Below are 144,179 nucleotides of genomic sequence, written 5' to 3'. Positions count from 1 at the left end.
TCATCTTTTCTTGAAAACTTCCTTTTATAAAATTAAGAATTCACTAAATACAATCTTGTAAGTGATTTAGTGCATAGGGAATTTCTGTACTCAACAACATGACCTCATTCTTCTTATGTTAGGGCATTTAATGCTTACTTTTGGAGTGTCTTTGGCAATTGAACACTGTATAACTTCTATCTTTGGACTAGCTATTCTATGGTACTTATACTCAGTATATGAATATTATATGGGTACTTCTACTCAATATACGAATACTACAGTGTAACAATGGAGACACAAGTCTAATGCAAGAAAAGCATTATCACAGTGTCCACCTAAATATTGGACCTCCAACTTAACCTAGGCTGCAAGAGATAAAATCAGCCTGTTAACCATTTTTGTCTGTACACACTGACCTCAAATGTATAAATTTTATTTTCTCTTCTCAAACCTAAAATAAATTAAAAAATTTAAGCTGTAAAAGATAATACTGATCTCTTCTCCAAGAATGACTTATACACAAATATGTTCATTTTGGTGTTATTTATGACATTAAAATTTTAAAACAACCCCAAATTAATGGAAGGGCTTGAATGAATAAGTTTTGTTATACCTGCCCAATTGAATACAAAGAATCCATAAAAATGAATGGGGAAAATTTTTATACATTGGTATGGAGTCATACCTTCATGCAAATATTCTTAAGAAGACAAGGAAAAGGTGCAAGAGAGTTTGTATGTGTATGTACACATATTAGCTGCATTTTATGAAAGAAATGAAGGAAAATATGCAAATATATATTTGAAAAAGGAAACACTGAAATAACCACAATTATAATACAAATTGTTTCTTTTAAAGAGTGAAAGGCATAGATTGGAGAGAATAGGAAGAGAAATATGGCGTTTGTTTTTCTAAATATTTATCATTTTATAGTTCTGCCTTTGGAATGGTATAATTTTACATATTTAAAAACCAAATTATGGTATCACACTTTCTGATTTCAAACTATACTATAAAGCTATAGTGATTATAACAGTATGATGCTGACATAAAAATAGACATAGACAAATAAACAGAACAGAGAGCCCAGAATTAAACCCCCATATATACAGTCAACTCATATATGACAAGAGAACCAAGAACACCCATTGTGGAATGGATAGTCTCTTCCTCAAATGGTGCTGGGAAAACTGGATAAACACAGGCAGAAAAATAAAATTGGACCCCTGTATTACACCACTCACAAAAATTAACTTGAAATTTCAAAAACTTAAACATAACACCTGATACCACAAAACTCCTAGAAGAAAATAATTGATCTTGGCAATGAGTTTTTGGATAAGACACCAAAAACACAAACAAAAGCAAAATTCAACAAATGGGACTATATAAAACCAAAAACTTCTGCACAGCAAAAGAAACAATTAATAAAATGAAAAGGCAACATACAGAATGGAAGAAAATGTTTGTAAACTGTATACCCAATAAGGAATTAATATCCAAAATATAAAAAGAACTCATACACCTCTATAACAACAAAAAAATTTTTAATGCCCTGAAGAACTAAATAGACATTTTCCAAAGAAGACATCCAAATGACCAACAGGTACATGAAAGTATGCTCAGCATCACTAATCATCAGGGAAATGCAAATCAAAACCCAATAAGATATCACCTCACACCTGTTAGAATGGTTATCATCAAAATGACAAGAGATAACAAATGTTGGCAAGGATATAGAGAAAAGGAAACCCTTCTGCACTGTTGGTGGGAATATAAAGTGGTTCAACCACTATGGAAAACAATATGGAGGTTTATCCAAAAATTAAATAGATCTACCATATGATCCAGCAATTCCACTCCTGGGTAAATACCCAAATAAAAACATGACATTGAAGAGATATATGCATTCCCATGTTATTGCAGCAGTATTCACAAGAGCCAAGATACAGAAACTACCTATGTGTCCATCGATGGAAGAATGAATAAAGAAGATGTGGTGTGTGGGGGTGTGGGGGTGTGTGTGTATATATATATATATATATATATATATAATATTATTCAGCCATGAGAAATAAGAATATTCTGCCATGTGTGACATGGATAGACTTTGAGAATGTTATGCTAAGTGAAACAAGTCAGACAAAGATAAATACCATATGATATCACTTATATGTGGAATCTAAAAAAGCCAAACTTGTAAAAACAGAGAGTGAAATGGTGGTTACCAGGGGATGGGGCTAAGAATGGAGGTGGGAGGGATAGGATAGATGTTGTTGAAAGGTACAAACTTGCAACCAGTAGTAGATAAGCCCTAGAGATCTAGTGCACAGTATAGTCAATATAGACAACAATACTGTATTATAATCATCAAACTTATCTTAATTATTCCAACTAAAGAAATACTTATGTGATGTGAAAGAGCTACTAATTATCACTACAATGTCAGTCATATTACAATACATATTTAACATGTAGTACATCTTAAACAATGTATGTCAAATGTATTTCAATTAAAAAAATAAAAACCAAATTAATTACAAAAGCAATTTCCTCTAATTGAAAACTAACTAAAATAAATTAATCCAACCATATATCATATTGGGGACCTAAACATACATGCACAAAAGATAATTATTTCAAATGACTTTAGAATACAACATTTTAACTTTGTGTCTTTAGTGTAATATATACTAAAACCAAATCGAGCTTCTAAGAAAGCCCAAATATTATTCAGGTGGCTAATACTGAATAGTAAACCAATAAGTATTATTGTACAGCTGTGTTTAAGTGCATGGAGCCCTGCTGCCTTTCTATAACATAGATTTGGGAAATGGGAATAGATATTCTGTTACTAAGACAAGTTGAAGCACTGATTTTGAATAGGATATTAAAGACAATGTTCTGTAAAGCATTTGATAACTTTTAATTCTCTTCCAAGTTACATAGGTAATATGAGCAGACGGGGTCACTATTTTACTGTTTGCTTAACCTCTGCCTTCTTCCCACAATTTATCAGGATATATTCATGTCCCTCACCATGTGGTAAGATTTTATTTTGCATCAGTCTTTTACTGAACTTCTTAGGCATATGAGTATCTCTTCCACAATATGGGAAAAATTAAACCTGTCTGATTTGAACTAGCCAGGTTTGGCTCTAGATAGTGGAGCTGGAAGCAGGAATTTAGGATTCCAGATGATAAAAATTCATGGTTTTTATGTCACATGATTTTTTTTTAACATCTTTATTGGGGTATAATTGCTTTACAATGGTGTGTTAGTTTCTGCTTTATAACAAAGTGAATCAGTTATACATATACATATGTTCCCATATGTCTTGCCTCTTGCGTCTCCCTCCCTCCCACTCTCCATATCCCACCCCTCCAGGCTGTCACAAAGCACCGAGCTAATATCCCTGTGCCATGCGGCTGCTTCCCACTAGCTATCTACCTTACTACGTTTGTTAGTGTGTATATGTCCATGACTCTCTCTCGCCCTGTCAAAGCTCACCCTTCCCCCTCCCCATATCCTCAAGTCCGTTCTCCAGTAGGTCTGTGTCTTTATTCCTGTCTTACCCCTAGGTTCTTCATGACCTTTTTTTTTTCTTAAATTCCATATATATGTGTTAGCATACGGTATTTGTCTTTTTCTTTCTGACTTACTTCACTCTGTATGACAGACTTTAGGTCTATCCATCTCATTACAAATAGCTCAATTTCGTTTCTTTTTAAGGCTGAGTAATATTCCATTGTATATATGTGCCACATCTTCTTTATCCATTCATCCGATGATGGGCACTTAGGTTGTTTCCATCTCCGGGCTATTGTAAATAGAGCTGCAATGAACATTTTGGTACATGACTCTTTTTGAATTTTGGTTTTCTCAGGGTATATGCCCAGTAGTGGGATTGCTGGGTCATATGGTAATTCTATTTGTAGTTTTTTAAGGAACCTCCATACTGTTCTCCATAGTGGCTGAACCAATTCACATTCCCACCAGCAGTGCAAGAGTGTTCCCTTTTCTCCACACCCTCTCCAGCATTTATTGTTTCTAGATTTTTTGATGATGGCCACTCTGACTGGTGTGAGATGATATCTCATTGTAGTTTTGATTTGCATTTCTCTAATGATTGATGATGTTGAGCATTCTTTCATGTGTTTGTTGGCATTCTGTATATCTTCTTTGGAGAAATGTCTATTTAGGTCTTCTGCCCATTTTTGGATTGGGTTGTTTGTTTTTTTGTTATTGAGCTGCATGAGCTGCTTGTAAATTTTGGAGATTAATCCTTTGTCAGTTGCTTCATTTGCAAATATTTTCTCCCATTCTGAGGGTTGTCTTTTGGTCTTGTTTATCATTTCCTTTGCTGTGCAAAAGCTTTTAAGTTTCGTTAGGTCCCATTTGTTTATTTTTGTTTTTATTTCCATTACTCTAGGAGGTGGGTCAGAAAGGATCTTGCTGTGATTTATGTCATAGAGTGTTCTGCCTATGTTTTCCTCTAAGAGTTTGATAGTTTCTGGCCTTACATTTAGGTCTTTAATCCATTTTGAGCTTATTTTTGTGTATGGTGTTAGGGAGTGTTCTAATCTCATACTTTTACATGTACCTGTCCAGTTTTCCCAGTACCATTTATTGAAGAGGCTGTCCTTTCTCCACTGTACTTTCCTGGCACCCTTATCAAAGATAAGGTGTCCATATATGTCACATGATTTTTGATTAAATGCCTTTTCCAACTCTTAAATCATTTTTCATTTGATATTATTTTCAGATCCTGAGGCATCCAGGTTACCCTTATTTGGGCAAATTGACCTGTCAAATTTTAACACAAATAACAAATAGGTGGATTACTCGAAATATCTTACAGACACAAATTAGAAGATAAAATGTATTTAATGTTTTTCCCTGTATCATTTATGGAAATAATTAGAAATGGAATAATCAATCAATAGAAATTAATGCCACTCAAAGCAGGGTACAAGAGACAGAAATGTATTTCCTTGGACACAGGAAAGCCAAAGTGAGATATAACTGGAAGGCATGCTTGGGCATTAATTCTGCCTCCTTTCTTAAGGAGGTAGCCTTGACATTGTAGAGCTTGGTGAGGTCACAGGAAAATCTATTATTTGCGAATATTCAGTTAAATAAAAGAGTTCAGATTGTTATTTTAACACCATACTGAATGGTGGCCTGACTGTATTATAAAAAAATAGTGTTTCAGGAAGCTTAGTCTTTTTGGATCAGATAGGACTTTACCTTCTTTCAACAGTCGTTCATAACTTCTTTCCTTTGCAAATAAAGCTCAGAGAAATCAGACCAAGATGCTCTACAACTATTATTTTTCTTGTGAAATCACTTGTTTTTCCAGAAATTTCTGAAATCATTCCTAAATTGAGATTATGTATTAATTGTGTGTTCGGTCTCCTTCTGCCTATATTAGAGCCAATTATAAAGATGTTTTTATGTTAAACATTCTTTATTTCAAGATTTAGGAGCCAGAAAATGAAATTTCTTTAGCCAGGGATAGTTTCACATTGGTCAAATAGTCATAAAACGTTCAGTTCATGTTCTCCACACATCTTTCTATATTTAAAAGTTCATTATTGATCACATATATTGTTAAATTCACTTAGTATAAATAATAAATATTTAAAAGATAAAGATTAAATTCATGGATAACAGTAAAGCATATTTTCTTCTATAAGATTCCCTTTCTTAACCCTGTAGAATTTAAAGTTTTCCATTTCTTTAAAGTGCTTAACAAACCAGAACCAACTCACAGCAACATATACTGATGAACAAAGGTAAAAGATCTCTGACATGCCCAAGAATATCCATGGAGAACTTTAAAATCATAAAAGCTTAGATTAGTTCAAACGGAAGCAAAGTGGACATATTCCAGGCTCACATTTTTTCTAGGAAAATAATTGTATCCATTTGAGTCTGGCAGAGATAGGTTTTTGGATGAAATTTGATGGCAGACATAGTATGAAGCTCAATTAAAAAAAATCATAGTAGAAACATCAAGTAAAAAAATACAGTTAAATTACTATGGAAGTGAAAAATACTGTAGTTTAATAGCACTGACAGGCGAAGAAAAGCATACCTATTTTCACATTCAATGGCCAGATTACACCTTTAGATACGTTAATGACATCCAATAATGGATATGGGCTCACATTTTGTGCAAAAAGTTAAAACTGACCTAATAATATCACTGAAATTAACTTGAAGGCTAGATAGTAATAAATGTCCACTCAATGAAGTGGAAATTGTTATATTGTAATAAATCAATAAATACTACTATATGGGATATAGTATTTTAAAAGGCTGGGAATTGTGTATTTTTCCACGGCGTGCAAAGGGACTTTCATTTTCTAACATAAAGAGAAAAGTAGGGGCTTCCCTGGTGGCGCAGTGGTTGAGAGTCTGCCTGCCGATGCAGGGGACACGGGTTTGTGCCCTGGTCCGGGGGGATCCCACATGCCGTGGAGCGGCTGGGCCCGTGGGCCATGGCCGCTGAGCCTGTACGTCCGGAGCCTGTGCTCTGCAACGGGAGAGGCCACAACAGTGAGAGGCCCGCATACCGCAAAAAAAAAAAAAAAAAAAAGAGAGAGAGAAAAGTATATCCAAATCTTCCAAGTCTCAGATTTAGGAGCTGGTCAAATTTAATCTCAGAAATATATATGTGTGTGTGTGTATACACACACACACACACACACACACACAGTATTTAGCAGCCTCAAAAATGTATATTGTAGAAAATATTAGAATAAATATATTAAGACAAATGGGTTATCATTTTCTAAGTTTATTAAAGGTTGTCAAAGTTGGGATTCTTGATCTATGGAGTCCATTTATGTTTTTTGGGAAGTCCAATTGTTTTTGTTAGGAATGGGTATGTAGCTTTTTAATTTTTTCAATAAGAATTAGAGTCACTAAAACGAGTAATGGTAATATGAAAATCCAAAACAAGAACCAGTGGAATGGGACTTCCCTGGTGGCACAGTGGTTAAGAATCCGCCTGCCAATGCAGGTGACATGGGGTTGAGCTCTGGTCCGGGAAGATCTCCCATGCCACGGAGCAACTAAGCCCATGTGCCACAACTACTGAGCCCCCATGCCACAATTACTGAAGCCCGCATGCCTAGAGCCCATGGTCTGCAACAAGAGAAGCCACCGCAATGAGAAGCCTGCGGACCACAACAAAGAGTAGCCTCCGCTCGCTGCAACTAGAGAAAGCCCACGCGCAACAACAAAGACCCAACGCAGCCAAAAATAAAGATAAAAAAAAAAAAGAACCAGTGGCGCATCATTTGGAAGATAAGAAAAACAAGAATGTTCAAGAAAATATACAAAAATAATTAGAAACATAGTCCTAAATTTGAGAAGTGCAGATTACTTCAAAAATATTTTGTACCTATTCTTGTGAGAGTAACTGTACCATTTACGTTTAATTAGTACCATTTTAATTAGTATCATTTAAAGCTTAAATTCAGATACAGTTTTCAAGAGGGTAGTTATATGTTCATGCCCCTAAAGTCATATGACAAAGGGGGCTTCATGTGACCACTGAGGCACAGCCAGTCTGCTTAGAGACAGCTTGGGAGCCTCATATAAAGGTGATAGGTTTCTGCAGGTTTTTACTCTTTTTCTAAATACTTCTAAATGAATAGCATAATGCCAATTATTATCACATTAACTCATCAAATGCTAGTGGGTTTATCTTTCCTTTTTTAATGTGTCAATGTTGTTGATACCACTTTCCAGAGGAGATTGAGGAAAGATCAGTGATCGCAGCATAACTTTATGTAGGATGACTATGAGGGTCATGATTTAATACCATTTATCCTAAAGTAGAAAGTTTAAATATTTCCATTGTGCCCTTTTTAGGAGTTTTCATAATCTTATGATGAACCATCATTTTAGTTTACAGATTTGTCAGAATTGGTTAAAGCTCTCTATTAACAGTGACCTTTCCCTCCTCCAACCCCTAAATAAACAAAAAACATATTTAAAAGCATTTCAAGGTAAGGCTTATTTTTCTTACAGATTAAATCACTTGACTAGGGTTTTACTGCTGAATATGTTCTATATTCTTCCTAATACCAAAACAAAAGTAAAACTGCAAATGATGAACATGGATTTTTTAACCAATCAGAGCCTATGTCAAAACTCACTAAAATAATGAATCTTACTGCTGGAAGGAAGCTAAAACGACCTGCTTCACTAAACGTAAAGTGGCAGAAGCATTTACATGTTGAAAGCAGTCTTCTTTCTACGGAATCTCAAAACTCACAAAAGAAAATCAAGCCCTAGGGTAATAGAATCAGAACAGGACACTAAACACACACAAACACATGCATGCATGCATGCATGCACACACACACACACACACACACACACACACACACCATAAGAATAAAAAAGAATTCTCAGGCACAATGTGAGGCAGAAAAAAAATTAAGCTAAAACAACACAACTGTTCTCATTAGTGAATTTATATAGAACCTCACTAACAAATATTATATTTGAATCTTGTTAGAATGACACTTGGAAATGAAAAACTGGAACCATATTGCCATATCGGATACTGTGTTTAATTCTGGTGAATATAATAAAAGGTTTTTTTGTTTGTCTCTTAAAAAATTTATATATTTGCTAAGTAAAATGCACAACGGTTAAAAGCCTGACCATCAAAAAACAAGTAGCTTGATCTGGAACCCAAGATTGCTTTGAAAGTAATTCTGACATATGTGTTCTGACATAATTTTATCTGATTAAACCTAATACTATTAATTTTAATATAAAAATAAAGGTAATAATTATTATAGGCCCACCATGTACTTCTTATGATCTCTGACTTTAAGTCAAGCTTCAAAGTAAATATTAATAATGAGGGCTTACACATAAGCAAACAGGTTTGAATAGTTTAAGTAATTTGCCCAAAATAATAAAACTATGACACAGCAAAGCTAGGTTGTAAACTAAGGAATGTCTTCGTTCCAAATTTTGCAATCTCTTCTATTAAATCATAATAACAGGTTAAATTATTAATGTTTGGTTTTCTGAGGTATAAGTATAAATTAGATAATCATTAGGTATAAAAGACTATTAATAAATGGCACTGTTTCAAAACTTTTTTACTTATCAGTGTCGGGAAAAGAAAATCACACTCTATTCAGTCAATATGGTTTGTACTCTAGGGGATTAGGGGCCATTTCTGTCTGGTTCAAAATTGTATCTGCAATGTAAAACACAGTGCTTAGTACCTAAGAGGTGCTGAGTATTTTTTTGAATAAATGAATGAATATTGGTGGGTTTTATTTAACACTAAAGTTAATTTTGCTATATTAGAAATTAATTCCTCTATGACCTCCCTTATATTATTGTGATATTTTAGGAACTTAGTAAACAAAGCAGAAAACAAATTGTTCAATAAGGAAACAAACTCTTTTATGTGGAGGGCGGCAGGGTTTTCGTTTGCTTTGAAAGTATTAAAACTCTATCTATATCTATATATAGAGAGAGAATTTTTTAAATATATATATATATATATATTTACTGATTAATACAATCAAATTGTAAAATGTAAATTCAGGACATACAAAAGGAATAAACTAGTGATATCATTAGTCATGTTGGACATCTACATTTTCATAATATTTAACTGGAGGAAACTCAAGAGCATGATCAAATGTGCACCATGCCAGTAATATTGAACTACCATGATTCTTGGGCAAAACAGCCCATCTTACTATTTCCTAAGAAGAGAAATGTGCTATGTGATTGAAAAACTACTTTTCACATGAGCATTGACTCGTAAAATGCATAAAGTATTAGTCAACATTCCAAAATGTTAAGGTTAATGCTTACTATTTGTATTAGTTTGCAAGGGCTGCCATAACAACATACCACCGACTAGGTGGCTTAAAGAAGACTAATTTATTTTTTCACTCTCCTGGAGGCTAGAAGCCATGATCAATATATGGTCAGGTCTATTTTCTTCTGAGATCTCTTTCCTTGGCTTGCAAATAGCCACCTTCTCTCTGTGTCTTCACCTGGTCTTCCCTTTGTGCACATGTGCCCCTGGTGTCTCTCTGTATGTTATAATCTCCTCTTTTTATAAAGACACAAGTCAGAATAGATTAGGGCCCACCAAACCAGCCTCATTTTTAACTTAACTACCTACCTCCATATATAGTCATTTCCTGAGGTACTGGAGGTTAGGACTTGAACATATGAATTTGGAGGAACACAGTTCAGCTTATAACACTAGTACAAATATTACAATTAATTAAGTATAACTTGTTTAGGTAAGCAAGATGGTTCATCTAGGAGATGACAACTGAATCCAGGTAAAAAGAAAAAGTCAAAAGTAGGCAAGACATAAAGGAGTGAAGACACTAAAACCCAAAATTTTTTTAAAAAGCAGAAAATAAAATTTTTAATTCTAATCAATGTGTTATTTTCTAAGCAATTCTAAAATTTTGCTTTCCTGCGTTGCCTGGATCATGAAACAACATTTTCAACCACCATTATTATTCTCTTTTAGAGAAAATTATTTAAGAAAATTGTCTCTGACAGCATTCAAAAATGTTGTTTATATATATATTTTTACTTCAATCATATTTTAATCTTAGATTTATTTTTAGAGCCCACAATTATACATTTTAGGCAAAATGTAATATAAGATATGATGATCCTAAGACTACTGAATACTGGATTGTTACCAGATAAGACAACACTCCTTCTCCTGAGATTCTCAACAGAGAAAAACATCAAACATGAACAAAAACAAAAAGCAAAAGCATTTGATTATTAATTGCCCTTACACTCCTACTTCTCAATTCAGTAGGCTCTGTTAATAGGGTGCAACTTAAAAGGGATACCTGAATTGTCTCCGTGTGGCCCTAAGTATAGAGCCAACTGAAGACAGAGTGATAAGATAACAGAGTGGGTAAAAAAAATGCGGAGGAAGGGCTTCCCTGGTGGCACAGTGGTTAAGAATCCGCCTGCCAATGCAGGGGACATGGGTTCAAGCCCTGGTCCAGGAAGATCCCACATGCCACGGAGCAACTAAGCCCGTGCACCACAACTGCTGAGCCTGCGCCCTAGAGCCCGCGAGCCACAACTATTGAGCCCACGTGCCACAACTACTGAAGCCTGTGCACCTACAGCCTGTGCTCCACAACAAGAGAAGCCACCGCAATGAGAAGCCCGTGCACCGCAACGAACAGTAGCCCCCTCTTGCCGCAAGTAGAGAAAGCCTGCGTGCAGCAATGAAGACCCAACGCAGCCAAAAATAAATAAATAAATATTTTTTTAAAAATGGGGAGGGAGGTTCATATCTCCTACTATAAAGCATGGAATCCTCCACTGCTGACATCCAGCATCATGAAAGTACAGAGCCAACTACTTTTACCCTCCACGATGGTGACTGTTAGAAAACAAGGGCCACAAATTTTATGGTATTTGACATCTCAATAAACACATTGAAAATCACTTTGGGAATAGAATAATTCTCAGTGGCATATTTGAAAGATGGCTAGAAAATAAATATGAAAGGATTTTTGATACAATTATAGTCAATATTAAGAAAACTAACACAGTACTGGACAAATAATTTCCCTGTCCACAAATATTATTATTCCATCCTCAACCTATTCTCACCATGCCTTTTCTTTCCTTTCTGTTCAGGAAATGCTTTGCACACATACATTTGATGTTGGATATTAGTTAAGTTTGTCCCTTAAATTTTCAGACCTTTGTAAAAGTATTGACTTACTATTCTTGTTAGTTTTCCTTCAGGATGCTACATGTAACTTAAAAATCAATGGAATTATGGGTGTGTGTCTGTGTGTGTACAGAATGTCTTATTTTAGAGTCATTTTCTAGTTACTATATGTGTCAACCTACTCACAGTTATTAGGGACACTTAGTCCACTATGATACATGTTTTTATTTCTTTACAAAATAGTTTTTTTCACGTTTAATCAAAATTGCCAACTATCTGCATTTGCCTAATGATCTCCTGACATGTGATGTGTTACCAGGAGGACAATGTAGAAGGTTAAGAAGGATGGAAAGCTATGAAACATTCTGTGCTTTTTAGGATATCCTTCTTTTGGCCCTGAAACCTGAAATTATGGCTAATATAATAACCACAGTAAGAAAAACTTTTAAACACTTTACTTGCCATTCAACGTAATATCATATATTAAGTTAAATATTATGCCCCCAATATTTTTCATTATTCAAAGAAAGAAGCTTGTAAAAATAAAAAGTGAAATATATAAATTAAAACAATAAACATATGCTTATCTCGTCAGCAAAGCACATTGCCAAAAATAACACATTTTGATAGTTCAGTATTTAACTATATAAACTCTTATGAAAAATGTTTCAACATATAAGGAGCATAACAGAAATATTCTTTGCTAAAACTTTTTCCTTTACTATCAGTGCCATTTTTATGTGACTCAGGAAGATTATATTCCATATATTTACAATTAAATTCTATTCAATAAGAGAGAAATAATACTTAATGCATTTCATACAGACTATTGTTGCTAGAGTTTCTCAAGACCTAGACCTATGGGGTCATAATCCATGGATTCTAAAGTAAAATTACATTTTTATATGCTATATCGCCATCTAGCTCACTGCCTAGGTATTTACTCATTTATACATATTTGGAGGGAGGCGTACATGAGATTTTATATATCTCTGTGTGTTAAATGCATGACGTTATATATGCACAAAAACATATCGTGAGTATGCACCATGTATTTAAAAAATCAAGACATATACATATATTCAAATAGTACTTCATTTACTGCTGATGCTGTTAAATTTCTTTTTAAACAATTATCACTTATATCAGCAAAATACATTTCAATATTCACAGAGAGAGAGAGCCCCTAATATATGAGTCCATTCCAACATTCATAATTCACTGGATTACACCATTTTACAAATGGCATGACTGTGAAATTGGACTGGGTCTGCTTCACAAAATCTTGAATAAAAAACCACGTAACTATGATGAACTAAAATTATTTCCTAAATAAAAGACTATAATCAAAGTATGTCAGTTACATATGGTTTTACTGATTTATTGAATACTAGTTATAATAGTATTATACACTTAGCTGGCATTTTCCCAGTAGAACAAGTTTTTTAGAAATTTGACTTGTGCTCATACTGAACACACACACACACAATTAATAGGGATGCACATACATTACAGCAAAGAGCAACGGTCATCTCCATGAAGATTTGTGTTACACACTAAATTATTCTGTTATTGTTGCAATAAACTAACAGGCCACCAGAAAATTCAGTGGCCTATCTAGCAAGCATTTATTCTTCTACTCATGGTCTGTTTAACAACTGGGTGACACTGCATCATATTTCAGTGAGCTCCACTTGGCTCTGGGATTTGAGTAGGGTTCAGATATATTCCACATGTGTTTACATTCTCCGTGGGCAAGCACTACCCAGGGATATTACTTTCATGGTCGACCCAGGAGTAAAAGAGTTCAAGCCAAACCACACAAGAACCAAAACCACTTCCAGATCATTGAACAAACCAAGTCAAAGGCAAATCCATAATCTGTGCAGAAGAAAAGCATACTATACCCCAAGGGATATGGAATAGTGGGTGAAAGCAAATAACATTATGAACTAATACATATACACAAAAATATGCTTTAAGGACTGATATAAATATAATTTTTCTGGTAAATTGAGTTATTTGTGTTAATAAACTTAGAACAATTTTAGATTTACAGAATTATTGTGAAGATAAAGAGTTCCCATATACCCCATGCCCAGTCCCCCATATTATTAAAATCTTATATTAGTATGATACATTTGTCACAATTAATATTGATATATTTTATTAACTGAAGTTCATGCTTTATTATGATTTCCTCATTTTTTTCTTAATGCCCCATTTCAGTTTCAGGATTTCATCCAGGATACCATCTTGCATCTAATAGTGTTGTTTCTTTAGACTCCTCTTGTCTATGACAGTTTCTCAGACATTCCTTGGTTTTGATGATCTTAACAGTTTTGATTACTGTTCACCATTTTGTAGAATGTCTCTCAATTGGGATTTGTCTGATTTTTGTCCCATGATTAGACTGGGGTTGTGTATTTTTTGGAGGAAGATCTCAGAAGTAAAATGCCATCCTTAGCACATTGCTTCATGAGTATATACTGTCAATATGACACCATTTTTGATGCTAACCTTGTTCATGTAACCTGAGGTAGTGTTTCTTAGGTTTCTCCACTGTCAAGTAACTTTCTTCCCTTTCCATACTGTACTCCTGAAAACAGTCACTATGCACAGCTCACACTTAAGGTGTGGGGAGTTAATCTGTACCTTCTGAAGGGTAGCATATCTACATAAATGGTTTTAAATTCTTCTGTGCAGGAAATTTGTCTATTATTCCTCACTTATTCAACCATTTCTTTATATCAACATGAATGCATGGATATTTTATACCTTATAATCTAAAAGTATTCTATTTTGTTTCTCAAATTGTGCCAGGTCTTTTGGCTGGCCCCTGTATCACTTTTGTATTTCTTCATCATTGTGTGTGTGTGTGTGTGTGTGTGTGTCACTTCCTTACTCTCTGGCACTACAAAATACTCTACAATCATCATACACATTTTCTGTCCCAGTCCTAGAAACAGCCATTTCTCCAAAGAGTACTGGTTGCATTTTGGAGAATGGTATTACGGAACAAGATCTGGCCATCAACTGTAGTTTTTGCTACTGGGTTTTGTTGACTTGAACTATTTTTGAGTATACAAATGTAAGTATCCATAGGAAGTTATACATTTAAAGATAAAAATTACTTATTAATGCAATATCTTCTCTTCCAACAGATTACATGCTTCTAAGAGTCAAAGAAAACTAACTTGGGGTACTATACACTTAGGAGAAGCACAGGGATAGAAATTTTGGGATATATTTCTAGAAAATGTGCATCTTTGCATATATGTGTGTGTATATAGACACACATATGGATATATTTTATATATGTACATATATGTATATAAACATATACACAGTAAAATAAAGATATACATATGTGTATATTACTATATAGGAGAGTGCAAAAGATAAAAGTTAAAATTGTTTCCAGATTCAACCCTGATCATTCCTTTATATAACAAAAATTTTTGGTCATTTTAACATGTAAATAACTTATAGAAAAGGGGATAAATATAGATTAATATATATATATATCTGATTTCAATCTTTGTTAATAACTTCTCAGCAACCAATATAGACAATTTTGATAAAGATTATATGTGACCTTGAAAACCACATAAATTCAAGTTTCCAATTTCATCAGCTTTGCCCTGTATTTCAGCTAACTACTTTCTGGTTTCTCCTTCTGTCTTCCTTGGCCATGCTCTGATTCTCAGCCAAATCTATATACCTTAGATTGAAGATGATCAGTCAGATTTGTTTGTTCTGAGTATTTGTATGTGGTTATGACAAATACAGGATCATATATAAAGACATTATGTCTGAAGCCAGGCTTAGCCTCTGTTGGTGAGTCAACTTGGGTATAACAAGAGGAGTGGTCAAATGAAAACTACAATGAGGTATCACCTCACACCGGTCAGAATGGCCATCATCAAAAGTTCTACAAACAAAAAATAAATGCTGGAGAGGGTGTGGAGAAAAGGGAATCCTCCTATACTGTTGGTGGGAATGTAAATTGGTACAACCACTATGGAGAACAGTATGGAAGTTCCTTAAAAGACTAAAAATAGAACTAACATGTGAGCCAGCAATCCCACTCCTGGGCATATATCTGGAGAAAACCATAATTCGAAAAGATACATGCACCCCAGTGTTCACTGCAGCACTATTTACAATAGTCAAGACATGGAAGCAACTTAAATGTCCACTGACAGAGGAATGGATAAAGATGTGGTATATATATACAATGGAATATTAGCCATAGAATAGAACAAAATTATGCCATTTGCAGCAACATGGATGGACCTAGAGATTATCATATTAAGTGAAGTCAGTCAGATAAAGACAAATATCATATGATATCACTTATATGTGGAATCTTAAAAAATGATACAAATTAACTTATTTACAAAGCAGAAACAGACTCACAGGCTTTGAAAACTTATGCTTACCAAAGGAGAAACGTGGTGGGGTAGGGATAAATTAGGAGTTTGGGATTAACATATACACACTACTATATATAAAATAGATAACCAACAAGGACCTCCTGTATAGCACAGGGAACTCTACTCAATATTCTGTAATAACCTATATGGGAAAAGAATCTGAAAAAGAATGGATATATGTATTTGTATAACTGAATAGGTATACACCTGAGACTAATGCAACATTGTAAATCAACTATACTCCAGTATAAAAAATTAATTTTAAAAAAGAGGGGTAGTGAGGAATAGTTGGGTCTAGTGTTTAGCAAGGGTCAGTGGGAAATGTTCAGTTCTTCAGCATCTATTATATTACACGGTAGTTATGTTTGGGGTAAGTGGAGAAAAATATGAGCTTATTTTAGGGACTTAGATGTTTATTCCTCAATAACATGGTCATTGCTTTATCAAATAACAAAAGCATAACCCCAGGTTGTGGGCAGCATTGAATTCAAGAAACAGGAGTGTGAGCCACCACTAGGAATGACTTAGGCCAGTGAAAGTAGCACCAGTGAAATTTAATTTACCTACCAAGTCTCAGACTATTTGGAAAAACAGTGTGTTAGAACACTGTTTCACATATAATAAATAATATGTACCTAGGGATTGTAAATTAAGGAAAACATGATCTTTCCACAGATAATTCATGTCTAATCCCGCTTACATAGCATTTAAATATGCATTATGTTCCCTACGTGTTACATTTGGTGTTATGCTATAAATTGTTAGCGAGAATTTTTCCTAAGTGCCTGGACAAATTAGAAAAAAAAACTACTTATTTTTGACTTGTCATTCAGATATTATTTAGTAAACCCTATATCTTAGTAAATAAATAGTTATTTACAAAGCAATGTGTGAGGGATACAAAAAAAAATAAGACATGGTCCCTGTTCTGTGAATTTCAATACCCAAGATACATTTTGGGGGGACTCTTAAAGCACAAACGTCTAAAATCATAACATGTCAAGAAGTGTGAAATCTTGCTGATATACAAAAATATGAGAAAACCTAGATATGATGTTGCTAACCTAAAAATCCTTAAAATCTAAAATCAAAACTTGGAAAGAAAGGAAAGATCAACACAAATAGCAACTGTTTGCCAATAATTCTTTACTACATTGCCTTTAACTTTACATTCTTTTTATAATATTAAGTATCTTCTCTTTCCTATATGTTGATTGGTTTCTGCTAGAGACAGAGGATTTTTTATGGTATAATATAAGAACTTGTCAACTTTATGGGACAAGGAATTGAAACTTAATATCTTACATAGCACATGATGTGTCCAAGACAGCCTACATTGTTTTATTTAACAGACTTGCAATCAAGGAGTGGGGAGTGACATCAATGAAACTGTTAGCCTTGCTCCTTGATAGCAATGCAGATCTGTGTGGATACTCATTACTCTACTCTCAGGAAAGCCTAAGTGTTCCCACCTAGTGTCACTATACTTAGGCTCTCCATTTATTTAGTGTTTTGTAGCCAAGCTGTCCACAACATGAAACCTATAGTTGTCATACATTTGAAAGTACTTGTCACAAGATTAGTATTCAGAATTCAGTGGATCTGTACTTTCTTAATAGCACCAGGCAAACTGGAAAAAAAGACTGCAATTCTTTCTGGAGGTGACATCTAATATACACACCAAAATCTCCACACTGATGTGTTCTGTCTTCATAATTCTGTGGGTAATAAGGTACTACAGGCTGCAGCCCTCTTCCATACTCAAGTTGTAGAACTCCATCATCTACTATGGTATCTAGTTACTTCCTTCACCATAGTAATTGTGCCTCATTTATCTTTATTTTGCCAGCATCTGGCATGGAGTATGACAAGAAGTGATTTTTCACAAATATTTATAGAATGCGATTGAATCAATAAACTTGAAAACAATGACCCAAATGCCCACAAAAGGAATTGCTTTAATTGGCCTGAGTTAACAGAAACAAGAAAAATCATAAAATCTTAAAACAACAGTAAGAGCACAAAAAGTATGGATACAGTATATATGAAACTCTCTTAGCCAACACTGACAGTTTTTAAATTTTCTTATTTACAGGAGACAATAGTCCAGATAAGAAAAAATTAGAATTTACATATTTAATATTGGCAGATTTTACTTTTGTGTTTATTCTTGTGATACCCACAAGATACCCCCCAAAATCACTATACAGAGTAACTTGTTGAATAACTAAGGCACAGATCTGAATCACGATTATTCATCTACATGTTCCACTCAGTGAGTGGATAGAGCCAGCCATCTATCACCTGCATGTCAGCCAAGCTTTGTTACCTGTATAAGCAGGATGAATGGTGACTTCAGTAAGATCTACTGGATTCCTGTTACCTGACTTCATCCTGTCACACACTGTATTTTACTGTCATTCTTATTTACCCACTACCTGAAGTTGGAGCAGTGAAACACTGTGTATATCACTTTAGCTTTTATTATTTTTAACATCTTTATTGGAGTATGATTGCTTTACAATGGTGTGTTAGTTTCTGCTGTATAACAAAGTGAATCAGCTATACATATACATATATCCCTATATCTTCTCCCTCTTGCACCTCCCTCCCACCCTCCCTATCCCACCTCTCAGAGGCAAATATAGTTTTGGTCATTGTTGGTAAGATGATAAGCATTGGTTTTATAGAATCATAAAAGTCATTTTTTTGGATCGATTTCATTTTGTGGTGAAAATAAATGTGTTAGTATTGTTTGGGAAACTGGGGCTTCTCAGGAATCTTAAAACTTGTCTATAAACGTGAATGTATAAATAAATTAATTTTGAATTAAATTTAAAGTTTCTTCTTTAAAATGTTTCTGAAAATTCTTCCAAAAAAATAGCCATGAAATATGAATGTCTCCATTTTTAAAAAGCAACAAAACAAAAAGAAAAAAATCCAAAGTTAAACTTTAAAACATATAAATTTTATTGAACATATTTTTGGAATAGTGCTTTAAACTCAGTAGATGACAGGTTGCTTATTTTATTTCAAAGGGAGTGAAACTAGTTTGGTTGGCTTTCAGAGCTTTTCAAATCCAGCACAAGAATTTGAAAACCTTTGTGTGTGTGTCTGCACATGTATATGTGACAGAAAGGGAAAAGGAGGCATTCTATCACAAAGAAAAATAAAATCATTAGGAAGGCACAGATTCACACAATTTAAAATGACAGAATCAGTTTACTGAGAGATTACAATTTAACATGCAATTGTAATGTGCTCACAAGTTTTCTGGGACCAAGCTTAGCCAGCCCTTTTAAAAAATCCTTAGCCTGTTCTTACTAGTGTTATACAAAATACTTAAAGGCTTTTGATTCATTTTCCTGATTAGTAAGTTAACTTTTCTTAAACGAAGCAGTAAATCCTACAATGTATATAAGCAAAAATAAAATTTCCCATGGATCTAAGAATTTGAAAAGTAAACAGCTTTATAATACAGTGGTTTTAGAAATAATGCTGTAAAAGTTAAAACTGAATGGTCTTTGCTTCAGTTGAGGCTTCACCTGATCTCTAAAATATGGGATATATCAAATTTTGGACATGGCTTAAGTATTGAAAGAATAGACTGAAGATGTATTTTAATAGAGTAGTATCTGAAAGGAGATGCAAAATGTATAAGATCGATAAGTGAGTTAGGGCAAATAATGCGAGGAACAATGTTGGAAAGAGTAAAAGATCATGAGAGTAAAGGCCTACATTGTTCAAGCTTAAAGTCATTTGCAACATTTCCTTGCCTTCAACTCACTTCAAGAATCATAAACTTGAAAGTGTCCTAATGGCTTCTGATTTTTGTGGAGTTCAAGAACAATAACCAAAAAAAAAAGTAGTGTATGATAAACCCCCTCAGAGTTTATCACAACTGAACCAGCAAAAGATTCAAACAGCTCCAGTCAGCAGCCCCTGGAGGTGCTGGAAGAGGAGTTAATGTTATGAACAGGATCATTGCCTTGTGGTTGCACTTGAAGTATAGCTTCTGCCTTTCATTTGGGTTAAGCAAGTGACCCTAAGTTCTGAAAAAAAAAAATAACTACAGTTAGAATTAGAGACAGAGACAAAGAAGAAATATATACCAAGGCAGAGGAGAAAGAATGAGAAAATGAGAACGAATAAGGGGTATAAAGCTGCACTGTCCTATATGGTAACCATTAGCCATGTGAAGTTATTCAAATTTCAATTAATTAAAATTAAATAAAATTAAAAATTCACTTCCTCAGACTTGCTAGCCTCATTTCAGGTGCTCAGTATTTACACATGGCTACTCATTACCATATTGAACAGTGCAGATGGAGGGCATTTCCATCTTCTCAGAAAGTTATGGTTCAAAGGGCTAATATGGACAAAGAGGGAGAAATAAAAAGACAGCAGGGACATAATTAGAGGCTAAAATTAAGTGATAATAGAGAGAGAATGGGTTACAGTTAGAGGCAGACGTGGGAGAGAGAATACAAAAAGATGATACAAAGAATTCCTTTTATAACTTAAAAAAAAATTAAGACAGGGTAGAATATAGGAATAATAGGTGCAGAAAAAGTATAGAAGCCCACAATCACCTGAGTGGTTTATGATTTTTAAAAAATCCATAACTATCAACTCAGCATACATGATATTCAGACTTTAAGAAACTAACCACCAAAAAGACCAAAATAGGGTCACTGAATTTATAGTCTAAGCACCAAGATCATTTAAGGGTTTTTGTTTGACTTTTTAAAGCACATACAATTAACATTTCAGATTTGCTCGTCCTTCCTCTCTTCATTTGTATATGAAATAGAATAGCTGCCTTACTAGGTCAGGAAGTAAGTGGGTACCTGTAAAGAAAAAAACAATAGATTGTGAAAAAATCATAGCAAAGATAAACATTTTAAAATGTATATGTAAATTTTTACAATTTGAAGTCCTAATACTCAATTTTTTCTTTATTCTGAAAAATTGAATATGAATTTTATACAGAATATAGGTTATTAATTTTTAAATGAAAAAATTTTCAAAGATTAAGAAATTTAATGCAGAAATGAATGATAATGACCTGAATTTTATATAGGAAAAATGCACAATTTGGAAGAAAAATTCCATTAAAATCCAACTAGAGAATTTATCAAATAGGAGAGTTTGAGCAAAGAACTTAAAAGGAATATCTTCACTTTTCAGAAAATATTTAGATTTAATAACAATTTTTAAAAATTTACATTTACAATTTACATATTCATATTTAGAAACATTAAATAGAAAAAATATAGAAACAGGCTTTTAAATTGCATGTGGTCAATATTTAGTGATAATATTGACTGATAATCCAAATGGAAAAATTTACCTATATGTTCTCTTTTTATCTTGTGTTTTGAGAGAGTAGTTTACATTTACTCTACTGAAATAATCTAGAAAATAATCTTACTGAAATTTTCAAATTTTAAAGTCTCTGGAGAGAGGATAAAAAGAAAGAAAAACAGGATGATAATTGTCAGGTCCTTTACTTGGCAATAATAAACCATCCTTCTATGCATATAATTAGATCAGTTTTTGTGAATGCCATATCTTACACTTTCCTCCACTGTTTTGTATTTTCCACTACACAGGCCATTCACAGTCTCTACACTTTTTTGTCCAAAGAGATTTGATGCTTTTATATTCATCATTATGGAATTTCTCGAAAGAAGACATATAGATGGCCAAAAAGTACATGAAAAGATGATCAACATCACTAATTATCAGAGAAATGTAAAATCAATGGCCATCACCAAAAAGTCTACAAACAATAAATGCTGAAGAGGGTGTGGAGAAAAGGGAATCCTCCTACATTGTTGGTGGGAATGTAAGTTGGTACAACTACTATGGAGAACAGTATGGAAGTTCCTTAAAAAACTAAAAATAGAACTAATGTGTGAGCCAGCAATCCCACTCTTGGGCATATATCTGGAGAAAACCATAATTCGAAAAGATACATGCACCTCAGTGTTCGTTGCAGCACTATTTACACTAGTCAAGACAGGGAAGCAACTTAAATGTCCATTGACAGAGGAATGGATAAAGAAGATGTGGTACATGTATGCAATGGAATATTGCTCAGCTATAAAAAGGAACAAAATAATGCCATTTGCAGCAACATGGATGGACCTAGAGATTATCATACTAAGTGAAGTATGTCAGACAAAGACGAATATCATGTGATATCACTTATGTAAGGAATCTAATTTTTAAAAAATGACACAAAATAACTTATTTACAAAGCAGAAACAGACTTACAGATATTGAAAACAGACTTATGTTTACCAAAGAGGAAAAATGGGGGGGGGGATAAATCAGGAGCTTGGGATTATCATACACACACTACTAAATATAAAATAGATAACTAACAAGGACCTCCTGTATAGCACAAGGAACTCTACTCAATATTTTGTGATAACCTATATGAGAGAAGAATTTGAAAAAGAATGAACATACGTATAACTGAATCAATCTGCTGTATACCTGAAACCAACACAACACTGTAAATTAACTATACTCCAATAAAATTTTTAAAAATTACTACTAAAAAAAATGAAGTCTCTGGGGAACTTCTAATTCTAAATCTGAAAAGGTTTTCAATCCTTATATAAATCAACTGACCTTTTTGCAAAATTTTTTGCTCCTCAGTTCTTATGTATTTGGAAACTTTATACCCATCTTGTAGTTTTTTTGTTTTGTTTTTTTTGTTTTTTGTTTTGCAGTACGCAAGCCTCTCACTGTTGTGGCCTCTCCCATTGCAGACACAGGCTCCGGACACGCAGGCTCAGCGGCCATGGCTCACGGGCGCAGCCGCTCCGCGGCATGTGGGATCTTCCCGGACCGGGGCACAAACCCCTGTCCCCAGCATTCGTAGGCAGACTCTCAACCACTGTGCCACCAGGGAAGCCCCATCATGTAGTTTTGAGACAGCTCTGGCTGCCTCCTCTCACTCTTCAAGAGTTCCTCTCCATGCTCCTTAAAGGCTAGGGTTCCCTAGCTTTCCCTTCGCTAGCCACTAACTGGCTGTTTCACTCTACTTGCCCTCCTCCCCTGATGCTATTATTCACTCTAGATGTTGATTACATCTCCAAGTATACTTCATGCTTAGAATAATTCTCTAGATTCTGACATGTATCTCAACTGCTTTCTAGATTTCTCTATTTACATCAGCGATTTTAGTGGTCACCACATTTTCATCCTACGTACCTGCTTTTCTTGTTCTTTCCTACCAATCCCAATTCCTCTCCTTCCTTTCCCTCTAGTTCTCTAACTGGGATCAATGCCCCTTCTTTGTGTGCCCGTACACATGGAATGGCCTACTTTGGGACTGCAGATAATTCCACTTCTGACATTCAGCATATTGTATTGTGTCATCATCTTAAACGCCTATGATACCCAGGGAGCACCATGAAGTAGAGAATGCTTTATTATATATATATGTATTTTTAAAATTTCCAACCATTATGCAGTTCTTGGCATGAAAAGTTATCCAAAAAGATTTCATGAATGAATGAATGAAATCAGGATATGAAAATAAAACTAGATTTAATAAATACTTAACTACATGTTAGGCAATACTTCACACATTTAGTTGTTTAATATTATGACACTTTCCATAACCTTTTGAGGCAAGTATTATTATCTCTACATTAGTGGTGGTAGTAGGGAATAAGCCATTACGATATTAAGTAAAAGGCCTAAAATTATATGGTTGAGAAATGGTAAGTCTTTCAACACACCAACGGGAATCAACCAGATAACTTTAAAAAGAAAGAAAACACAAGGTATCACAGAAAGTACACAAACTCTAAGTAAATTCGGACACATAATTTGGCTCGTAGTTTGTAGCACCCTATTGCTATAGAACGTAAAATGACAAAGCATAGAAAAATTAAAGCATTTTTTAAAATGTATTTTTATAAATAAATTAGCAAACGTTCATATATATACAAGTGATATTAAAGGTAGTAAAAACTGAACTTATCTATTCAGAGATGATATAATAAATTATTTCCTTTGCTAAGTACATATATTTTTTAAATAATAGATGATTTTTGTGATGAGTTGAATCACACAAGTATACTGAGGTTTTTAGGAGACAACTCTACAATATTTCAATGAATCACTTAGCTCCCTTCTCAGAGGTAAATTCAGTTCTGACAAAAACTATAAGATCGACCAGGATGATTTCTGATTCCTGCACTTCAAATAGGTTTGATCATGCAGAAGAAGATTTTTTTAAACTAAATTTATGATTGAATTGAAATAGTCAAAGACTAGGTGTTTATACAGAGTGGAAACAAAATACAGAAAGAAAAAGTAGATAAGGACAGCAGAGTAGCCCTATTTAATGTGGGATTAAAAAAAGTGGTAAGTAAAAGCACAAATGACTCTACTTAACAAAGTCTAATTAAACTGTATGGAGAAAGACTTATGTTGCACCATCTTGACAAGCTTGGTTCACAGGTTTAGACTTCTAAAAAAATTAAATGAACTGACATTTGCATCATTTTGAAATTAGTAAATATTGTCTATTTCAGCCTCAGATGCCAGGAAACTCAACTAATTTGAAATAGGATTTAGTCTTTCAGGATCATATGAAGCTGTTTAAGACCTTTGGAACAATTATAATCTCCATGGCAACAAAATATTTTGCTAGTTTTTTGTTTAATGCTGCTTTCACTGTATCTAGATCATGCCCAGTACATAGCAGGTGTTCAATAAAATTTGATAATGTGTTCATCCTATCATTTATTATTCAACCATAGTTTATTGAGTAAAAATTCTTACCTAGGGATGTGCTTGGGTTGCAAAGTGTAAATAAGGTCAAGGAGCTTAGTGTGATGAAGCCAAAAACAGGAAATACAGCACATCTTGTTGCAACCTAGAGGAAACTGCTGAGTTTTATAGGAGTATCAAGGAATTCCTTTTCAATCTGCTTATAAGACAAGTTGGGGAGAAGCAGATTTGGGAGCTGGACATGGAAATGTGGATGAGTGTGAAGGTAGAGGAGCAGGGACCAGACTGCCTAGGTTTTGATCCTAACCTTGTCCTTACTAGCTGGATGACCTTGGGCAAATTATTTGCTTTCCTCCCAATGACTCCTCATCTCTAGAGGATGGATACCAATCAATAATACCTTTCTAATTTATTTTGCTCTTTTTTTTTTAGAATTAAATGATCTAATGTATGTAAAAGACAGAGAAATATTCTGACACATAGTAAGCACTCAGTAAAACATTGCCATTGCTACTTTTCCATAACATTATTCTCATGATAGAAACCAGTATATATTATATTGGCATCATGTTTTATATATTGTTTGCTGAGGATGCACATTATATTAGGGTTAAGTACTGAGATGATGGACTATTTCTCTTTGATTAAATAAGATCATACTCTGGAAGGAAGGAATCCTGGGGGAAATAATCGAAACATAAGAATACACAAAAAGTCTCCCATACATTCAAACTGTAGCCTACTAAAAGCAAATTAAATGACAATATCAATAGATGCAATTAGAAGTATAGACTTTAAAAGCTGGATCTATATTTTATCCAAATATGTTTCAAAAAAAGCAGTTGGCCTCATTTTATTCTTAAGACAGAGAGGCAGGAGTAGATGTTTCAGAAAAGCCCAAATGAACTTTTTGGCCAACCCAATAGAAATGACAACAACCTCTGCAATCCCGTTTTCTTTCTTTCACCAGGGCAAGCTATTAAAACCTCACTAGTCTCTAGTTTCTTTATGTTTAAAATGTGGCTAGTAACACTTAGTTTATCTCAGAGCATTGAGTAAGAATCAAATGAGATAAAAGACATATTTTAAATACACTTGAAAAATGATAAATTAAGGCACACAAAGTCACAGATACAATGAAAAGTGTTAAACAGTTTTTCAAGGTTTCATAGATAAATACATTTTATAGGCAATAAATAAAGGATACAATTGACTAATTCATCTATACAGAAATTTTGCTGCTTGATAAAAAAAAAGCTTTTCTACTGCCTTCAAGCTGGTTACAAACCCAAATAGCCACACCTCTCTTGCAATTGCTGCTGTATGGCAGCCACACTTTTCTTCAAAAATGGATTTTGTACCTATCCTTTATTAGTAGCTCTTTTATTTTATGTCCCTGTGTGGTGACACTTTAAGAAACAAGACAGGATGTGAGTGAGAGGGGCCAATAATGTAACATTGCATTCTGGGAGGTTGATCCACCTGAGAAATACTGAATGTAGAGATAAATGCAGTCAAAACTTTAGTATTGTAAGAATGATGACGATTTTAGATTGTCAAGTAGATCAGCTGGTAGTTATGGAGAGTGCAATTAAGTAAGGGTGGGCAATACTAGTGTCACATTTCAATAGAATCCAATAAATGGACACTAATGGACTTAAGAAAACAAACTTGAAATTTTGAGACCCATCTCTCATCTTGGATATGAGTAAATCAGAAGGTACTAAACCAGACATATTTTGAAGAAAATTTTCAGAAAGCTATGATAGTTTTGCTTTTATTTTGCTATTGTGCTTCCCTTCCCCTTGTTTATGATCAACTATTTAAAATGCACTTTAATTAAACAAAAAACCAAAAAAATAAGATTGGTTTCAACCTGCTTCACTTTTCATTAACTTTCCCTGGAACAATATACTGGCAGCCTGGACATTGCTCCTCAACATTTCACTTCCCTGAAAACGAATGGTCCCTTTCAATTCACATAATCTCATCACTTTTTAAAGTTGGGATAGTTAAAAATATAAAGTGGTAGAATAATTGTTTCTATTCCCTTTATACAGCTATCTTCTTTGTATATTAGTTCTCTGTTAATTTATCTTTGTCTGCTTTAAATTCATTTTATCAACCCATTCATCTACTTGGCACATTAATTTAAAAATTTCAAACTTGTCTACCCTGACATTCAATTCCTTGTCAAGTACACCTTTTTCCCCTTAATCCCCATATCTGACTGGGATCATTTTTCCTTCACTCTACAGAATTGTGTTGTAGTATAGGAATGCTGATGAAATATTACTTTTATTTTTGTTTGTTTTAAAGTATTATAAAATATCTTAATTTTTGAAGATTACTACTTGTAGAATTTTATATTTATTGCACTGCTTTAATGATATAATTCCACTGTCTTCTGAATTCCACTGATTTTGCTGAGAAGTCAGATGTCAGTTTTACTGGTTCTTAATTTAAAATACTGTCTTTAAAAAATTGTTTTCTTGAATATTTTCCCTGTTTTTCCCAAATATTTTACTATGATGTTTATAGATGTCATTTTATTTTCATTTATACTACTTGGTGTTCACAATGCTTTATGAATCTGTGTTTTGGTATCTTTCTTCAGTTTTAGAAAATTCATGGTGAATATATCTTCAGATATTACTTCTACTCCATTTTCTTCTCTCCTTTTCCCCTATAAATCAAATTGTATGCAGGCTAAACTTTTTCACCGCTTTGCACTTGTCTATAATGCTCCTTTCTGTGCTGCCTTATTCTTTCCTCTCTGTGTTTCATTTTGAATATTTTCCACTAGATAGCCTTAACTTCAGACTGGATTTGAAATAGGAAGGCCAGAAAACTTGAAGACAGGTTGAAAATAACTAGTCAAAGTGGAACAGAAAGAGAAAAAAGAGTGAGAAACAAAGAAGAATAGAGCATGGCTGATATGTGTTACATCAGCAAATGAAAAACTTGTATGTAACTAGTATCCAAGAAGGAGAGGAAAGATAGGATAAACCAGAAGAACTTTTTGAAGAAATAAAGAGTTGGGGATTTCCAGATTGATGAAAGATATTATTGTATATGTGCAAGAAATTCAGCAAAACTCCAAGCAAATAATATACAAAGGAAACCACACCCAGCATGTTATAAATTAATTATTTAAAACCAAAAAAGGATAAATCTTAAGGGACAAGGCTAAAAATACTCATTACATATAGTAGAACAACAAAATGAGTGACTAATGATGTCAACATCCCATCAGGGAAAACATAAATAAATAAAAAATAAAACATAAATAAATAGAAAATAAATACTAATTTTTAGCTACAATTTTATATTCAGTAAAAATATTGCTTAAATTTTAATGGATTTTAAAGGACATTTCCAGGCAAAGCCTGAAAGTATTTGCATCTAGTAAATGCACTATAATAAATGGTTAAACTAAATTCTTCAAGTGGAATGGAAAACAGATAAAAAGCCAGATTTATATATGTGATGAAGACCCAGAAAAAGAATATCTCTAGGGAAATAACAGAACATCATTGTTTTAGTATTTGTATTTTTATATTTTTTAAATTGTTAAAAACCTAGTGACTCTTTAGAGTAAAATGTTAGAGGGTTTATAATACAGAAGGAAGTAAAATATAAGATGTCCACAAATATTTGAAGGGAAGTAAATATATTTTACTGTGATATGGTTTGATGTTTTGTAAAATGATTATGAAATATCATATTATTATGTATTAATATCTCTAGCATAGCAAACTCAAAAATATATAGATAATAAGTCAATAAAGGGTACACTCACCACAAATAGGCAGAGGACAAAAACCAAAGAAATAAAAACAAAAACACTAATTTGAAGAGATACATGTACCCCAATGTTCATAGCAGCATTATTTACAATTGCCAAGATATGGTAGCAGCCTAAGTGTCCATCAATAGATGAATGGATAAAGAAGATATGGTATATATATACACACAATGGAATACTACTGAGCCATAAAAATGATCAGAATTTTGTCATTTGCAGCAACATGGATGGACTTGGAGAGCATTATGCTAAGTAAAACAAGTGAGACAGAGAGACAAATATGGTATGAGATGACTTATATGTGGAATCTAAAAGATACAACAAACTGGTGAATATTAAAAAAATAAGCAGACTCAGAGATAAAGAGAATAAACTAGTGGTTACCAGTGGGAGAGGTGAAGGGTAATGTAGGGGTAGGGGAGTGGGAGGTACAAACTATTGGATGTAAGATAGGATGAAAGAGGTATTGTACAACACGGGGAATATAGCCAATATTTTGTAATAACTGTAAATGGAAAGTAACTTTTAAAAATTGTATAAAAAATTAAATTTTTTTTTAAAAAAAAGGTATTGCCAGGAAAATAAGAGACAAGATTGTTAATGAAGAAGAATAAAATATTTAACCAGGAAACTTGTATAAAATTGTTCAAGAGGATGAACAAAAAAAAAATCAAAAACAAAAACAAATGGGATAAATTAAAACCAAATACCAAGACAGGAATCTTAACCCAGACAAATCCATTATTAATTTTATATGTTTGAATTAAGATTCTTCATGAAAAGGCAAGGATTTTCAGACCAGATGATGAAGTAAAACCACATTATATGTTGCTTATAAGAAACACATTAAAAAAAAAAGACATAGTGGCTGAAACTAAAATGTTGAAAATTACATACTATGAAAACACTAAGCTAAAGTAGGCTGTAGTGGCTATAATAATACCTGACAAGGTAGATTTCAAGTCAAATGTATTACCAGAGTTAAAAAGGGTATTTTATAATTAAAGGAGGATCAATTATTCAAGAAGATCTAACAATCCTAAGTGTTTACCCACTAACAGAGCTATAAGATACTTGAAGAAAAATTGACAAAGCTAAAAATAGTAGACAAATCCATAATAAATGTTAAATATTTCAATAATACTCTCTTAGTAATTGATAGAGAAAGTGTAGACAAATGAGTAAAGATACAGATATTTGATCAGTACTATCAACCAACTTAAGTTCTGTGGATCTAATTGACCTAACTGACATCTAAAGGACAAATACAACTTACCACTGAAGCTTAAATATTCCTCTCAAGTGTACATAGTACATTAACTAAGGTAATTAATAAGATGGACCATAAAAACAACTCTAAATTAGTATAATTTAAGCAGAGTCTATTTTCTGACCCATGTTTATTCCAAGTACTCTTTATTCTTTTGTGTAGATCCCTATTTCCATTTGGTTGTTACTTTCTTTTTGTCTGAAGAACAACATTTAACATTTTTCAGTATGGATCTCCTGGAGATAATTATCTCATATTTCATGTTATAAAATATTTATTTTGTTTCCATTTTAAATGATATTTAACTAGGTATAGAATTCTACACTGGGGAGCATAGAGGAAAATGGAGCAGTAGTGGAAAAATGGAGCATAGAGAAAAATGGACCCTCAAACCTAAATGCAGGGAGAGAAGAAAAGGAAGGATAGAAAGAGCTTCAGCCTGTGATGCAGCTCTGACAAAGTATTGGCCAGGATGATCAGAGCCTCAGGACAAAGATGTCCCATTTAAGGAATCACATATTAGGCAGGAATATGTATCATAGCTCAAGTACCTGAACCATGTTCAGTCATTGGCTGGGAGTAGTCTGGGAAGAGTGTGGTTTGATAAAATGTTCTGGAAGATCCTTAAGTTATGGCAATTGGAGGCTCTCAAGTAACTTTACTCTTTCCAACACAGATTCTCTCTTGAAGAGAGTTCTGAGTGGAGCACTCCCCTGGCTGCCACAGAGACATCCTTATCCTGATATAGAGCATCTTTGATAAGGCTACAACAAATATCTTCCTTACGATGGAAGATCGAATACTTTCCCCTTGAGCTCAGGAACAAGACTGTCTGCTTTCTATTCAGCATTGTATCAGAAGTGTGTGTATATATATATATATATATATATATATATATATATACACACACACACATATATATATTTATGCCATATATATGTATTATATATTAATATAAAGGTATATTACATCTGACTTTTGAAGGATGCAGTATTCTCTCATATCTTTAAGGATAATAGTAGTATTTCTTCCCCATAAATAAACTGATTCTCTCAAGTTGCTTTGGTTTGTTTTCATATTATTTTCTTTCCTGGTGATCTTGATCAAGCATCTTATGTATAAGATAGGGATACTAAAAAGCAAGGTCAACTAACAGGTGTGTGGCAATACTTGGCCTCTCTATCCTTACTGTAGACTGATCTTGCTGGCACTTATTGTAGATATCCCTGGTGATAATATTTTTTATTTAGTTATTTTTTCATTTGCTTGGACTTCCCATATATTGTAGAGAAGATAATGTCCGTCTCCTGCCTTAAGTGTGAATACCTTTGTCCCAGTTAGAATACCAAATAGCAGAAAAAGCCCTTGGGTGTTCCTTAATCCTCATGTGATCGTCTCCCAAGCTTCAACTTTTCCTCCAAGAAAGAAAATTTATATTTTACACTCTAGAGTATAATTCTGAGTCTTCTCTTAAGTAGGGAAGTTACAATCTCCTGCCTGCTTGGAATGGGGGAGGATACTTGGGTATAATTTCTTCTCAATTAGACTTTCAACCGGTCCACCTGCTGTAAAGGTCACCTTCCTTTACCTTTCAGAGTTTACTGTCACCAATTAGTATGGCTTCTGGAAGCTCTATGGGGATGGGTTTACTTCATTCTTAAATTTCCCCACTGCTAAATTAAGGTTCTGTCTTCCCAAGCTTACTGCATGTAAGCAGAAGGCACTGCTATCTCTTTAATCCTTTTAGACATTTAGGCTATATGTATGTATACATGTGTGTGCAGTTTTTCTGTCATCCCATGATCTCATGCTCTTGGGTTTTACTTTGAGGTTTTAAATCCAATAGCTTGAGTTCTCCTGGTGCTTGTGACTGATGACTTTCACTTACTATGAACTTTGTAATTTCTGATTTTGAGCTTGTGAGCTCATCTTAATCTGGCCTCTTTTGATTTTCTCCTTTATAAATCCTACATGGACCAATGTGTCCCTCCAGAGCAATTTTGCATTTGATTTCTAGACTCCCTAGGATTTTCATGACACCAGGATCATTGTTTAATTGCTACTATCTCAGCTTAGGATATCCCCATATTATGAGCATAGTGTAAATTCATGTTCAAACACATCAAAGTTGCAGGGCTACTCTTTTGATTTCTTGTGAGAATTGTTGCCCCACACAGAGTTATGACAAAGGCAAGCTTAATTTTCTCTGGTGGCAGATTTAGTTAGTTCCCTTACCACTAATACTAAAGGCCTTTGACAGAATCTACTCTATAGGAATTTTGTACGCCTGAAAGCACAGTACTCAAACCATCACTATTTCAATAATTTCACAGGACTGTTGCTGTATTATCTTATTTACCTCTGTCTAGTGCTCAGTGCATTCTTCACTTCTGGCATTTAGAATGCCCCCCCCTTTTTTTTTGCAAACTATTGCATAAATTTTTAAATCATTTTATCTATAATCTAGTTTTTCAGAATAAAAATAAATAATTGCAATTCTATTACTGAAGTCCAACACACAATTTAAGTAATGTTATAAAGAAACCATAATTTATATTTCTTAATAGTGATATGTGTTCATCAAGATAAAGAACTTACTAAATAGGACTGGGGTGTATTTCCTTTTTCAGTACCCTTTATGAAAATCTCTAAGCTTTTAGTGCTACTATATTTGTTCACAACTCAATCAATCCTTTAGACCTATATTTACATTGGTTATTGGTTTGCTGCACTAGGCAAAGATTTTCTCAGTCCTCAAAATAAACTGTTTTTTTCTATCTTCTCATCTACCAGGTGGAAATATTCTAATGTGTCTTAAGTTATATCTTTTTGCTTGACATTGTGCTCCCAGCTTATCCTTTAGCGGATTCTCTGTAATAAACCGAGAAACAATTTCTAGCTTTACCTACTTTCATGCACCTCCTTAGGAATTCAGCATTAGAGGTCTGGTTGATTTGTGAGGCTGTCTTTTTCAGTTGATGGTGAGGATGGCTCATAGTGACACTTTGAAGCTACTCAAGAAGCTGAATGTGACATCCATGGCAAGTCTGTGTTCACAGCAGGAGAGATCTTGTGCTCAGCTCTGCTCTACTGACCCTTCACTCAATTTATCCTTTCATGCTATAAGCCATGATTCAGAAATAGATACTGGCTTTCTCTGTTTTTCAAGTATCTACCACTTGCCAAATAATATACACAAGACAAGTTTGCCCAGGAAGAAACTTGTATAATTTAATGACTGATTCATAACAGAAGTCACTATATTGTTAAGGGTTTTCTTCCAGGTGTATATTATAAAACACATCAGTTCATCAATTATGTTCAAGAAAGTGTGTGGGTATATATCTCCTTAGGAAATTACATATATATATATATATATATATATATATAGCATGTGTGTGCATGTCGACTTACTCCATGAATTCATATAGTTTCATGGGTTAAATATCATCAATATTCTGACATTTAAGAATTTATATTTCAAGCCTTATTCCCTGTCCACTCATACAATCCAACTGTCTAGTCAATATTTATATCCAACTGTCCAATCAGTATGTGATAGAAAGCTCAAATTTTCTACTTTCAAAACTTACTGGCTTTATATCTCATTTTTTGTTCTATACCACTCTTCTCCATTTCAGGTGGTCCCATCATTTCTGTTGCTCAGGTGAAAAATACTGAAGTTTTCCTTGACTCTTGTTTATCATAGTTCCATATCCAATCAGTCATTAACTCCTGTTTACATTTCGTCAACATATGTCTAAAATCTAAAACTTCTCAATACCCCCACTATCAGCACAAGGTATTCAATTGTCTCTCACATGAATTATTGTAATAGCTTCCTGAGTGTTCTTAGTTTTACTTTTTCATGCTTCCTTCCTACTGCATATTATCAATACTTGAACCAGAGTAAATTTTTAATAAGTCAGATTATATTGCTGCTCTGCTAAAAAGTCTATGGCTCCCTATGTCTCTAGTATAAAATAATAGCTAAGAACAATCTTATTATGTTGGCAGCATTATCACAATTTTACAAATGGAGTAACTAAAGCACAAAAAGATCATTTTCTTGACCCATACTCTGGCTAATAATGGTAGTATATGATTTGAGGCCAGGAAGTCTTTTTGCAGAGTCTACGCTTCCAACCATGATAATATATTATCTCTCAGTAGCAGGTACCTAAGAAGCCCTAAATGTTTGCACCCATTCTCTCCCTACTTCCCACTGACTTCTCTTACTTCATTCTCCTTTTAGTTTCCCATTTGTTCAAACTGAACTTGATATTCCCCAAAGATTCCAGGCATAATTCTGCATCAGGCCCTCCTCCTGCATTGGCTCTTCCCTCCTACTAGAGCTTTCCTGTACCAGAAATTCATTTGGATCACACTCTTATTACATAACTTCACTCAAATGTTGCCTTCTCACTCAGATCTATCTTGCCTTTATTGAAAATTTCAACATCCCCCTCCCCTGGCCTTACACCACTATAGATCCACACAAAACCTATCACCATAGGTTTTGTCCATAAGCCTATCACCCTCTAATTAGTTGCACTTAGTTTATTTTGGTGTCATGTAGAAAAAAACAGAGAGGAAAATAAAATTACTAATTTAGGAAATAATAAAAGTTAAATTTTATGTATCTTAATCACTCTTTAATTTATGGGTAGCCTTTTCCTCGAGTTTACTGTGAAATATTTACTAAGAATTCTAAATTGTGATAAGTGAAAACACTTGAATTTGTACTGCAAAGCTAAGGATAGACTGAGGTAGAAAGTTCCAATTTTTTAAGGCTGACTTTAGCAACAAAATAAACTAAATATAATGAACATTAACAATTGACATTTTTATTACCATTATCAGGCTCACTGTTATTTCTCCTCCAAACAGTTTTTTACCATATATAATTCCTTTCATAAAAGATGAAAGCATTTTGAAAATAGGCTATTAACAAATATTTATTGAGCACTTCCTAAATCTTAATATGTTAAATAAGATCTCAGTCATCACAAATGTTTGAGGTTTTTTATCCCATATTTTTATAAATAAGTAATTCAATTTACAGAGTTTAAATGTCTCACTGAAGTTTATCCAGTTGGTGACTTATCCAGAATATAAATTCAATATTTTCTTCCACTAGAGAATGAGCTCATTGCCCACTCTCATTACTGAGAAATGAAAACCCATGTGTACATATCAGTTAACCTAAGAATATTTATTACTGTGGCTAGTGTCATTTCACAATGTCCATTTTCCTAAATGTTTTAAAATATTAGCCTAAGTCTAATATAATTATTACCTTTTCTATTGATTTAATTGCTTCCCAGGAAGTCAAATGTGTTTTTATGTACACTGACATAATTTATAAAGAAGAGATCAAATGCAGGGCAGTCTGTGCTGGCAGTCACACACACAATTACAGAAATGTAATTAATTCCTGCTCATTTTTATACACTTCTTATGCTCTGAAATTCTTTTGAGGTTGGCTTTTCCCCAGGTATATAGTTTATGGTCTCTGATATTCAAGGATGTTCTTTGTCAAACTATATCGTCTCAAGTAAGTTTACTTATGTGGATTGAAGTTTGTAAAGCAGAATGACTTTCAGCTTCCACATCATTTCTTGAATGCTACCATAAATTAGTTTGTAATAGAGTTAAATATTTCTTGAACGGACTAATATCTAGACATTCATTTTTAGCATAAAAGAGACTCTCCATCCTTCCCTTGTATATTCTCTACTGATAGTTTGCATTTGAATTTACTTTATAACATCTGCATAAATAAGATTTTTTAAATAAAATTTGAAGAAAACATAGAGAATTGAGATTTAAGATTAACATGTTTCAACTACTTTTTAAAGTAGTTGAATAAGAAAGAAGCTGTAATATCTTCTTAAAAAATAATATTGAGAAACAGGCTAAAACATGTTGGATAACATTACAGGGAATGATATTCAGAACCAAATCAATATAAGACAGTTGTAATGCCTCAAAAATATGTTTTTGTTAATTTTTTAAAAAATTGTGAAAAAAGAAATAGTAAAACTCGAATATTAAATTAGCCATACAACTGGCTAACTTCAACTGACCTGTAATTTGCTTTTTTGTAACATGGAAATAATAATGCCTGCCTGTCCTTCCTCATAAAAATTTTACAACATCAAAGCTGTTGACAAATATGAAAATATAAACTACTATGGAGAAATCAAACCTCCTTAATCTACCTGTGCTGCCCTTTTTGATTTGGCCTACCCCTATATTACCATCCTCACCTCCAAACACATTCTATTCAACAAAGTAGGCTATTGTAATTTTATTATATTATGTACTGTTACCACAACCAGTTGGAAACTTTCACACCTTCTAGCCTGTAGTCCTATTTCCCCATTGAAGGTGTTTCTTCATCTGAATTTCTCTCTCTTCTACTCATTTCTGTAGTCTATTCTGTATCAGTCAGTGTACAGACAGGAGAACTAAAACATCTTCTGGATGTTTCAAGCACATAAACATTTAGTCACAAATTATTTTAGATGGCCTAAAATTGCAAAAAGGAAAAACGAAGATTTCATAGAAATGTGGAAGATGCTACCATGCTAGCTGGAGCCCACTAGTCTACCTTTTCATCTGGAGCCTCCCCTGTTGTGCTGCCAATGGTGTTGCAGCCCACAGTTTCCTGGAGGTACCCAAATCTGCTGATTCTTCTACTGCAGTCAGAGTGAGAAATGACACTTTCTCTTTTATATTCCCTTATTTCCTATCAGGGAATCCCAATAACAGCAACTGAGTAGAAAACAGCTGTTGAGGGAGTCTAGGCAGTGTGGTTTTTAGGTCCCCTGTGAAACTGTGGAGAGCTAAGGAGGATGGGAACAGAACTTGGAACCAATACACAATATCTGTCAGAGTGCCTGTACTAATTGTCTAGGGCTGTTGTTACAAAGTATTACAGACTGTATGGCCTTAAACAACAGAAATTTATTTTCTCACCATTCTGAAGACCAAAATTTCAAAACCAAAGTGTCGGCAGGGTTAGTTCTTTCTGAGAGCTGTGAGGGAAGTTTCTGTTCTAGAGCTTTCTCCTTGACCTGTAGATGGCTGTCTTCTTCCTATGTCTCTTCACATTATCTTCCCTCTGTGTGTGTATGTCCAACTTTTCCCTTCTATATTGGATTAGGGCCCATCCTAATGACCTCATTTTAATTTTATTAAGTCTATAAAGATCCTATCTCCAGATCAAGTCACATTCTGAGATACTGGAGTTTAGGACTTCAACATATGAATTTTAGGGAAACATAATTCAACCCATAAGAGTGTCCTAATATGGCAACTACATAAATGATTCATAGCCCATATGGGAATTTATTGAACTTTTCTATTTGTATGTTTTTTTCCCACTACTCTAGGAGGAATCTTGTTTTCTCTTTTAACTTTGTCTAGTAGCTAGCTGCTTGGCACATCAGAGTCTCAATATATGTCAGCTGGTCAATCGTTATAGATTAATGGAGCTAAACATTTAATGTTACATTAAAGGCTTCCAAAACTAGAAGTCAGTTTGCATTTCAAAATTATTCAACATTGCTTCCCTATGTTGACTCTCCCATTAATTTGCTCACTATCAATCTATTGATATTCTATACATCAGACACTGATTTTACAAGACACTGAAATGTTACACACTGAAGATAGAAATTCAGATAAATGTGTTACTCCTTTGGAAAGCTGATATTCAACAGGAAGACAGAACTAAATCAACAATATTCTCAAAGCTTAACAACTGCTCTTAGAAAAATCCCATGCTCTGGGAGTAAAGGTGCACTGATTAGAGAGCTGATCTTTCTACAGTACTCATTTCAACTCCCAAATATTGATCATGATGCTCATCCCACCACTAACACCCTCCACATTACTCTCTACCTATCTAATATATATCCATCAATACTTAAGTTATTTGTCCCTCTGTCTCTATAAACTAATACATGCTAAGTTCCCTACCACAGTGCCTGGAACTTTCTTTCTACATTTCTCTCCATCCCTCTCTCCTGTCTTCCATTCTGCTTCATCCTCTCTTCCTCTATTTCTTTCATTTATCACTTCATTTCAGCAAATTCATAACAATTACATCCAGCTTTGCTAAAACCTGACATACATGTTGATTAAAATTAATGTACTATCCAAAATAATGCCATCAAAACCACAAGCCTTTGGGGAAAATGGAATTTAGATTTATATCTGAATATTTATAATCAGAATTTTATAGTGTATTTTCTTTTATGCCTTGTATAGTAAGACTTGCATATATACATTTATTTTTAATGTCAGTAATTAACTCATTGAGTCCTTTTCTTGTATTATATTTTTTTATTTTTTAGGTACTTGGGCCTCTCACTGCTGCGGCCTCTCCCATTGCGGAGCACAGGCTCCAGATGCAAAGGCCCAGCGGCCACAGCCCACGGGCCCAGCCGCTCTGCGGCAGGCGGGACCCTCCTGGACCGGGGCACGAACCCGCATTCCCTGCATCAGCAGGCGGACTCTCAACCACTGCGCCACTAGGGAAGCCCTTCTTGCATTATTTAATCAATCTTTTTTAATACGAATACTAATTTTAAAATCAATCTTTTTTAATACGAATACTAATTTTAAAATTCTATAACTATATATGTCCATTACATTACATTAAATTGTATTGTTCTGAAATGCTCTTTTTGTACAGATTTGAGAAAACTCATTTCTGGTCACAATTCTTTCCTCCCAGAGTAAGCCACCTAGAATGCACTGTGCTCATATTAATTTGTCCATGTGCTATTATCTTTCCTATATGCATATTGGATAAATCTGAAAGCAAAGTATGAATAAATTGAGAAAAAGTAAATTATGTTTGTTAAGAGGATTGGCATTCATAACTGCTGTCATCACCATCACTATTATATAGTTATCCAGACAGACAGAATCCACCTAAAATTTGTAAGGATGCAAGACACAGAGAAGATATCATAGATTCCAATACCTTTGTGAAACACTGAAAAGGGTAGCCAAATATCATAAAGCATTCCCTTTACTTTATGCCAATGGGGACAGAAATATTCTAATATACATGATTTACTTGTGGAAAAGTTCCAGACTACATATAAAAACAAATGATTAGGGCTTCCCTGGTGGCACAGTGGTTGAGAGTCTGCCTGCCAATGCAGGGGACACGGGTTCGTGCCCCGGTCTGGGAAGATCCCACATACTGTGGAGTGGCTAGGCCCATGAGCCATGGCCGCTGAGCCTGCGCGTCCGGAGCCTGTGCTCCGCAACAGGAGAGGCCACAACAGTGAGAGGCCTGCGTACCACAAAAAAACAAAAACAAAAACAAGACTACAAATAGAACTACCATACGACCCAGCAATCCCACTACTGTGCCTATACCCTGAGAAAACCATAATTCAAAAAGTCATGTACCACAATGTTCATCGCAGCTCTATTTACAATAGCCAGGTCATGGAAGCAACCTAAGTGTCCATCAACAGATGAATGGATAAAGAAGATGTGGCACACATATACAATGGAATATTACTCAGCCATAAAAAAACGAAATTGAGTTATTTGTAGCGAGGTGGATGGACCTAGAGTCTGTCATATAGAGTGAAGTAAGTCAGAAAGAGAAAAACAAATACCGTATGCTAACACATATATATAAAATGTCATGAAGAACCTAGAGGCAAGACGGGAATAAAGACGCAGACCTACTAGAGAATGGACTTGAGGACAGGGGGAGGGGGAAGGGTAAGCTGGGACAAAGTGAGAGAGTGGTAGCGTATATATGGACATATACACTACCAAATGTAAAATACATAGCTAGTGGGAAGCAGTCACATAGCACAGGGAGATCCGCTCGGTGCTTTGTGGCCAGCTAGAAGGGCGGGATAGGGAGGGTGGGAGGGAGGGAGACAGAAGAGGGAAGAGATATGGGGATATATGTATATGTATAACTGATTCACTTTGTTATAAAGCAGAAACTAACACACCATTGTAAAGCAATTATACTCCAATAAAAATGTTTAAAAAAAGGAAAAACAAAAAAGGAGTGCTTGTAATATCTAATTATGCTCTTTAAAGAAAGATGAGTCAATCTGCCACAAGTAGTATAGTTGCAAGGCTTAGCTTCTTAAAAACATTAATGTGAAATAACATAGTTCTTTCAAACTGAGCTTTTCTTACTTTTACCAGCATGCTACACAAAATGATTTCTTACTTTTACCAGCGTGTTAGACAAATTTAACAAATAAATGACATTTTAATGCAAAAAGAAGAAATGTATTGGTTTAAATTATCATATTTATAAAACCATCAGAACAAATAAATACACTCACTTAAAATTATTTGAGGGATTAAGTAAGAACCTTAAATATGTTATTAAGTAGGAAACCAGTATTTTAACAATAAAGAATGATGTAGTTTGCCTACTGTGTACTGTTCTGGGTTATTCTGACATTTCAACTATACATACATATATTTATGTATATATATATATATATGTTTCTGTTTGACTGCAGTGTAAAATCTATGAATTAACATGAAGATTTTTGAAAAGAATGATTACTTTTTAACCAATGTTATGCTTATTTTTTCTTGACTTTATTAAAATATAATACGTGATGGGAAATGATATAATTTCTCTTCACATGAAGATCACATAAAACAGTGATATTTCATTAAAAAAATTTTTTTCCACCAAGTTACTCACAGGTTTGTCATTAGTTACAATAAAAACCATAAAAAATTAATATGCCTCAGGTATTACTTATTTACTTAGGTGACATGCCAATTGCCAAAATTCTGTCATGCTAGCTTTTAGGAGAATTAATAACATTTATGTTGAGAATAATGACTGCATTGCACTTGTATTTATAAAATATAAAATACTGTGAAACCATACTTTTAATTCTCATTTTATTTGTCTACATTTAAGGTAATTTATCCAATTACATCATGATTAAGTAACAAGAACAAGACATACTTATGCCCTAAAAATAACTATAGTAAAAACAAACAAAAAAAGCTTGACAAGAGACAAACGAATGTTTCAGGCACTAGACACTAAAGTATGATTTTGATTACAGACACAAAGAAAACAAATGTTATCTTTGATATTAACTCAGGTTTTCTGCCTATTACATTGTGTTTTTTTTTTATTCTAAGATCAGGTATGGGAAACCAAGCAGAGTCCAAAGCCTTACTGAGATGAGGAGGTAGAGACTAGAAATCTGGAGAGGCTGAGATGGCTGAAACTTACAAAGTTAGGTTCTAGAAAAAGGGAACTACGAAGAAAAATAAATCCAGAAATAGGCTTAGTGTCCCAATTGATATTTGCTGAATATGAAATTATGCAAGTGTGGAGAATAATTCTAAAAGCCCAGGAAAAGAAAAAGTGAAAAATTGTAAACTTAAAACTATTTTCACTAATCACGCAGGGCAAGTAGCTGTTGGAGGTATTTACAGGCCAAATGAATAGTTTTTGGTGACCACCTGGGCCCTTTAGTGGAGACACCAGAAGACTCATGTCTTAGTAATAGGGCTGAACTATCCCTGGAGTAAATGTTACAGTTTATATTCTCTACAACAGCTAGTATCACATTGACTTGCAAATAATTTAACAGCCAGACAAAACAAACTACAGCACTCTTTAAGAAAGAAAACAAAATCCAGTCACTCAACAAGAAAATATCATGACCAGTATCCTACCAAAATATGACAAGAGGCAGAAAATTTCCCAAAAGTGTATCAGTAAATGTAAAGGCATAGCAAGATAACAAAATAGAAGTATTTTTTAAAAAGTACCAGAGCCTCTGTAATCCATGAGGAAATTTCCATTTGTCCAACATATGTGTGATTGCAGACCAAGCAACAGAGGACAGTGTGAGGATGAGAAGAAAAATTAAAGTAATAATAATCATTTTTTCCCAATGTGTGTGTGTACATATGCACACATATATAACATACATTTATACATTATACATATATATAAAACATTACATATATATTTCTTCCACTTTTATTCTTTGCCCTTTTTATTATTTTTTTCTGTATGCCTTTCGATGCACCAAAATTCTTAAAATTTTTTAATGGAATTCATTTATCTTTTTTTACAGCAAGAAATTTGAGTCCTTTTAAAGAAATACTTGTCCATCTGAACTTGAAGAGGCTATACTATTGCTTTCTAGAATCTTTGATACACCATTCACTGTTTCCATATGGAAATCGAATGTATCAGCACCATCCCTTTCACAATGTATTGTAGTGCAACCTTATGTGTACTGATCTCTGTATTTGGTGTCTTTGATCTAATTAGCTATTCCTGTGACAATAACCACACTATCTTAAATAGATATTAACAATTTTCAAAAAGCTACCCTAAGTCCTCAAATTTGTTCTTTCAAACATGTTTAGGTTATCATGGGATGCTCGCAATTTGATATGTAATTTGGATTGTGAATTTACACACATCTGCTAAGACTTTTACTGGGACTAAAGTAATTATTCATGTTTGAAGAAGATTAAAGTTGTTTCCATTTAAAAGCTTCAGCTTTATGAACTTCATATATTCCATTTACTTAGCTATTCCTAATGTCTTATTTAGGTTCCTGAGGTTCTTTTAGGTTCCTTAAGTTCTTGGAAACTAGAGTTGCCATGGCATAGTGTCCTATGTATCAATAAGTTTGATATGTTAATATTTTGCTTAGGATTTTTATATCATGTTCATGACAGAAATTGAGCTATTAACCAAAATGATCTACCTTTTTCAGGTTTGTCTTTTATTTTATTTGTTTAGTTTTAGCAAAGTTATTGGGTTTTCATAAAATTTGTTGGAAAATGCTTCATTTTCCATATTTCATTGTTTTGTGTTATTTGCTTATTAAATGTTTGACACAATTCACCCTTAAATCATTTAAATAATTTTGGTCTGGAATTATATATGTGTGTGGGTGTGCACACATGCACATGTGTGTGTTAAATTTATTATTTTGTTGGTTTTAAGTTCTCTTTTTTTCTGGATTTGTAATTTTATTTAATTTTTAAATTGATTTACTTACACACGTTTATTATTATTTTTTATCTTTTTAGTATCAGTAGAATCTGGAGGAATAAAACCTGCATTCCTGAGTTTGGTATTTTGACAATCCTTTTTAGTTTAATTTTTAATTCCTATTTCAAATTTATTGGTATTTTTAAAGAATTTCTAATGTTTTTGATTGTTTTTTCTATTAATTCTTCTTTTCAAATTCTTTAATTTTTAGTCATATAATTATTTTCGATTTTCTACTTCCCTGGGATTTGCTTATCATTTGCTTATATCATCCAAATTCATAAAATTATAATTAACATTTCAAATTTTACCTTTTTCTGAATATGTTTTTAATACTAAGCCTGTGGAAAAAATATAGGAACAGGTCTTAAAGGAGTTGTATCAGGATCTAAGGAATGTAGTGTTGGATCAGCTTGAAATGTGCTGATTTATGCAGAACAAGGAGAAATTCTGGTTTCCATGTGTTGACTCAAGTGCCTGGGAATGATTAGCGTTTTTCTTGGTTGGCTGATGTAATCATAAACCCAAAGGTGATTTAACAAAATATAGTTGAAACTCCTGAACTTCCTTGTTATTCTGTAGAAAAAGATGTCAAGAGAAAAAGAGGGAGTGAGAGAAATCAGAAATTTAAAGTGGATCTATCATACAAAACTTGTTTAATCATTCTCTACCCATTTTCTCTAGAAGGAAAAAAGAGTTCTTTATAAAGACTGTGATTGAGATTTCTCAGCATTTTCAAACAACATGGGGCTACTATCTGCAGGCAGAGAATGCCAGTGGAAGTGATGCCATGAAACTGAGCTCACTGAAATGAATGGAGATGACAGAATCTGTGGTGGCTGTGGCCAAATGGCATGGTTACCATAATGGGCAGCAGAGTCAAAGAATTAGAATCGTTTGGGTCACAGAGATTTTTGATGTGGCTGGTTGACCAAGATCCCAACAATGGAAACAGATGGGCAGCCTACAGAAGTTATATTTGTTTTGCATATGCAGGAAATATCCATATCTGTTAAACAGAATTGACTAGAGTCACTATATTGGTTACAATTATAGTACTTAATTCCAAGACTTGAGCCAGCTAACAGAGTCAAAGAACTTTAAATAAAGGTGAAGTTATATCCTCTTACAGAAGCATCCTGCTACTTAACCATGTGTTACCCTGTAATTTTCCCTTTAGTAGACCTTAAAAGAAAATCCAGCCATAGATAGCAACACAGATGAACCCTGAGGACATTATGCTAAGAGAAATTAGCCAGTCACAGAAGGAAAAGTACTGCATAATTCATTTATACGAGGTATCTAAAGTAATCAAAATAATAGAAACAGTGTAGAATGGTTGTTGTTAGGGGCTAAGGGAAGTAAAAATACAGAGTTGCTATTCAACACATATAAAATTCCTATGCAAGGTGAATGTTTTAGAGATCTGCTGTGCAACATTGTGCCTATAGTTAACAATACTGTATCATACACTTAAATTTTTTTTTTAATAGGATAGATTTCATACCCCATGTTCTTACCACAGTTACAAAAGAGGCACCTGAGGACAATTTACAAGGGTAATTGTACATTAGCGAAGGGGAAATAAACAGAGTTTATGAAATGCTGGCTTTAAACTGAAACTACTATCTGGAGACCAAAACTGTCATTGTATTCAACCAGTCAGAGAATAGCTTTACGAATATCTGGTAATCAATAGAGTTTCAACTGGGGTTCATTTTACAGTTGGCCCAGGTCTTCCTCAAACCTCTCTGTGGTTATTTCCCCAGTTCCAGAATGTATTGTTTCAACAGACATACTGAACAACTGGCAGCAATTTCTCATTGGTTTTTATGATCCATGGAATGATGATTTATACTGTAGGGAAGGCCAAATGCCTTTATCTACACAAGTAGTAAGCTAAAGGCAAATATAGAGGGACTCCAAAGAGTAATGCTGCCTTGAAGGACTTGAAAGATGCAAGAGTAGTGATTTCTACCACAGCCATATTCAATTTGACTATTATCCTATACACAAAATATGTGTCTTGAAAAATGATGGCTTTTCATTAACTTTAAAAAAAAACCTTCATTATCTAATGCTACATAATAAACCACCCCAAAACTCTGGTATAAAACAATTTTATTATTCTAACAGATGTGGATCTTCGAATTTTTTTGTTCAGTAGTCATTTTTAAGCATCTAAACATCTAAGAATGTTTATCATTGAGTATGTATTCAATATATATTTTGAATGGTTATAAATTATCTATCAATATTGAACTACTTTAAAATTTTTAAACTGGGCAAACATTTTCACACATCTCTGTTCTTAGACTCTTGGCAATATTTTTCTCCTTGAATGCTTGCATTTATTTAATAAAATATTAAGCATTTATTAAAACATAAAATATTGTAACTATCAGAGCCCAGAGTATCTGAAAACGAAAGCACTTTTTGTAAGTGGGTCATTAGATGTAATCTTAAGAGATTTCCCCCCTATTTATGTTTCTTTGTTCCGTACCTAAATATTCTGATAATGGAAGAAAAGAAATCTTGTGTGTTGGGTCAGAGCATAGCATACATTTGTATATCTCAACTTCACGAAATACTGTCTCCAAGATACCAATTAATGGAATTTTTTAATTGGACGCTTTACATATCTTTGGTCAGGGAAACGTTATATAGGAAAATATATTTTGTATTAGTGATATTTAGTATGCTCACAGATGGTAGATTAATGCACAGATGGAAATCACACCTTAGTTTAGAGTAAGTGTCTCTTTCAGTAAGAGTAAATAATACTCCATTTCACGATGGGAGGAGTTTGGTACTGTCAATTTGCTGGTAGGTAAATGGCTGGCATTTCCAAAGTATGATTAAGTATAGAAACCAATGAATTGTCCTTCTGCCAGCAAATGAAACATTTAGCAGTAAAATTAAGTACAAGTTAAATGTACTTAACCCATGCATATTATTCAGTTTTCATTTTTACCATCATGACAATTTGATCATGAGCTCATTGGACAAGACTATCTAGAACTGGGATAAAAGCTTACTAACATTCAGACAGTAAGTCATTTTGCTAACCTTTCTATTCAAGGTATCTTCACTATAGAAGTCCTAAGGGGCAAACCCTTAACTTATTCTGAGATGTCCCCAAACTCCACCTTCCTATGAATTCATTTGTTCTTTATATACAGGAGCTCACACTCTAAGCAGAGTAGAGATGTACTGTTTAAAGATAAATCTTTGTATTTGACAGCTTTGTGGTGCTTCAGAGATTCTAATGAGCCGGGATATAAATTTGTAGCAGGTCACTCTGGCTGATGGGAATAAATTAGATAACTCTCCGTTTACCAAACTCCAATTGTTTTTTACCCTCAGCAGGCAACTAGTTAAAAATAACCCCCACTGCAGCACACGTATAGGATATTTCAGCAGGAAAAGTCACTGTGGGAAGGTGAAGAATCTGCTTACACAGTATACATATGGCTTCAGGACATGCTTGCGCCCAATCTCTTTTGTACACTTTAATTGGCATTGTTAATTAGATTTACCTAATGTAACGGCTAGGTGGGTCAGAGTAAGTTTGGAAGAGGCAGCCTGGATTTCATGTTCACTTGGGCTTCATGTTATATTAGGGCCAGTGGAAAACCACTGGCCCTAATATAAATGAGAAGATTTAAAAATAAATGAGAAGATTTATTGACCAAAAACAGTAAAGCACAGTTGTATGATTGCTATGGGTCCCATGCTGCAACAGAATTTGCCTTAGACACTGAATTAATCATGTCTCCACAACTAGTCCATATAGTCCACGTAGTCAAATGCTTCTACCACTGTGTGAAAAGCTGGAAACCCTTCTGAATGCATTCAGAGCTGGAAACTTCTTTAGTTACTTACTAAATAGGTAAAAATAGCATATCTAAATAGAATATATTTTTCCTCAAAGGCAGTCCAACTAAAACTTAGTCCTCTTAGTGCTGGAAGGGATAGAGTATAACTTTTTCCTTCAATTATAAGGTAATATTTTACCCTGTCTACACCACTGGTTGGACAAGAAACTTTAAAGAAGTGTCAGACCACTGAATTATCCCTAAAGCATCTCTCTCTTTTGTGACAATTGACTTAATCATAGCTCTCTTAGAAGGTCTGGATACTTGCCCTTCAGGTCGTGAGGGATGATGTCATCAACATGTTGAACAGAATATCTGTGATGATGAGCAATTATCCTTCCTAGAGACTCAATTTTGGTACAAAACTAGAGGGGTAATTCATTCCCTAAGAGTAGAATGAAATATGTACTTTTGTCACTGTCTTTTGAGAACATTTCCTCCTCTTATTAATTCTTATCACAAGGGTGGGAAAAAAACTAATCTCATCAATAGATATATAATACAAGATAAAAGTAGCTTTATTAATTTGCTCAAGTAGGGAGACTACATCTGGACAGCATCTGTAAGCAGATTCATCACCCAATTAAACTGATGATTATCTGTCATTCTCTAATTCCCATCTGTCTATTGAGCCAATTGAAGTGGATAATTTAATGAGACTGTGTTAGCAATCATCATTTTCATGTATTTCAAGGTTTTAATGTGGACAGATCTCTGCAGTTCCTCCAAGAATGATCCATTTGTAGAGGGTTGTATGTGTGTTGTTTGTTTTGGTTTGTTGTTTTTTTAAATGGACTGTAAACTCTAGGGATTTCCATCTGACTCTTCTTCCAAAATACAGATTCCAAAATAAGCTATATATATTTTTTTTTTTTTTTTTTTTAGCTATATATATTTATATTTATATATTTATATATGTTTACAATTACAAAGTCCCAGAAATTACAGTGAGAATATATGTGGTGATCTATTTGGACATACTGAGGCATTTCTTCTTTTTTTTTGTTTTTAAAGCATCAAAAATTAGCTCTTGGGGCTTCCCTGGTGGTGCAGTGGTTGAGAGTCCACCTGCCGATGCAGGGGACACAGGTTTGTGCCCCGGTCCAGGAAGATCTCACATGCCACAGAGCAGCTAGGCCCATGAGCCATGCCCGCTGAGCCTGTGCGTCCGGAGCCTGTGCTCTGCAACGGGAGAGGCCACAACAGTGAAAGGCCCATGTACCGCAAAAAAACAAAAAAAAAATTAGCTCTTAACTTTCAGTACACAATTGAGTGTATATAGAAAAATCTAAGGAGTTGATAGTTTCCACTTAAATCAGATGAAATATTATCATAAAAATGGAAAATCTGAACAGTTGTGTATGGGTATGGCTACAGTTTTTTTTTTGAATTTTTATTAGAGTATAGTTGATTTACAACATACTGAGGCATTTCTCTCAAAATTGTAATTATCACCTAAGTCCCATATGCTCTCAAACTTAGTTATAAACTACAAATTTTCTTTAGTTCACAAGAATTTATAATAGCTCAGATTCAGGTCTAATATTTCCTCAAAGTGCTGAATTTTTTTTCCATATCCAATGACTTTGACAGTTGTCTAGAGTCCCTTGGTAATAATTAAGAGAAATAACCTTAGTATATATTTATAGTGTTACTGTGTGGTCTCCTTCAGGTGTGTCTAAACTTCCATTTCTCAATTGATTTTAGGTCTATTAACTTATCTAGAGCTAGAAATTGGCTTAGGGGTCAAGGATCTGTTGTGGTGGCTTAGGATATACCTTACAAACATGGAAATTTGAGGTTATATAAGCTAAGTTGAAACTTAAGTGGCCATTCATAACTTTTGATTCTGGAAACTCCACAATTAATTAAGACCAACAAAATATTTCTGGTTCAGACTACTGTGACTCTACTGGCTCTTTGGTATCTACATTCACTTTATCACTAGGAGTTAGCTCTTACTAACAGATGTCTGTCACTATGAAATTCTTCTATCTTCTGAAATATGGAGACATTTTAACTTTACTATTTCAAACCTGTATCACCAACTGTAGCACTCAGAATGGGCTAGCGTATGCTGAAGTATAATAAACACCCCCAAATCTCAGTGGCAACACAAAAAAGTTACACTTTACTTATGCTATATAAGGTCAGCAATGGTTGGAGGACCCAGTGACCCAGAATGAACTGTGATCTACCTGAACACATACTCCATAATGTCTGAGTGAACGATGCATTGTCCTCTAAAACTTTTACTCAGAGGCAGCTCTTCAAGACAGGGGTGTAGGAAGATCCTGAACTCCTCCCATGGACACACCAAATCTAGTTACATATGGAAAAATTCCCTTTGAAAAGACCTGAAAACTAGCTGAATAGTTTTTCCAGAACAAAGGAAAAAAGAGCCACATTGAGACAGGTAAGAGAGGTAGATTGCCAAAACCTCACGCCCAGCACAGTGACCTACAATCAGGAGGAATCTCACAAGTAAAGAGCTTTTCCCTGAGGAGTGAGGGATTTTTTCCCCATGTCAGGCACTCCAAACCTTGGGACCTGCACTGGAAAGATAAGCCCCCAAATTGTCTGGCTTTGAAAACCAGTGGGGCTTATGTCCAGGAGACCCAAAGAGCTATATGGAATTGAGATCCTGCTCTCTTAAAGGGCTTGTGTGCAGGCTTACTCACCCCAGGACCCAGCACAAAAACAACAATTTGAAAAGCACCTAGACTATATGCAAAGGAGATTCATTTGCTAATCTTAAAGTGTGTGCTGAAGGGGCAAGGGCCTGTTGGGGTTCTCTCTAGGGATGGAGGTGGTGGTGGGTACCAGTTTTGCACTCTCCTTCTACCTTGTTAACAGCAGCAGGCACACCCTGCCTCCATACTCTCCTGCAGCCCTGTTAAGCCAGGGGGCATGCCCTCCCCCCATACTCTTTTGCAGCCTTGCCAAAACCAGCAGGCAGGCTGTACCTCCACATTCTCCTGTGTCACTGCCAAAGCTGGCAGGCACACACAGTCCACACAGGGAATGTCCCTTGAGCATCTGGCACTAGTAGCCAGCAGAGTTAGTGTTTCTGAGCCCTACAGGACTGAAACAATTGGAGAGAGAGTTCTTGGCAGGCTACCACCCCACAGGGCATACCACAGAAAGCAAAATGAGACATAATCCCAGTCTTCCTATGAAAAAGGAATTTATTTACTTGTCCTGGAGCTTCAACCTGAGGGGCAGGCTTCAGGTTTACCACACATCTAGAGGCTACAGAAGAGGTCTCAGGAAACATAGCCCAGGGAACATGATCTTCGCACTCTCCCTTGGCCTTGCTACAGCTCACTGGTACCTCCCAGAAACGAGCTTTTACACTTGTCTAAAACCCTGATTTTTGCAACCACTGTCAAGGAAACACTTCTGGATCAACTGGTCTGGAGGTCAGCAGGGTTTAAAATTGAGGTCCCAGAGGACTGTATATATTTGCATAATTTAGAAGCTGTTGCCTGAGAAACTGGCTCCCAAACAGACTGAAATTAAGTACAGACTAAAAAAAAAATTTTTTTTGAACACTGACAGGTGTTGCACATCCTTAACTACTGGAATCTATGAAGAATAAATCAGGAAGCTTGGACAATCACATAGATTTCAGAGACAACCAAGAGTAAGAACAAGGTTGAATGACAAGTTTCATCTCCTACACAAAGCCACTCCTTCAAGTCTGGGAAAGGTAGCTCTTCCACCTAATACACAGAAACAAACACAGAAAGTAAAGCAAAATGAAGAAACAAAGCAATATGTTCCAGATGAAAGAACCAGATAAAACTCTAGAAAAAAACCTTAATGAAACAGAGATAAGTAATTCATCTGATAAAGAATTCAAAGTTATAGACATAAAGATGCTCACTGAATGGATAGAATAGATGAACATAGTAAGAACATGAACAAAGAGATGGAAAATATAAGAGAGTATCAAACAGAAGTCACAGAGCTGAAAAATGTAATAACTAAACTGAAAAACACACTAAAAGGGTTCAAGAGCAGACTAGATGAAACTGGAGAAAGCACCAGTCATCTCAAGACAAGGCAGTAGAACTCACCCTGTCAGAGCAGAAAAAGAGAAAAGAATTTTTTTAAAAAAGTAAAGATAGCTCAAAGGACATATCGCACCACTTAAAACAGACTACCATTCACATCATAGGGCTCCCAGAAGGAGAAGAGAGAGGGAAAGGAGTAGAAATATTATTTGGAGAAATAATGACTGAAAACTACCCTAACTGGGGAAAGAAGACAAACATTCATATCCAGGAACCGGAAAGTTCCAAATAAGATAAACCCAAAGAGACACAAGCCAAGACATATTATAATTAAAGTGTCAAAAGATAAAGACAAGAGAGAATATTAAAAACAACAGGAGAAAAACTTCTTGTTATGTACAAGGAAACTCCCATAAGCCTATGAGCAGATTTTTTCAGCAGAACTTTGTATATCAGAGGAAGTGGCACAATATATTCAAAATGCTGAAAGAAAAACCTTCCAACCAAGAATATTCTACCAGCAAACTTCTTATTCAGAATTGGAGAGAAAAGAGTTTTCCATAAAGGAAAGGCTAAAGGAGTTCATCACCACTAAAAAAGACTTTAATAAGAAATGTTAAAGTGACTTCTTTAAGCTGGAAAAAAAGAGCACTAATTAGTAACAACAACAAGAAAAGTAAAAATCTCACTGGTAAAGGTAAATTTATAGTAAAGATAGTGGATTAACTATAAAGCTAGTAGGAAGGTTCAAAGACAAAAGTAAAAAAAAAACTGTAACTAAATAATTAGTTAAGGGATACACAAAATACAAAGATATAAAAATGACATCAAAAACATAAAACACAGGGATAGGGAGTAAAAATGTAAAGTTATAGAATGTGTTCATACTTAACTTGCTATCAATTTAAAATAGATTGTTAAATGAAAGCTGTTATGTGAGCCTTAGGGTATCCACAAAGCAAAAACCTATAGTAGAAACAAAAAAGATAATGAGAAAGAAATCTAAGCACAACACTAAAAAAAGGCATCAAACAAAAAGGAAGAGAGCAAGAGAAGAAAGAAACAAGAATTATGAAACAACCAGAAAATAATTAACAAAATGGCAATAAGTACATAACTAACAATAACTACTTTAAATAAAAATGGAATAATTCTTGAATCAAAAGATACAGTGGCTAAATGAATTTTAAAAAGAGCCATCTGTAGCTGCCTACAAGGGACTTACTTCAGATATAAGGACACACAGACTTAAAGTGAAAAGATGGAAAAAGATGTTTCATGCAAATTGAAACTAAAAGAAATCTGGGATAGCTGTATTTATATCAGAGACAAAATTCACTTTAAAACAAAGACTGTCATTAAAAACAAAGATTTGCATTACATAATAATAAAGGGGTCAATCCAACGAGAAATATAACATTTGTAAATTTTCATGCACCCAGTATTGATGTACATATATATAAAGCTAATATTAACAGACAAAGGGAGAAATTGACAGCAAATCTTAGGACACCCAGACTGCAAATAGGACACCCAGACTGAAAAGTCAACAAGGAAACACAGGCCTTAAATGACAAATTAGACTAGAGAGACTTAATAGATATATACAGAATATTCCATCCCAAAGCAGAATACACATTCTTTTCACGTACACATGGAACATTCTTTAGGATAGATCACATGTTAGACCACAAAAAAAGTTTCAGCAAATTTAAAATGACTGAAATCATATCAAGCATTTTTCCTTCCATAAAGGTAATAAACTAGAAATCAATAACAAGAAAAAAACTTGAAAAAAATAATAAATATGTGGTTAAACAACATGCTACTGAAAAAGCAATGAGTCAAAGAAATCAAAGAGAAGTCAAACTATAACTTGAGAGAAATAAAAATGAAAATACAATATACCAAAATCTATGTGATGCAGCAAAAGCAATTCTAAGAGGGACAGTCATAGTGATACAGACTACCTCAAATGACCAGAAAAGTCTCAAAAAAACAATTGAACCCAAGAAACTAGAAAAGGAAGAAAAAATGAAGCCAGAGTTAGTAGAAGAAAGGAAATAATAAAGGTAAGAAGATAATAAAAAGAGAAAATAAATGAAATAGAGTCTTAAAGAGTAGAAAAAAATTTTAAAATTAAGAGCTGATTCTCTGAAAGATAAAATTGACAAACCTTTAACTAGACTCACTAAAACAAACAAAAAAAGAGGATAAAATTAGAAATGAAAAAGGAAAAATTATAACTGAAAACCAAAATATTCAAAGACTCATAGGAGACTAACATGAATAATTACACACCAACAGATTGGACAATGCAGAAGAAATAGATAAATTCCCAAAACATACAATCTTCCAAGACTGAATTTTGAAGAAACAGAAAATCTAAATAGACCAGTTACTAGTAAGGAGATTGAATCAGTAAGAAAAAGACCCCCATCAAACAAAGTCCAGGATCAAACAGTTTCACAGGTGAATTCTACCAAATATTCAAAGAAGAGTTAATAACTATCCCTCACAAACAATCCCAAAAAATTGTAGTGGGAATGCTCCCAAACTCATTTTATGGGTCCAGCATTACCACGATACCAAAACTTGACAAGGACACCACACACAAAAAAGATTATAGGAAAATACTGCTGATGAATATAGATGTAAAAATCCTCAATAAAAATATTAGCAACCAAAACAATACATTAAAAAGATCATACACCAAAATCAAGTGGGATTTATTCCAGGGATACAAGGATGGTTCAACAGCCACAAATCAAGATGATAGTCCACATTAACAAAATGAAAGGTAAAAATCATATGATCATCTCAATAGATGAAGAAAAAGCCTTTGACATTCATTTATGATAAAAAACCTCTAAACAAAGTGGGTATAGAAGAAACATAACTCAACAATAATAAAGGCAATATATGCCAAGTACACAGCTAACATCATACTCAACAAAGAAACGCTGAATGCTTTTCCTCTAAGATCAGAAACCAACAAAAATGTCCACTCTTGCCACTTTTATTCAACTTAGTATCAGAAGTCCTAAGACAGAGCAATTAGACAAGAAAAAGAAATAAAAGTCATCCAAATCAGAAAGAAGGGAGTAATACTGTCACTATCTGCAGACAATATAATTTTATATACAGCAAAATAATAAAGACTTCACCAAAAAAAACTATTAGAATAAACAAATTCACTAACGCCACAGGGAACAAAATCAATATCCAAAAATCTGTTGTATTTTTATACACTAAAAACAAACTATCAAAGAGAAATGAAGAAAATGATCCCATTTACAACTGCATCAAAAAGAATGAAATACCTAGGAATAAATTTAACCAAGGAGATAATAGACTTGCATATTGAAAACAAGTCCTTAATGAAATAAATTGAAAAAGATACAAATAAATGGAAAGATATTCTGTGCTCTTGGATTGAAAGAATCAATATTGATAAAATATGTGTACTCCAAAGCAATCTACAGATTCAATGCAATTTCTATCAAAACTCAAATGGCATTTTTCAGAGAAACAGAACATATATTCCTAAAACTTGTAAGAAACCACAAAAGACCTCAAAGAGATAAAGAAATCTTGAGAAAGAGGCACAAAGATGAAGGCATCTTGCTCCCTGATTTCAAACTATATTACAAAGCTATAGTAATTAAAACAGTATGGTATTGGCATAAAAACAGACACATAGATAGATGGAACAGAATGGACAGCCCAGAAATAAACCCATGCATATGTGATCAATTAATTTATGACAAAGGAGCCAAGATTATACAATGTGCAAAGGACAATCTCTTCAATAAATGGTGTTGAGAAAATTGATAAACAACATGAAAAAGAATGAAACTTGACCACTACTTTACACTATACATGGAGATTAACTCAAAATGGATTAAAGATTTGAATGTAAGACCTGAAACCATAGAACCTGTAGAAGAAAACATAGATGGTAAGCTACTTGACATAAGCCTTGGTAAAGATTTTTCAATCTGACAACCAAAAGGAAAAACAAACAAATGGACTATATCATACTAAAAATCTTTTGCAAGGCAAAGGGAACCATGAACAAAATGAAAAGCCAACCTACTAAAAGGAAGAAAATATTTGCTAATCCTATATCTGGTAAGGGGCTAATATCTACAATATATAAACAACTCATACAACTCAATAGAAATAATCCCAAACAATTTGTTTAAAAACTGGGCAGATCTAAACAGACTTTTCAAAGATGAAACACAGATGTGCCAATATATACAAGAAAAGATGCTCAAAATATTAATCTTCATGGAAATGCAAATCAAAACTATGAGATGTCACCTCACACCTGTTAGAATGGCTATTATCAAAATGACAAGAAATAAGTGTTGGCCAGGATGTGGAAAAAGGGAACCCTCATGCACTGTTGGTGGGAATATAAATTGGTACAGCCAATATGGAAAACAGTTCCTTGAAAAACTGAAAATAGAGTCAGCAATTCTACTTCTGGGTATCTATCCCGTGAAAATGAAAACATTAACTCAGAAAGATATACAAGCCCAGTATTCATTGCAGCATTATTTACAATAGCCAAGGTATGGAAACAACCTAGATGTCCATCAATGGATGAATGGTTAAAGAAGAAGTGGTATACATACATACATATATACACACACACACACGAGATACTACTCAGCCATTAAAAAGAATGAAATCTTGCCATCTACAATAACACACGTGGTCTTTGAGGGTATTATGCTAAATGACAGAGAAAGACCAATGCCAAGTGACCTCAGTTATATCTGGAATTTAAAACGAATGAATGAATAAACAACAACTAAAACAAGCTAATAGATACAGAGAACAGATTGGCGGTTGCCAGAGACAGTGGGTGGGAGATATGTGAAATGAGTGAAGGGGATCAAAGGTACAAACTTCCAGTTATAAAATAAATAAGTCATGGGGATGTACAACATGGTGACTATAGTTAATAATACTGTATTGCATATTGGAAAATTGCTAAGAGCATACAGTAAGTCCCCTACATACGAACAAGTTCCATTCCGAGAGCACATTCATAAGTCCATTTTGTTCATAAGTCCACCAAGTTAGCCTAGGTACACAACACAATCGGCTATACAGTACTGTACCGTAATAGGTTTATAATACTTTTCACACAAATAATACATTAGAAACAAACACAAAATATAAACACTTTTAATCTTACAGTACAGTACCTTGGAAAGTACAGTAGTACAGTACAACAGCTGGCATACAGGGGCTGGCATTGAGTGAACAGGCAAGAAGAGTTACTGACTGGAGGAAGGAGAGGAGGTGGGAGATGGTAGAGCTGAAGGATCGTCAGCAATAGGAGACAGAGGGCAAGCTGCAATTTCACTCACGCCTGACGTTGATGGCACAGGTTCTGGTTCCTTGCTGGATTCAATTCTATCTACCCTCTTGAAAAAACAATCCAGTGATGTCTGAATACTAGGCTCTTTTTTTCCCATCATAGATGACACGGTAGCACTGTATTACATTCCAAACAGTGGCTTCAGCCTTCGTGTACCATTCTACATTTAGGTCCTGTGCCTCAAAAACTAACGGTGCCTCCACAAATAGAACTCACATGATTGGACATGTGAACACACGTCTGCATCTTTGAAGGTTCGCAACTTGAAGGTTCATATGTAGGGGACTTAACTGTAAATCTTAAATGTCCTCATCTCAAGAAAAAGACTTTTGTAACTATGTATGGTGATGGATATAAACTAGACTTATTGTGATAATCCTTCACACAATATATCAAATATTGAATCATTATGTTGTACACCAGGAACATGTATATGTCAATTATATATATATATTATTATATACATGTAATATTATTACATACATTATTATATTATTATAAATATATATATATATTATTACATTCTACAACATTCATGGCTACTTCAACTTCCAACATACCAAATAATAACAGTCAACTAAAAATGTGCCTCTGCATGCAATCCAGATTTATTTTTTAGAACCATTTTCCCTAATCAAATTTTAGGTCAATAAATAATAACACAATATAAAATATACCCCATTAGTTAAATGATTCCTTATTATTATTTACAAACTAACATTTGCTTAAGTTAAACTTTCAAATAATAATTCCACATTATATATAAATATTTGGATGAGTAATAAAAAATTTCCTGTCTATACTCTCATATTTTATGGTACATAATTACATTTACTCTCTGCCACTTTCTTTCAGGATGCCCATTTATAACTTTAGTACATCTGACATAAAATGATGTTCACAGAAATTCCCTGGAAGGGCCATTCATGATGGGAGAGAAGTTTAGTTCCTTACTGCCAAAATGATGTCAAATCCTATAGATCAAATGAGAGCTATAAATAACCTGAAACTGTGATTTATATTTTGAAATAATATGAGAGGTGTTACATTGAATTTTACTTTTTATTCACCAAACTTATAATTCTCTATGTGATCATATAGTGTTAACATAGGAAAGTCAAGTGTTTAGGAAAATAGCAATGTAGAGGAGGTAATAGCCTTTACCTCCTTTAGGCTTAGAATTCTTTAAAATATCTAATTAGTACTGATGTGTCTATTTTTTTAAAGTCAACAAAATTAGTCGATATAATTAGTGTAACTCCAAAGAGCTAATGAAGATAACATAATTATTCTTCAATATATGCTATTCTTTTCTCCAATATATTATCTGCATTTGCCACTCCTAAAAAAAACTTTTTTTTAAAGCCTGCTCTTTTGTTAACAATGTAATTAATGGGCTTTTAGATTACATTTTCTAAACAAATGCTGAAAGCACAACATCAATGCCAAATAATGTTATCTTTATATCTTTGTCATCTTGTTATAGACTGCAATGTTGATGCTATGTTTTAACATGGCTTGTGACTTATCACTTACCATAAATTAGGAAGTGTCAAGCAATAAAAATGAGTACACAGTGTTTTATTTTATAAATTATCAGCTTTGAGTAAAGAAAGCCTTTTAGCAATACATGCCTAGAAAATTTAAAATACCATGAACTATTACCTTATATTTACATTAAGGCTAAGTTGACTATCAATAATTTCTATTTAATATTATTTTATCAATTTACTGTATTTGAAAACAGAAAAGAAATACAAAACTAAAATTATGAGTGATTAATTTCAACTATAGAGAAATTTTATGATATTAGAGAAAGGCTTTTGAACTCTTTTTATTGGTTATATTTTTATAACAATATGATTTTCCAACCCATAAATTAATACTGACTAGTTATCAATTTATAGATTGTTATATTCTCAATTTTTAAATCTATCTTTTTAACCAATTTAAATTCACTATAATTACGTAACACAAAGTTATGATTATATAAGTCATATACATATATGTGTGTGTGTACAAATTAAATATATTTTAAAATTAAAATGTGATAGTGAAAATAATGGCCTCCTGAAACGGCCTATATATTAAATCTTATAATTGTGAATACTTTAGGCTACATTACAAAATAATTCAGGCTTCAAATGAAATTAAGGTCGATAATCAATTGACCTTGAAATAGGGAGATTTTTGCAGATTATTCAGATAAACATAATATAATTACAAGGTTGTTTAAAAGTGGAAGAGGGAAACAGAAGAGTGACTATGGAAGAAAGGCAGAGAATGATGCAATATTTCTGGTTTCAGAAATGGAAGAAGGGGGTTCTAGGAGCTAGAAAAGACAGGGAAACAGATTTGTCCCCAGAAACTCTAGGAAGGAATGCAGCCCTGCAGACACCTTGTTTATAGCCCAGTGAGACTCATATCAGACTTATTACCTATGGAACAGTAAGATAATAAATTCGTGTTTTTTAAGACACTAAGTTTGTGAAAATTTATTAAGACAGCAGATAAGCTAATACACCAAATGGACTTATTTTTTAAAACACATTCTGGAAAAAGAGATTAAATGTGCAGTCAAGACACCCTTTTTCTGCCAATTACCTTTATGGATGTAATACCATAAATAAGGGGACAGTGGCAGAAAATTGAGTGGGCTTTCTAAGGCATCAAGAATCAACATATCCAGGAACTCAAGGGTAAGAAAGCTGACACAGGACCAAAATTTTGGTGACATGATAGGTAATAGAATGCATGGTGGTTTAAGAAACCTTTTTCTAATCAAGTGTACAGGATTTGTTGGGGGTGGGGAAAGGGAAAGCACTCAATCTGCCTAACATGGATAAACCAAAACTTGCATTGGTAATGTAAATTCTTCACAAACGTTTAAGTTTTGAATGAACTGTCTTTTGCATCTGGATGAACCTGAGAAAAGAGAACATGCTGGAGGAATACAATACACTGGTTAATTTTTTCCCAGCCTATAAGAGCAGAAGCTTCTATTCCTCTTACTCCTGCTGCTTGGCTATTGCTCCATAATGTCAACAAATTGAGTTCTACAGGTATTAGGAAACCATGTCATCCTGAGTAAGTAGAGAAAAATCTTATCTATTGTAACCTAATGGAGAAAGGCCAAAATGAAATAATTAAAGAGACAGAAAAATGAAATAAAGAATTATCAAGAAAATACAATTAGAGCAAAAACAAAAGCAAACACCCAGAACTAAAAAAAAAAAATGTATTTCCAAATTTCAAATAAAAACATAACTGAGGGCTTCCCTGGTGACGCAGTGGTTGAGAGTCTGCCTGCCGATGCAGGGGACACAGGTTCGTGCCCCAGTCCAGGGAGATCCCACATGCCACGGAATGGCTAGGCCCGTGAGCCATGGTCGCTAAGCCTGAGCGTCCGGAGCCTGTGCTCCGCAACGGGAGAGGCCACAACAGTGAGAGGCCCACGTACCGCAAAAAAAAAAAAAAAAAACAACATAACTGAGAAAAAGGAATGGCTATTTCTGAAAAACAAATTTATTTTCAAGTATATAAACTGAAAAAAAAATTTAGAATTTAGAATTATGTCACGAAGAATGACAAATCATTTGTTAAAAATCAAAGAAACATGAGATGTGGCAAAGTCAGTACTTAATTGGGAATTTAAAGCATTGAATACACATATTGGAGAAGAAGAAAGAAATGAAATTAATAATCTAAGCTTCTACCTAAGGCAACTGAAAAATGAAGAGCAATTAACTCCAAAGTAAGCAGAAGAATTAGTAAAATTAGAGCAGAAATGAATAAAATTAAAAACAGGAAACCAGTTGAGAAAGATCAATGAAACCAAAAGCTGGTTCTCTGAAAAGATGAAGAAAATCAATAAGCCTCCAGCCAAGTAACTAAGAAAAAAAGGGAGAGGACACAACTTATTAATATCAGAAATGAAAGGGGACATCACTACAGATTCCATGGACATTAAAGGATAATAAAGTAATATTATGAACAATTCAATGAAAAAATTTAATAACCTTGATGAAGTGGATTAATTTCTTGAAAGATAATCTGAGAAACTCACATAAAATTAGACAATATGAATAGGCCTATAACATTAAAGAAATTGAGTCAATAATTAATAAACTTCCAAAACAGAAAGCACCAGGTCCAGATGGATTCACTGATGAATTCCACCAAACACTTAAGGAAGAAATGATACCAGCTCTCTTACCTCTTTAAAAAGATAGAAGCAGAAAAAATACTGACTCATTTGATGAGGTCAGCATTACACTAATACTTAAACTAGACAAAGATATGATAATGAAATTAACACAGATGCAAAAAATCCTCAACAAAATTTTAGCAAATTAAATCCAACAATATGTAAAAAGAATTATACACTACAAACAAGTGGGGTTTATTCCAGGTATGCAAGACTGGTTTAATGTTTGAAAATGAATTAATGCAATCCATCATGTCAACACACTAAAGAAGAAAAATCACATGATCATATCAACAGATGGAGAAACAGAATTTGAGAAAATCCAACACTCATTCATAAAAACTCTTAGTAAACATCCTTAACTTGACAAAACATCTGCCAAAACTTACAGCTAAAATCCTACTTAGTGATGAAAAATTTCAAGCTTTCCCACTAATATCAGGAACAAGACAAGGATATCCCCTCTCATTACTGTCCTTCAACATCATACTGGAATAACTAGCTAATGCAGAAAGACAAGAAAAGGAAATAAAAGTTATACATATTGGGACGAAATGAAGTTGTCTTTATTCACAAGTGACTTGATTAGCTATGTAGAAAATTTGAAAGAATCAACAAACAACTTCTGGAACTAATAAGCAATTATAGCAAGGTTGCAGGACACAAGGTTAATTTATAAAACTCAATGACCTACCTATATATGAGACATAAACAAGTGGAGTTTGAAGTTAAAAACATGATACCAGTTGTATTAGCAGCCCTCTCAAATGAAATACTTATATAAAAATCTAACAATATAGATACAAGATCTATTTGAGGAAAAGTGCAAAACTACTGAAATAAATGAAAAGAACTAAATAAATGGAGAGATACTCTATGTTTATGAATACGATGACTCAATACTGCCAAGATGTCAGCTCTTCTGAAGTTGACCTATAGCTTCAATATATCTCAATCAAAATGCCACCAAGTTATTTTGTTAATATTCATAAATTGATACTAAAGTTTATATGGAAAAGCAAGAGACCCAGAATAGACTAAGGAAAACAACAAAGTTAGAAGGCTGATAGTACCCATCTTCAAGACTCACCAAGACAAGTGTGGTGTTGGCAAGAGAATATACAAACAGATCAACTGAACAAAATAGAGAGCCCAGAAATAAACCCCTATTAATATAGTTAACTTACCTTTGACAAAGGAAAAAAAGGCAACACAATGGTTCAAAGAATTTTCCAACAATGGTGCTGAAACAACATGACATCGACATCCAAAAAATGGATCTAGATACAGAACTTAAGACTGTCCCAAAAATTAACTCAAAATGGGTCATGGACCTCAAAGTAAAATGCACAACTATAAAACTCCTGAAGGTAACTTAGAAAATCTAGAGAACCTTGGGTATGGAGATGACTTTTTAGATATGACACCAGAAGTACAATCTATGAAAGAAAGGATAAACTAAACTTCATTATGATTAGAAGCTTCTGTTCTATAAAATACAATGTAAAGAAAATGTCAAGACAAGCCACAGACTGGGCAAAAATATGTGCAGCACATCTTATGGACTCTTATTCCAAATATACAAAGAACTCTTAAAACCAACGATAGGAAAACAAACTACCGCATTTAAAAATGGGCCCAATACTTTAACAGGCACCTCACCAAAGAAGATATACCGATGGAAAATAAGCACATTGAAAGATACTCCACATCATAGTCATTACAGAAATGCAAATTAAAACAATGAGATACCACTACACACCTATTAGGTGGCCCAAATCCAGAACACTGACATCAAATGCTGGCAAGGATTTGGAGCACCAGGAATTCTCTCTCATTCACTGCTAGTGGAAATGCAAAATGGCACAGCCAATTTTGAAGATAGTTGGGTAGTTTCTACAAAAATAAATATTTGCAAACTGTCTTAGTCAGCTTGGATTCCTAACCATCATCTTCCTGGACTTCAACTATATGTTAGATTATTTGATATTGTTCCACAGCTCTTGGATGCTCTTTATTGATTTTTTTGTCTTTTCCCTCTCTTTTGCTTTGTGTTTGTTTTTGTAATTTCTGTTGTCCTGTTTTCAAGTATACAGATTTTCTCTGAGGTATCCAAAGTAGTCCATGGTAGGAATTCACCTCTGAAATAGTGCTTTTAAAAAATTGTGTTTTCATTTTATTCTTTATCTACAATTTCCATTTGTCTTAAAATTCCTCATCTCTTTTTTCTCCTATCATTCCCACTTGGCACTTTAACATAGTTCAGAGTTATTTTAATTTTCTTGTCTGTTACTTCCAAAATCTTTTTCTTCTATGGCTCTAGAGCTATTAATGGCTTTATGTCTTAATAAGTCAGTTTTGATGCTGTTTTCTTTTTCAGTGTTTCAATTTTTGAATAAACGCCAAAAATGTGTATCAAATTAGAGAGGCTGAGAAAAATATTATACTTGGTAATGTGCACACCCATCTCTCCTTTGATGGAACTTTTTCGTGAAGTGCAAGGTCAATATGGTCAATTAAGCTTCTTATTTGGGGGGAGATGGCATGAGCTACGATTGCTTTGAGATTACTGCTATTTAAAAATTCCACTTTATATTGCATTTTGTGGAGTTTTAGAGATCCAGAGCATTTTTCTCACTTTTCCTTTCCTACCCTCAGCTTTCAGCAGGTCTAACACACATGCACCAGAAAGTGATTCTCTTGCATTCTTCTACCTGAGCCAACAGTAGATAATGGTTTCTTCTTATTAACTGAAGGCTCATGGTGAGACAGGAGTAGTTTCTTGGTTTTCTTTCTCCAGCCTTAGGCAGGCTCATTATCTACCAAAGTGAAAAAGCTTATGTGCCTTATCTTTGAGGAGACTCAACACCCTCTGGAATTTATTTTACTTGTTTGCCTTGAAATATCAGCTCTCTACAGGTTCAAGGAAACATGATTCTGTAGATTAACTGACTGTTTCTCACTGTTAGAATGTGAACAATTTTTCTTCTGGGTTCTTTCACCTTCAAAAGGATGAGATTCTCATTGTTCTCATAAGTCTGCTTAATAACTAGTAAGTTCAAAGCATACATCACTAAATCATGGCTGAATGTTGGCAAATTCAAATAATTTTGTGGCAAAATAGTAAATGTATACTGATTTCCATTTTATAGCGATATTTACTCTGCCTTGCTGAACTCTAAAACTGAGATTATGAAGAAGGTATTAGCCAGGCTATAAAGAGTAGATTACCAGTTCTTCTCGGTTTGTTGCATTTCCTGAAAAAGCTTTTTACATAAAAGGTAAAACTGAAGCAATCAAATAGTCTATATTAACTTTTCAGATCATCTTGCTTATGTACTGACCATAGTGTTCTTGAAATGTCAGTTATTGGAAATCAAAACTTCTTTTTCCAATATTTAGAGAAATAATGTGTGTTGCCCCTGGGATTCTTTATCATTCAGTGTTTTGTTTTTTTTTTTTTGTGGTACGCGGGCCTCTCACTGCTGTGGCCTCTCCCGTTGCGGAGCACAGGCTCCGGATCCGCAGGCTCAGCGGCCATGGCTCACGGGCCCAGCCGCTCCACGGCATGTGGGATCTTCCCGTACTGGGACACGAACCCGTATCCCCTGCATTGGCAGGCGGACTCTCAACCACTGCACCACCAGGGAAGCCCTCATTCAGTGTTTTTAAAGGAGTAGTGCATGGTTGTAGTGTACGCCTTGGCAGGTTGTTTTGGGGGGTTTTTTGGGGTAATGCAAGTGCCTGACTTATGCTTTGATTGCTAAGGCATCCACTTCAAAGAGGCATCCACTTCAAGGATGGCTATCTCAAATAAACCCATGACTAGATAAAGGTTAGGATGCAATACCTTAAAGGCTGTATAGTAGGAAAAGACATATTTATAAAGCATTTAAAGAGTATAAGAGAAGGGAGATGAATTCAAATGGGTCACAGATTAAATGTAAAGATTGACAATCCATTCTAGCTTGCAGAAGATGTGCTGGAGGATGTGATACCTGAGCTATGTCTTGAAAGATAAGTAATATTTCATAAAGTATAAGGTGGGGTCAGCTTGGAAAAAACAGGAGTTTGTAAAGGGCTTTGCATGTTCTGGTAGTAAAATTTAAACAGTAGACATGCCAATTTATATGGATTCAAAGAATTTGAACACCTTTAAACAGAATTACAGAATGCATAAATCCATATTCACTTAAGTGTTTCTTTATGTAAATATTTTCTCTCCAGTGATGCTGTAACAGAAATACCCTAATATAAACTTTCTTGTACACTATGGTCCAATAGCTCTGACACTCAAACTAGTGGATTAAGCATCCATTATTCTTTTTGAAGTGGTTTTTGCTTGCTTGTTTTTTTCGGTATGTGGGCCTCTCACTGTTGTGGACTCTCCTGTTGCGGAGCACAGGCTCCGCAGCGCAGGCTCAACGGCCATGGCTCACGGGCCTAGCCGCTCCGCGGCATGTGGTATCTTCCCGGACCGGGCACGAACCCGTGTCCCCTGCATCAGCAGGCGGATTCTCAACCACTGCGCCACCAGGGAAGCCCTGAAGTGTGTTTTTATACGGTGATTTCTAAGACAGTCTTTTAGTAAAATTAGGTATTTTTTACTGACTTGACCTACTCATTCACTGAATTGAAATGAAAGGCCAACCTGGGAAACTGGAACAAAACAAATTCATGTTGCTTTCATTTTGTTTACATGATTCATTAGTGGAGAAAGGTACAAAGTGGAAAATAAAAGACAGGGAAGCGAAGAAATAATAGCAGATGTGGGATATACAATCACTGCCTAAATCTTCCAACAGAGGAATTTGAATTGACATTGAAAAATTAGCTTCTGGAAAGCTTTTACTTACTGGTTACCTATACTATATTACCTACCTAACTTTAAGAATGGTCAACACCTAGGAAAAGTAGGAAAAAACAATCAGGTGAATCAAGTCAATTTGACAAATACCTGGCTTTACTTTCTTCCTCACCAGGGCTGGGAATACACATGTTGCAAACAAAAGATAAATCACTAGGTGTGTGGTCTCCTAAAATTTAGTCCTATCCAATCCGTGAATACTCTAAAAGAGAGAAAGAAAAGCTCTGAAGTTGTTGAAGAAATGAAATGGAGCAGGACCATATGGGGCCCTCCTGGGTACAAATCCTTTCCAGGTCCCCCATTTTCTTGTCTGTAGAGAAAAGGCTTCACCCTCCTTGACCTTCCTTGAGTTCCAAAGGGAATATTCAAATAGTTGCTTATCAGGGAAGGGCAGGAATGCAGAAACAAAGTAGCAGCAGTAAAGAAACAATAGTTCAGTCATGGGGCAGGGTCCTGGTTCCTCTTCAAGGAATATATATAACAATATCTTTAAGTTCTTCTGTGGGAACAAAGGTCCCAGCCCAGGTGGAGGATGATAACTTCAGACTGAGCACAAGATTCCTGGAGCACTGCCCTCTTACCTCACCACAAACCAATCAAAAGAAAGTCTGCAAACAGTGGAAGATAAGGAAGACTCTGATCCCCTCCGCAAATGATTCTCCCTGTAAAAACATTCATGGTTCAGCAGAATCTTTGGAGTTGATTTTTGTTTTTTAGTTTGTTTTTAACCTTTTATTTTATGTTGGAGTACAGCCTATTAATAAAGTTGTGATAGTTTCAGGTGCACAGCAAAGCGACTCAGCCATACATATACATGTATCCATTCTCCTCCAAACTCGGCTCCCATCCAGGCTGCCACATAACATCGAGCAGAATTCCCTGTGCTATACAGTAGGTCCTTGTTGGCTATCCACTTTAAATACAGCAGTCGATCCCAAACTCCCTAACTATGCTTTCCCCCACTCCATCCCCCCAGTAACCATAAGTTTGTTCTCTAAGTCTGTGAGTCTGTTTCTGTTTGTAAGTAAATTCCTTAGTATCATTTCTTTTTAGATTCCACATATAAGGGATATCATACAATATTTCTCTTTCTCTGACTTACTTCAGTCAGTATAACAGTCTCTAGGTCCATCCATGTAGCTGCAAATGGCATTTCATTCTTTTTAATGGCTGAGTAATAGTCCATTATATGTATGTACCACATCTTCATCTTCTTTATCCATTCCTCTGTTGAAGGACATTTAGGTTGCTTCCATGTCTTGGCTATTTGTAAAAAGTGCTGCAATGAACACTGGGGTGCATATATCCTTTCAGACCATGTTTTTCTCCAGGTATATGCCCAGGAGTGGGATTGCAGTGTCATATGGTAGCTCTATTTTTAGTTTCTTAAGGAACCCCCATACTGTTCTCCATAGTGGCTGTACCAATGTACATTCCCACCAACAGTGTAGGAGGGTTCCCTTCTGTCTACACACTCTCCAGCATTTATTGTTTGTGAATTTTTTGATGATAGCCATTTTGACTGGTTAAGGTGATACCTCATTGTAGTTTTGATTTGCACGTCTCTAATAATTAGTGACGTTGAACATCTTTTCATGTGTCTCTTGGCCATCTGCATGTCTTCTTTGGAGAAATGTCTATTTAGGTCTTCTGCCCAGTTGTTGATTGGGTTGTTTGTTTTGATGATATTAAGCCTCTTACCAATGGCATTTTTCATAGAACTAGAACAAAAATATCTTGAAATTTGTATGGAGACACAAAAGACTCCAAAGAGCTAAAGCAATCTTAAGAAAAATGGAGCTGGAGGAATCAGGCTCCCTGACTTCAGAGTATACTACAAAGCTATAGTCATAAAAACAGTATGGTGCTGGCACAAAAATAGAAATATAGATCACTGGAACAGGATAGAAAGCCCAGAAATAAACCCATGCACCTATGGTCAATTAATCTACAACAAAGGAGACAAGACTACACAGTGGTAGAAGGAAAGTCTCTTCAACAAATTGTTTTGGGAAAACTGGACAGCTACATCTAAAAAAATGAAATTAGATCATTCTTTAACACCATACACAAAAATAAGCTCAAAATGGTTTAAAGACCTAAATGTGAGATTGGACACTATAAAACTCCTAGAGGAAAACATAGGCAGAACACTCTCTGACATGAATCGCAACAATATCTTTTTTGATCCATTTCCCAGAATAATAGAAATAAAAGCAAAAATAAACAAATGGGACCTAATTAAACTCAAAAGCTTTTGCATGGCCAAAAGGAGACCATAAACAAAATGAAAAGACAACCCACAGATTGGGAGAAAATATTTGCAAATGATCTGACAAGGGATTAGTCTCCAAAATTTACAAACAGCTCATGGAGTTGATTTTTGGACATGAGTCTGCCTTCTCTCCAGGTTGCCAGCCTCCTGAACAAAGCAAACTTTTGTTTCCAACCAACACTTGTCTTTCCGAGTATTGGCTTTCAAGCAGTGAGCAGCTGAACCTGAGTTCAGTAACAGAAACACAGACAGGGAACTCCGATTACTTTCAGCTTGACCTGCCGTTAGTCTTGCCCTTCAAAATCCTTCAAAAATTTCTAGAAAGGTAATGTTGGGGAGAAAGAAATTTTCTTTTACCCTTCTGGATTCTTCTGGCAGGTCTAAGACTTAAATTGATGTGACAGAGTTTAACAGGAGAAAGTCAAACAAAAGCTTAATAACATACATACTTTGGAGAGACCCAGAAAAATTCCAGAGTAACTCACCAAAATGACTGAAATACCTTAAATACCATCTTGAGCTAAAGACAAAAGATGTTGGGGGTAGTGGTTTGGGAAGGAAGGGAATTCACAAGGAGATGGAAAAGCAAATATTTCATAAGCAAGTGTTCCATAAATAAGCGTTTAGTGGGCCATACAAAGACAATGGGACATAGGAATTTTAAATAAATTTTGATAGACTCTTCCCTGTCTAAACACCTAGCTCATCCTATACTTATGTACGGTGTTAGCTCCCTTCCTGGAACAAGTCCTCTATCTACATTCTTTAGGCAGTTAGGGGAAAGGTCAAAGTCTCTTCCTGAGTCTGTTTGGCCTTGTTTTCAGCTCAAAATAATTCACATGCCAAACAGACATTTTGGGGTGCCAAATTTTCTCCGCTATAGTAATTACCTAGGTTATTCTGAAAATAACAAATTGATCTAGTAAAAGTTTTCAAACAAAAGAGATAACTATTCTCTGAAATTTAACCAGTAGGTTAATGAATATTTTAGGGTTGAGTCTTCCCTTGATTTTCAAGTGCCAGTGATACCTTTTACAAGCAATTTTCTCAAGAAGTTGGCATAATTGGAGCTAAAATTAAGTGTATATATATAAATAATTGGCAGATGTTAGACTTAAACTATATGCAAAAAGCAGTGTTTCTTCTTACAGTGATTTAAAAATAAACATTAATTAATTGGGATTAAATATGAACCAGTAAAAAACTTTAAAAATATTAGTTAAAATGACAAAATAAAATGAAGTTCCACCTGAAGACATACATGTGCATATATAATTATTTTAGATGATTCAAATATCATTAGCTTCTTGGAGTTATATCTATAAATTATGTTAAATCTGTTCTTATATTACTATATAAATATTACATTAACATGTGAATTGTATTGCAATACTATTTGCTGATTCTGAGACTCGGATGTATTAATTTCTTAAAATGAAATTTGCAAACATTGTAATAAAACAACAGGTTATTGAGCTGGCTAGCTGTAATTAAACTTCAGGTGGTGTAACAAAAATTAAATTTTTTAACAGGTAGTCTCCCAATGCCCCTGAAAAATGGGTAATTGATGAAAATAACCATAATTCAATATAATTAGTACAAGAAATTCTCATACCCATATTACAATATAACTGTTTAAAATACAACATAAAATGTTATCCATTTCAAACTTCACAACTTTTAACTTTACTTAAAAACTGGAAACATTTTAGTGCAGGATAATAGTTTTCTGACTTCTCTTGCAGACAGGGATTGTTGCCTGCCATTCCAGTAAAGAAAGAATGTTGCCTATCTTTCTTCTACAAGGATCAAGCCATCAGCCACTACAGCTGCTCCCTTCCACCCATGGTATGCCCTGAAAGGAATTCAGGATAGAGACAAACAGGAAGCATTCTGGACTTTGGATACTGGCCCTAGATAGTTAAGCTTCATATCTAAGGAATAGTTCCAATGAATCCAGAATCTTGCATCTTCCTCTACATAGAAAAGCACTAAAATTATTAACTTGAGATGTCTGTTCTTTGTGATTAGCAGTAATCTTTTGATCTTCAACTACATGTTTTTTTCCCCCCAGCAAAAAACTCCTGGCTCCTCCCTTAACTCTAAGGAACTGCTCCAAAGAGATACCTGAGAGGCCTGTCTCCCAGGCTATAGTATTCAGTAAGACATCCAAATAAAACTTAATATGCAACTTTTAGGTTGTGTTTTCTCTTCAGTTGATACTCTTCTTCTTGCTTTTTGACTACTACATTTGTACTTATGAGTTTAAAACACCCTTTTGTCCTGAGTGAAAAATTCTAGGCTGTTAGACACGTTTTATCAAATCTTAGATACCATCATTTTAAAATACACAATTATTTTATGTAGGGCTAATATTATTGAAAAAAGAGACAAAAATGACAATTATCTATAACATGGTGCTTTCTTATGACTTATTTACAAAATAACTCATTTATATTTAGACATAGATTTCTATAATATAATCAACTCATATATTTTTTCACTTATAGAATCCAACTCTTCCAAATAATTTTTCTCCTAAAGTTTTTAACGTCTGTTTTCCATTCCATATCCTCCTCTGTGCTGTCAGTACTGTTAGTGGTATGGCATTAAAAAAAATGTTTTATAATAGCTGAGATTTTTTCTCCCCAATACATTTATATCTGTCCCCCAATTTTTGAGATCCTGATTTTTTACCTCCTCTAAATGTGACAATGAAATGTTTGCAGGACAGTAGGCAAGACTCATGGTTTCTCTTCAAATAATCCTTAAATTATTGTTGATTGAAATTTCAAATGGCTGAGGGTGTCTAGTCACACTAACAAAAATAGTAAGGTTCCCCCATATGCAGGCTGTGACACTGGTGTCATTGTGACTATCACCTGCCAATGACAATTTTAATATGCCATTGAACTTAAGATGTGTCCTACCTACAGATACATAAAGATATGGGAAAATGTGCATCTTACAATTGAGGAAATATGTAATTAATATTGCAGAAGGATACAATATTTAATAATATTTTATTATGAATTAGTGAATAGCTTTTTCCATTTGCCTTGTCCTTAAGATCCCTCATTATGTTTATAAAATTAATATATTTATGACATTTTCAATTTATACTATGTATATATATTTTCATATTTGTGTATGTACACAGGTATGTATGTAAAATAATTCTTTATTCTCCATAGGAAATAATGTGTATTTGCCCCATGTTTTCCAGTTTCATTATGAGGATTTGGGTAAGAGTATAGAAATATATCTTTAGGTGTCCAAATTTATTTCTTGCAACCTGTTTTCAATTTTTATCACCATCAGTAAACTGTTATTTTGGTTCCAGTCTACGTCTCTGCTCTCATGAAACAATTTGTTTCAAAAGGCTATGGCTCTGTTCAACAGGAAATTCCAACATAGTATAGCACTTAAGAACATGACTTTGAAAAACCAATAAGTGCACCGTTAAGGAAATGCAATTACCTAGATTTGTGTTTGGTGTTACCAGAAGGTAGATGGTAAGGTGTTATTAACATTCAGTGGTGAATTTATTCTATGGTTTATGAAGGACAACTGAAAACAGACACCAACGATAATGACATTTTTCAAGTCCTATCACTTCACTTTCAACCTGGTATTCCACCCCATGAACCATATATTTTTGGTTTTTTTTTTTTTTAAATGCTTACTTGCCTAGGTTTATGATTGACCCCTCTTCTATTTCTTCTGAAAACTATTTCCCTCATTTCTTTATTTTTTTTATTTCTATTCTATCTTCCAGTAAATACACATATTCTTTACTAGAACTGTATTCCACCATTTCTTTCTTCTATCTATGGATTCTATCTAATAAATAAAAGAGTGGCTCCAAGAGTCCAAATAGTACAACACTTTATGTGAATGACAGCCAACTCTACTTTCAGTTTTCTGACCTCTACTTTCATAGGTCAAACTGATTGCAGACATATGCATATGGATAGTGTTGCTTTTTTGTTTTTGTTATTTTTTATGAATAATTTACTTGTGTTTTATATCAAGTCTGAATAATATTGCAAATAATATTTCAACAAAGTTCCTGAAAATAGGAGACATTTTTCAGTGACTAAAGTGACCACACTCATAGCTACATAAAAGATCACTCAAGATGAACTGACTTAGGAAACTGGAAGATTAGACAATGTAGTCTTTGCATAATTGTGGTAATGTGGCTACACACAAAGCCATATTGCCTAATGCTATCACCAAGACCTCGGATCATATCACTGATGGGGAGTTATAAAATCAAGTATAATATTCAATTTGGATTGACCTCCAAAGGGAGGATTTTAATGCTGCAAAATAGCTTCGACATGTAATTCTCCTTTCCCATAATCTGGCTAATGATACCTACATTCATTGGCAAAATTAAAAATATTTTGTTACTCAATTCCTAATTACAAAATATTTTATAATGAGTAAATGGATTACAATTATAGATATTCTGCCTTCTGTTAAAAAAAGCGTTTTATACACAGAAAATATTTTTACTCCTGTCATCTCATGATGAAGACATTTCCACCGCCTGCACCACTGTCTCTACCGTGCTCAATTCAGACTCAGCAATTGGAGAATCTACCCTGAAGAAGGTTTTGTCGGCTAGGGAGATGGAAGATACATTGGTGTGGGCCTGTGTGTATGTGTGTGATGGCTGTGGCTGTGGCAAAGGAAGACACAACTGGAAAGCGCCCCCTCTGTGCAGCCTGCAACTCATTTTATAGGCAATGAATTTGGCAAGGGGATGCAAACCAAGTAGCAAATTGTTGGCATTTAGTTTTAAAATCAAATATGAGTAATTCTGGTGGAAAAGAATCCATTGTTGAAAAGTACCATTTCTGTTAAAGCACAACATGTAGACATATGTAATCATATATGTACACACATATTTACTTTTTCTGTTCTGATACGACATTCATTCTACCAAGGGGGTCAGAGCTTTTAGGTTAGATGCTTTACTGCTATCACCAGTGGTTTCTCAAACCTCACACCTCTGCTTCCATATCAACCCTGTGCAAAATGTCATCGGTATTATCTGGGGGTGTTTAAGAACTTATTCTCTTTATTCATAGATTTGCTAGAACACCTTTTCATTCTCAATACAACATTATATTTATAAAGTTCTTAGAAGGTCACACGAGGTCAGATTTAATGGTTTGCTCGATTATACAGGAGAGAACTAGGTGAGGACATTTGGACACGATTGGCTTCTAAGTTTAATTTTCTCTCTTAAAATTCCATGAAATCTGTGCTCATTACTCAACACTTTCATTGCTCAAAAGAAGACGTCACTTGAAGGGGAAGCCTGTTATACAAAGATGTCCTAACATTTCCACATAATTCATCTCTGTACCCGAAGCGATATATCACTTTTCTTGATTAATGCCCACCAGAACAAAATAACCTGGGATGGTTTCTTGTAGTTTGCATTAATATTATCTGGCCGACACACCTAGAGGTTACTGGTCTATTGAGTAGCAGTTAATAGCTAGCTGTAGAATGCTTATTTAAGTTTTCAATTTAAATGCCTAGATAATGCTGGGGGCAGTGCAGATATATAAACAACTTGTTCTTGGCCTTAAGAGGTGTGATTATTGCTTAGGATGAGCAATTGTTCAAGATATCCTCAGGGGATGTGAGATGTAACAGATGACACACTGATACTATTTAGAAGGAGCCTGCCAGATGGTCAGAACCTGCAGCTGTGGAATGAGGACAGTATGAAGGGACCTGGGGCAAAAAAACAGTCTCTGTAGCAATCTGGTAGCAGCAACATTTGGAAACCTGAGAGACCGGGTCTAAGGGTATGGGAGAAAAACTTCACAAAGTACATGAGTTAGATAAGAACTGAAAGTAGACTCATTTCACAATTCAGTCTTTTCCTGATTAAATCATCTTCTATGGCCTGAGAGGTTGGCTGTTTCTACTTCATCTTGATATAACATACAAGTTACAGTAAAATTTAAAATTTTACTTTAAAAAGTGAATTTTTCCCCCCCTCGGGCTACAGAGAAAAGAGTTGGTTATTGCTCTGGCCACAGTTTCAGCGCGTTCTTTAAGTCGCCCTGTTATCAAAATATTTTGCTCTCTTCAGTCTCCATATGCTGTTTACAGCTTGTAGTGCTGAGGATCATTAATTCTTTGTCCAACAGGTATATCATTGGTGGATGAGGACACAAGGAAGTATGAACTGCAAATGAATGTTTGGAGGACAGGAAGGCAAGAGTCTCTGTCAGCCTCATTTTTAGTGTTATTCGAGAAGCACAATACAATGGTGGGAAAATAGTTATTAAAGGGAAACATCAAAATTTACCCATCCCAGCAAGAATATGCCTTTCAGATGAAACATAATATTTCTGACATGTTTTAAATGTAAGGAATGATACTTTGCTAGATTATAGGAGAGAGAAGCTGTCACTGTAATTACACATCACTATTCTTTAGATTTTTTTTTTTTTTGAGGTACGCGGGCCTCTCACTGTTGTGGCCTCTCACGTTGTGGAGCACAGGCTCCGGACGCACAGGCTCAGCGGCCATGGCTCACGGGCCCAGCTGCTCCGCGGCATGTGGGATCTTCCCGGACCGGGGCACGAACCCGTGTCCCCTGCATTGGCAGGTGGACTCTCAACCACTGCGCCACCAGGGAAGCCCATATTCTTTAGATTTTTAATTAAATATTTTAATATAAGTCAAATACAATAAAATGCTCTCATGCCAATGCCATGATTACTACAGTTTTATAGTAAGTCTTGAAAGTGAAAAGGTAAGTGTCCGACCACCTTTAAATTATTTTTCAAAATACTTCTGGCTATTCTAGGTAAATGGCATTTCCAATAAATTGTAAAGTTTGTCAAGTTTACAAAATTTCTTGCTGAGATTATGACTGGGATAGAAACGAAGCTATAAAGTCTTCCAAGCTATGTATGTAGTTCAATAATCTGTTTATTTAAATTTTAATTTTTCAAGGTTACTCGTCTATTGAGTAGTAAGTAGTTCATAGCTAGCTGTAATTTATAGTTTAGTTATTTTGTCAAATTCATTCCTAAGTATTTTGATTTTCATACTACTGTAAATGATGTCATTATGTTAATTTTATATTGAAATATTTTGTCCATGGTGTCTAAAACTGCGATTAAAAAATATCTATTGCTCTTTTATTTTGAATCTTGCCATGATCACTTTACTTTATTGTATATATTTAGATTTCTTTCAGTTTGATTTTGGTGTTTTTTTTTTTTTTTTTTTACAAAGATTATCATATGGTTTGAAGACAGTTTTAGAGTGGGGCATCTTTGCCCTGTTGCAAAACTTAGAATGAAATTGTTCAGTCCTTCAACATTAAATATATACTAGTTCTAGGTTTTTCATAAATGACTTATCAAATTGAAAGGTAGTGCTCCACTCAAGACAGTGGAGTCGTAGGACGTGGAACTCACCTCCTCCCACAGATACATCAAAAATACACCTACAAATGGAACAATTCTCACAGAACACCTACTGAACACCAGCAGAAGACCTCAAATACCTGAAAGGACAAGAAAGATCTCTACGTAACCAGGTAGGATGACAGGAAAAAAAAGAGGAAGCAGGACGGGACCTGCACACTTGGGAGGGAGCTGAAAAAGAGGGAAGGTTACCACACTCTGGGAAGCCCCCTCACTGGCAGGGAGATCAGCCAGGACAGAAAAGGAGCTTCAGAGGCTCCTTTTGCTCCTTCTGCAGAATGCAGCCCACTATCTATGGCAGGCAGAAAAGAGAGAGACCTACGTGGATGCACGTGTCACTGCCCTGTGCACCCCAGCTGCCTCCTAGGAGGGTTCCTGTTCCAACCACCACCTCAGCGGGCCCTGGGAGCAGGCATCAGTGGGTTGCCCACTCACAGAGGTGGGGTTGAAACCACAGCTGAGCCCCAGGGGCTGTGTGACTCAGGAAGCAGGGCTGAAATCTCTCAACATGGCTGCGTGCACTATGGATTTACACCTCCGCCTCTGGCTTTGTAAATTCATCACCTGTGGGACAACCAAATAGACAATGGGTGCTCCTGCAGCTGGGACAGATCTGGCCTTAGCAGCTGTGGGCTTTGTGGGTGCATGCACACGGGGGGCTGGCCTGGGCCTGGGTCTGAGTTGCCTCCATAGCTCCCAGAGTGGGTCCAGGTTCGTAACTACTGCAGTCCATGGACCTGACTTCAGCGCACTGCACTGGTGGCCTTGTGGAAACAGTGCCTGAGAGACATGAGGCATTGTGTGATCCAATCCTGCCTACCTCGCACTGCAGCTCACAAACACAGCTCAGAAACAGATCTGGGGTTTCTACTCCAACACCTCGGGAACAGATCCTGCCCCTGACAAGGCAGTGACAACCACAGAGCTAAGGGGAGGACCTGCTCAACCTCCAGTGCAGGACCTGGTCACCACAACACCAGTCACACCTCCTATCAAGGGGATAATGGCCAGCATATACTGAGGAAAGAGGTGGCAAGGCATCTATATTAAAAACGGCCTTCACACCAAATATATTAAACCCATGCAGGTGACACAGGGATGTTCCCACATAAAAATAGTCCCCCAAGATCACAGTAGATAACTGTTTCTCCTAAACTCATAGAGCAAGAGAAAAAAAGTAAAATGAAGAATCAGAGGAACGATTCTCAATTAAAACATCAAGAGAATTCTCTTGAAAAAATAAACAATGAAACAGACCTCTTCAGTCTAATAGACATTGATTTCAAAAAGGAGATAATAAAAATACTGAAGGAATTTAGAAAGGCTATTAACAGAAATGCAAATTACTGTAAAAAGGAACTATAAACTATAAGGACGAGTCAAGAAAAGTTAGAAAATTTATTTCCAGAGATGAAAGCTGAACTAAAGGCAATGAATGCAGAATGAATAATGCAGAAGAAGGAATAAGTGACCTGGAAGATAGAATAATGGAAATCACCCAATCAGAACAGCAGACAGAAAGCCAAATGATAAAAAATGAAAGCAATATAAGAGACTTTTGGGATAATATAAAGCAGGACAATCTACTGATAATAGGGATCCCAGAAGGAGAAGAAAGAGAAAAGGGGATTGAAAATGTATTTGAAGAAATTATGGCTGAAAACTTCCCAAACCTAAAGAAGGAAACAGCTATCCAAGTACAGGAAGCACAGAGGGTCCCATACAAGGTAAACCCAAACAGACCTACACCAAGACATATTATAATAAAAATGGCAAAATTTAAAGAGGATTCTAAGGCAGCAAGAGAAAAAGAGTTAATTACAAGAGAACCATAAAGCTATCAGCTGATTTCTCTACAGAAATGTTGCAGGCCAGAAGGGAGTGGCAAGATATATTCAAAGTACTGAAAGGGAAAAATCTGCAACCTAGGATGTTCTACCCAGCAAGATTATCATTTAGAATAGAAGGAGAGATAAAGAATTTTTCAGACAAGCAAAAAGTAAAAGAATACAGCAATATTAAACCTATCCTAAAGGAAATATTGAAAGGTCTTCTCTAAATAGAAAAGAAGTAGGAATCTATAGGAAAGAGAAAATCACAATTGAAAAGTAAGTAACTTAAATAAGCCAGTACACAGATTAAAAAATATCAAAAAAATTCTGTGAAAGCAATGATAACCACAATGAACAGCAAAAGGATATACAAGAAGATGTAAAAGAAGACATCAAAATTATAAAGTGTGGGGGAGAAGAGTAACAAAATATAGATTTTTTTTCTAGAATATGTTTGAGTCTATATGACTACCAGTCTAAGGCAAGTAGATGTAGGAAGGGAATACTATACTTGAAAAATAGGGTAAGCACAAATCAAAAACATACAATAGATTTACAGAAACCAAAAAGAAGAGAACATAATTATAATACAAATTGAAGCACAAAAGGAAAAACAAGAAGGGGCAAAGAAGAAATATAAAATCAATGGAAAAACAAGATTAAAGGGGAAATAAATATATATCTATCAACAATTACCTTAAATGCCAATAGAATCAATGCTCCAATCAAAAGACACAGAGTGGCAGAGTGGATAAAAAAAACAAGAGCCTACAATATACTCCCTACAAGAGACCCACTTTAGGGCAAAGGACACACATAGACTGAAAGTGAGGGAATGGAGAAAGATATTTCATGCAAACAGAAATGAAAAGAAAGTGGGAGTCATAATACTCATATCAAACAAAACAGGCATTAAAACAAAGGCTATAAAGAAAGATAAAGGACACTATAATGCCCAAAGGATCAATACAAGGAGAGGATATTACACTCATCAACATATATACACCCAATATAGGAGCACCAAAATACATAAAACAAATACTAACAGACATAAAGGGAGAAACTGACAGGAATACAATAATAGTAGGATACTTTAACACCCCACTCACATCAATGGACAGATTTTTGAGACAGAAAATCAGTAAGGCAACAGAGAACATAAATGATACAATAGAACAGTAATGTAATTGAAATTTCAGGACATTACATCCAAAAAAAGAATATACATTCTTTTCAAGTGCACATGGAACATTGTCTAGGATTGACCACATACTAGGGCAGAGAAACAAGCCTCAACAAATTTAAGAGTATAGAAATCATTTCAACCATCTTTTCTGACCAAAATGGAATGAAACTAGAAGTCAACCACAGAAAAAGAAATGAGAAAAAAAACAATTATATGGAAATTAAACCACTAAACAACATGCTACTAAAAAAACAGTGGGTCAACAATGAAATCAAAGAAAAAAGTAAAAAAAACCACCTTGAGGCAAATGACAATGAAAACATAATCATGCAAAATCTATAGGATGCAGCAAAAGCACTGCATAGAGGGACGTTCATAGCAATTCAGACCTTCTTTAAGAAACAAGAAAAATCTCAAACAATCTAACCTACCACTTAAAAGCAGTAGAAAAAGTAGAACAAACAAAACCTAAAGTCAACAGAAGGAAGGAGATAATAAGAGAGGAAAAAATAAAATAAAGATTAAAAAATAGAAAAAAAATCAATGAAAGCAAGAGCTGGTTCTTTGAAAGGGTAAACAAAATTGACAAACCTCTGGTCAGTCTCACCAAGAAGAGAGAAGTCCCAAATAAACAAAATAAGAAATGAAAGAGGAGAAATCACAACTGATATCACAGAAATACCAAAAGCCATAAGAGAACACTATGAACAATTGTATGCCAACATATTTGACAACCTAGAAGAAATGGACAACTTTTGAGAAATATAGAGCCCACCAAAACAGAATCAAGAAGAAATAGATAATTTGAACAGACAGATCACTAGAAGTGAAAAAGAATCTGTGATTTAAAAAAAAAATCCCTACAAATAAAAGTCCAGGGCCAGATGGAGTCATAGGTAAATTCTACGAAACATACAAAGAAGAACTTATGCTGATCCTTCTGAAACTCTTCCAAAATATTAAAGAGGAAGGAACACTCCCAAAGACATTCTTTGAAGCCATCATCACCCTGATACCAAAACCAAAGACACTACCAAAAAACAAAATTACAGGCCAATAACTTTGATGAATATAGATGCAAATATTTTCAACTGAATATTAGCAAACCAAATCCAACAACACATAAAAATGATCATATACTGCAACCAAGCTGGATTTACCCCAGGGTCACAAGGATGGTTCAACATACGCAAATCAAACAATGTGATACACCACATCATGAAAAGATAAAAACCATATGATCATCTCAATAGATGCAGAAAAATCATTTGATAAAATTCAACATCAGTTCATGATAAAAACCCTTATGAAAGTAGATATAGAGGGAACATATCTCAACATAATAAAAGCTATTTATGATAAACCCACAGCCAATATAATACTCAATGCTGAAAAGCTGAAAACCTTCTTGCTAACATCTGGAACAAGACAAGGATGCCCACTCTCACCACTTCTCTTCAACATAGTATTGGAAGTCCTAAGCACAGCAATCAGACAAGAAAAAGAAATAAACTGTATTCAAATTGGCATGGAAGAGGTAAACTTGTCATTATATGCAGATGGCATAGCTTGAATTCATAAGTGGAAGAACAATGAGAATTTGAAGTGTTGTTATATTTGTTCAAGGACATTACTCTTAAAAATTTGAGAAACAGTATTTAGTGTAATTGTTAAGAGCACAGATTTGAGGTCAGACTATTTGGGTAAAATAAATACATCTGCCTTTTATTGGCTGTGTTTACTTGAGCAAGCTATTTAATGTCTCTGGGTCTTTGTTCTTCATCTGTAAAATGGAGATAATATATTCATATCTGTTGTCAAGAATAAATAAATACACGAGAAACACTTCAAATGCAGCCTTATCTACATTAAAGTACTGTGTGTTAGTGATTATATTTAGTCTATTTTCCTATCCAGTGATAAAAATTTTCATTTCACATTTAATTTCCTAGGGGCATTTTATAACAACTGGAAACCACAATAAAAACAAAAAAGTTCTCAACACAATTATTTTCACTTCCGCAACATGCTTTCCGTATGTATGTGTTTCCCCCTTGATTGATCTACATTCTATAGTTGTTTAACCTACTTTACCGAAATTTCTCCCTGATGATATTGTCCTCTCAAATTTCATTTCAGACATTCCCTCCTTCATCCTAAAGCCCAACTAAATCCCCTGATATAAATGATCATCTCTCCACCTTAAGTCCCATAATTATTATCACCTCGGTTGTAGCAAAGATTGTATTCTGCTTTGACGTTTTTTCATCCTCATCCAGATCTTAAATAACTTATCTATGAGCTTTGAGTTGAATCATTCTCCATCACATGTATAACTTGAGCTTTTTCTTTGTTATTTCATAGGTAATTTTTAAGTTATAAAAGTAATGACTTTAGAATATTCAATGTAACTTAATACTTTATATGTATATGTAATACCTTATGTAATGTATAGTTAGAATTAAGATTCAATTATTTTCCAAATGCTTTTATTTGTGGGTATCTATATAAACATTTGCCTTTGCTCTGTTTTCTAATTTTAACTTTAAGAAAAGGTAGTACTTTTCCTCTGTATTTACTAGTGGTTTTACAATATTTTAAAATGTATTTTTCTCACATAGTGCTCATCCATAATATTACAAACATTGGGTATTGCATTAATATGACTAAGTTGCTGTAACTTAGTTTGTTAACAAGAATATATTTCAAGAAGTATACTGTCCAATTAGTTTTCTATTTGAATAATTTACAAACCTTCTGAAAATGGATAATAGTGAATAATAAAAATGTCATACAAACTAGTAAGACCTCTCTAATTATATAACTATATGATATATTCTAAACCTTTGGGCCTTAAACACAAGATAAATCTAAAAAACCTTATAATTTAGATAAAATACATAATAAGGAAAACAATAGCAAAGACAAACATTCCTATAGTTCCTACTATTTATCACACAATTTAAGAACTTTACTAATGCATCTATTTGACGGCAAACAAAAGCTTAACACTGACTATTTCTAGTGCTATTACATGTGATTATTTCTCCTTATACTTTTTTGTTTTGTGCAATAATTTTGTTAACAAATATGTTACTTTGGGGCTGAAAAATTTTGCCTTTTATGCCTTTTCTCTTTATTTTATTTTTAAGAAGTTACTTTCTGTTTTTCCAAATAATTGTACCAGAGTGGGTTTTTCATACATTCTGATATTCAGTGGAAGAGACTCTCATACACAAATGTTTTTTAATGATTTTATCTTAAAAAATCTTATAGGATTTTTAAAAATTTGAAATATAGTTATTTATTTCTAAGTTAATCTCAAGAGAAAGTTAAAATAACTGCAACTATAAGATGTAAGAAATAGGTATACATGAAATGAAAGAGAAAAAGAAATTCTTAAAATCAGCAACTATCAAAAAATCTTATATATTTACTATATACCATTTTCAACATACATATAATCATATGCCTCATTTTATGGAAAAAGTTGGCAATATTATATATAGTAAAAATGTAAAAGCAGCAGCGAGTTCAATGTGAGTCTTCTTTATTTATAGAAAAATTTCAATGAAATGATTTCAATCTCATGATCTATCCCTTTAAAGAGGTTCTCTGGTACCACCTTATCCCCACCTCCATCTGTATAAGTGTGTGTATTTGAAAAAGTTTTAGATTTTTATTTGGAAATAATTAAAATGGCGTGATGTGTCTCTCTAATATGGGTCTCGTTTTTCAGACTTTTGTATACTTCAGTTTGAATGCAAGAATTAAGGTCACTGGTGTTATACTTTAAGGGTTTGGGGGCTTATTTTTGGATAACCGTGAGACTGGGCCCATTTTCACATTAGCAGTGACTTGAAAATTATTCCACTGGGTAACAGACATATTCAAAAGCTACAATCAATAAAATTAATATTTTAGATACGATCATAATAAAATCTTATTAATAAGTGATTAGGTGTGGGGGGCAATATTTTATGTGCATTTTGTTAATAAACAAAATACAACATGCATTCACTTTTAAGTGAATAGCCGATAGCTCAAAGTACTGCCAGTATTGCAGTTTTGAAAGAAGAATTTCCCTTCACCAAATAAATGTTAGTCCTGGTATATTTCCTGAAACAATCTAACTTTTTATTTTCCAAGTTAGGTTTTTAGCCTATGAACTTCAGCATATTTTTGAATGTTTCTTTCTTTTTTTTTTTAATTTTATTTATTTAATTTATTTATTTTTGGCTGCATTGGGTCTTCGTTACCGTGCGCGGGCTTTCTCCAGTTTTGAGGAGCGGGGACTACTCTTCCTTGTGGTGCGCGGGCTTCTCATTGTGGTGGCTTCTCTTGTTGCGGAGCACGGGCTCTAGGCACGCGAGCTTCAGTAGTCGTGGCTCGTGGTCTCTACAGCACAGGCTCAGTAGTTGTGGCCACGGGCTTAGTTGCTCCACGGCATGTGGGATCTTCCCGGACCAGGGCATGAACCCGTGTCTCCTGCATTGGCAGGAAGATTCTTAACCACTGCGCCACCAGGGAAGCCCAAATGTTTCTAATAATGGTGTACCATGAACTAATTCAACACCGATCATTTTTACATACTGGATTTTGTTGTTTAAAGCAACGAAAGCCACTTAACCACAAGGACATCCTTTATTGAGAAATAGGATACCACTTAGAAATGCATCACAATAGTTGCAGAATATATATTATCTAATATTCACTGGGCTCACTGTGAAACAGACTTGAGCTAGCAATAAAACAACCTATTTTATTAATTTTCATTTACTTAAGGGTCATTTAGTCCAAACTAAATATAAATTATCATTAATTCATTCAACAACATTTATGGAGCACTGATTTAGGGGCAGGTCCTTCTCCAAGCTATGGAATTTCTGTAACTTTCCAAAAGACATCAGTCCTAAACTCATGGAGCTCAGTCTTATAAATCTTAATTATATTAAAAAGTCTTTTGTAAAGAACTTTTGTTGTTGTTTCTAAAACAGACTCAATTCAAAGAATTAAAGATAAATTATATACTCATATAAAATTTCAGGTTGATTTAAGTTAAGAAAAAAAAAACAAGAGAGAGAAAGTATATCTTTCAAATTTCAAAAACAAAATTATCCATTTCTCATTAAAGCATTTACCTTGTGTAAAATAAGGATGCTTCAGCTTTTTCTCTCACTTCCATAGGAAGGGATATTTCTTCTTTCAAGAGAGAATTTCCTGGCATTTTCCTTTTTTTACTAAAAAGAAACTATTCTTATATGTTTTACCAGATTTTCATAGCACCAGGACCCGGGGTAATCAAAGTCATTCACCAGAATGACCGTGCATTGTAACAAGGCCTTCTACTGCTGCCGTCTGTCAAGAATGGAATCTTTTTTTTAATGTAGAGAAGCCAGGAAGAAATAAAATGAAATGTCTGCCCTTTAACATTTCAGAACTGGGAAACTGATTCACTCTGCCCTATTCCAGTTAAATGTAATAGATGTATTTTTGTACTTGTTCAAACCACAGAGCTTCTGATGGGCATTCTTTTAAAATACTCCTATAGATAGAATATATTCTTCCTCTCTGTTTATTTTCTTTGGAATGGCAGCTGCCTCAACTTAATGAGATTGAGACCATTTCTCTGAGGATCAGATGCTAGTTCAGTGAGATTAATGAACAGTGTGAAAGCTTAGTTTGATATTTGAAAAACTTATTTGTTTACTTATTTATGACCACTACTCATGGAATTCTGCTCCATAACCAGTGAATTCTAGTTCCTCAGGCCTGATTCAGGGTAACATGTAGACTTTAAAATATGACCAATACTATCCTGATGATATTTTGACATCCTTGACTCTCTAGTAGAATCAGTAGATTTTTAGCAACATTTATTATTTGTTCAGAGATTTAGAGTTCATTCATTTGCATCATCTGTCTTATCACAGTGCCTGAGTGAAGAATGATGGTGATGGTTTCTATAAATACACATTCTCAGTTGAAGGAAACATTTTTCTAATCCTTTCCTATGGTCATTAAAAATATTTTGAAAGTAAATATTAAATATTTTCAATACCAGTTAAAATTAAAGTATTATATCTCTGTGTATCTATTAATATTGTAATTGCATCGTAGTAAGCTGAAATATGTCTCCCCCCAAAATAGTCACAACCTAATCCCTGGAGCCTGTGAATGTTACCTTATATTGCAAAAAAACAGGGGTATTTGCAGATGTGATTAAATTGAGATCTTAAGACAGAAAATTATGTTGGATTATCCTAAATGCCATCACATGTATCCCTATAAAAGGGACTCAGATTTTACACAGATGGGGGAGAAGGCAATGTGAAGATGGAGCAGAGAGATACTTAAAGACACTGGAATGATGGGGCCACATTTGACGGGATGCCTGCAGCCACCAGAAACTGGAAAAGTCAAGGAAAAAATTCTCCTAAGAGCCTCTGGGGGGGCCATGGCCCTGCCGCCACTATGACTCAGATTAAGTAATACTGACAGAACTGTGAGAGAATAAATGGAACACATTTTGCTTGTTTTAAGCCAAGTATCTGCTGAATTGTTACAGAAACTTTTTATGACTTGGAAAAATTATTCTTATGTTATCTTCTTGATTGAGGGCTTAGCTAATTTATTTCTTGGTTTTTAGTTAATTCTTGAAACATCAATGTCTTTCTGAGAACTATTTTTATCATATTATATATTCATCAGCCCATAGTCCATATGGTTGCCATTTAAGCAAATTTAGTGAGATTTTTCTTAGTGCCCATATTCTATGTCTGTAAAACATTATAGATGTTTGAATAGATTGAATGTTATTCATATCGTAGACACATATATTATAGGTTAGTATATAGAGGGGTATGGATAGATACTTTTTAATATCAAGTAAAACAAGTTTTATTATGATATAATCCCTTCTTTGTTTTTTCCTCTTAGTTTTTTGCTTGCTTTGCTATATTTGAACAAAACTGTTTCCTATTGACTTATTACTTACACATGTCATACAGTTTGTAATGACTTCCTGTGAATTTAAAATATACATTGTTATATCTTTAATTAGTAGACCTTTAGTTAACCAGTTTCTACCTATAGGTGATATGTTGTTTCACCTGTCATATAAAGTCTTTAAAACTGGCCTTAAAATGCCCTAAGGCCAACATTGTCACTGTTTTTTTAGCTAAAGACTTTTCTCTTGTGGTGGAAATAAAGGGGAAGCATCAGGATGCATATACTTGTCCCACCCACATGGCTGTGTTCCCCTCTCCAATCTGCATCACTAATAAGCATTTCTAGTTGATCTTTCAGACCTTTACTGTGAGAGACCAATGGATTTAATGAAGAAAGAGTCCTCCAGGACATGCAGACTCCCCCAGTTTCTTCAGTGCAGGGTTGTTTCACATGGCATTCCCAGCCTGCAATTAACCTTCCTCAAATGTCTGTCCTTCTAACTAAATTCTTCTTACCAGCTTCCTGCTGTGTCTACCAATTTTGTTTACTTTTGTGTTGTTTTAAGAACTTGTTTTATCTGTATGTAACAGTACTATTGTAACAGTGAAGAGCTAAATTGGACTGCAGGTTAGATCTGTTTCTTTGAATTTAACCTTTGCTTTTCATTGCTTTTATTATTATATCATACATAATGGCCTGCCTCAAGGAACACTGCCCCTCTGCCTGAATGTTAAACTAAACTGCCTTTGTTCAGCTCACAGGGAGCCGATCTGACCCTGCCCACTTGTGAATGGCTGCAGTTAAGAAGAAATTAACACATCTCCTCCTATTTTGCAAGATAAATGGCCTTGTTTACTTTACTTCTTCACCTTCTCTCCCTCTCTGTTCTGTAAAAGAAACTGGCATCCAGACCCCGATAAGATGTTTTTTTGGGAACCCTTGCCTCACCACTTGCTGTCCCGATTTATTGGCCTGTCGTGCGGCGAGCAGAGTGAGCTTGGACTCGGTAACACTATTGCATTATTTGGAACATTAGTTACCTCTTAGATGTCATTTTCTAAGAAAGACAGCATCACATCTGACTCTAACAAATTGTAAATTCTTAAGTATGTCTTAACTGCTAGAATTTTCTATTTCTTATTCCACTTTTTAGAGTATTTCCCTCATTCACATGTGTGTTATATTGTGCAAGTTTTACACACTTGTGATGTTTCTCTGTTCTTGTTTATCATAATTTTTACTGATATAAAGCAAACCCCTTGATTTTTAAAGCATTTTTACCGTAAATTCTATTTTGACTGAGATTTACATTGAAAATCTTGTTTTAATCTTGCTTAAAATTTCCAGGTCTATAAATGGAGATACTTTTAAATGTCGTAAATTTTGGTTTTGATTTGTCTACTATAAATAATATAGTGATAGAATTTTAAGTAGTCAGTCTAGGAAAATTTGTCTTTTAATGCAAGCTTTATATCAATTCACAATTATTATGATCCATAATATACTTCCTCTTATATCTGGTTTTCATTGAAATTCTTTTGCTTTTTCCCTTGTTTCTGCATTTTCTTGTATTCCAATTTAAAAACTTTTCTAGAAATAGTTTGTATTTTATATTTGTGGTTCTTATTTTTCTCTAACACTTAAAAATGTCTATCCTCTCTTTATAAATGGTACATGTGAAACCGAGCAGGGCCCTTTTGAGGCTCCCGGGCACGGAGGTCTCTTTTTTGTCCCCTGCTTCTAGTCGGCGAGATTCCAGCCTCCTTGACCTTCCCTGAGTTCCAAAGGGCAGATTCAAACAGTTGCTAATCAAGGGAGGAGGAGCCAAAAAACCACTTGAGGCAAGATTAAAGGGAGCAGAGAAGCTCATCTAGATTAGGAGACCCGCCACTGAGACCCTGCACACACCCTAATCTTGTCAGCAACCCCACCCTTGGGAAGCATTGTTATAAAACTCCTTATCAAATCCTCCTGGGTGGGGACACACAGTTTTTTGAGGCAGAAGCCCCCTGTGTCCCCCTTTGCCTGGCAAAGTTATAAAGCTATCCTCTTCTATCTCATCCAAAGCTCTGTCTCCGAGGTTCGATTCGGCACTGGTGTACAGAGAAGCTGAGCTTTCGACATCACAGGTAACTGAAATGACCGTATCTAAATGTAAAACAACTTTAACTGCAGCATAAACAACTATGTATATATCCCTGGTAAAACAAACAAATAACAAAAATATCACTATGCATAACTTCTCCTATAACATAGCAATACATTTTGCATGGAATTTCTTGATCCTTCTCCCCTCCCTACCTCTAAACCCGAGGGTTGGTCCTACCATCTAAAATATCTCTTCTTGTTTATAAGTTTTTATATATACAAACAAAACCAGCAAACAACATGAACGTTCTTAAATGGTAAAAATGCTGAATAAATGATAGTACATATAAATACAGAAATATTACCGTTTTTATATGTGACTTGTATGTCCGTCCTCACATGATATCTTGATTGATGTTTAAGTGGGAAATGCGGGTTTCAGAGTACTGTGCATAGTTTGCTTCCGTTCTTTATAGAAGTAAACAGCAAACACATCTACATATGTGTTTGTGTGTATGTATGTTTTCGTATGGGTGCATGGTATTGAAGCCGAATCCAGCCTCTGTACCCTGACACGGAATTGAATCTCAGAGACAGAGCTTTGGGTGAAGTAGAAAAGAATAGCTTTATTACTTTGCCAGGCAAAGGGGGACACAGCGGTATAATGTCCTCAAAACTGTGTGTCCAAAAAGGGAGGGGGGGTTGTGAAGAGTCTTATAGTCAAGGGGGCAGGGTTGCTGATAAGGATCGGGCTGTGCATTCCTTCAATCCAAATATCATCTGGCGTCAGGTGGTGATGGGCAAACTGTTACCTTCTCTGGAATGAAGAGTGCTTCGTCAAGTAGTTAACATCTTCCATTTGGTGAGGGTTTTAGTTCTGCAGAAGAGCTCAAAGGTATTGTTATGAATATCCTTTGCGGGGGTGGGGGGGGGGGACCAGGACCCTGCCCTCAAGGCTGTACTATTGTTTCTAGACTGCTCCTCCCTTGTCTCTGCATCCCCCACCCCCTCTCCTGATTAGCAACTGTTTGAACCTGGCCTTTGGAACTCAGAGAAGGGGATACAGAAAGGCTTTTGTGCCCAGGAGCCCCATAGGGTCCTGCTGGGTTTCAGTATCTTTTTAAATTCATGAGGAAAGATGTAATAAGTTATATATATATATATTAAAAAACTCATTGCTTGAAGGAGCTAGAAAATGTTTTATTTCTGTGATTGCATTGAACTTGTATTATTTTGCAATACAAATATTTAGTACTTAAATTGCATTACATTCCAAAGTAGTGTTGTCAAAAAGTATTTATGTTTTAGTCAGTTTTCTCCAGAAAAACAGAGCCTGCAGCAGATATAAAGATATGCAGAGAGAATTTTTTTATGAAGGTGACGTGATTATGGAGGCTGAGAAGTTCCGCGATCTGCAGTTGGCTTGCTGGAGGCCCAGAACACTGGTGACGTAGTTCCTCTTCAAACCCAAAGGCTAAGTGGAGGGGAGCCAATGGCGTAGGTCCCAGTCTGAGTCTGAAGGCCTGAGAACCGAAATCATTGATATCTAAGGGCAGAAGAGGGACCTCCTGGCTCCAACAGAGAGTAAATTCACCCTTCCTCTGCCTTCTTGTTCTATTCAGGCCCTCAGTGGATTGCGTGATGCCCCCCTCCATTGGTGAGGGCCATCTTCTTGACTCAGTCTACTGATTCAGATGCTAATCTCTTCCAGAAACACCCTCACAGACATACCCAGAAATAATGTTTCACAAGGTATCTGGGCATCCCTCAGCCCAGTCAAGCAAGTTGACACATAAAATTATCTATCACAATTTAGCATAAGCTGTGTTTTGCTATTTACATATATATGTACATACATATATAGTTTTTTTATATATAAATTTATTATCAGTTTTACTGACCTTATCTATGTGATTAATTTTCTTTTTCTGAAAAAAAATGTATGTACTTTATTTTTTAATTTTTATATTTCTTCAATATATTTGTTTTTTTATACTTGCATAATTTGTTACAGAGTTGTTTTTGCAATATCTTTTTTTTGACCACACTTGCACAAGTCGCTATATTGTTTTGGAGAATGGGCTCATCTCTCAATACATGTTTTATTACCTCATCAGATAATAAAGAAAATGTGACTGTTTTAAAGTGTAAATATTCCTTTTCCCTAGGAGTTTGTAGCAATTTATTATTATTTTGTTTGTTCATTAATTTTGTCTGAATGTTTCAGATGAAAGCACCATCAATCTTAACAGGGTTTTTGGGGTTGTTTTTAATTCAGTGATACGTTGTACTATTTATTTATCTAAATACCTTTTGCTCTTATATTCTCTCTATCCCTTAGTAGGATATATGTTACTGAGGTTGCATACGCATTTATTTTAAATTCCTAAGCTCCCTTAAAGAAAAGTTTCGTATTTTGCAGGAATGCTACCTTCTCAAACATTACTAAGCATATTTATTAAGTTATTTGTGTTTATTTTTCCATTAATTTCTTTCCTTAATAGATAGTTCTTTCATTAGCTCCAGCCAGTGTTCCTCTTCTATGTTCCCCTCAGATATTTGGTCATTATGGATTTTTCTGTGTAAATTTATAACAGTAGTTAGCATTGATCAATAGTAGTTGTTTAAGTGGCTTCTTTTTATTCACTCAGCACAACACTAAATATTTTTCTTTTCCAAACAGCAGATGCACTTTTACTTTATGTGATTTCTAGCTGTGGTTGTAATTATGAACTTGAGTCTGGTCTGGTTTTTCTGTTGAACAGGAAGAAATAGCCTTTTCTATGGTGATGACCAGAAGTTTTCCTCAGCACACCTCTCAGCTTCTCCTTCCAGCTTCAACACTCTGGGAACCTGCCATACTTGATCTCTTTGGAGAGGTATTCTGGGACAAATCCTCTAGATACAGCAAATGTTAAGAGGTAACTGGCACAGAATTAACAGCTTTCATACTTGGCTACAAGACAGTCTTCTCTAGTTTCCCATATATTTCTTGACCTGATGCATTTAAGGACGTTTGAAATCACATTATTTTGAAGTGTCTTAATTTTGCTTATATTGGGTTGTGGAAGTTTCAGATTAGGTTTATCCTCTCAAGGCAATCTGATCTTATTGGCTCTGTATCCTTCAGAAATAACTGAATAATTGATTCTTACTAGGGACTTCTCTTGGTTTTTCAGGACCTCCAAGTCTTTAACTGTTTATTTACTATATTTTGTGATTTCTATAATCTCAATGGGATTTTTGAAGGAAGAAGAGATTAAAACATGGCCTTAGTCAGCCATTTTGAAACCCCAAGTCTCTCTTTTTTTTTAGGTAATATTATCACAGTGAGGGAACAGAAAAAACAGTTAACAATCAGAGTTTAATACAGAGTACGGTTCTATGAGTTATACATGGACATATAAACAGCAGTTGAAATCTAATCCCTATTAGAAGGAAATGCACATTCTTAAATGTGATTATTTTAACTTCATTATGATTAATTTTAATAAAATTGCATACAGTTTTCTGGAATCCAGTTTATCATTAATTAAAATGAAAGGTATGATTAATACATCCACATTAAAAGTGTTTTTAAAAATTAAGCAAGAAAAAAATACACTAATAAAGTAAATGTGAATTTTATTAGTAAATAAGGAAAGTTAATTGGTTTGAAATAATTAGAAATAGACATATCCTAGATTTAAATTGGGTGTAGAATAGAAATTCCACAGAGAATGTAACTTTAATTCAAAAGGTAATACAGTGAGTTTTACAAATCATAACTTGAGTGTGGGTGGAAAATCACCTCAGTTTCTTTTTGTTTTTGTTCTTTTTTTGCAGTACACGGGCCTCTCACTGTTGTGGCCTCTCCCGTTGCGGAGCACAGGCTCTGGACATGCAGGCTCAGCGGCCATGGCTCACGGGCCCAGCAGCTCCGCGGCATGTGGGATCTTCCCGGACCGGGGCACGAACCTGTGTCCCCTGCATCGGCAGGCGGGCTCTCAACCACTGCGCCACCAGGGAAGCCCTCGGTTTCTTTTTAAAGTGTGCATTCCTGGTCCTCATTTCCAAATATCCTAATGAGATTCACAAGAAACTAAATTCCTAACAAGAATCCCCAGGTAATTCTAATGAGAGACACTGTTCCAAGAGAGTATGTACTCATTTTACCACTCAATAAAAGAGCTCAACAGAAATAGTTAATCAGATTTGATAATGCTGCAGCAATGCTAACTATGAGAGTAATAGTAATAATAACAATTACAAGAGCAAACAAATTAATAGCTTTATAGGTGTCAGTCTGCTATGAACTTTCTTTTAATGGTTTCCACTAATCCTTATAAAAATCTGAGTTCCTACAAATTAAGTTTATACTTCTGATAAAGAATTTAGTCTAAGAAAAGAGAAGCTATTTGTCTATGTCCTGTAAGTAGCAAGCATCAGCACTCTCTGACAGCAGAGACTTCTCCCATAATCCTCCCTGCTAGACACTTCTATTTAAAATCATAATTTTAATAGTGCAAGTTGAAAACAACATATATTTATATAATTACTATGTACCATGTTAATGTATCACATGACTAATAGAAAGACACCTTTCTGATGTTGATTCTTCCCATACAAGAACAAGGTATTTACTTCCATTAGTCATATCTTTTTTGAAGACTCTCCATAATGCTTCACTATTTTATCTATTGAATTTCTAAAATGTATTGAATGAGTTATTTCTAAATATGTAAATTTTTGTTCTATTGCAACAGAGTTTTTTTTTTTTCTTTCTATGATGTTTCTTATCAATTTTTATTAGGAGAAGTAATTTTGGTATATGATTAGATCACCAATTTAACACATTGCTTATTTTAATTTTTTGTTACATTACTAAAATTTTCTAGGTAATGTATCTGTAAATTGTTAAAATTTTATACCACTTATGCCTCTCATATAATCATATGATAATTGAAAAAATGTATATTAATCAAGAGCTGTGTCAAGCACTGCATTGAGTGTTGGAGTGAAAAAAACAAAAAGCAAAACCTTGCTTCATTAAACTTACAATTTACTGGTAATCTCAGGCATTTGCCAAATAATCATACAGAAATATAATTCCAAATTGGATAGGTTCCATTAAGAAAATACAGAAAGATTTTTTTTCAATAAATTTATTATTTTATTTATTTATTTTTGGCTGCATTGGGTATTCGTTGCTGCACACAGGCTTTCTCTAGTTGCACGCAGGCCTTCTGTAGTTGTGGCGAGCGGGGACTACTCTTTGTTGCGGTGCGAGGGCTTCTCATTGCAGTGGCTTCTCTTGTTGTGGAGCACAGGCTCTAGGAACGCGGGCTTCAGTAGTTGTGGCTTGCGGGCTCTAGAACGCAGGCTCAGTAGTTGTGGTCCACAGGTTTATTTGCTCCGCATGTGGGATCTTCCCGAACCAGGGCTCAAACCCGTGTCCCCTGTATTGGCAGGCAGACTCTTAACCACTGCGCCACCAGGGAAGCCCAAGAAAATACAGAAAGCTTTTAATGTATGCCACGGGGCATGTGATTAGCAGTTCAGATTTTAGAGAAATGCTGCAGTTAACGAGAAGTGTTACGGAATATTATTTTACATGGGTGGCACTATTTGAAAGCTCCAGGCATGAGGGAAAACAGGGCACAGTGGAGAGCCTAAGGCCTGGTGACTGAGGCAGAGATCACAAAGGGGAATGAGACAGGAGAGTGTATTACCTACTGCTGTGTAAGAAATTACCTAATTTTAATGGTTTCTAACAATAAAAATGTATTTTCTAACAGTTTTTGGGAGTCAGGGATCAGAGTGTGACTTAGTTAAGTGCCTTTGTCTAAGATCAATACTGAAATTATAGTCCATAGGCCACCTGGGGCTCTGGTCACACCTATAGACTCAAAGTGAGGAGGGATAAATCCAGTTACAAGTCCATTCATGTGGTTGTTGGCAAGTCTCTGTCCCTTGACACATGAGCCTCCTACAGGGCTGCTCGACAAGGTGGCCTAACATGGTGATCAAATCCAAGAAAGCATGAGAGAAAGCAGCCAAGATGGAAGCCAGTCTTTTTACAGCCTAATCTTGGAAATGACAAGTCACCCCTTCTGCTATTCTATGTTACAAAGGACTCCATAAGTCCAGCCTCCACCACCCACAGCCCCTCCCTCCGCGACCCACACCACCACACACACACATGCACACTCCATCCTTCCGATCTTCTCCATCTCACTGTCTATGTTCCCAGGGTGACCATAAGCTGTGGCTGAACCATAAAAATCTTCACGTACGCACAAGCTGACAGTGCTTTGCAAAATGCCCATACTGTGCCCCTCTTACTCCCTGTCTGACGACTTCTTTGTTTGAGCCGTTACAGGACCTCTTTTGGCACATTCCTTTGCACAACCTGAAAGTATGTGGGAGTTAATGTCCCAAGGGATAAACTTTGAACAGTAGGATTCAGTAATTTGTGGGTAAATTCAGTCCTATTTATCCCTTCCAATAGAAGGACCCAAAATGAAGCTAGTATGGATTTTTGAGAGTAATCATGGTATTCTGCAATTTGTCTTACTTAGTGGTAGGCAGTTCAATAATCTATACTTGTATCATCTCTCCCTTCCTCCTTGCCACTTTGTCTTTCACTTCTGCTCCCTAGAAATGAACATAACTCCTCTGCCTCAGGCTCAGCTTTCTGGGAAGACTAAGCTACCAGTGTGTACTTAGAATGCTAATCTTCAAGGTGGAATTTCGGAACTGAATTTTACCCTCAACTGAAAGCAATAAGAACACCATGTAACAGCACAATCACTAAAGATTTTATGTGTCATTTGGATGAGATATAGGTGGAAGGTGAAGAGTTCAGATTTATAATGGCTAAGGCACTTGAGCAGTATGACAGCAAAAAATAATTATAAGAACTGTGAAGTGGGTTGGCTTTTTATAAACTGCTAACCATAAGAATGTACTGTAAACCGTTGTTATTTTTAACCCAAATTTTAGTATAAAAATATGTGACCTTCAAAAATTAGAAGTTTGCATTCCTATATCCCTTACCTAGAGTTTCCAGGTTTCATTATTTGCTATATATCCTTTATCTGTCACCCTCGGTCTACCTAAACATACACTCACAACAATACACATTTTGATTACATATTTATCAATTATTTAAAACTAAGTTTCTGATACTTCACACAAATATTTTAGCTTGTATTTCATTTTTTTAAGATATTTTATCTAATTGTAATGTAATTATCACATCCAGAAAATTTAAGCCTGATATACAAAATGTTCTTTAATATTTATGTCACGTGTTCAATATAACAATTTTCTCCAAATATGCCACTGAATATTTTCCTAGTTGTTTTTATTTCTTAGTTCTGATCCAAGATCTAATAAAAGATCACATATTGAATTTTCTGGTCATCTAGAACAACCCATATTCCTTTTATTTTTATAACGACGTTTTCACAGTTGTGACTGAGAATTTTCTTCACTTACTTCCAAATACCAGGAATGAACTTGACTAAGGGCTCCAAATCCACCACTCTGAAATCCAACTCTGTGATAACACTGAGGTCACAGGCTATCTACCGGACTCCTCTTAGAGCCGATGTTGCCAGTAACAATGTCCCTTTATTTTCCATTCTTGATATTGAAATTTTTCATTCTTATAGGAAGCTCTTCTCCCTTTTTTCTTGGTCACTGTAACTAGAAGTTTGTCGATTTTATTGAACTTTTCAAAGAATATGCTTTTATTTGCATTGATTTTTTTTAATTTTTCTATTTTCAATTTCATTAATTTCTTCTCCATTCTTTATTACTTCTTTCTACTTGCTTTGGGTTTAGTTTTCTCTATTTTTCTTTAAAAATTTCTTAAGATGGGGCTTCCCTGGTGGCGCAGTGGTTGAGAGTCTGCCTGCCGGTGCAGGGGACATGGGTTCGTGCCCCGGTCCGGGAAGATCCCACATGCCGCGGAGCGGCTGGGCCCGTGAGCCATGGCCACTGAGCCTGCGCGTCCAGAGCCTGTGCTCCGCAACGCGAGAGGCCACAACAGTGAGAGGCCCGTGTAACACACACACACAAAAAAAAAATTTCTTAAGATGAAAAATTAAATTATTGATCTGAGTCATTTCTTCTTTCCTAATATAAGTATTCAATACTATAAATGACCCTGAAAGCACTGCTATAGCTGTATCCCTCATATTTTGATGTGTTGTATTTTTATCTGTATTTCATACAGACTATTTTTTCATTGGTTTTAGACTTCCCCTTTAACCCTGGGTTATTTAGAAATGGGATGTTTAATATCTAAAGATTTGAGAATTTTTTAGATTTATTCCTGTTTGATTTATAGCTAAATTCTATTATGCTATTAAAATGTAGCTATGATTTCTACTCTTTTAAATTGTTTGAGATATTTTTATTGGCTTATTATATGGTCTATCTTGTTGAATATTCATATGTCTTTGAAAATAATGTGTATTCTACTGTTGGGTGAATTGTTCTATAAATGTCAATTAGGACTATTTGGTTGATAGTGTTCAAATCTTCTATACTCTTACTGTCTTTCTGCCTATTTGTTCTATCAGTTACTGGGAAAGGATTTTTGATGTCTCAATTATAATTTTAGAACTGCCAACTTGTTTTACTAACTTCCATTTTTGTCTCATTTATTTTGATGCTCTGTTATCAGTAATATATATATATATTTATGGTCATTATGTCTTATTGGAGAATTGACCCTTAATGATGATATACTGTCCCATTTTATTCTGGATAGTATTCCTTGTTCCGAAGATGGCTTTTTCTGATATTAACATAGCTATTCAAGGTTTTGGGGGATATTTTCATGGCATATCTTTCTCCATCTTTTTACTTTTAACTTATCTTTATCAGTATATATTAACTGCATTTCTAATAGACACAGTAGAATTGGATCTTGCTGTCTGATCCAATCTGACAATTGCATTCTTAAGAAAGTTATATTTAAGCCATTCATAAGTAACGTGATTATGGATATCATTGGATAAAAACTTTACTAAATTGCTAGCTGTTTTGTATTTATTTAATTTATTATATACTCTTGCTTTGCCTTCTTTTGCATTAAATAAACATTATATAGTATATCATTTTACCTCCACTATTGACTTATTACTTATACATCTCTTATAAAGTTTGTAGTAATTTCCTGCTAATTTAAAATATACATTGTTATATTTTTAATGAATATACCTTTAATTAATCAGGTTGTACCCTCAAATGATTGTTTCACCTATCATATAAGCTCGTTAAAACTGGCCTTAATATACCCTAAGGCCAGTAATGTCACTGTTCTTTCTGATTAAAGCTTTTGTCTTGTGGTGGAAATAAGGAGGAAGCATCAGGATGCATATACTTGTCCCACCCACATGACTGTGTTCCCCTCTCCAGTCTGTATCACCATAGGCACTTCTTAGTAGATTTTTCAGACCCTTTGCTGTGAGAGGCCAATGGGGTTCATGAAAGAGTCCTTCAGGGCATGCAGACTCCTCCAGTTTCTTCAGTGCAGTGTTGTTTCACATGGCATTGCCAGCCTGCAATCATCCTTCTTCAAGTGTCTGCTCTTCTAGCATCCTACCAATTCTGTTTTGTTTTGTGTTGTTTTAAGAACGTGTTTTTTTCTGTATATAGCAGTACTATTGTATTATTTGGAACATTAGTCTTCTCTTAGATGTCACTTTCTAAGAAAGACAACTTCACATCTGACTCTGACAAACTGTAAATTCTTAAGTATGTATTACCTGCTTGAATTGTCACATAATAGTAAATGTTACACTGAAAATATTTTATGATGACAGACCTTTGGAATAAAATACCCTTGGAATATTGTAAACAAAGTTTTAACATATTAAACAGGGAACTTTTTAAACAGAAGTACTTAGTAAGTTTCTCACAACTTGACATAACCTTAAATACATACCTTACTTAGAATGATTGCTTCTATCATAGAACAGTCCTATGCTGAGATCTATTCCATTATTGAAATAGCTGAAAATCAATGTGTTATTGGGAGATATATAGCCAGGTGTATATTCACATTGTCAGTATGCTTTATAATAAATGCTCAAGGACTTAAAATTATTATAGCTAAGTGATTTGCCCTTGACATTCAGGGATTACTGTTATGTATTTTGATTCTTGCATTTTATATAATAGTAAGTTCATTTGGCTCAGAGCCCTAAATGTTTCCAAATGACTACAATTTTTTCAATGCCAGCAGTTTGGAAAATAATTGCTTTGAATCTCATTTTTTTTTTTTTATTACCCATCATCTACACTATGCCACCCAGACAAGAGAATAGTGAAGTAAAAAAACATTGTTGATTATTTTGTTACATTACAAAGTCTTCCCATTAACGTATATTGATATGGAGTTTTTTTAAGTGCAAGGACTAAGATCACTGAAAGTACAAAATAACATGCCTTAAATTTTGTTGTTTCTGGTAGATAGGCTCTGCTATAGAAATGCTGATTTGAAGGATAGTCACAAAAAGTCACAAAACCAGATATGTAAATTTTACATGGATTAGAATATATTAGCTCAAATTTAACTTAATCCTAATTTTAGAAAAGCTACAGAACTTAACAGATAGTCAAGTTAAAAGCTTATTTATTATAATTTGTGATAAGACAAAAGATCATATATTCATACCATTCCACACTTCACAATATATAGGGTATGGAATTTCTAACACTCTTGATATCTTTGGCTTAATCCCATAAAGTTAACATTAAAAACTTCAATAGTTTTTGAGAAAGATTAACAATTTAAACAAATATTACATATGGTTTAGGATTTACTAAATGAAAATTGAAATTCCATTCTGAAATTTAGTGATTATTGATTTCTTCAATCCACATAAAATTAATTTCAGGACACCAAGGCACAGTTCAGTCAGATGAGCACAAATTTCCTTATTTTCTCTGTTCAATGTTAGACAAGAAATATTCAAATATAAACCATGCTATCTTCTGTCTGATGATAGTGTGTCAGATACAATGGTGTTCATCAACCCAGTCTATTCAGCCCCACTGTTTTCCTAGTCTTCTTTCATCTAAGGAAAGCAATGTAGCATGGTTCCAACAATTAGATGGAAACAAGTCACTGAGTTGAGCTTTTGGGAATGTTTTGAAGAATGGTGAGGCTCCATAGGCAGGCAGTTATGTTTTTGCCCTTAGGCACTTTATGTTTTTTCCACCCTTTCTTCTTCTTTATGCTTGGAATAATGGCAGGTTGTTAGAAGATTATCAACCATACTATGAATGGGAGAATGGAATCCACATGCTAAAAATGGCGAAGCAGGAAGATAGAATGTACCTGGGCCTTCAATGGCATTGGTCAGAAGCTGCATGTTTAAGAAAAACTTATAACAGCAACAAAACAACTAAGAGAGAAGAGGAGGATGAGAGAGAATGAGAGAGAGAGAGAGAGAGAGAGAGACTTAGAATGAAGAATGTTCTTTTATGTTTTTCTCCCTTGTTTGTACTCTTTCTTTGAAAAAGAAAACCATCATAGGATAAAGTGCTAAAAAAATGCTCAATATTTACTTAGTTAACTTATTCAATATGCTTTCCAGAAGGAAAAAAAAAATCATTACATGAAGTGGTTGACAGAACTGTAAAAATATCTCCCCAAGATTTTTTGTTTCCTAGCTGTTCAGTAAAGCACTGATACAGATACTGCTGAGAAGAGTCTTTCACATGGAATTAAGGTTACTAATCAGTTGCTTTCTATTAGGAAGGTTATCCTGGATTACCTGAGTGGACCTAATGTAATCATATGAGCCCTTAAAAGCTAAAGAGGAAGACAGAATCATCAGTCAAAGAGATGAAGCTTGAGTGACTTGAGGCATGAAAGGGACTTGACCCACTCTTGTTGGTTTGAAGATGGAGGAATGGGGCCAGGAGCCAAGGAAGGCTAGCAGCCTCTAGAAGCTGAGAAAGATCCCTGATGTCTAGCCAACTGGCAATACCAGCAAGAAAACAGGGACCTTAGCCCTACAACCACAAGGAAGTGAATCCTGCCAATCACTCACACAAGCCAGGATGTGGATTCTGCCTTAAAGCATCAAGAAAGGAACACAGCCATGTAGACACCTTGATTTTAGCCTTCTGAGACCCAAGGAAGCTAGACTTCAGACTGTGAAGGCACTGTGAGATAATGCCTGTGTTAAGTCTCTGAATTTGTGGCAATTTGTTATGGCAACATTATGAAACTAATAATCATAGTAATACAAGAGAACCTGTTTAGAACATTTGCAAAAAATGTCTTGACATATTAACCTTTCAAAAATTACTTTCATCAAATTATAAGGCACAGATCAGAGATCAAAACCCTGAAAAATTACTACTAAGAACTCAGTGTTTTAGTGGAGGCAGGGAAGTAAGGATCATGAGATGCAATCAGGGTAGATAGTGTGTGGCTCTGTGGATGGTCCTTTGTGATTGAGCTTCCAATTGGAAGTTTGAAAAATAAATGCCAAAAAACTACACTACTTCAGAGTTTCCACTAGTGTCAGTTTCTAAAAAATCTTACATGAATTACTATAATTTCAACAAAACATTGATTTTACTAACATTTTATATTGTTGTAACTCTAAGATTTGAACAATAATGTTTACTGTGAAATATAGGAAATTTATAATTATGTGTTTTTAAATTTTTTGCATGTAAAAAGTAGGTTGATTGAGACTATGCAATCCCATCTATTCACTCTTTCTGTGATTATACTGAAGTGCCATTCTCTTCAGAAAAGAAAAAAATATAGAGAGCTCAACTGAAATGAAAGGATTATAGTAGTATGAATTACTCATTCATGTTAGTGATATATTCAATCAATCCAAAATATTAATTGAATAACCATTATATCCAATGATTTTTATACATAAATTTACCTACATTGCCACAACACAATGCATATTTTGAATGCATTTAAATTATTTTACACACATACACAAAATAAGACTGCTGATGATTAAATTTCACCTCGAAGTATCTTATTAGGTGATTAAATAGTAGGTGGCACAGAGTACAGTGAATAGTACCAACTATTATTTCATCACTCACTTATAATAAGAAAACATTGAATAGAGAGTCAGCGTTGTATTTATCTGAGTTTCCCAAGCAAACAACAAAATACCTAATACGTAGGAAAATAAAAATGCTGTTGGAGTGAACTGTATGTTAATAGTTACACTATTTAAGCAAGAACATGACCAAGGATAAATGTATAACTGAATAGTTATGTTCTGTCATTTTGATAAAAAATTTCAAAATAACACTAAAAAATCAAGTTTTATTCTCAATTATTTGCTATCTTTCATTCTCTAAACAAATATTACATGAGTACTTGCCATGTAGCAAGTATCCAAGACATTTAGGGAATGGAAACGAGCAAAGAGAGTCTCTGGCTTTAAGAATTTCCTGGACATGTTAGAATGTTTGCCACATGCAATACCTGAAGATGTTTATTAGAGCTTTATTCGGCATGCAGCAAAGGGCAGAGGAGAAAGTGTTTAACTCAAGGTAAGTTGTTTATCTGCTGGGGGAAAATCAGTGAAATAGCTGAGAAAAACTGTCATGTGATATTATGGTTTAGTTATTCTGAAATGGGAAATAAAAGAATATTTTATACAGAAATATTAAATTATTTTATGGTGTGCAAATTAAATTCTTTGCATTGAGGTTTTTTAAAATGGCAATGTTAATCATGAACTTAAGAAAAAATATAGGTGAAAAAAGAGAAATGAGTTATATTTTTCAGGATTGGGCTGAGGGGAATATATTCCAGGCAGTGGCAACGGAAGATGCAACTTGCAGGGCTGTGAAAACTCATGGAACTTTTGAATGATGACAGGGAATTCAGAGCCAGAGCAGAGAGGTCTTGTAGGCAGACAGGGATGAGTCTGAGAAGCAAGCAGGAGTAAGATCAAAAAAGTTCTCAAATATATTGCCAACAATTATTTGACTTCAAGCTAGGCTCTGGGAACTCAATGACAGATGTGAATTGCAGAGGAATGACCATATTTCCATTTCAGAACAATCACACTGGCAACAATGTGGAGAGTCAGAAGGGAGGCCAGAATGTGAGCACTCAAATGAAGAAAAAATGAGCATGAGCCCAATGCCAGCAGAAATAGGGTGGAGGAGAGGGCTTCAAGATAGGTTTAGGACGTAGAGTCTGTAAGACTTTCTGATTGATCTGAAATGAAGGGGAGGAACTGCCAAAGGAAGATTCAAGGACCACCCCAATTTACTGGTTAGCAAAACTTAACTTATCACACATACTTGTGATAACTATAAACTGAGATTTAAAAAAATCTTATTTATACTTGAATTTCAGAGTTAACCTAAACATTTCCTAATAAAACTTGCCTATAATTATGATTCCTTCTATTTTTTTCCTAATACTCAAAAGCAGTGATTTTACATTTCATGTAATCATGGTATAAGTGGCATGAGAAATACTAATTGCAGAATATTTACTTCAATAAGCCTTTTTCTCATGTGTTTGAATATTTCAAAACATAGTTTGTGACATTAAAGAAAAAATAAAAAAGATATAGTTAATTCTAAAAGGCACCATGAAATGCAAAAGTGCAACCTATACTTAAAAAAACATTAAAACATTGAGTATTTGTCCACATACATTGCCCATTGATTTGCAGCAGCAGTAATTCATGTAAAAGCTATCATGTAATATACATGAGGCTGCTTTTCTACAACCTTGCAGAAAGGATACTTGGAAGTATCCTTTTGTACCAAAACTGGAATCATTTTTCTGATGATACGGTAAAGTAAGGTGAAGCTTTACATTTCATGAGTAGTCAGTAAATGTAGGTGGGTGAAATCATTTATTCCTTTCAAACAGATCACAAAATGTGTTATTCTTGATGATTTCCAACAATATTATAAGTCCTTGAAGTAGCACATGTATTTGCAGAAAAAAATAATATACACATAAGCAAAGCAGGGTGAAAGAAATAAAAATTTACCCATGATCCCAATAGCGATTATATATATATTTGAAAGAGAGAGAGAGAGAGGATGCTAGCTAACTGACTAGGTAATCAGACTCCCTAAGCAAAGTCTACCATTACAGGGATTCTAGGAATCTAGGGGTGGGCAGGAATATAGTGATTCTAGTACGTCATAGTGCTTAGTCACTGGGGAAGCAGTCTGGCAAGAACACATTGGCCAATCTTGGGGCAGCTGGAGGCTGTCAACCAGCTATCCTTCCTGCAGAAGTCTTCCTTGAATAGAGATGTAAGCAAGACACCTCCCATCCATCCCTTGCTTCATACAGATTCTCTTCTCTGTGCATGAGGTTTGGAAAACAGCTCCTTCATCATTTTCTTTTTAAGCTTTGTATATGCATTTTTCTTTTGAACCAGAATCATTTTTTTAATTAATTTTTTTTTAATTTTTGGCCGTGTCCAGTCTTTGTTGCTGTGTGCAGGCTTTCTCTAGATGCGGCGAGTGGGGGCTGCTCTTCATTGTGATGAGCGGGCTTCTCATTGCAGTGGCTTCTCTTGTTGTGGAGCACAGACTCTAGGCACACGGACTTCAGTAGTTGAGGCATGAGGGCTCAGTAGCTGTCGCTCACGGGCTCTAGAGTGCAGGCTCAGTAGTTGTGGCACACGGGCTTAGTTGCTCCGCGGCACGTGGGATCTTTCCGGACCAGGGCTCAAACCCGTTTACCCTGCATTGGCTGGCAGATTCTTAACCACTGTGCCACCAGGGAAGTCCCTCCTCGGTAGTTCTTGTCCGTGTTTCTGAGGAGAAACTTATGAGAGGTTAGTGAGAAGAGGTACAGACACCATTGCTGCAGGTAGGTTCAGGGTACCATTAATACTCATCCTCTCCCTCCTCAAACACCTATACTAACTTCCTCCTACCCTTAATTATTACCACAGGATTTGGTAGCTTACCTGGCTTTATGACCCAGGATTAGCTATATAATTTTCTGTGTTCAGTGCAAAATGAAATGTAGGCCTCCTTGTTCAAAAATTACTAAGAATTTCAAAACAGTGACAGCAGAGCAATAGACCAAGCATGAGGTTCTTTTAAGTATGGGGCCCTTCATTTGACCTGTGGGACTGCCCAGGTCAAATGCCCATGAATCTGGCCCTGTTGTGGCCCAAACTTAAATTTCTAAAGGGACTGAGACCTTGTAATCACCCCTCTGTCTGGCTGGGGTTGCTGCATCCATCCACTCACAGGTACAACTGGGTAAGTTCCAAATTTCATAATGAGAATGCATAATCATTACTGAACTGAGCATGAGGAATTGGATTAATATCAAGATTTTAGGTGTGGAAATGGTAAATAGGAGCTTAGAATTCACTAAATTATAAAACTGAAGAATGTTTCAATGTTTATGCCAGTTGAATGGTATTCTTTTAACAATGTTACTTTGTTTTCATATGTGATGGGAACCTCCTAATTCTTGAAAAGACCTGTGACTTCTGAAAAAAATAAACAATATCTTGAAGTTTTGTGACTTCACACCTACTTTATAAACTAATTGAGCTGAAGATTGGTGTTTAAAATTCTTGTGTTCTCGAGTGGACAGCTTGTGAAAAAAATTGAGGAAAAAATAATACTTACTGGAAAATAAGAAATTTATTTGGTAAAGTATAAAAATATTCTATTGGAGAAGTGAATATGGCCTGTGCATTACTTATTAATAATAATAAATATTTACAAAGCACCTTCTAGGCACTAGGAAAAGTTCTAATTGCTTTCCATTTTTTTTATTATATGATAAATGCCCCCATTTTATGGATAAGGAAACAGAATAAGTAAATATAGGTAAAAATTTAAGAGTTACAGTCTTAATCAGTTTTTTAAATTAATTACAAATTAATAAAATTCATGTTCTGGTATAAATTAAATTGTGTTTTGAATCATTTACTTTTTAAAATTTTGTTTTAATTTTACTCAAAGAGAAAAAATATACTCCTGAGTTTGATTAGAGAGAAAAGTGGTCACATTTCAGGAACTAGGTAATATACGATCTTTATATACAATGCCAGCACCCAGGAAGAGACTGCCTATTATAAGTTGTTTTTTCTCAAAGTAACAGCTTTATGGAAATATAGTTTACTTACCATACATTTTACCACTTTAAAGTGTGCAATGTTTAGCATTAGTGCTTAAGTGTTCATTGTTTGGTATATTCACAGAGTTCTGCAAGCATCGCCACTATCTCATTTTGGAATATTTGCATCACCCCAGGAAGAAATCCTTTAGCAATCTCTCCCCTGTCCTTCCTCTTCTTAACTCCTATTAAACTCATAAGTTTTTCAAAATTGAAAAAAGTCACATTGAATCTTAACGTGAGGCCCCATTTTTTGTTTGTTTGTTTGTTTTTAAGCTGTGAGAGACTTATTTGTTTGAAGTTGATGATAATTTTGTTTTTAAGAGATTTACAATGCCAAATTACTGAGTGTTTGATAGTAATGTTAATTTAAATGTGTTACACTAGATATAACAAAATTCAGATTTTTCCTTATGTAGTATGTTTAAGATGGGTTGCTTGTATATTTTAACCCCTTAACATGACTCTGCATTGAATTTCTATGGTAACCGCATTTCTGCAAAAGCATAAAAACATTCAGAGGCTGTGCCCTCTCTCTCCTTTTCCTGTTGCCTTTCAGATCAGGAGAACATGTCTCTCCAGAAGTCACTGGAATGCCCTACATACATTTATTATTATTGCTATTTCCATCCCCCAAATTAATATCAAAACTACCATGATAGATTTGTAAAGAAACCATTTAGGACTACTCATGAGAAAGAAAATTATCTTGGATAATGACAGAAAAGAAAAAAAAAATACAGTTAGAAGATAGGAAGTCAAATTCAAACTGTTTGGCCTAATCCTGAAGGTATCATTTTCATTATATAGTCAACTTCTGCTGTGACTTTATGGCTTAATGATATGATTATGCCCAGTTGATGATGAGTAGCTCTGGTCATAGGATCACCCGAAATCCTAGTCATGTTTAAATAGAACATAGTGGTATGTGAGAAGCTCTTACTCAAACTAAGAGTAATTTACTGTCACAGCAACCAAGACTTTGTCCCCCAACTTCAATTAGGCTATGATGTTTTATCATAATATTTCATTCCTCTCAGATTTCCTATCTTTGGTTATAGGACCAGATGGTTTCACTGGTGAATTCTACCAGATATTATAAGAAGTCATACCATTCCCTCTCAAACTTCTCCAAAACATAGATGAGGAAAGAACACTTTGAAATTCATCTTACAAGGCCATCATTACCTGATACCAAAGCCAGACAAGGATATACAAAAAAATTAAATTACAGGTCAATATATGTGATGAACATAAATGCAAAATTACCCAATAAAATATTAGTAAATCAAATTCAACAGTACATTAAAAGGATCATACACCATGATGAAGTGGGCTTTGCTTCTGGGATGCAAGGATGGGTCAACACTTGCAAATTAATCAATGTGATTCACCACATTACAAAATAAAGGATAAAATCCTGTGATTATCTTAATAGATGCAGAAAAAGCATTTGACAAATTCAACATCTTTTCCTAATAAAAAACTCTTAACAAAGTGGATATAGAAGAAATTTATCTCAACATAATAAAGGCCCTATATAACAAGCCCACAGCTAACATCACAATCAGTGATGAAAAGCCGAAAGCTATTGCTCTAAGATCAGGAACATGACAAGAATGCCTGTTCTCACTATTATTTAACACAGTACTGGCAGTCCTAGTCAGAGCAATTAGTCAAGAAAAAGAAATAAAAAGCATTCAAATCAGAAAATAATAATTTAAATTGTCTCTGCTTGCAGATGATATGATATAATATTTATAATAGACTTCACCAAAAGACTGTTATAACTAATAAACAGTTTCAGTAAAGTTGCAAGATAACAAAATCAATATACAAAGGTCAGTTGTGTTTCTATACACTAATAATACCTATCAGAAAGAGAAATTAAGAAAACGATCTCATTTACAATTGCATTAAAAAGAATAAAATACTTGGTAATAAGTTTGTTCAAGGAGGTGAAGGATTTGTACACTCAAGAATTGTTCCAGATTGAATGTTGAGCATCTTTTCATGTACCTGTTGGCCACTTGGGTGTCTTCTTAGGAAAATGTCTACTTAGTTCTTCTACCCATTTTTTAGTTGGATTATTTTGTATTGAGTTGTATGAGTTCCTTATATATTTTGGACATTAACCCTTTACTCTGTATATGGTTTGCAAAAATTTTCTCCCATTCTGTAGGTAGCCTTTTCATTTTGTTGATTGTTTCTTTAGCTGTGAAGAAGCTTTTTAGTTTGATATAGTCCCACTTGTTGATTTCTGCTTTTGTTGCTTGTGTTTTTGGTGTCAAATCCAAAAAATCATTGCCAAGATCAATGTTAAGGAGCTTTCCCTACATGTTTTCTTCCAGACGTTTTATAGTCAGGTCATATGTTGAAGTGTTTAATCCATTTTGAGTTAATTTTTATGAGGAGTATAAGATAGAGGTACAATTTCATTTTTCTCCATGTGGTTATCCAGTTTTCCAGACACCATTTGTCGAAGAGAGTATTCTTTTCCCAGCAAAATAAGGTATCAAAGAGGTATCAGCACTTCTGTCATTATTGCAACTTTACTCAGAATAACCAAGATATGAAAAAACTGAAGTGTCCATCAATGGATGAATAAATAAGATGTAAAATATATATGTATGTATATATATATTTATATTATATTATAATTAATATTATAATATATATATATAATTCAGCCATAAAAAAAATGAAATTCTGCCATTTACAACAACATGGATGGACCCTGATTTATTATGCTAAATGAGCTAAGTCAGACAGAGGAAGATTAAATGCTGTATGATATTACTTATTTGTGGATTCTAACAAAGATAAACTTGTAAAAACAGAGAGTAGAATAGTGATTACCAGGGGCTGAAGGTTGGGGGATTGGAGAGATGTTATTTAAGGATACAAACTTAAAACTAGTAGATAAATAAATCCTGAAGTTCTAATGTAGAGCATAGTAATTATAGTCACCAATACTGTATTATGAACTTCAAATTTACCAAGAGACTAGATCTTCATTCTTCTCATCACAAAGAAAGAAGTGATAATTATATGACACATTAAAAGTATTAGGTAACACTATGGTGGTAATCATATTGCAATATATAAATGCATCAAATCAACACATTGTACACCTTAAAATTACACAGTGTTATATGTCAATAGTATCTCAATTTAAAAAAGAAAAAAAAGTAATTGGTTGAATAATTTAGTTATCAGAATTGATGTATGTGTAACTTTACCACCTCAACGTGAAGCCCTGATTTCTGTCTAGTCTAAGCTTCAGAATTCAGTTTTACAATTGTAAATTAGAAATGAGGATTCTGAAAAGTCCTACACATAAATCCATGTAGATACATATAGCATGTGCACACACACACACACATCATACTTTGTATATTTATTTTGAATAGAAAATGGAATAAGCAGGTGAGTAGTTTCAAAGTTGAAGATTTATTCATTTTTGGAAATTTTAAGGTAATTTTAGTCAGTTTGATATAAATATCAATATACTATATGTTGGCTGCCATTGGTCTAAAAATCTACCAGATCTTCCAGCTCCATGCTACTAATAATATCTAGTACTGTTGTGAGCTGAATTGTGTCCCCCCAAAAGATATATTGAAGTCCTGAACCCAGGCACCTGTGAATGTGACCTTATTTGGAAACGGGGTCTCTGCGATTTAACCAACTTAAGGTAAGGTCATATTGGACTGAGGTGGGCCCTAAGTCCAATGACTAGTGTCCTTATAAGGAGAAAGAGACACAGAGAGGTAGACACGCAGGGTAAAGGGCCATATGATGGTGGAGACAGAGGTTGGAGGGATGAAACTTCGAGTCAAGGCATGCCAAGTATTTGCCAATGATCATCAGAAGTTAGGGAGATGCAATGAAGGATTCTTCCCAAGAGTCTCCAGAGGGAGCCTGGCACTGCTGACACATCAATTCCAGACTTCTAGCCACCAGAACTGTGAGAAAATAAATTTCTGTTGCTTTAAGTCATATACTTGTAGTATTTTGCTATAGCAGCGCTAGGATATTAATACACATACTATATACAGTAGTAGATAGTAGATTGGCCAGTGATATTCCAACTGGGTAAACATTTCTTTGATATGTTCTTACACAGATGGGCATTCACCATACCTTAATGACTTGCAATTTATAATTTTGTTTATGTGACAGACCCATGATATTAACTTTGGAACAACAACAACAAACAAAAAGTACTGGGTGAAAGAACAGTATTGTTTCTCCTGAGAGACAATTAGAAACTGGTTTCAGACAGGCTGGAAGTAGAGAATGCAAATTTTCTGTTAAAAATCAGTGGAATAAAAGCATTTTATTTCAATCTCATCTTTTTGACCCCTGTCAAATGCCTAAAAGAACAAAAGAATAGTAGAAAATTCAAGATTTAATATAATAGAAAAAAAACCCTTCAATATACAAATAGAATTATACTAGCTAAAAAATGTGAAATATTAACCTAAACAAGAGTGCATGATATTTATTTTCACAAACTTCCTCAGTCTCCAAGATATTTGTACATTTCCAAAAAAGAAATTAAGTATCTTATTCTGCATAATCTCTACAAAATGACAGTTAAGACATCAAGAGTTATAGGAAGGCTCTGGGTACTGTGGAATATATCCTGTTGGGACCCAGATATTTGCGACAGAAAAGCAGATACCTGGCAAATAAAAAACAAATAAATAATAAAAATAAATAAAACCATCTGTACACTTTCTTTCCTAGCCTGAAAGTTACTTCACTGAGAGCTGAATAGAGGAGAGAAGGAAAAGCATTGCCATAGACTAAATGTTAGTGCCCCCATTCATATGTTAAAACTTAATTTACAGTGGGATGTCATTTGAAGGTGGGGCCTTTGGTTGGTGATCAGGTCATAAGGGCAGATCCCTCATGAATGAATGACACCAAACCTGCTGGCACCTGATCTTGAATTTCCCAGCCTCCAGAAGTGTGAGAAATAAGTTTCTGTTGTTTATAAGTCACCCAGTCTACGGTAATTTGTTATAGCAGCCTGAATGGGCTAAGACAGGAATAGAGGAGGCAATCCATGATTTTATAAGTTGAGGGGTGCTCTGGATACTCTAGCTTTCAACATGATGGGCTCTCAATATTACACTTTCCTTTCTGCACTTTCTTCTGTACTTTTGAGGGATAAACATGCAAGCCACATATTTCAGACAACCTAGCTTTCTGGTTTCTGCCAATTGGAGGCACTAGATGGAATTTAGAAGGAAGAAAGAAGAAACAGAATATTACTTTGCTATTTCAGTTTCTTTCAGCACCTAGGGGCTGTGACAGTAGCAGGACCATAATGACAAAAGAAGGCATCTTGCTCATGGTCTTCTTGGCATGGAACCTCCATTCTAGGAGAAGAGCATGCAGGGGTGGAGGCAAAGAAAGGCAGACCAGCTCTACAATATACAAAAATTTATTGAATTAAATGCTCGCGAAATGGGTGAATTTTATAATATTTAACCTATATTTTATAAAGCCGTTTTTTTAAAGGTGATTTTAGGCAGCAGTGAATGTCAGCAACTTTGAGAGTAATTTAGCAGCAATGGTAGAGTTTTTGCTTAATAGCAAAATACATTTCTAACAGTAGCAGACACAGACAGAGAGCTTACCCCTCATACTGTCAGCAGCTCTGGGGCGAAAATGGTCACATGAGCTGTAGCCTAAGGCAGTGACAGTTTCTTGATCTATGAAGAACAACCCTCCTCTTCCCTTAACGCCTTTAGCCATTCCATCACTCTAGTCACCCGTGATCAGCTATAAATTTCCCCATCCTTAAATACTGAATGGTTTTCACATCTGCCAAATGTACGCTGAATACCAAAGAAGATTTTTCTGTCACCCAAGCAATTTGTTGAGGAAAAGTTTGGAGTCAACACCTCTGAATCCACGCCCCAGATAGTCCCAGTTACCATAGTTGTCAACATCTCTGGCAAGCAGCAAAAATAATTCAAAGATGGATCATACTTAGAAAGGAAATGATATGTGCTCTATGCACAAAACATTTTTCTTTAAATCAGTAAACGGTCATTTCTGATAAAAAGATGGTTACAGTAAAACAAAGGAATGAAAGAAATGCTTCTCATTATTCTCACAGAATGTATAGATAATACCATCTTTATAAGTAATAAGTGAAATTTGAACAATGAGAAAAAAGTATTCCAAAGAGACTTTATAGGATGTCCAAAGAATATAGAATTGAGTTGCAAAATGTCACAATATGACAAAAAATGAAAAGCCAGTGTAGAGAATAATGCCCGTTATAGGTGGAAAAAGTTAGATGTTTATAAGTAGTTATGAGGGTGACTCCGAGAGAAAGAAAGAGCGGGAGGGAGGGAGGTGGAGCAGGGAGAGAGAAAGGGGAATGTAAACATGATCACAGAAGGAAAGCTAGACTTTAAAAAGGTATATCTAACATGCATTATTGATATTTTTAAGAAGAACTAAGCAAATGAAAATATAGAAAGAGTCTAAAGTATAATTTTTTCAACATTTTTCTGAAATAAAAACAAGTTGAATGTGTAGACTGAAGGGGCTCATAGATTTCCAAGAAATAATGAAACCTAACATTCATACCTACCATTCCAAATCAAAGCATATTCTGGTAAGGATGTTAAAATTCAGGTACAAAGAAAGAATCCTAGGAGTAGGAGGGGAAAAAATCATGCCCCCTACTAGTGTGAAATATCAAGATGGATTCGACATCTTCACAGTAATATTCATGCAAGGAGACAGTTTGATCAGTATCTAAAATATACTAAGAGGAAGAATATGTGATGCAAGAATTTTATAATCAGCCAGGTAATCCTTTGATTTTAAAGAAAACTTTTGAGTAAAAAGGAAAAGGGTGCACGAAGTTATGCCATTTATGAATAACAAGGTCTGAAACTCCTAGGGGACAAGGTTAGGCAGTGATAAAGAAAGAAAAGGGAGAAAATGGAGCTGAAATCAACTGATTAGGTGATGAGAACTAAAGGATATTTTTTAAATTGACAGAGTAGACACCCATGCCAACCCACCCCCACTCCTGCCCAAATATGTTAAGATTAATTTTTATTTAATGAAAGTGACAGAAGCGTGAGATGGTCACATGATCAGAGCAAAGGTAGCGGGAATATTCAGCCAGCCTCCTTTGGGTTGCAGAGTCTGTTAATTTTGACTCTGTTCCCATGTGAGGACTCTTGTCAATACGCAAAGCTCATTTTTTCTAAGCTCAAAGCTTTTTCAGAATCAAGTCACCTAACACCATTCAGAAAGAACTTTAAGCAGCATCTATGTCCTTCCTGTGAAATATTTATGAGCAACTTGGATTCTGACTTTCCTGTCAAACCCACCAAAGCCTAGTCTACATTCTCTTTTAAGGACATGATGGATGTTGGAAGTGGAAATCCTGTTTATCCCCAGCCCACACCGATCTTTCTATTTTTTTCTATTTCTATAGATGATAGAGAATAGAGATACAGTTAATTTCTCACCGAGCTTATTAAAAAATCTATGTTCTTACAAGATGTTACTTATATTATTTCATTTGATTTCCCCAATACTGTTAATAGTTGGCATCATAATTCCCATTTTACAGCATAGAGATTTCAATTCCATTAGGTTAAATCAATTTGTTCTAAATTACACAGAAATTCAGTTTTGTGTCTGGTATTAGAAGAATCTCTTTGTACTTCCCCACCACCCCTTACTGTAGTTGTAAAATTCACCTATTGGCAATCACATATGATAAATGATCATATGATTCCAGACAATAAATTACAAGTGTTAAACTTAAAAATAATGGCTTGTTAGTTCCCTATCCCCCCATCTTTAATGACAGAAATCACAGATCTTGTTCATGAGGATCACAGTTTTTGAAGTAAAATACTGGATTTTTATTTCTATTGCTATGACGGTATTATTATAGTAATACCAAAACAAGAAAAACACAATACACAAAAAGAAAACTACACACCAATTTCCATCATAAAATAAATGTAGAAATCCTTAGCAAAATATTAATAATAGAATTAGCAATATATAAAAATAATTATACACCATTACCAATTGATATTCATTCTCAGCATGTAAAGCCTGTTCAATATTCAAGAATTATCAATGTAATTTACCCAATCCTAAAGAAAAAAAAATTGCATGGTCATATAATTCAATGCAGAAAAAGGGTTTGACAAATTTCACAACCATTCATGTTGTAAAAACAACAAACGAACAAAAAGCTCTCAGAAAAATAGGAATAGAGAATAACTTCTTCCACTTGATAAACAGCACCTATGGAAATCAAAAACAAAAAGAAAACCAAAACCAAAAATCCCAAAGTTAACTTATACTTAATGATGAAAGACTGAATTATTTCCCTCCTCAAGATCAGGAACAAGGCAAGGATATTCACTCTCACCGCACTCATTTCACATAGTATGAGGTGTTCTAGCAAGTTCAGTAAGGCAAGAAAAACAATTAAAAGACAGATATGTAGGTAAGAAAGAAATAAAATTGTCTCTATTCGCAGATGATATGATTATATACAAACTGAAGTCTAGGAATACACATATACTCAAAAAATACCCTTTTAGAATTAATAAGTTAAGCAAGGATACAGGATATAAAACAAACATAAAATATTAATTGTAAACCTATTTGCTAGGAATTAACTATGGGCAGTGAGATTTTTATAATCACTCAAAAATGAAATATAGAAATATATCCAAATAATCAAATATTTACAAGACTTGTCATCAAAAACTATAAAATGCTCATGAAAAAAATCAAAGAGGTTCTAAATAAATGGAAGACATTCAGTGTTTATAGATTGGAAGCTTCAGCTTGGTAACTGTTAGTTTTGCAAGGGCCATCATAACAAAATATCAAAGGCTGGGTAGCATAAATAAAATAAATATATTTTCTCACAATCCTGGAGGCTTATTAAAGTCCATGATCAAGATGTCAGCAGGGTTTTATTTTGCCTAAGGCTTCTCTTCTTTTCTCCTAAATGGCCATCTCTTCTCTGTACCTTCAGAGTCTTCCTCTATGTGTGTCTGTCCTAATTGCAAATCAGGTTGGATTAGAGCCCATCTTAATTACCTCATTTTAATTTAAATACCTCTTTAAAGACCATATCCCAAATATAGTCACATTATCATATTGTTAAGTCTGGGGGGTTAAGACTTCTACACATAAATTTTGGGGAGAGTCAATTTAGCTCATAACAGTAAGGATTTCAATTATGCCAAAATTGATATATAACTTTAAAACTATTCTCATCAAAACATCAGCAAGAATTTTTGTATAGACCAGATTATTTAAAAATATATATGGAAAAGAACAAAGGAACTAGAAGAACAAAAAGAATTTGGAAAATGAAGAATATAGTAGAAGAAGCCAGTCTACCCAATTTTAAGCCTTATTTTTTATCTTTATCTTTTTTAAATTACTGCTTTATTTATTTATTTTGGAGTATCGTCACTTTACAATATTTTGTTAGTTTCTACTGTACAGCAAAGTGAATCAGCTATACGTATACATATATCCTCTCTTTTTTGGATTTCCTTCCCATTTAGGTCACCACAGAGCACTGAGTAGACTTCCCTGTGCTATACAGTAGGTTCTCATTAGTTATCCATTTTATATGTAGTATCAATAGTGTATATATGTCAATCCCAATCTCCCAATTCATCCTTATACTATATTTAGTAATCAAGACTGTGTGGTGTGAGTGGAGGAATAGACACATAGGCCAATAGAAGAGAACAGAAAATTCAGAAATAAACTCACAAATATGCCCAAATGAGTTTTGACAAAAGTGAAAGGAACAATTCAATGGAGAAAAGATAGCCTTTTAAACCAATGGTACTAGAGTAATCTGATAGGTTAAAAAAAACTGGGCCTTGACTTGTCACACATCTTACATAAAAATTAGTATTCTGGTTGTGATATTGTACTATAATCTAAGATGTCGCCATTGAGAGAAACTGGGAAATGAGTACATGAGACCCCTCTGCATTATTTCTTATTACTGCTAATGAATCTACAATTACTTCAAAATGAAACTTTTTTAAAAATTTAAATAAAACATTTAAATCCTAAATAAGATCAATAGTCTGAATGTTGATTCATAGTAAAGCCTTTGTCAGTTTGGTGCTTGTGCTATCAACAGCAAGGCAGACTGCTATGATCAGGTGAAAAAAAGAGATTACTGTGTGTAGCCTCTCATCCTATAATACCCCACTTGAGTTCAGACCTAAATAGAAGAGAGTCCTATTTACCAATCAGCTGGGGGAACACATACTGTCTATATATATGTAAATATTTCATTTTTAGGAGATTAAAGAAATTCCTAAGCTATAAAATCAAAACTATAGTGCTTAGGACTCAGAATGTTATTTGCTAACTTCAGAGTTTATGAAGATCTTTCATTATGAGCTTAAGGGAAGAAAAGAAACTAATATGTAAATTAAGCAAAAGAAAGTTATGATAAAAGAAAAACAAAGAGAAAACCCAACAGAGAAGGTAATAAAATTCCAGTGGAGATCATTACAGGTACTTTTTAGAAATAAAGGTAGTAGAACATAATGATAAGCATGATTTAGAACTGAAAAATGTTGAGAATAAAAGCAGTACATGCAATTTTTAAATGGCCAATATAACCTCCAAAAATGACAGAAACTGAGGATGGAAATTATTTTCCAAATATAATTTTAAATGATTTTTTACCAACTGAGGAAATCCTTTCAGCCTAACATTCTCCCTCAAGGGGCATTTGGATTTGAACTCCTAAAGATGGGAAGATAATTGGTATTTTATTGCTCAATTGCAACCATAATGATGAAAATATTGTTTATTTACTTTCAATTTTGAGTCAATCTTCAGGCCACGGAAAGAAGATGCTATGTTTAAGGATGGAATGAAAATCCAAGAGCTATGATAAAAATGTAACTTACACAAAGCAGATTGTGAAGAATATTGGGTAGAGAAACAAGGGCATTAAAATTGTCATATAAAGTATGAAAACTGAATTAAAGGACTATAGAAAAATGATTGAGTTTAATTACATTGTTTATACTAAAGATAATTGACAGAAAAACCAAAACAATAACATAATTGACTAAAACAGTTGGAGAAGAGGACCTGAGTGAGTTAAATATTTATATTTGATATTGGGGGAATAATAAATGTTATCTGATATTAATAAATTCAGAAAATATATATTGTTTGAGAAGGGAAATAACCAAAATATAAACAATTGTGAAGAACTTGTCTGGAGAGTAGACTTAGAAGTGAAGAAGTGATCTGACTCTGTTGATATTTAATATAAAACATTCTTTAACATGTGATTTTTTTTAATGAGCATATATTACTTGATAAAACCAAATACTTTAAAACTACAACCTACTTACTTATAAGTGATAGTGATTTATATGATACGAAGGTGCTTATTGTTGAATTGATATGAAAAAATTTAGAATAGAAGCAATTACCAAACTAGAATCATGCATGTAAACATTTTTTCTAGCATTTTTTATGTGTTAAAATGTGTTATTTTTCTTTGCTTTATACTGTTGAATTTGAAATATCACCCACCCAAGGCTCTTCGTTTCTCCCTAGTTACTTGGCTAGCGGCTGCTTCTATTTGCAAGGACATATCATGTGAATTACAAGGAAGTAAAATAATTGGCCTTCAACTAGACTAAATTTTCACCAAGTGGATTATTGTGCCCTGATAATGCCCACAGTCTAAATGACAACACTCAAAACTCAAATGTGTTCTTAATTATAATTTCCAAGTTAGGAAAATTGTGTTTTGTATAAAATATTATTTCATTAAATTAGCCACAATAAAAAATAAGAATCACCTTTCATTGGGAATATACAAGAGTAAGTTTCAAATAATTTTATCATGGAAAGTATTATAATAATCATTTCTAATATTTACAGTTAAGAATCTTAAAATCCTTCTGGCTTTACTTTCAAGAAAAGTCATCAGCAACATTTAAAAATGTATGCTTATGAAATAAATCATCCAATTACTCTATTTCTATGTTTAAATTCCCCAGTTCTTCTGGCAATAGAATATAAGTCACTGAAGCTTTGTTTCCAGTGGAAAGTGGCTGGTACCTCCAATCCTACCCCAGAAACCCACATTTATATAATCTGCAATAATTATCCAGGTATTTTTAGATCACTTCCATGGCTTTAATATTTACTTGTCATGTTACTTATTTTCACAGCTAGGCATCCCATCACCCGTCTTTACAAATCAATTTATTACAAATTAAAGGATATAATCCTTCTTCTCTGACTAGTTTTCTACAATTTCTTTTTCCCAGCAACAAATATAATTAAAAATAATAATTGATCATTTGTTTTAACTTGTCAGTAGAACTTACCATTTCCTGGTAAGGACATCTTTGTTAAAATTGGATGATTTTTAAATGTGTCAAAATGATCAAGATAATAAAGGCCTTGAAATATTTGCCTTTTTGAATTTAGAAATGTAAGCTATGACAGAATACAATTTCTTTCTGTAAAACACATACAAAAATGAATAGCACGTTTCAAATAGTTAACTGTTATTTCACAAGGATCATAAAAATTAAATAATTAGATGAGGAACTCTGTTCCATTATTCAACAGGACAATTAGTTCTATCAACATTTACAAGTTTTAAATATAGATTTATAATGCAAATATATTTATAATGTATTTTTATTTTTTTAGTGTATTTTTAAAATCTTCAATTAAAATCAGTAATCAAAAGAATTTAACATTAATGATAATAAAGCATTTATTATAATGTTTCTTTTATTCTTCAGTTATACTATTTCAATACTTTAAATACATGTTCAATTTTATTACCATATTTATGAATTAAAAATCTTAGTTTTCCTTAATGTCCTCCACTAGCAAGAAAACAAAAATTGAATGATACATTTCCATTTACTTATAACTTGAATTCTTTATAAATAATTTTATTTATCAAATATAAATAACTATGATTATAAATATAAGGTTTCAAAAAATGAGAAAAGCGAAGATACAGTTCATGAATTTGTGCTAATGACAGTTAATTATGCTTAAAATTTACTGTCAATTTGAACAAAAAACTATCACAAAAACAAAGTAGGACATTATATAATGATAAAAGGTCAAATCACCAGGAAGATATAACAATTACAAATATATATTCATGCAACATCAGAGCACCTAAATATATAAAACAAACACTGGCAGAATTGACTAGAAAAATAGACAGAAGTGCAATAATAGTAGACGATTTCAACGTCTCACTTTTAAGAATGGAGAGACAGTTACCTTATAGGGAACAATTTTTATGAGTTTTTCTTCTCTCCTTCCCTTATTTATTTTTGCAAATATAAAAAAAAAGCACAAACTGTGAAATAATAAAGAAAAGAAACAGAGATGAAAGAGAGAGAAAGGGGTGGAAGGAAGGATGGAAAGAAGGAAGGAAGGAAGGGAGGGTATCTTACACAAAAGGTGACATACTATACACAGTTTTCTGCAACTTCCTTTTATCACTTAACAATTTATACTCCAAAATATACAATATATAATCCATTTAATCCATTTTGTAGAGATCTTCCCAACTGCTTTGCGCAAGTACATAGTAATCCACTGTGTAGATATATTGCAGTTTATATAACTGTTGGATTTTGGTGTTAGAATTTTGGATTTTGAGGGTGATTTCAATTTTGTTACTAGTACCAATAATGTTACATTGAAGAACATTTGATACATGTCATTTTTTGGATCTTTGGAACAGATTCCTGGAAGAGGGATTGATAGATCAAAGGCCAAATACAGCTATGATTTTGTTAGATATTGATAAAATCTTCTCCATGGATGTTGTCCCATTTTACATTTTGAAAAACAAGATATTAGACTGCTTTTTCCTCCTTAGCCTCACCAACAGAGTGTTATCAAACTTTTCATATATTTCAAATCTTACAGGTGACTAATGGTTTTGGTTTTAATTAGCATTTTTCTCATTATAAAGATTATAATAGGAAATATATTTTCTAACAAACATTGTTCCATTGAAAATATGAAACCTACATTTCGATCTGAGTAGCCCAGGGAAGTATCCTGGGTTAATGACATAAGTGGCTATTTAGTTGTAATTAATTAGGTTAATCTGAAACCATCCATTTTACTCAGGACTGCAGTTTAAAGAGATAGGAGAAAGAAAGGCAGAACAGAAGAAAGGGAAGGAAAGATGGAAGGAAGGAAGGAAGGAAGGAAGGAAGGAAGGAAGGAAGGAAGGAAGGAAGGAAGGAAGGAAGGGAGAGAGGGAGGAAAGGAGGGAGGGAGGGAGGGAGGGAGGGGTGAATTAAGCTAGGTCTGAATTAAGACAAAAAATATATGAATAAATGGGAAAGAACTGCTTAAATCAATGTAATTACCCTTGTTTGCTTGAAATCTGTGTTATAGTTTGAAGTCTGTGCCATACCTACCTTGTTAAAAAAACACTAAATTTACCTATCTTGCTCATATTCATGTTTCTCATAAACTCTGACCAGAAATTACAAATTTTAAAGTTTTACCGCATTTCAACAGTAAACTACGTGCATAACCTCAGAAATGGATTGATGTCTCTTGTTAATACATATTTTGTTCATCATATGCTGGGTAGGAGCTACATATTAGTATATATGCTCAAATTTTTATTGCATTTAACACACCAGAAGGGACATTATACAACTAATAAGAAGTGAAGTCCATATTAAGTTATTTGATCAAATATGTTTCATGAAAACTGCCTAAGAACATCAAAACAATTAGTCAAACCCAAAATTCAATCTGAGTTAGCATTCATATTCAAAGATTTGAATTCAGAAGTAAGTTCAGAGACCAAATATTATATTTTGATTTGTTCTGGAGTGGCCATCTGCCCATATGAAAAAGCTACTGCAACCGTCTGGCAGGCAGTTTAAAGAACCAAAATAACTACTCTGTGCAGGTCAGGTTCACAGGCATCTGGGTGTTGACTTGGAAAGCACAAAAAGTAATAATCACAGCACGTGGTACTTTACCGAGTAGCCAGCCAAAAGTGTCTGTCTAAATAGTCAAAAAATTTAGCTGTCATAAGAATCCTTTGAGGAAACTTTATAAATACCTATCAAATTTCAAATATCAGTGGCCAACATTTTTAAAAACACCATAAAGATCTAATAAAATGTTATAGAAAAGTTATAATAATCCTGAGGTACCCATAATTTATATCCTGGCACATTTAAAAATGTTCCTTTTGTTTAAAAATGGGCTTCAAAGATATCAATAGTTTTATTTGTATATTTTATAAATATTTGTGTGCTAGTCAATAGTCTGATTTTTAATTGTTTAAAGCAAATCCAATGCCACAAAGAGCTACTTTAGTCATGACTTGCAGGAGTTCAAGGGGAATATCCTCTATCTTCACCCCTCTGCCCCTCCCCTACCTTCAAGTCTTCTCCTCACAGGTCTCTGCCTGGGAACTGTGGACTTTTGCTGCTCCTTTTCTTGGAAGAGTGGCTGCTGAAAGGAGTTAAATATGGCTCTTGGATAAGTAAGTCTGGGTTGGAGGGCCATGAAGAAGGGTCAGCAAGAGGACAATCTCCCTTGGCGTCCGGAACTTGTAGAATAGCCTGCAATAGAGTGGACCACCAGCTGAGCTCCTTGAAGTGAGAGCTACAGGCTGGCAGGGAGAAGGGTGACCCCAGTGTCAACCAAGAAAAGTTAGATATGCACACTGATGCACACTAAAGGTTGACGACAACTGAGAACATCTGTCTCAGACTCTCCTGGAGGCATTCACCAAAAATTGAGTTACAGGACCTTACACCTGACCAGCTGGAGAAGGGGGTCTAGTAATTGCCCTGGTTATCATGCTTGTCATGATTTTTCAGCACATAAATGTTTGAGAATCACTGCCATTTTGAATGTGTGTTTCACTTGTCTGTTTTTCCAGTGGACTTTACCTCCTTGCAAGGAAGGTTTGTGAAGATTTGTTGCTGTTGTTTGCATTATTAGTTTTATTATGCTAATTCTAGAATCTCTGGTGCATAGTGCAATCTCAGGCAGGAAGTAATGGCTCATTAAAACAGGTATCCCAAAAGTCTTAGTAGAACTTCAAGATTAATTCCTTCAGGAAGAGGTAAAATTGTCATTAGATGCAGATGATATGATTCTATATATAGAGAACCCTAAAGACTCTACATGAAAACTACTACAACTGATAAACGAATTCAGCAAGGTAGCAGAATACAAGATTAACATACAGAAATTGGTGGCATTTCTTTATGGCAACAATGAAATATCGGAAAGGGAACGTAAAAAAACAATGCCTTTTAAAATCACAACCCCCAAAATAAATACTTAGGAATAAACCTCACCAAGAAGGCAAAAGACTTATACGCTGAGAACTGTAAGACATTAATAAAGGAAAGTGAAGATGATTCAAAGAAATGGAAAGACATCTCATGTTCTTGGGTTGGAGGAACTAATATTGTTAAAATGCTCATACTACCCAAAGCAATCTACAGATTTAACGCGATCCCTATCAAATTACCCATGACATTTTTCACACAATTAGAACAAATAATCCTAAAATTCATACAGAACCATAAAAGACCCAGAATTGCCAAAGCAATCCTGAAGAAAAAGAACAACGTTGGAGGCATAGCCACCCCAGACTCAGACAGTACTCCAAAGTCACAGTAATCAAAACAGCGTGGTATTGGCACAAAAACAGACATATGGATCAATGGAACAGAATACAGAGCCCAGAAATAAACCCACACACCTCACTTAATCTTTGACAATTAATCTTTGACAAAGGAGGCAAGAATATATAATGGGAAAGAGACAGTCTCTTCCGCAAGTGGTGTTGGTAAAGTTGGACAGCCTTATATAAACCAGTGAAGTTAGAACACATCCTTTCACAAATGAACATATCTACACACGAAAATAAACTCAAAATGTCTTAAAGACTTAAACATAAGACATGACACCATAAAACTTCTAGAAGAGAACACAGGCAAAATATTCTCTGACATAAATCATACCGATGTTTTCTTAGGTCAGTCTCCCAAGACAATAGAAATAAAAATGAAAATAAACAAAGGGGACAGAATCAAACTTACAAGCTTTTGCACAGCAAAGGAAACCATAAACAAAATGAAAAGACTACCTACAGAATGGGAGAAAATATTTGCAAATGATGCGACCAGCAAGGGCTTAATTTCCAAAATACACAAACAGCTCATACAACTTGATGACAACAGAAGCAAACAACCCAATCAAAAAAATAGGCAGAAGACTTAAAGAGACATTTCTCCAAAGAAGAAATACAGATGGCCAATAGGCACATGAAAAGATGCTCAACACTGCCAATTATTAAAGAAATGCAAATCAAAACTACCATGAGGTACCACCTCACACCAGTCAGAATGGCCATCATTAAAAAGTCTACAAATAACATATGCTGGAGAGGGTGTGGAGAAAAGGGAACCCTCCTACAACACTGTTGGTGGGAATGTAAGTTGGTGCAGCCACTGTGGAAAACAGTATGGAGGTTCCTCAGAAAACTAAAAATAGACCTACCACATGATCCAGCAATCCCACTCCTGGGCGTATATCCAGACCAAACTATAATTCAAAAAGACACATTCACCCTGATCTTCACAGCAGCAATATTCACAATAGCCAAGACATGGAAACAACCTAAATGTCCATCAACAGATGAATGGATAAAGACGATGTGGTACATATATACAATGAAATACTACTCAGCCATAAAAAAAAGAATGAAATAACGCCGTTTGCAGCAGCAACATGGATGCAACTAGAGATTATCATACTAAGCAAAGTAAGTCAGAAAGAGAAAGACAAATGCCATGATACCACTTATATGTGGAATCTAAAATATGACACAAATGAACCTATCTATGAAACAGAAACAGAATCAGAGACATAGAGAATAGACTGGTGGCTGCCAAGGGGGAAGCAGGTGGGAGAGGGATGAACTGGGAGTTTGGGATTAGCAGATGCAAACTGGTATATATAGATTGGCTAAACAACAAGGTCCTACTATATAGCACAGGGAACTATATTCAATATCCTGTGATAAACCATAATGGAAAAGAATATGAAAAAGAATGTATATACATATGTATAACAGAGTCACTTTGCTGGACAGCAGTAATTAACACAATGCTGTAAACCAAGTATACTTCAATAAAAAATAAGTTAATTAAATTTTTAAAAAGATTAATTCCTTCAGAAGAACAAGTACTACACATTCACAAAAAAAGCACCCTTTGAAAGTTTAAATTTTTGAATTTCTTTGCCACTTCCTTAGTTTTGATCATCTTGGACAATATACTTTTAATATTGACTTTTAAAAATAATTGTGTTTCAGTGTTTGCTATCCTTAGAGAGACAGAAACAGATAAGTACAACTAAATACTTATTTTTCAAAAGTCTCAAAAGTATAAGGGAAATGAAAGTAATTATATCTTCAAATGATTTTGGGGTATGTTTCTAATTCCATACTTCTGATGCGATTAAAGATTAAAACTGTATTAAGACATTTGAGACATGCCGCATTGGTATTAAATGAATTTAATTTTGCGTAAAGTGGTAGAAATATTTTCTTCAGCAAACATACCTGCAGATATAAAATCACAACCATAAATCTACAAAAAAGCAAGCTATTGAATGAAATCTGATTGGTTATTTCCCTGCAGTATGGATCTGCTAATCATTTAATTTACTACTTGCTAACAGAAGCCAAAATTTAAATATACATATATATATGTGTGTGTATATATATATATCTTCAATTTTAAATCATTCATATATATGAACAAGTATACATACACATATATAACAATTGTTCATATATATATATATATATATAAAACAATTTAAAGTAAAGAAAGTACATCTGGTGGCCTATTTTTTCCCCCCGATTTCTAAAGAACACCATATTCTATTCTAGGCAGTGGAATGTCAATCCACCTTAAGGGCTGTTCAATGAGCATATCTGAGAAAGCACTGGTTTAGCCAATGATGTACTTATTGAGGGAGGCCCTAGTGCCACTGTCAAGAGCTTATCCACAGGAGAGATAAGAAGGTACTTGTTTGGTTTGTGAAAAGAAGTAGTGAGGAATGGCAGGTAGCTGCAGGCTGATGACACATGATGTCCATATATATGTAGAACCAACACGCCCATAACTGCACCCATTTTCCATACCCAAATCCAAAGCCTTTATATCATTAATCCCAGGCAAAAATGGTAAGATTCATGTGTGTTACTATCCCACGGCTTCAAGATGCCTATAAACTCATATGAGTATGTCTTAGTTATATCAGTGGAGGACAAACCAGGCTTCTATCACCAAGCCCCATTCCATAACAGGCAAACCAGTCCAAGACTTCTCTGAGTGCTGCAGGAGAGTCTATGGAAGGGGCGCTCACTCCACTGTGATGCCTAAAATGCCTTTGCACAGAGCAAACATTCAATACATGCTGAGTGAATGAATGAGTGAACTGGTGTCATAAAACAGGCTTATTTCAGGGAAATTCCATTCAACAGGCTGGCATTCCTTCCTACCCATCTTAACTGTTAAGCTTGCCATCAGACAAAAATTTAATTATAAAACGTTAGAGCTGAGGAAATTTTAGAAACTATCTACTCTCCAGAGGTATACAACTTTAATTTAGTGGTAAAAATCACTAGGAGTGATTTAGGAGTCTATCAGACCTGAGTCCAAATTCCACATCTACCATATTTTGGTGAGCAAATAACTACTTCTGAGGCTCTGTTCCATGTATGCATTATGGGATATCATAATAATACATACATTAATTGTATGACTATCAGGGGATGAAATGACACAATCCATTTGCCATGGTCGGCTAAGTAATTTGCACCAAGTAAGCACTCAAGACATTAGCCAATATTAATAGCGGAGAGATGAAAACAAAACTCTGGGACTGATGCCTACCCTAGGGGCCCCGGTGGTCATAATGACTTTCTTCCATTCAGCCTGCTCTCTTCTCACTAAGACTAAGGAAGAGAAGATGAACAAATTAGGAATAACAATTGGAAAATGGTTTTATACTCCCTGAATGAATGGAATTATAATAAAATGATTCATGAGTTCTGCAGAAATATGATGAGGCTTTAGATCTTTATGTTAGTTCTCTACAAAACCAATTTATGGCCCTAAGATGTACCTTCCCACCCAGCCCCATCCTTACCAGGATCAAATATCATTGTAAATGGAAAAGTCAACAACACATAATCAACAAGCTAAGTTACAAGCCAGTGAAGTCTCGGAGGTTTGATAGAGAAAATTCAGATTTATCATTATATGTAAAAATAAGATGATATGAAGAACTCAATCTAAAAAGTATTACCTGGAGATCTAAAATCTCTACAATAGTGCTATAAAAAGTAAAGAGCTAGAAATCTATTTAGATGGTTTTCCTTATAAGAAAGCACTTTCTGTATAACTTTTAATGTACTATTGATGAGAACAATTCAACAAAATTCAAATAAATACCTGCAGATGTCCTACAAGAAGAAGAGAACAGAGTTAGATGTGACAGGGGATAACTGGACTTCAGGATGAGTAAGACCCTATACTTGACCTCAATAAATTAACATGAAATACAGTGGATGAGTCACGTACAGAATGTCAGAATTCTAAAAGGCCAAGCTAAGTACCAAAAGGAACATGTGGGGACTCTTAAGAAGGAAATAAAATATTGGTTAGTTGATTACGAAAAGGCAGAAGGGAGTAGGTTCCCTTTGGCTGCTCTTTGAAGAGATCACTTCCTTTCCCCCCTAGTCCTGAGGCTAGGGTGGCATGGGCAATAGAGGAATGTGGGGACTGAGAATCATTTCTACTCTCACCAGAGTGGCTGGAAGCAGATTTTCTTACCAGGATGTAGTAGTATGCTAATATTTAAGGGTTCTTGAGGTCAGAGAGAAGGGTTTGAATACTCCGGCTCCATCTCTTGCTGTGGGTCAAGTTTCTTACCTTTCCAACACCTCAGCGTCTTTACCTGAAAACTGGGGATGATGATAATGTCTCCCACCTGAGTGGAGTGTGAGAACTACATAATATAGTGCATACGCAGGGCTAAATTTGGTGCCTGGCAAACAGAAAGTGCTCAGTACGGCAGGCGAGTGTAGTGACAATAAAGGCAAAGATGACGGGGGTAGTGCCGGTGTTGCTTCTGCCCCCAGAACAGGCTCTGACTGGGAGAGAGTTAAAGCACCTTTGGGTTCATGGGGGTTTATATATAAGCAACGGTTGATCAATGTGAGCTGGTTGTCCAAATGATTATGTGCAATCTAAGAAAAAAATGGGCCTCGGATCTGCTCAGCTACTTAATAATATTAGCAGCGGTAGTAGTCAAAGAAGCTAAATTTTATTAAGTGTTTATATGCCAAACAACGTGCTGAACGTTTTAAAAGGATTTACTCACTTATTACAACGAGGCTATACACTAGGTTCTGATAATGTTATTCGTCTCTTTCAGATGTTGACTGAGCCTCAGACGGGTTACAAAAGCACCTAAGATCCCGTTGTCAGTACATGACGGAAATGAGTTCAAATCCAGCCTGTCTGACTTGTTCTTAATCACTAAGGTATGAAATTAAGCATGTTGCCCTTTGCCTGATTCTCCTTCTGAGGCCTGAATATTTCACTTAGCTCTCTGAGTGCAGAAGAGAGAAAATTCTCTCTCCTTGACCCAACTTGGCATCAATATCCAACTCCCCTTCTCAAAATGGGTTGCTTCAACGAGCAGCAATGAATGCCGGGGTCATGGACCAGTCACCTTGATGACTAAGAGTCAGACACTAGGGAAAGAAAATGCTCTGTGACAAACCTACCCTTGTACAGAAACAAGACAGAAATGGGGGAACAGGGCAGAAGATAATGGAATAAGGCATAGGAAAAATAGCACCTGGCATCGTGATAGTAATAATAATAATAGTAGTAGTAGTAATAGTAATAATAATAGACTTTACTATGCTCTAGGCATTGTATTAAGTGCTTGGTGTAAGTGACTTCATTTTAACATTGAAAACAAGTCTATGGGGATGAAATATTATTAACATCATTTTATAGGCAGGAGTATTGAGGTTCAGGTAATCAGGTAAATTGCCCAAGCTCATATGGTTAGCAAGTGGAAAGCAGAGATTGGAACCAGCACCTACACTCCTAACCATTATGCTATAACCATTATGCTGAAGACATAAGAATTCCAATGGTCTTTCCCCATAACCCACTCCTGCACTCCAGACTTAAATACTCCAAGATCAAGAGAGAGCAAGCTTGGAGCTGCCACTCTTCAGTGAGTGTCAATCATTTCAAAACAGTGTATTTGCTAACAAGATGCAGTTCTTGTGATAATCTTCTCAACCAGGTATCAAGAAACAGGAAGCAAAGATTCAAGTAACAGTATGTTCCTACTTACGAGGAAGGTGGGACAGCATAGTTGACACTGGGATTAACTGTTCTGGAAAACGTGGTCCCAGTAGGCATACACGCTGGTACATTTTCCCCACCTACCAAATACAAAAGAATTATTTCATTTCCATGTTGCTCTTCAAAGTTCCACCTCATTCGTGCCTGTCATTCATCCTCTGGCCTCTTCCTGTCTCCATTTCTGTACAGAAAGGTGCTGAGTCTCTGCTCTCGGATACAAAAAGGGTGTGTTAGGAGAGGGAGCCATGGTACCTCAATGTCTTTTTTTTTTTTCACCTTAATTCTATTATGCCAACTCCACTGAACTTAATTAGAGTGAATACAGAATTACACAATTACCCTCTGTTCTATTCTTCAGATGTTATATTTTGATAAAATTTACGACATGCTGCTCTCCCCTTGAACACCAGATGAACACTAGAAATGGATGTGTGTTGACATAAAATCTGTTATAATTACAATTCAAGTATAGCTTACATAATGATAGTGTTAACATAAAATTATAGATGTGTAGAGACAACGTGGTCATGCATTTTTTAGTATAAGCACATGCTTAGACCAATATCTGTTAGCGGAATGAAGATGGAAGAGAATTTTGGTTAAGCCACAAAGGCTGTTTAAGGACTTGCAGATAGCTAAGGGGAACTCAAAGACCAGTAAGATAGTATTTCCCCTGCATTCAATTGCAAATTCAATTGCAAAGTGAAGGGAAGATGTGTAATTTCCCCTAAGGAAATTACAAGTATTTCCCCTGCCATGTTTTCAATTGCAAAGTGAAGGGAAGATGTGTAATTTCCCCTATGGAAATTACAAGACAAGTACATTTTTTCCCTTGAATACCTGGGTAAATGCTTAAATTCTAATGTATATCAGTGATGCAAATTTTCAACTGAGTTTGATAAATCATAAAATAATAATTATACATATATGTATACAAAACTGCATGGAACTAGACAGTTCAGAATTACTTCTAATTAAAGAGGTACCCTATGGCAACTAACTTAAACCTTACAAAATATGGTTCCAAGTACCCTATCAGAGTGAAAAGTAGGAGACGGAAAGGTTTCTTGTAAATGTTTGTAGTCATGGTGTCTTAACTAAAACTACTGTGTCACAAATACTATTAAAATAATTGTGACATTTTATTCACTTTTACTGCAAACAACAAAACAAACTATAGGTATTTTTTCATTTCAGGTAATTATTTTAGCTAACAGTTATTCAATGTTTTGAGAAGACAGAGTGCTAATTGCATGACTTCATTTTATCTTTAAAATAGCGCTTCCATGTCATTATTCTTAATATCTCCATTGTATTAAAGTGTATCTCTAGTTTAGACCTTTCTTCAGAACTGCAGACTTGTGTATCCAACTGTGTACTCAGCATCTCTACTTGGACGTCACGAAAACATCTCAAATCTTATACCTCCAAAACTGGTCTTTAATCCCCCAAACATGCTCTACCCCAAACTTTTTCCATCTTGGGTGACAGTAACCACACCTTTCCAGTTTCCCAGGCCCTAAATCTCGAATTCACCCTTGACTCCCTCTTCCTTTCCATTCTTGCATTCAATCTACCACGAAATGCTGTCACAACCTTCCCAATGTGCCACTTCTGAGAATTACCAGCCGCTAGCAGCCTGGTGCAGGCCACCAGCATAGACCTCGAGGATCCTGTAGTTGCCTCCCGAGATTCTCCCTGACTCCACTCTCTCCCCACATCCTCAAGGCCACAGATAGAGTTATGCTTTTCAAACAAGAGACAGTTCATGCCACACCTCGGCTAAAATCCTGCCCCTGGCTGCCTACATTTAGAGTAAAAGACACAATGCATGTGATGGCCTCCCAGGACTTACCCAATCCAACCCATCACATATCCGACCTCCAGCCCTCCTGCTGTCTCTTCCTCCCCACTGACTAAGTCAGCCAGGGTGGCCTCCTTGATATTCCTCCAAGCTGCCCGGCATATTTCTGCCTTAGAGTTTGGGGACTGGTTATTCTTGCTCCCAGGGAGTGGTCTCCCCATCATACATTCTGACAACTCCCTCACTTCAAGTCTTTGCTCAAATGTCAACTTATAAAATCCACCCTGACTACCCTATTTAAAATCGGAACCTACCTGTACACTCCTCCAGCACTCCCAACCCAAGCCTCTTCAGTGAGCTTCACATCCTTTTCCTTACCCCGTAGCGCCCGTCAACTTGTGACAAAGCACAGAATTTATTTATAACATCCGTTTCCACACGAGAGTGTAAGGAGGGAGAAAGCATGCAAGAAGGAGCACGCAGGCAAAGGCTCTTGTCTGATTTATTCATTGATACGTCCAAGCATAGAGAACAGGAAGATGCTTGATAAATAGTCCTGAAAAAGATACAGATGAGGAAACTAGTAGTGAAGCTCAGAAAGTTTAAGTAACTTCCTCAAGGTTCTAGAGCTAGAAGAGGGTCACAGTAGAATTCACACCTGGGGATGTCTAACTTCAAATCTCTTAGCCTCTCTGCTATCTTTTTTTTTTTCTTCTTTGCGGTACGCGGGCCTCTCACTGTTGCAGCCTCTCCCGTTGCGGAGCACAGGCTCCGGACGCGCAGGCTCAGCAGCCATGGCTCACAGGCCCAGCCGCTCCGCAGCATGTGGGATCTTCCCGGATCGGGTCACAAACTCTCAACCACTGCGCCACCAGGGAAGCCCCTCTCTGCTATCTTAAGTCCATGCAATTCAGGATTTGTTTTAATCAGTGCCATGGAAATTCTCACTCCACTGAATAGGATCACTAAAGTGTTCTCTGTCTAGATTTATATATATATTTTCCATTTAAACAAAGGAAACAGAAGAGGGGAATTCATCATGGGTTATTGCGGTAGTTTTACAGCAATTTTAGCAATAATGACATTTAAGTAATAGTGATATTTAACGATAGCATAATAATAATAAAATAATAGCTCTTAAATGTATTGAAGACGAATCGCATGCTAAACTCGGTGCTAAAATATATCCATGTATATTTTGTGCAAAATCCTTATGAATATTCTATCAGATGAGCTTTATGTGTAACTCCACCAGGCATACTTCTCTTATTCCGCTTTCAAAGATAAGGAAATTGATGAGAAGTGTGGTAACCGTTTGATCAAGATGAGACTGGTAATAAGTTGTGAGTATGAATTTAAATTCAGGTCTAACTCCAGAATTTGATTCTCAATCCATACATGAAAATTCTGATAATTCCTTTGATAAGGGTATGTTCTCTCCTGGAAAACATCCCCCATTATGTCTGCCTGCGCTCATACCTTCAGAACACAGTCAACTTTGAAACATGATAAAAATGTTTAAATAGTGTGCTTTAATAAATGGAAATATCTTCATCTAAACAATAACACAAAAAGGCAGGCTGAGCCCTCTGAAGTGGCTTCGCTGCTATCTTCCATCCAGAACAAGAGAAGGAATCAACAGCTGCAGAGTAAAGAAAGCATGAAACCCAGAGATGGAGGATTCTGTAAATGACCAATTACAAGACTATTAAGCCACACTTCCACAGCAAGAGGCAAAATATTCCATTAAACTGAAAATTTTTCTACCGCTAACTCCAAGGCCCACACAAACATTAATGTTGCATTTATTAGGATGTATTTCCCGTGCTCTATCAACTTGACTTTCAGCAACTGTATTAATACAGTCCTTTCGCTTTGCACATATATCTGAATGATGGATTCCATTACTGGAGTTTTGTAGAAAGAGTGGAGTGAATGAAGTAAAGTTTGGGAAGAGCCATCATAATCCATAATGATGGGCACTGAATCAGGACAAGAAGAAACCTCTCTTCTCATTTATTTGAATGAAAATTCTACTATATATTTATTGCCTCTGTACAGGGCCATCTGTTGAATAGTGGAAAACAAGCATCTTTCATTTGGAGGTAGGATTTGTGTGCTCAAGTTTCTATGGGCCTGCAGAATTAATCTTGTTTTAGAAATGAAATAAAATGTAATTTCTTACTGTAAGTAGATGTGGTTAAGCAACTGGCAACTTTGATGTCTTTAAATCACTGCAGTTTCAGGGTAGGCAAATCTATAATTATTTCAAGCACTTCTTTATTGGTGCAACAATTGAGCAGTGTACATAGTGGTCAACAACCTGGGCATTGTCAGACGACTCTAAGTTTGAATCTAGACTTTGCCACTCACCAGCTATGTGACTTTCAGCTATGAGAATCACTTTCTTCAGCTTTGCAGTGTGGATTATTATATGCCCTTTGCAGAACTACTGTAAGAACTAAATGCATATGGGCACAGTGGCTCATAGTAAGGGCTCAAATTAGTACTGTGGTCACTACTAGTAGTATTGAAAAGAAATTAGAACTTCTATTCTCATAAAGTGGGATATGTGTCCCTTTATCATTGTAATTTCGTATCATTTTACTTTTGACCTTATAATTTAATAGCTTGATCCAAGAAACATTTAGCAGTAAATATAATTGAAAGAAGATTACCTGTCAAACATGAAATACTGTAGCATCAAGTGTGCTGGCACAATACTCTTCTCAGATAATTAACCTGTAAAAATATGTTATTGTCTTCTTTTTAATTAAGCACATTGAACATATATATTTACTGTGCCAGTTGGCGAAAGGTCCATTAATTAATCAGTCTAACTATGTGTTGCATAAACGTCTTCTAAACATAATCGTATATGTATTTTATTTGTTGGGAAAATGTGTTTGAGATTGTTCTTTTCTGCCTATTTAAAGTAAAAGAGGGTGAGAAGTAGAGTTAGGCTTAATGTACTTTGTACTCCATTATGCCATGAAAATGCTTCTGTGCCCTGGAGACAACAACAAAAGATTTGCTTTAATGACAAGAATCAAGTATGTTCTAAAGCTTCCAGGTAGGAGGCGTATAGGTTGCAGTTTATATCAGAAGTCTTTGCTCTCTCTCTCAACTGCGTCTAGATGGGAAAGATGTGGTCACAAATGCTTCAAGGTGATATAGTAAATGTTGGAAAAGAGGGGGGTAGGAGGCAGAGTTTTGAATATCTCAAACCTGAGCTAGAAGGATTTTATTTAAAGAAAATAGCGGATATTATTTTTCACTTAAGGAATGCCACTCAGCAAACCTGACATTAATGTAGGAAATTAGCTCTTTTAGCTATGATGCTTTCAAATGCACATTACTGAAAACAAATTCAAAATAGTCAAAGGAAATTTAAAAACAAAAACCAAACAACAACAACCACCTCAACAAACAAGTACTAGAAATTCAGGGATGCAGCCATATTCAGATACAGTTGGATCTGCAAGTTCCAGAGTATCAGCAGGGTTCCAGCTCTCTCTCCATCGCTCAGCCCTGCTTACCTCTGCAAGACTTTATTTTACAGAAAGTCTCTTCTTGTGCTGGATGGTCACTGGGAGTCCCAGAGTCATATCTCCCCAGCTTAGAAATTCCAGAGAGAAAAGACAATTCTTCCATTTTTCTCTGAGAGAAAAGTCCTGGGGAGGAGTCTGATAGACTCAGCCGAGGTCAGATGCCTACCCATGAGCCAATCACCTGCTTTACTGGAGTTCAGTCCCTGGGCGACTCATCCCCGGGGCCCGTGAGGAGGCAGGATGGCATTATCTGGCAGTTCTCCAAGAAAAGCCTGCTGTTTTTGTAAGATGAAAGGGGAGAGGACATGGATAATGAAACCTGTATCTGCTTCTGTAAAATCCACAGAATCTTACTCCCTGCCCTGTGTCGATGACCATGCAGTAAGCTGACCCAGGAGGTCATTTTGCCCACAACAGTCTTTATATATATGACTAAGGAACACACTGGTAAAAGAATATGGAAGAAAGTCTGAGTATGACAAGTCAGCTAGACTGGTATTAACTAAAAAAGCTGTGTGAAAATATCCTGAAAAAGTTGCCCCCAACTCACTCAAAGTCCAAAGTTGGAGCTGGAAATACAATGTCATGGAGTTTGGATAAGAACAGGTTTTCTCCAAGCTGAACTATGACACAGAGATTAGAGACTTCTAGAAACTATACTTTTTCAAAGAAAAAACATCACACGAGAAAAATGAGGCCTAGAAAAATTAAATGACTTAAGCTAATTAATGGCAGGACTGAGACTAGAGTATACTTTGTGTAATTGGCTATGGTCTTTTTGTTTGTTTGTTTGTTATCACTTCAGAACGAGACAAACTTAAAGAAAGGAAACACAACCAAAACTCAGTGGTTGGAAAAGAGACGGATGTGAACGCCATCTTGTTTCTTACGTATAAAAAGTTACCCCTCACAGTGTTTTGGAGGAGAAAACGCTGGCTCTTCCCAACGTTGGTTACATACACAAAGATTCCAAAGACAAGACAAGTGCTTTGCAAACAAAGTAACTAGAACCAGCTCAGGCTTCCCCGCGCCAGGTCCTACGTTCCACGGTCAGAACCACCAACTGTATCCCCCCGGGTAACAAGGTGATTCAGAAAAGCTGGCGCCTTCAGAGAAGGGAGAAAACTTAGCCGGGAAGAGAGTCAAGAGGAAACTTGCTCAGCTTCTTGCTGGGGTCTGAAACGATCCCAATAGAGTCCTTAAACCCCTCAGGTTTCCCCAATCAAGCACCCACGCCTCCAACCTGGGCCACCCCAGATCTGACTATCAGACGACAGAAGTCTGCGGACGCACGGAGAGCTGACCACCCCACGAGAGGGACCTACGCGCGGCCGCGCCCACTCACCTGCCGCTCCGCGGGAGACGGGAGACCTGCCCCGGGTCCAAGTCCTGGGCGTGGCAGACTCGCCCCTCTCCGGGCCCGACTCCAGCTCACCTCGGCGCCGCCCGCCTGGGCGCCGCCATCTTGACCACAAAGGGGGCCTCGCGCCGGAGGCCCCTGAGCGGGCGCCCTGAGCGGAGCCGGAGCGCCGGGGAGGCCCAGGTCGGCGCCCTACGTCCCCCGCGCGCTCGCGCCCCGTCCACGAGCGACGAGAGTCCCGCACGCAGCGCCCGACCCAGGCTTCCGCGGAACCGGCGCCCCGCGCAGCCCGCACCGCGGCTAAGGCGGCGCCGAGGGCGGCCCGGGCGGAAGAGCGGGCGCGGGGCACGCGCTCGGTAACCTGGCAACGCGGCGCAACCCGGCGTCTTCGGCGAACCCCAGCCCTCCACCGCGAGGAAGCACGGACCCCCGCACCCGCCGCCCAGCCCGCGCCGCCCCTCGGTCGCTCCGCCCGCCGCTGCCCGCTGGCTATGGTCTTTTAAATCCGTGATACAACGTCTATATGTAACAAATCTGTTAAACCCTAAATGTTTATGATATTCAAGTAATCCATTATCTGAATTATTCTTGAAGATAAAACATCCAAAGACTTCTTAATTGTATGGGTATACATACATAAAATACACGTGGAGGTAACTTCAAATACAGTATGTGCCTGTCTCTATTCCTTCCCTCTCCGCTCTTCTAAAAAATGCCCCTTTAAAAATTGCTCACTCACCATCTATTAGGTAAATTTGCTGAAACACAGTAAATGTGGAGACAGAAATTGTTATAGAGACTATTCCAAATGGCACTGACACCTGTATTTATGAAATTTTTAAAAGGGTAAGTTAGAGTTGTTTTTTTTTTAAAAAAAAAAAATCCCACTATAGTAACACCACATCATCCTAGGTGCCCAGTTCTATCCAATTACATAAGATGGAGAAAGAGAGAGAGATAGAAACAGAGAGAGAGAGAGAGAGAGGAGAAAGAGAAAGAAGAAAGGAAGAAAACCAACTACTTATGTATAAAATGTTGCTCCCAAAGTTTGAGATTATACTCAAGCATCAATGAACAGAAAGAAAACACTTACAAATTTACAAATGTATTTCATTTATGGTATGAGGGACACAGGTTTAGATTTGCAACACGCTCCCACAAGGGTCAAATTGACCACTTTTTTCTATCTAGTTGCTCTTGAGAGAACAAAACAATTGAAACAGATGCCATTCAATTCCAAGTCTATAGCTTAGACCATGTCACTGCACATGAAATATTGTTCATTCAGAGTCAGCACATAGCAAGAGTAATTTATACTCTCAGAGTATTTGCTCTCAAGTCAATAGCAGCGAAGCCTTGACTAAAAACGTTCCCATTACTTTCCATTGTAATATATCTTACTTATAGCCCATGAAACAGTGGTCAGGGGAGATTTATTCTTTGGACACCATATTATATAATCTCTCCACTTTAAGCCATCCCCCACTCGGCGATTATTTTTTAAATATGTTACTCGTAGTCAATATTAATTTACATTTAATCTTTCTTAGCATTATGAGTATTATTTTGTACAGGCTCAGAAACAAATCTCCCGAAATTCCTCCCTGATGCTCCCTTCAGGCTGAAAATGCATTGCAGTGTGGCTGCAGTGACTTAATTCTAGTTGGCAGAGCCCTGGCCACACACTAATTTCATTAGCCTCAAACTCCTGGATTTGAAAGATCCACTGAATATGATTCCTGTCCTCTGACACGTCACTTACTAACCAATTCAGTGTGCATACAGAGGAGAGAAAGGACTTGCTCAGCTCTGGCCCACCGGCAGGCAGATGAGAATTCCCAGTCAGAGACACTGTTTACATCTGAGTGGTCGTTCTTGCCCGGGTCCTCATTTTCAGGAAGGAACTTCAATCCAGGCTTTGCCGGCAGCTGCAGCATTTGTTACATCCATTACTAGCTCCTTCTTCCTTCCTGCCCCCCAGTGCTTAGCATCCCCCATTTCAGTCACTAAGTCTTCCTTCCCCCAGCCTAGAAGCTTACCTCACCATAACTTTTTATCTCAAATGATAGGTTTGGCACATTCCCCACAGCAACCCACAGGGACTGGGGAAAAGAAAACTCAGATCTCTGGAGAGCTAAGAATTCAACCATTTAGAGAAGTTTCTTTTATACAGGACAGTCTTCATTGAGCTGAACCCTGCAATCCCAGAGAAGATTCACCTACCCGTTCTTTTCCTCTTTCCCTAAAGTGACTGTGTCTTTGAACAATGGGTCTGTGTTCCACTATTCTCTCTATTCATTTTGCAGGTTTACAGAGGCTGGGAAACTGGGGACTGGACTTACATGCCAGGAGCTTCTAAGATCACACGCAAAAATAAGGCTGCGGGAAGAGATTGTTGGAATCTATCTCTGTATATTTGAACATGGGCAGTGGTTAACCAGGATGCTCACACCAAAGCTTATATCCAGCTTGCAGCACAAGCTACAAGTTGGTGCATCCCTCCTACTACCAGCCTCTTCTCAATAAATGCAGGTGAAAACTGGGGGCTCTTTTCCCTCAGCTGTTCAATCCAACATGAATAGCTGCAATTTGCAAATTAGAGGAAAATGACAGAGTTTTCTCTGAATGGTTTTGGTCCCAACCCACACTGCTAATGCTGGCATTCAGTTCCTTTCCTTCCCAGCCCAGGGAACGGGGGAACTAAGCATAAGGCAAGCGTTCTCTTTTCTTGCAAGTGCCTCAGATCCACACACCAGAGAAGGAATCAGCTCCCCCTGGAATCTTTTTCAGCAAACACAATCCTTCAGCCTAGTCTGCAAGCTCTCTCTTGACTTTAAGATTTCACTCTTTTTTCGACAGGCAGGCCCATCTGCAAGCTCCCAAGCTCCAAGTGAAGGCACCAAAATAATTTTTAAAATGTCAAACAGCAAATGTGCCTTCAACCCCCAGAGCTCCAGTAAAAACACGGTGAGTTGCGCCTGTGGTTCTCAGGTGACTTCTGGCCTCATCCTCCCTGCAGCGCTGCCTCCTCAGGTTCTCTAGGTTAAGCTCAGAGGTAAAGGAAGTGCTTCTGGGTTTTGCTTACAACAGCCCAGGCTCTTCCTGAAAGCAGTACCTCAAAGTGAAGGCTGCCCAGAAGCACTTTTGGCCTTGCAAACATCTAGAGGTGACATACTCAACAGGTGCTAGGGATGCTCAGAGGCTCAGAGGGGCCATACCAGGCTGCAGCTTTAGACAGACACCCCTCCTTCTGGCACAAACACAAACTTCATACCCCTGGGTGCTGATGTAGTGACAGCTTGAATCTCACAAGGAGTCCCCTCCAGAAACCCAACATGCTTCAGGAAAGGCACTTGAGAGGGAGCCAACTTTTTAGCTACGGGGAGCATAAGGGTCAGCCAGAACACCTGGAGAAGGGACTAACTGAGCTTGGGTCCTACCAGGCAGGGAGAGAGCTGTGCATTAGGAAAGGATCACTTCAAGACAGAGATGAACAAAAAACTTGGAGATAGGGGTAGAGAAGGAAAAGAGAGGCAGAAATTGAAAGGGAGAACATAAAAACAGAGAGACCAAAAAAAAAAAAAAAAAAGCAGGGAGAAAGAGACACAAGGAGAGAGACACACAGGAAGAAAGACAGAGAAACAAGAGAACCCATAGTCACGCATACCCTGAAACTCAATTTCTTCATACAGAAGCCATCCATCTATACCCAGGGCGGCACAGGAGCCGTGGGGCCGAGGCTGCGGGAGCAGGCGGTGAGAGAGCACTGCAGCACCGCCCACGGCTCAGCTGGCTCGATCCGCCGACCTCGCATCTTCCGCCGTTGCCCGCCTGCACCCGGAGCTAGAGGACCGCCCGGCCTTGCTCAGCGCACCCTACTGCCTCCTTCCAGGCGCCTTCTTGTCTGGCTCTGAGAATCGCCCTCAAAACCCAGGACTGGGGTTGGGGGCTGCGTTAGGGAGGTCGTGGGAAAGGATGGGCACAGGGTGGGTGCAGAAAAAGCGACTGTGTTTCGCAGTTAGCATGAGCTCACCTCCGGGCTCTGAGCTGGCAGGAGTAGAAAGCTGATCGCCCGGCTCCTGCCAGTGGCCGGATCGCAAAGGCAGTTTAGACGGTGCAAACAACTGCCCAGAGCAAATCACCTGGGGGCACGTCTGCGGGTGGCTTCTCCCCGCTTGAGGACAGTCCCCACGCCTTCCGCCCCATGCCCTCGCAGAGACAGGTTACAGGTCGGGAAATCCAACCCGAGCGAAATGGGCAATTCACGTCCAAATGTAGGTGAAGAACTAGCCTTCGGTTTAAGAACTGCCTCCCTAAGCTCTTCTCGAAATTTTCCAAGGGAGCTGCAGCTTGTCGGGCGGCTTGGGGCAGGGAAGCTGGGGAGTTGAGAAATGCCTAGTTTCTAGGCGTCTTCTCATCTTTCATATTCCTTGCGCCTAAGTGGCTCTCATAGGAGTCCGGCACTTTTACAAGCCTGTTTTGGAACCATATTTCACTCTAATGCAAACCCATTTAAATCATCCCCTTGTTTTTCGGAGACTGTTTCTTGTCAATGGGGCCATAAATCCAGAAAGTCAAGCCGGATGGAGTGGAGCGCGGACAGGGGAGAGGTGGAAGGGAAATGAATCAAACAGGGAAAGTACCTCCTCGGGTGAGGTGGGAGGGATTCGGCAGGATCTCCAGGGTGGAAATGAGCGAAGGCTGACCAGACCCCGCACCCCTGGAGTCCAAGCCAGCCTTCAGGAAAAAGAGCGCGGGGAGCTACGGCGCGCTCTGCCCCGGAGGGAGCGCCCCCCTACCTGGAAAAGCCTCAGGATGTTGGCTACCATGATGGAGACCGAACTCCCCGAAGCCCCAATCACTCCAACTACTTTCTCGGACTTGACGAAAACCGGAGGCTCGCCGTTGGTGCAGCGCACTTCGGAGGTGTCCTTCTGGATGAGCGCCTGGACGAAAGTGAGCGACTGTTCGAGCGCATAAGTGTCCCTGGAACAAGTGTCCAGGATCCGCGCTCCCAGCGTCACGTTGGGCAGCAGGTTGGGATCCCTGTTGATCTGGTCCAGGGCGTAGAGCATCGCTTCCAGCCTGTGGATCCCGTTCTCCCTCTTGATGTCGCCACAGGGCACTCCGCTGGGACCCTTCGCGTGCACCGTGAACAGCCCCCCGAGGGTGACGTCCCCCTCGATCCGAATGGAGTGCGGGGCGTACATCTCCTGGCCGCGCGCCGCCGCCGCCAGCGCGCACAGAAGCACCTCCAGCGCGCAGCAGGGAAAGTTCATCAAAGTCAGGGCGCGGAGCAGCTTCCCCAGCTGGACCATGCTGCTCCCGCGGCTGCGGTGGTGGCGGCGGCACTCGAGGGGACGGTGGCGGGCTCGCCGGAGTCCTGGCCCCTTGGGGTGAGCTCCTCCGGGGAAGCCCAGGGTCTCCTGCGGGCGAGGAGGGTAGGGGCACCCGGGGAAGGGCAGCCGGCGAGGGTGGGGGGCCCCGCGGCGCCTGCCAGCTTGGGGCGCCGTGCGCTCTTGGGTTCCCCGGCCAGCGCGCCGCGCTCAAGCTCGCGCTCGGTGGCTTGCAGCTCGAGCTCTCCAACAGCCCAGCACTGGGGAGAGAGCGAGGATGGCTATCGCTTTAAACGCGCGTTCGGCTCCCTCTCCTCCTCGGCCCACTCCCTCCCACCCTCGCTCGCTCTCAGGCTCTCCCCACCCTTCCCAGCGCCCACCCTTCCCACGGTTTTGCATCATCACGCAGGGAGGGGCTGCGTGCTGAGGTAAAGGGGGAGGGAAAGGGTGGGCGGCTGTGGGGGGGGGTAGTAACTCCGATTGGGAGTTTCGAGGTCCCCAGGGAATCTGGGGATTGCAGGTCGCAGTCGAAGGCTGAGCTCCTGCTTCGGTCTCACTGTAGAAGCCGCTCGCTCGCCCGCCTGCACCCACACGCACATTCTAGGCACAGGGTGGCATCAGCCCCGGACAGGGCGGTTCTAGCTGGGGCTGACTGCTTCCAACCCTGAGGTCCGGAGCCGGGGCTGTCAGCGCCGGGAGAATGCGAGGTAGTCGAAGGTGATGCCGCCAAGCATGAAGGGTAGTAGGGAGACCCCAGTCTCTACTGCTAATTCGTCTGTGCCAGTTTTTCCTAAGAAAAACACACATACACACAGGAGCCTGATCTATGACCTAAAGAACCTTTACGCAGAGACTTCTCCGGGGCCAGGCACAGGGCTAGCCTGTAGGGAAAGACGCCAACAAGAAATGCTGGGAATGGAAATGCATCTTTGGTCTTCAGGGGTTACTGTGGCCGGAGCCGTATGAAGTAACCCTGGTCTCCAGTAAATCTGTGGCGGATTCGCTCCTTTTCTTCCTTTCATCGCAAGAGATGGAACAACTGAGAACTCTGCAGAGCGCACTTTCTTCTCTGGCGCTGACAGGTGTAAGGCTCCCTCCTACCCATTTCCAGAGGTGCTTTTGGGCTGATGTCAGGTTTCCTCGGGCAGGAAATAGCAAGAAAGAGGTGACAGTAGGAGGAGCAGACAGAAATCTCCCCATCGATCCAGTGATCCATTCTTTTTTTTTTTTCTGGCTGAAGATTTGGGGGGGGGGGCTGGGGAGTGGAATCAGGATGCCAGAGCAGGTTGTAGTGCAGTTAGGAAGCTGTTTTTCAAAGGTGTCCCCTCCTGCAGGTCCAGCCCAAACTTGGCCCATTAAAGCAACAAGTGGCCCTAGTTCCTACACAAGGAAGGGCAATGTATCTGCCCTTGGTGCCCACGTGTACTGCTTATGGTGGTCTCTACTCTTGCTGAGCCTTTCTGTTGGAGTGCAGCGAAACTGTCTTATACAGAATTGAGGGCGCAGAGAAAACCAAAACAAGACTATACTTTCTGTTGTAATGTTAGTGTACTAAAGAAAAATGTCCTTGCACATAAACAAAACAACACACACACACACCTAAAACGTCAGAAGTTGGGAAGTTGGTTGTCTCTTCCACCAACCACCTGTATGACCTTGGCACTTCTGTTCCTGTGCCTGAGTTTTACTTTGCCCATCTGTAAAATGATGAAATTGAATTGAATGTTTTACAGGTTAACTTTTAACTTTCAAATCCTCTGTTGAAATAGGCCATGCACCTTTGGCCATGGTGTTCTTTTTAGACCAATATCCTTTGTTGCTTTATGTGTAGGGCACCCGTTTTTTGATACCCAAACAACACTTCAAACATTTCCTGGTACAGAGGATTTTTTTTTTTTTTCTTGTTGACCACCCATTTATCTTCCTTCTAGGGAGAGTCCAGTCCATCATTTTCTTTTCAGACATGCCCCTCCTCCAGGTTTCAATACTTAAGGTTTGAGGAGGAAAAAAACCTTCTGGCTACAGTGTTCAAGGAAGGGAATAGAGGCTAACAAGAGCTAGGCAGGGCTAATCCCTGGACTTCTGCTGGAGTAACGAGGTTGATGACATAGGCTTACCACTGTCCAATAGACAATCCGTGCCGGAGTTAAAAGAAAAAGGAGCCTCCTTCCTCTAAATGCTTTATGTATATCTTTGGACAATGTTACACTATTTGATTTTGTAAACACATACCATTTTACTGCCATCTTCAAGAAAAGTGATGTAAAAGCTATGCGAAGCTACCCCTGTATACAATGTGATCATCCATCACTCATAGATGTGATGCCCTGCTATATAAGTGCACACCTCGTGCAACCTTATGCTGTGATGCGCCCGCCCCTTCCAGCCAGCCCTGGAGCTGCGAGCGTATAAGCCCGCAGCTGTGCCAGAAGCTCCCACATAAACAGGGAAATATTTGAATCCCATAATGAGAGATACCAGAGAGGAGAAAAGGCAGAGAGAAGAAGGGGTGGGGAAGAGAGAAAGGGACCTGGTTAAAACATGTGAACTCCTGGATCCACATGTGCCTGAAAGATTGCCTCTTTTTTTTCAATTATATAGTATTTTATTTCTGTTGTTTGAAGTCAAAATATCCTCTTGTAACTCACCTATTCTGCTATTCAATACATTGGATCAAAAAGGCTGGAACAAGTGAAATAGATATCCTGTTAAGGCAGCATTAGCTAATTTGGAAAGGGGGAAAGAAGCAAAGCAATAGAAAGGCATCCTTGGGAACACAAATACTGTGATCCTAGTATTTAGGCATCAGTACCTCAGGCTATATTTGATAGAGACTGTATCCTTATTTAGTTTTTAATTTAAGGCTGTTTAGTAGGCACTTGGTGCCAAAAAATATATTTGAAGAGCTGTGTTACAAGTAATAACACTTGATTTTTCACCTGCCCACGTGAAGATCTATGTTCTCCTCTTCCATTTCCAGGTCACAGCTTGCAATTGCTCAACAAATAGTTCTTGGCTGACTGTTGAATGTTGCCTTATTCTGTGTTCTCTCTTTGCTCTACTCATTCTCCCCAAACATCTGGCAGCAATCGTTATCTTCTTTTTGTTGCAGTCATCTGTGTGCCTATTTTATTTCCCTTGCTAAGCTGGAAGATCCTTGAGGGTAAGCGGCTAGGTATTATTTATCTTTTTACCTCGGACAATGTTCAGAATGGTGTTTTGTACCTAAGAAGCACTCATGTGTTGAATGAATCAGAAATGGTTTGCCATTCCCCACTGCCTTTATCTCACAATAACAGAAACATAAAGTGGGCAGAGCAGAAACGACGGCAAATAAATTGTCCTCTTAGTCACAGAATGCAGTTTCTAGAACTTAAAGAATAATTAGTAGATTTTGAAATAATTTTGTTTTACAAAAATTTCATAAGATTGAAATACTCTAACCTTAAAGCTCTCGATCAACTCTAAAGGAAGGCTTTAATTGGCTCTTCCTGAGTCAAGTGTTTATTCCTGGGCCGATAACTGGGGCCATTGTCATAATAGAAAGTGTGATTTATTACCAGAGAAAGAGGAAAGTGACGCTGGGCTTGCAAGATATTTATATCTTCAGCCAGAGTGCATAGGATCTGGAACTTAATCGGTGACGCAGTATTTGTTTGAGATTATATGAATGAAAAATCTTTGTGTAAGAGTGATTAATCTAAAACTTGGCCAGTCATTGTCCTAGTGTCATATTAAATTGCAGGAGAATCTAGTTTTAGGCACAAAGATCATAAATATAAAATGTGTTCCCAGGCTTGGTTCTGTGTAGTCAGTAATCTGTACTCAGCCACTCATTAATAAAACTGAAAGTTAAGGACTCAGTCCTAACTTATATGCTTAGTATTGTATTTTGTTAACAATCTCAGTTTTATTTTCTTTGTTCTCCCCGTCCATCATCTTCTGCAGAAAATAATGTCTCCACTTTCAATTCCCTGTCTATTTAAATCCAATTTGTAATTTATAAAGTTGTCCTCCTTAAGGGCTGCTGCTTCTGCCACAGTAATGTACTCTGGCCATTATTAAACGCTTCCATCTTTCATGTAGGTCTCCATCCATAGGTTTTGTTTTCATAGCTTTCTTTTTCTTGGCGGTACGCGGGCCTCTCACTGTTGTGGCCTCTCCCGACGCGGAGCACAGGCTCCGGACGCGCAGGCTCAGCGGCCATGGCTCACGGGCCCAGCCGCTCCGCGGCATGTGGCATCTTCCCGGACTGGGGCACAAACCCGTGTCCCCTGCATTGGCAGGGGGACTTTCAACCACTGCGCCACCACGGAAGCACTATACTTATGATTTTATATTTGCTTATTTACTTTTGTCTCCCCCCTCAGCTCAAGAGAGACTATATTCATCTGTGTTAATCACTGCTGTGTTTCCTGAACATGCCTATAAATCATACTGAAGAATGGTGCCTGAAATTTGGTAAGGGATCCATCAATTTTCTTGGCTGGATGAAGAAATGTGTTCATAAATTAATGAACAGATCTTCGGGGCTTCTGACTTGAGGACTAATGGGAAGAGGATGGCAAGTGGTTGGGACAGGGTACTGCAAGAAGTAGTATGTGGAGTACTCTGATAGCTATCCTAACAGATAAGATTGTGTTCATTTAAGTAGTTTTAATGAGAGAGCTGGGAACTAGGGACACACAGCATTAAGGTTTTTATAATGCATTCTGTAGAGTTCTTTTTAAGTCTGTACAAATATCATTGAAAATATATGCATACATATACACCTCTGTTACTTTACTTAGTGCTTTACAAGAGCCCCTCAAGGAAGGGATAGTAGCAACTCTCAGTATCCTTCCTTTATGATGAGCTTAATTTATTCAAAGTTACATCATAATTTATTTGTAACTGTGAAACTAGACTTAGTTATTGAATAGACCCTCCCTAGAAACATATGACATTAATAAAACCAACAAAACTTTGTTCAGTTTCCAATGATAGACACACTACAGACTCAATTATGGGCCATCCAGTTTAATGAAGGGAAGAAGTGATTGAACAAATACAGAGCAAACAGAATATGAAGTTTTATCCTCCATTAATATTAGTAACGGATAGTGTGGGCTGCAACGCCTTCAAGATAGCTTGAGACCATCATCTCTGTGTCATGGGCAGGGGGATGTTCAGCCAGGATGTCTTTCACTGTCACTGAGAAAAATTTCCATAATATATAATGATA

General features: G+C 35.9%; 1 protein-coding gene and 1 long non-coding RNA gene across 2 annotated transcripts; both read right to left on the bottom strand.

Moving 5' to 3' along the window:
* Positions 1-29,601: 29,601 nt before the first annotated feature.
* Positions 29,602-135,556, bottom strand: LOC149743773 (uncharacterized). Its single transcript, XM_089906162.1, has 4 exons — positions 135,479-135,556; positions 133,605-134,115; positions 126,894-126,984; positions 29,602-43,632 (listed from the first exon to the last, which is right to left on the bottom strand). The coding sequence occupies exons 1-4, from the start codon at positions 135,554-135,556 to the stop codon at positions 43,485-43,487; spliced, it is 828 nt and encodes a 275-aa protein (XP_089762288.1). The 3' UTR covers positions 29,602-43,484.
* Positions 97,852-123,305, bottom strand: LOC149743774 (uncharacterized). Its single transcript, XR_016391790.1, has 2 exons — positions 119,855-123,305; positions 97,852-116,920 (listed from the first exon to the last, which is right to left on the bottom strand). It is a non-coding gene; the product is annotated as an uncharacterized LOC149743774 (long non-coding RNA).
* Positions 135,557-144,179: the final 8,623 nt, after the last annotated feature.

The sequence above is a fragment of the Delphinapterus leucas genome, unplaced genomic scaffold (genome assembly GCF_059928025.1).
Source record: "Delphinapterus leucas isolate spDelLeu-1000000601 "Yukka" unplaced genomic scaffold, BTC_Dleu_Yukka2 spDelLeu_asBTCV2_sq81, whole genome shotgun sequence".
Classification (NCBI taxonomy): domain Eukaryota; kingdom Metazoa; phylum Chordata; class Mammalia; order Artiodactyla; family Monodontidae; genus Delphinapterus; species Delphinapterus leucas.
The sequence above is the reverse complement of the archived record's forward strand: the minus strand, read 5'-3'. Positions and strand labels throughout refer to the sequence as shown.

Excerpts from the sequence above, each read along its gene's own strand:
- LOC149743773 (XM_089906162.1), bottom strand. The coding sequence starts at position 135,556 with ATGCTGCAGCTGCCGGCAAAGCCTGGATTGAAGTTCCTTCCTGAAAAT. Across the intron at positions 134,116-135,478 it reads GCAAGAACGACCACTCAGAT|ACCATAGCCAGCGGGCAGCG; the intron begins GTAAACAGTGTC and ends CGGATTTAAAAG. Across the intron at positions 126,985-133,604 it reads CGTCTCCCGCGGAGCGGCAG|GTGGGGAAAATGTACCAGCG; the intron begins GTGAGTGGGCGC and ends TGTATTTGGTAG.